This window comes from Callospermophilus lateralis, chromosome 2 (genome assembly GCF_048772815.1).
Source record: "Callospermophilus lateralis isolate mCalLat2 chromosome 2, mCalLat2.hap1, whole genome shotgun sequence".
Lineage (NCBI taxonomy): Eukaryota > Metazoa > Chordata > Mammalia > Rodentia > Sciuridae > Callospermophilus > Callospermophilus lateralis.
In genome coordinates, this window is record NC_135306.1 from 203,167,224 (window position 1) to 203,294,946 (window position 127,723).

Here is a 127,723-nt window from a genome sequence, read left to right on the forward strand (position 1 = left end):
TGCAATAATCTCCATTTACCAGATTTCTTTTTGATGACAAAAATGGGAGTATTATGGGGAGATACAGAAGGTTGTATATGTCCTTCCGCTAATTGTTGTTTGACCAGGTCATGGGCTGCTTGTATCTTTTCTTTAGTCAGGGGCCACTGAGGAACCCATACTGGTCTTTCTGATTTCCAAGTAATTTTTATTGTCACAGTGACCCCTACTGAAAATCCAACCTATGTCTGTCCGTTCCTTGATCTATTTGTATTGGTGCTGCTATACCTTGTTCTTGTTCTTCTAATCTTTTTTCTTTCCTAAAACCTTGTCTAACCCTAATAGTGGGTGCATTTTGATTGATGTTATTTGTTAATGTCAAACCTAATTGATCTAGGACATCTCGTCCCCATAAATTTACGGGAAGATGATCCAATACATATGGCTGTATAGTTCCTTCACATCCTTCAGGATCCTTCCAATCTAATACCATTGCACTTCTCAGGAAAACCCTCAGAGCCCAACTGCCACCACCGGCTTCCCACAAGCCTCTCCACCTCCCCCACTCCTCCTGCTCTTGAGGCCGATTGGCTGGGTCGCGTGGGCAGAGCCAAAAAAAGTTCCCCAATGAGCAGCTCTGTGGCCTGAAAGGGCAGGGAAACAGCCCAATGAGCATCACCACAGAGGAGCCAATCAGTTGGCAGCTAGAAGTTTGCTGGGGCCGCTGTGAGCCAATCATCAGCTGGCAGCTGGAAGTTTGCTGGGGCCCCTTCAGCTGTGGCTCTCAACAGGGCAGGAGGGACTTGCAAAGGGACTGAGCATTCTACCCTCTGAAAAAGTCTCAAGGAGGCTAGCAGGAGCTGCCTAGAGGGAAAAACATGAGGGAGTCCATAAAGGGAGCCATGTATTGGTGTGAACACTTTCCTTGAGGGAAGGGCTGCAAGGAAACGCTAAGGGAAGCCCCACAGTCTGACCCCCGCCTTCACTCTGACGACCTCCTCCTTCAGGGGCCTGCGTCTCATCTTCCCTGAAGCTCTCCAGTCGGGACTGACATCTCTGCTGAGTAGGATGCACCACCTGAAATGTCTCAATGCCACTTGTTAGAGGTGAAGGAAGTGAGCTCTGAGGGTCCTGCACTTTTCTCAAGGTCACAGAGCTTGCACTTGCCCTAACCACCCAAGAGGTGCTCAGTCAACGTGACTTTCCTCCTTTCTGATTCAGACATCCCCCAAGCACGGAGAGTTTCTGAAGGGATAGATGGACATGTTCATGGATTCTGAAAAGTTGCTAGGTTTAGGCCATCCTTTAGCCATGAGGGAGGGGAAATGAGAAAGGAAAGACAAAAGAACTCAAAGAGCTTATGGGATGTTTGAGGTGCCCCATTAAATATCCAGGGAGAGAGGTAGAGAAGAACCGGAGGTCGGGTCAGAGGGTAGAAGTTTCCAGACTGCACCTGTGAGCAGTGCACAGGGGACTCAAGGTGCACTTGGCTGAGTCTGAGGCCTCTTCTGTCTCCCCTCAGCTTCTGCCTTGGTCCTCCCTCTTCAGGTGAGAAGCTCAGGTGAAACCCAACTGGAAGACAGGACCAGGCTGACTCAGATCTCTGACCCCAGGAATGCAGGCACAAATGCTCTGCTGCCCACCCCAATCAGGAACAAATGTCCTGACCCAGGAGCTGACTCCAGAGGATTCCATAGGCCCATTGTCAGGATGAGCCCAGACAAGTCCAGCACTGAGAAGTGGCCGAATTCAGGAAATGGAGACCCCAGGATTGAGAAGTATGTAGTGAACAGAAGGGAGGGGAGAGAAGAAGAGGCCAGGCCCTCATTCCCTGGGATCAGGACAGTGAATTGGGCCTCCAGGTCCTGGGAGGGTGAAGGAGCTTATTTTGCAGGTGGAACTTCTCATGATCACAGAAAAAACTGATGCCATTAACTGCAGGCTTTCTTTGAGGAGCAGACACCAAGCAACAGTGGCTCCTTGAAGCAGCCACAGAAATCTCATGTTAGAAGCAGCTATGGAGTCCAGTAGAGATGGACCTCACTGTCCCCCTCCTCAGGTCCTCTGTTCTCCTGACCCTTGCTCTCCACCATGACAGTTCTCAGTCCCTTTCCTTTCTCTCTACCCCTCCCCCAGGGTTAAAGGAGCATCTAAATCTGGCAACTTTCCGGAGTCTGTAAATGTATCCATGTGTCCCTCCTGAGGGTCTTCTGAGCTCCCACCAGAGTCATTCTGCCACACTCTAAGCTTTTCCAGCTGTATCTATAAACTATCCCAAACTCCTGTGAACCAGTTCTGAAGGCTGCTGACCACATGGTCATGCTGGTTACCGCGACAACCTCACTTCTTGGTAATAACTTCTGTCTTAGTCAGCGTTGTGTCGCTGTGATCAAAATACTTGGTCAGAACAACTCAGAGGAGGGAAAGTTTGCTGTGGCTCATGGTTCACAGGTTTAGCCCGGGGTGGGCTGAGTCCTCTGCTCTGGAACCATGAAGAGGAGAACGCGATGGCAGAGGGCATGGGGAAGAGCTCTGCTCCATTCACGGCAGCCAGGAGGTGAGAGAGAGGGGAAGGAAGGGCCACAGGGAAGCAGAAGCCTTCCAGCACATGACTCCAGTGACCCACCCTCTCCAGCCTCACCCCTCAGCCTACGGCTACAACACAGTCCATCCACTCATACTGGTATGGCGGGAAGAAGTGACAGCTTTCATAATCTAATCATCTGATCTTCCCTGCATTGACACAGGAGATTAGGGGTGGGATGTTTTTCTAGTTTTAAATTGAATGTTGGAGATGGACTTTCCTTGGAAAAATTAAGGACTCGATACACAGCACTGTTGGAGGTTGGAAATCACCTCCCTCTCCCAGGTGAAATTACTGCTAGTTATAAGATGTGAATTGGCTAGAATATTGTAGAGACTCTACCCAGCTCTGAGGTGATGCAACACAAGGTAAGCCTTTGGAGCCTGTGCCTTTGGGACTGGCACCTGAATGCACCTGGTGTGGCCAGCCCCTGATTGGATTTCCAGTTGCTCAATGCTGATTTGGAAGACAGCATCTTGCACTGAGTGAAGCTTTCATGTAAGGTACAGATACAGCACCCAGAAGGAGAGAGGATTGTGTCTTCACTCAGCTTTCAGGACAGGATGCATGAGTGGCCCATTGACTCCTTGGTGATCACCTGTTTAATAAATGCCTGTGTGTGTGTGTGTGTGTGTGTGTGTGTGTGTGTGTGATGTAAATTACTCTAAAAGATGGTTTTACTAATAACTCAGTAGTAGAGTGCTTGCTTAGCATGTGAAAGGCCCTGGATTCAACCCCCAGAATTGCAGAAAAAGAAGAAAAAAAGTGACAGAACTGGTTCTGCAAACACAGTAGTCACAGGAGCTGGTCTCCTTTCCCCCACACCAGAGCACAGACAGAGGAGTCTGGCCATGGGAGAATGGGCTGGAAAGGACATAGCACTTTTGCTACTTGCTGCCCAATCCTGATACCTTTTAAGAAAATGGGCAATTTATCCATGAAAAAATTAGTAAAAGGTTTGATTTACACATTTTTAAATTTTACAAATAACAGTGTTATATTGGGGCATCAGATCTTATGAGTAATGTGAGCTCCAGTTGCTAATTCCAGACGATGGATCTCCTCTGGTGCAAGATCCAGGTTCTCTGCAGTTCTTGAGGGGCCAAAGTTGGAGCCAGGATTGCCCCCACATATCATTCTCCACTGCACCTGAACCAGGACCTTCAGTCACAGACCTTCAGTCACGGACCTGGCCTGACCTGCAATCCTCTGCAAGTGAAACTGCTTCGTGGCCATGTGGGAATTATGTGATGAACCCCGTTGGGCAGAGCCGATTGGCCTAGTGGGCCAAGTGATGAAAGGGCAGCCAATGGGCAGGCCAAGCTGTGTGTTGCTCTTGGCCAAACAGATACTCCCAGGAACTAGTGTGGGAGCAGGTAGCAGAGAACAGTGGTGTTGAGCTGAGGCAGAAAGCAGAGCAGAGGGGAATGTGGGATCAGAGAGGAGAGGCAGTGCCCAGCAGATGTGGTGAGGAAGCAGGAGCTCTGAGGAGGTGGAAGAGACAGGCAGAGACAAGACATGGAGAGCGGAGGGAAGGAATGACTCCAATCACTGTTTGCATCAAGAGTGGCCAGAGGAAGGCAGGTGGGCACTAGTGACAGGGTCACACTCAAGGTCAAGACTCTTCCACACAACTCAAGCCCATGAGATACCAGCCCTGGCTGACCCGGTGGTTTCCCTTCTTGCCCGTCATCCAGGTCAGTCTCCTTGCTGACCTGTGTGTGTCCTCACACCACTTCAATAAAAATTACCTTGAAGAGGAAGGAAGCAGAAAAGCTTGAAGGGCCAGGAGCCAGCACAGACTGTGACAGCAGGCTGCAGCTGGCGTGGCTTAGACCACAGACTTCTACTGTGCACAGTTCAGCTCTGGGGGCTGCTATCTTAGTCTGTTCTCTGTTGCTAAAAATGAAACACCCCAGACTGGGTAAGTGATAAAGAAAAGAAGTTGTGGCTCATGGTGTGGTCCAGGGTCAACAGGCCACACCTGGAGATGGATTTCCTGCTGGCAGAGTCCTGAGGCATTGCAGGAATCACAAAAGAAGGAACAGCGAAGACATGGAGCCAAGGTGCTTTTTATAGGAAACCCATCCTTAGATACCCACTAGACCACCCACCCACTCATCTAGTAATTATCTAACCACATGAATGTATTAATCCTTGTCCTGCCTCTTAAAATTAACCCTGGTCCCACATCTTTAGGGGAATTGTGTTACAACATGGATTTCTAAGGGACAAACTAAATTGAAATCACAGCAGTTGGAATATCCAAGTTCTTGACATGGTGTAGAGAGGTTCTTCCTGGCAGGCAGTGGGCCCTGTTCTAGGGCTGCACATGGCAGAGGGAGGGAAAGAGAGCTCTGCTCACTCTTCTTCTGCTTATAACCCCACATTAGAGGTCCTACCCTCCTTACCTCCTCTAAACCTAGTGACCGCCCTATGCCACCACCTCAGAACACCACACGTTATTGGTTAGGGAATCAACATATGAATCTGGGGTGGGATGGGACACAAACATTGAGACCATAACATTGTGCAACCGGGTCTTTAATAGCATTTGTGCTGTGAAGTGTTTCCCTCAGATGAAGGCTTCCTGTGCTTTGATTCAGCTCCACTAAACCAAGTGCTCATGATTACAAAAGAGAGTGAAATCTGTAAACCAGCTTGCTCAAATTACCCGGTTAACTGGTGCCGCCAACATAAGGCCTTGGACTTATTGATTGTTCTTTGGTGTTCTGGCCCCCATCTCGGAGAAGAATTCTATAATAGCAGGTAAAACCTTAGTAACAAATGTGTTGATTCCATTAAGCACCTGCAACAGAAGAGAAGAGGGCGGGGTGTCAGGATCGACCTCAGGAGTCTGAGAGAGATACTGGCACAGGGAACCTGCAGCTCAGGAAGACCCATGATCCCTGTCCTTGTCCTCTTCACCACATCCCAGAGGGAAACACTATGGGCAGGGAGGTGAGGGGTGTTTCAAAGGGAGATGGGAAGCTGGTGGGGGGAGGGGGGCGAGTGGGTGTCCCTAGAGTCAGGGAGGTAAAAATGATGAAGGGTGACCCTGTAAATGCAATGAGGCCAGCTGAGTATTCTCCCTGGCAACTATTAAAGTTCAGATCATACTATTGGGTGGAGATGGCAGGAGGCCCTGGTTTTCTGATGAGTACATTCCAAAGGCATCCCTCTCAGACTTGGAGAAAGACCTTTCTGAGTTGTAAGGTCACTATTTGTGTCTGTGTGAGCTTCCTATCTTCCACTCCGTGTCTCATAGAGTCAGAGGAAGGATTCCTAGTTAAAGCTTAACAAATGTACTAAGACAGGGAGGTCTTGCAACTATCATCTGCTTGGAAAAAATAACACATGCCAGGCAAGTTTGACCTTAAGTGTGACCCTGTCACTAATTAATGCCCATCTGCTTGGAAAAAAATAGAACTTTCCCAAACAGGGATTTGAAAGGGGATTGGGAACTCTCTCAGACAGAGCTTCATGTTCCAGGGGCCCTGCTAGAGGTTAGTGGTCTATCAGAGCAAAGTGTGGGCAGAGTCACTAGGGGCCCAGAGTTCTGCAGTGCCCACAGCACACTGTGTACAGAGAGGGAAGGAGAAAGAGCTGGAGCCGGGCAGAGGGGGAGATTCCTATGGAGACAGGGCAGAAGACAAGGAAGGAGGGAGAGGGAGAGGAGGTGAGTCATTGAGATACCTACAGAAGAAGCTCCCAAAGGGGAACCCCAGGCCAGGGAGAAAGTAAACAGCACAGCCGTCACTGAGTGCCCCAGTCTTGCTTGAATTGAACCCTTAGAAGCACAGCAGAGAGCCAACCACCCCTAAAACACCTGTGGGTGGGACATGATCCTTGAGGCTTTTGTACAACCTTTGGAAGTGGGTTTAGATGCACAACGAGGCAGTTCCCCCCCCCCCCAGAATACCACCCCTGGGTCCAGACACATGTCTACCCTCCCAGCTGATAGGATGGGGACCGACTCAGCAAGGTCACAGCAAAAAGCAGGTCTCACTCACCCCAGTTCCCACAGCTGACTGGCAGTTCCCAGTTATCAGCCTGGGGCCCTCACGTCCAGGAGGCACGGATTTTTCCTGCCCATCTCCCCTCTTCACCCAGCCCTTCTCCTACCTTACCAAAGCAGAGCCAGTGCCCCCTGTCCTGAATCTGGGGCACAGGCCAAGGTACAAACATCCCTGGACACCCAGGAGGGGGGATTCAAGAACACATACCGTCAACAGAGAGGGCTCAGTGGGGCATGGTGGCACCTGCCTGTACTCCCAGTGGCTAGAGAGGCTGAGGCTGGAAGATCACAAGTTCAAGTTCAGCCTCAGCAACTTAGTGAAGTCCTAGAGTAACTTAGAGAGACCCCGTCTTTAAGTTAAATATTAAAAATGGGCTGGGAAATTGGCTCAGTGTTTAACTACCCTTGGTCCAATCTCTGGTACCAAAAAAAGAAACAACCCAAACACAAAACACAAAAAACAACCCAACCCAACAGAGAGGCCTCCTGAAACAATGTGAGCTGGTGTCATGGTGATGGGCATTAACATCTTCAATGTGAACTGAAAAATTGTCAGTTTTTGACTAGAAAAATTGTCTGATTTGATTGACAATTTTACAATAACACTGGGCTTAGCTATTTGAATTATGCAGAAGACATTTTTCACACATTAAATAAGCCAGTTGTATAACTCCAAGGTTGTCAAGAAAACTTGGAATGAAATCATAGATACAAAATGCACAAAATTATATCATCTGTAAATATTTTATATTTATGATCTTTGAATTGTTTGATTGTCACCTAAAAATGTATAATGTAATATTTCGTAGTTTATTTGTGTGTGTTTGTGTGTGGTGTTCGCAATAGAACTCTGGGTCTCATGCACAGACAAATGCCCTGCCACTGAACTACAGCCCCAGTACTTCAAGTTCTTTTAAACCAAGACTTGTTACCCAATGTCCCATTGGTCAAATCTTGCCTGTCACCTATTTCTACAAAAGTAAATAAATGTAAACAATCAAGCTCTATTGGAATACAGCTTCGCCTGTAGGTTTACAGAGTCTATGGCTGCTCTCAGGCTACAGAGTGACCCTGGCAGATTAAGGAGAGGGACAAGCTGGCCCATAAAAGTTGAAGGGTTTCCTGTTGACCTTGTGCAAGAAAAATGGGTGCCACATGACCAGGGTCCCCTTCTCCTGGCCCCCACTGCTCACTCTGCCAGCTTCCCGGACCCTTGCTCATGGGCAATCTCCAAGTCAGGTTGCACTGCCAGCCCTTAGCAGGTGCCCAGCCCCTGTCAGGTGGGGAATGGTCTGGTCCCAGGGAAGGGGACACAGGCTGAAGACACACCTGGTTGCTGAAAGAAACTCCATACCGCAGCTTGTTCGCAAAGTGCTCACAGTTGCTGTTGGTCAATGAATAGGGCATGCATTTCCCCACCATTTTCTCAGCCTGCTGGACTATTTCGTTGGGTGGCAGTGGCTCATACTTGTCATCGCTCTTGTTATTGACCCGGTATGTGTCTCCTCCGGCCACCACCGACAGCAGCTCCTTCTTCACTATGGCTCTGTTACCCAGGACGGAACCCAAGCCGCTCACGCTAGGTCCTTCCGCTTCACCTGTGGAAACAGTGGACTCAGGCCTGGGCAGGGCCATAGAGGCACAGAGTGTCCCCAATCAAGACAGCCTCACTGCAAATTGAGACAGAAGTGGTTTTCAGAAAGTTTTGTCCTCCCCCCACCCCCGGACAGCATCCTCCCCCAGCGCTCATTCCCAGCTGGAGCAGTGCTGTAAGCAGCCCTCCACCCAGGGGCGGCTCAGGGAGGCTGCAATGCTTTCACTGCCTCCCCTCTGCCTGGGAAATCTTAATGTCCTGGGGCCTGACTCAGGCATTTGGATTTGCTGTATCAGTCCCTGACCCCCGATCACTGGCAACATCCAAGTCAGGTTGCACTGCCAGCCCTCAGCAGGTGCCCAGCCCCTATCAGCTGGGACAATGCCATTGGGCCAATGATTCAAATGGGAGGTCCTGGAGTCCAGTGTTGAATGATTCAGAACTAAAATTAGAAAGTGAAAATATGCTATCAAGAAACTCACTGGAACCATACTGGAAATCAGTGGAATCTCTGTGAGTACATGGAGTGTTTCTGTAGTAGCATTATATGAGGCAGAGGGAAGACCAATATTGGTCTGTGCACACGGTTCAGACCAATACTCAGGGCATGTCTGGAGAAGGAATCAATCATATTTAATTGGGGGTGGAACTTGTGGAAATTTCTATCAAATTTGTAAGAATGTGGTATACTTTTACCCTGGTTTAAAGCCCTGTCATTCAACCAGGCATTGTGCCAATGCCAAGGTGCCAAGAATAATCATGGTATTCATAAATACACTTGGTGGTGGGTAATGGGATCTACCTGCAAACATGCACATTTTCTCTCTGTCTCTTTCACATTGGATTATTCATTATTTGTAGTAATAAGATATACAAAGATTTCTAAGGGAGCTATATGCTGCAGCCTGGGATATCTCTCACCCCCAATAACCACATATGACATTTGAAATGTTAATCAAATTCTCACCTTGAGATCATTATGCATAAAATATTCCTCCATAATTGAATTTTTCAAGAATTTTCAAAGCCGATCATGAAGAGAAACTGGGTATTATTTTTCTTTTTAGCATGCTCTTTATTTAAGTGGAAATCTCTGAACTAGAAAACACCATGACCAATATTTCTTCAAGGCCTGAAAAAGGTTCTAACAACACATTAAATTCTCTTTTGTATTAAAAAAATTATTTTTTAGTTTTAGGTGGACAAAATATCTTTATTTTATATTTATGTGATGCTGAGTAGTAGGAGAGTACTTTACCACTGAGCTACAACCCCGAGAAGACAGCCTGACATAGTAGTTTAGCTTCAAACCTCCACAGGAAAAAGGTTTTCAAAAGCCTAACTGCTCCACAGAAGGAACTGAAGTTCTTACTGTGGAAAATGCTGCTTCTAAGACAATGAACGTGGGGCAGTAACCCAGGCCCTGAGAGATCTAAAGGATGGATCCAGGTACTTCATGGTTCCAAGGAGACCTGATCAGGAGACATGCCTCCCAAATCAACTGATTAAGTCTGGGCTCCTGGAAACCTGGCTTTGGAAGGTTCCCAAGCACCTAGTATTCTTCTCCACCAGTTGTACTAACAACATTCTGTACATGTGGTGTATTCTCAAGGGAGGTGAAGTTTGTTAGAAGACACGCCCTTACAGATGAGCTCTATGAGCACTAAGCCACCAAAACTTCATTCACATAACCCTGTGAAGGATCTGCTGAGTCCTTGTTTACCATCTACAACGTCCCCTGAAGGACAAACATTTGGTGACCAAGAGTAATCTTGGGGATTTTTAAACAGAAACAGAAAGGAGGCCACAGACTGAATATAGCCCAAAACCCCATAACTAGGCATGGTGTGGAGGCACCTTCCGGTATTCTCAGACACCCCGGAGGCTGAGGCAGGAGGAGGCCATACTGTGGCCAGCTTAAGTAACTCAGTGAGACCCTGACTGAAAATAAAATTTTAAAAAGGGCTGGAAGTGTAGTTTAGAGTTAGAGCACCCTGGATTCAACCCCCAGGGCTTCAACCAAACCAAACAAACCAACAAGAACAAAGGGACATGCAGCCCTAACTGGACACTGTCCTGATTTCCCCAGAGCCAGCTCTAACCCAGACAGACCTCCCTCTCCTGCTGTGAGCAGGACCTTGCTGCTGTCCCAGGGGTTGGACACCAACCAGGGAGCACCCGAAGCAGCACAGCCTAAGGAGGGCAGGTTCCTAGTGGCCAGGCTCAGGGACAAATGCACTCCCTCAATGATGCTTTAACAACTGAGTGTGAGCACTGCTGTGAGCTGAGCTCTTTGTCATTTTCTGTTCAAAGTCTCTGAGTTTGTGAGCTGCTGTAGGTGCCACAGAAGGTCTCAATGTCTCTCACTTGACTGACTTCCTTATGTGCACACAGGTGCATGTCCACACCACTCTACTAGTGACTTGAAGGACTGAAGAGTGTTCCTCTGTGTGCAGGTGAGTGGGGTTTCCAGCATGTTCGTGTGTCCCTTAAAGTCATGATGCTGGGACAGAGAGGGAGGAGGCCCCACACCTGGCCAGGCCCTGCACCAGGCTCTCCCTGCCCTCCTTCATTTCTCTCCCTCATGACCTGGGAGACAGGAATCCCTATCCCTACTCTTCTGAGGTAGAGCTGAACTGACTGAGGTGAAGCTACACACTCAGGTCACACAGTCAGGAGGCAGAGGAGCAGGATTCCAGGCTGGTCCTGGGGAGGTTGGAAGCCCACACCTGTCCATTGCTCTCTGCAGCCAGGTATAAACTCTTGGAAGGATCAATTCCTTCTACTGTTGTTTGACCTTGCAGAACTCCACAGACACAGGGGACTGGACCTTTGGAAGGATCAACTGGGACTGAACCTGCTCTAAAATGGAAACAGGTCAACAATTCTTCCTGAACTCACTGATAATGAGGACTAGCAGAGATACAGCCAGAGCAAAGAGCCGATTCATTCAGTAAGTGCTGATTGAGAGCCTGCTGTGCCAGGCGGTGTGAGGACCAGCACATAACTGTGCCTGCGTTCTTACTCTTGATCTCAGCCCTTGTGTTTAATAGAGAAACCATGCTTACTTCGTGAAGTCAGATGCACCACATAGCCTTTCCCCACATAGACTGCCCAGTGCTCAAAGGCGCCTCGAAAAATTTCAATAAGGTCTCCAGGTTCTGGACTTGTTCTGTCCTGCAACAGAAAAATCCGACACAGATAGAGGGGGCCTTTGTATGGGATGTTCTAAAACTTGCCCTGCAAAAAATCACAACCCAGTCCCACAGAATCCCTGTGCTCATCACCTGAGGAATCAGAGAAGAGAGACTGCTCCATACACAGGTGGGAAGCCTCTCCTCTCCATTTACCATGTGCTTGCTAGCCTAGAAAGGTCTCAGGACAAGGAGGAGATGGGAAGGGGTGTCTCTGAGGGACCATGGCGGTAGGTCTGCATCACAGGAGTGTGGGGCAGTGATGTGCGCCAGCTGCAGAGAGCTCATTTTATGCACAGAGAATGTTTGTATCAGCAAATTATGATATGATTCCCAAGGAGGTCCAAAATGCATCGTTAAAGGTCACCAGCCATGAGCCTGGGCTTCAGTGATGCTTATGAAGTACAGAGCGCCCACAGGTAGACCCCAACCTGCCAAACACTGCAGAACAGTTGACCCCACTGTCCATGATCCTTCGAGCAAGAACTACCATCACCCTCCTCGACAGATGAGAAGACTGGGTCTCAGGATGGTTAGGTGACTTGCCTAGAGAGCAGAAGAGCCAGAGGAAACCAAGATCTCAGGGTTTCCCAGAAGGTCCCAGACAAGCTGGGGCAGCTGGAGTCTGGGCTCCAGGCCAAAATCAAGAGAGAGAAAGCCAGATGTGGTTGGAAGCCAGAAGGGAGGGGTTCTCTTCTGAAGTTCAAATGAGTGAGTTGTACCTCTGGAGTACACTGAGACAACCGGCTGCCCTCCCCCAACTCAGCTGAGCCCGGCCTCTGGGCCCAATGCACCCTGCCAGGGAGCTGAGCTGCTGCAGAGAGGTACAGCTGTCTGGAGGTGGTGGGAGATCTCCTGAGAGTTCAAGTCCTTGGCAGCAAGGATCAGGAGTCAGCTTGACCCAAGGTGGGATGATCAGAGCATCAGAAAGGTAATGACTGCTGGCAGTGGTCAGGCATGGCTGTAGTCCCAGTGACTTGGGAGCCTGTGGCAGGAGGATCACATGTTTGAAGCCAGCCTGGGCGAGTAGGAGACCTGGCCTCATAATGAAGATTAAAAAGAGCTGGGAAGTAGCTCATTTATAGAGAGCACTTGCCTAGCTCGCACAAGGTCCTGGTTTCAATCCCTCGTACTAGAAAAAAATTCAGCACACAGGTACTGAAATACAACAGATTGGTTCTAGGAAACAGGTTTAAGTAATGAGAAAGATTCAAGTATATCTAGATGAACTGTACTCAGGGAACCCAGTTAAAAACCACCATAGGGGCTGGGGATGTGGCTCAAGTGGTAGCGCGCTCGCCTGGCACGCGTGCGGCCCGGGTTCGATCCTCAGCACCACATACAAACAAAGATGTTGTGTCCGCCAAAAGCTAAAAAAATAAATATTAAAAATTCTCTCTCAAAAAAAAAAAAAAAAACCACCATAAAATACAAGGCTACAAGTCAGCACTTATAAGGGAGCTATATACACGTGAATAGAACCATCTGGCAGAGCGCACCCCAAACTGCTTCAGCAGAAAGAGAGAATACAGGGGATCTGGGAGAAGGGCTGATTCTTCATGCTCAGGGCTTCCACTTGGATTTTGGTTTCTTTCTTTTTTAAAATGGTCCTTCAACATGCCATTATGAGGACATTATACTTGTACATAATGATGAGTGTTCTGTTGCCTATACACACCTGCACCAATATAGCAATATAATTTGCAGTGTCACTCCCTAACACCCCCCCCCAACACTTCCCTCTTCCCACCCCCTCCCTTTCCTCTATTGATGTCCCTTGGACTTTCTGCTTGTTGTTTCTTAAACAAGGCAAATACATTCACATATTACTGTGAATAAATTAGAAAACGTCATTAAATTTAAAAAACAGAACTAAATGCTTTGGAAACTAAATGCCCCTCTATCATTTGAGAATTCCTCTGATCTCAACTGGAAGATCATTGCCTGTTTTCTTCTACTTCTTTTTTTTTGGGGGGGGGGCGGGGGAGGTGGAGATGGACACAATACCTTCATTTTATTAATTTATTTTTATGTGGTGCTGGGGATGGAACCCAGTGCCTCACGTGTGCTAGGCATGCTCTCTACCACTGAGTCACGACCCGTCCCAATGAGGTGCTTCATGAAACCTGGTTTGGGTAAAGAAAAGCCTTCAGCGAGGTACCAGGAGGCAGCCAGCACTCAGGAGACCAAACCCCACACAGCAGCTGAGGCAGGGAAGCCTCTGGGCTCCTGGACCCAAACCATGGTTCCTTTCCTGCTGTGTGAGAGCCCCAGACCTGCAGCCCACCTGCCCCTTTCCCTTCCCGTCCCCTCTACACCTGAGCTGGAGCCAACAAGGACAGCACACATATTTCCAATAACTGTCACTGTTGCTTTGAAAATCAAAGGTTCAAAACCCTTTCTGGGGACTCACCAAAGACATGCTTCTGTCCAGATGTGCTGTGTGCTGCTGGCTGGAGGTCCAGACTTCTTTTATTTAGCTTTTCGTCTTCCTGTAACTACCTACCCAAGCCTTCAGTTAGGTGAAAACAAAGGTCAAAGTTCACATAAAATTTTTATCTTCCAACAAGTGCTGGGCACACTTCCAGGAGATGATTAGATATGGAAATCAGTTGGAAGGGAGAGAGATCCAAGCCCAGTGTGCATTCAGGAGGATTTGATGGCTCAGGGAACATTCCAATGTCCCCAAGTTTCAGGGAGAGAGGAGAGAAAGTGAAACAAGCAAATATGCTGATACTGGAAAAAAATAATAACCACCATGACTTGGAGGGTGTGGGGAAGGCAGGAGGGAGGGACAGAGCCTTAGGGAAGGGTTTCAAGGAATGAGGGGCTCTGAGGACACCCCCCACAATGAGGAGCGAACATCTGCAGAACAGGAAAATATTTCCACCAACTTCCAAACAACCACACCACCTGGAACAGGCCTCCAGAGACATTTCCACACCCTGGGAACCCAGGGAGCCTGCGTGGCCAGAAGGATGGGAAGAAACCGTCCCTTCCTCTCCCCCCCAGGTCTGAAGTGCATTCATTGTAGCCCAACAGGAAACCCAAACCCCTACTCCCTGGTGTGAGGAGGCTGCTGCTTTAGACACCCTGTGCTACCCCTCCCAAGCCCCTAATAAGCCTCTCTCTTCTGACACCCACTTCTTAACAGCAAGGGGCGGGAGAGAGTGGGAGCAGCTCAGCACCCTCACTGTGGGGTGGTGGAGGAGGCAAGGCCAGCCGGATGTCCTCTTCAGGCTCTCAGGAAGACAGGGCTGCAGGGTGAGCACACAGGGGGACTGGAACCACAGCTAGGAGACTCCATCTTAGGAGTCCACAGCGTCACTGTAGACCTGCTGTTCCACAGCCCATGCTGCTCCTGTGGACACGTGGCCTCTCTCAGCCTCTCCATGCCAATGTCCTCAGGGTTGCGTGGGGCCCTCCTCAAGGCCTTCCCCATCCTCATTCTGAGAGAGAGAGTGGGGTAGGTTCAGCTGATTCCCTCACATCACCAATATCCAGAGCCTCAAGGGCAGTCCCCACATCTTTGAGTGGGTGACAGTGAACCAGGTGATCTCAGTTTGCCCATGGGTGCCAGCCACTTTTAAGAATATCACAGCCCTGAGCAGAAGGACTGGGGGGAGCACTGCTGGCTGAAGGGATGGCAGGTGAGGGACAACATGGGGTGTGCAGGGTGGTGATGAATGCAAGACCACAGTCCTTCTGCTGGACGTTTAGCTCTTCAGCTAATCCAATGTGATCAGTGCCAGAAACTCAGGCCCAGGAGCCACGTGAGAGGAGCCAGCAACCACGGTGGGTCCAGCTGGAATGCTGCCTGTCCCCAGCTGGTGCCTACAGCAGCTGAGCTGGCCAGGGGGCCAGTGTGCTCCTCCTGGGCAGAGAATGGGGCAGAGTCAGAACCCAGGCCCAGCCTGCTGGGAACACTGGGCACTGCATCAACGAGCTGCAGACCCAGAACTTTGTAGTTTTCATTATTTTGAGATATGTTCCTGCTAAAATTGCCAAGGCTGGCCTCAAACTTGAGATCCTCTTCCCTTAGCCTCCTGAGTGGCTGGAATGACTCCTGTATGCTACCGTGTGCAGCTGTGCTAGCCTGGACCAGGAAAGCCTCTACAAAAATTGTACTATTATATGAAAGGAGATTTTCCACAGGAGACAATGGGTTCTTTTCAAGGCACATCTCCTTTCTGTGTCCATGGGGCTTGAGTAGGGGTCTTGGGCTGGGGAGGGGAGGCACTGAGAGTGGCGGGTGAAGGGAGACAGGTCCCTGCTGTGGAAGGCGTGTATCTGGGCCTTGGGGGCTGGGCTCTCACTCTGTCCACACTCAGCCTGCATTCTGGGCTTCTGGCTGCTGAGCTTCTTCCTTGCCTGCCTCCCTGGGAGGAGAGTTTGGGTCTCTCCTAGCCCCAGAGAACACCTCTGTCCCTCTTCTTCCTTCCATAGTCTTTTCCTCCCAGTTCAAGGTGATCCTTGCCTCACCCTGTGATCCACAAAGTGTTTAGTCTCAGAAACTGTGACTTTCTGTTAGAGAAGTTCTCAGCAGGGTTGAGTTCAGCCCTATCATGGGAATTAGAAAAGGAAGAGGCCAGGTTCTTATAATTCTAAGAAATGGAACAGTTCCTGGAGGGCATGTTTTATAATTTGAAAAAGGGAGGTTGTGGGGGCTGTGTTGCCCTGTCCCCAGAAAAATTCCCTGCCCTGTGTCCTCATGGAGGCAGAGGCTCAACCTCAGAGCTCAGCTCCTTTCTGTTCACAGTGCCCTGGCCATGACCTTGGGCGATGGAAGATGAAAGAGAAAATATCTCCTGCTCTCTCAGCCTTGCTGTGGCTTGATGGACAGGCTGACTCAGGCTGGGGGGTAGCAGGTGGTGGACAGAGGCCTGGCTCTGCTGCAGTCCAGGTCAGGCCCCGAGATGGATCTTGGAGATTCAGGGAGGGAGACCAAGCCCTCAGAATGTTTTCTCCTTGATGCTGGAAGAAGCTCAGACAGGCACAGGGAATTATGACCCATCCTGTTCCTTGCACGATGGGTTCCAGGATCTAGGTCCAAGAGAGGGGCAGTTGAGCCAGAGGGCAGTGAGGGCATCCTGGTGGGAAGGAGTGTGCATGGGAATGGGAAGAGCCAATCAGCTAGATGTTGCTGGGGCCGCTGTGAGCCAATCATCAGCTGGCAGTCTGAAAGTTTGCTGGGGCCCCTTCGGCTGTGGCTCTCAACATCTCCCCCTCTCTGTTTAAACAACAAGCATGTGGCTTAGGGACTGTGCCTGCCTCAGGTTGTCCAATAGTACATATGGTTCTTACCCGTTATCGGATGAGCTGACCTCAAGGCGTCAGCCTCCTGTCTTAGGTTGGTACCATTGCAATTGGATCTTACCCATCACTGACTACCGGTCCAGTATACAGCCACACCTGTGTAGAGGTCTTCGTACCAGCGGGGGGGTGAGGTTCTTTGCCTCACCTCTGTAGGCCCCCAAATTTTAGCTGAACGACCATGACAAGCAGAAGGGAGGAAGATACACCAAGCCAATTGACGACTCCTTTTGGAAAAATTGTACCACTGATGACACCATCAGCATAAATACCCCAACACTACCACAAGTCGCTGCACCGACAGATAGTTCACAATGCATACAAGTGAGTTCACAATGCATACAAGTGATACATAGTCCAGGCAAGTTCTGCAAGCAGTTCAAAAAATTATGTAACATTCCAGAAGGCACTAAAAGAAAACAATTTTCTGATCAATTTACATTATCTTGAACAGAATTATTAAATATAATGAAAAGGAAAGGTGAAAGTAAACAAACAGATCTGTTAACCTCCTTTTTTGTTCACATATTAAAACAATCCTCAACAGCTGTTTACCCAATTTAAATTAAACCATTTAAATCACATGAATAAAAAAAAATTTGGATCCATTTTTTCATGAGCACTCATCATATATGATATATGGACATACGTACATTCAAACATATAACACAAAACACAAGTGTGCACACATAATATAATACATACAACACATAACATAATAGTAAAGGTCTTATAACTTTTTACAAGTGAAATCTCCATTGCAATGCTTAAAAACTCTATAGTCAAAAAATAGAACTGATCAGCAAAACATTAACCTAGGTCTGTATGAGCTCAAAAAACAAAATAGAACTTCATGATATGGGAAAGGGCAATAATAAAATAGATATTGAAAAAAGCATTCTGGTTCTGTCGCAGATGTAAGGGTAGCCAAACTGGAGTTCTGGATATCAGCTGTTATGGATTTGAGCCAAATCATTTTCTTTTTGGTCTGTAGAAATCGCTTTAGTTAATCTTTCTGGAATCCAAATCGACTGCTGTTCTCCCTGTGGAAACACACAAACAGACCCCCGACTCCAGACAATCACTGGGTCAGGACTTTAGTTAATCTCTCCGGAATCCAAATCGGCTGCTGTTCTTCCTGTGGAAACACACAAACAGACCCCCGACTCCAGACAATTACTGGGTCAGGACCTTTCCATTGTCCTGTTAGAATATCCTTCCAAAGTACCTTGGGCTTATGTACATTTTTTGGACACATATGCCTTTCCGCAGCACTAAGCCCTGATAAATCCAAATTTAAAAAGCTTAGAGTAAAAAGGGTTATTTTAAGTTTATCTTTGGGGAATATAAACCCCTTCCCATACCCCATTTTCAATAGCATCAAAAACAAATAAATAAAATACTTGGGAATCTTCTTAATGAAAAAGGTGAAAGACCTCTACAATGAAAACTATAGAACGCTAAAGAAAGAAATTAAAGAAGACCATAGAAGATGGAAAGCTCTCCCATGCTCTAGGATAGGCAGAATTAATATTGTCAAAATGACCATGCTACCAAAAGCACTATGCATATTTAATGCAGTTCCAATCAAAATCCCAATGACAGTCTTCATAGAAATAGAAAAAGCAGTCATGAAATTCGTCTGGAAAAAATAAGAGACCTGGAATAGCTAAAGCAATCCTTAGCAAGAAGAGTGAAGCAAGTGACATCACTATACCATACCTAAACTATACTACAGAGCAATAGTAACAAAAACAGCATGGTACAACAGACATGTAGACCAATGGTACAAAATAGAGGACACAGAGACTAATCCACATAATTACAGTTATCTTATATTTGACAAAGGCACCAAAAACGTACTTTGGAGAAAAGATAGCCTCTTCAACAAATGGTTCTGGGAAAATTGGAAATCCATATGCAACAAAATGAAATTAAATCCCTGTCTCTCACCATGCTCAAAACTCAACTCAAAGTGGGTCAAGGACCTAGGTATTAAACCAGAAATACTGTGACTATTAGAAGAAAAAGTAGACCCAAATCTCCATTATGTTGGATTAGGCCCCAACTTCCTCAATAAGACTCCTATAGCACAAAAATTAATATCAATAATCAATTAATAGAATAGATTCAAACTAAAAAGCTTCTTCTCAGCAAAAGAAACAATCAGTGAGGTGAATAGAAAGCATACTAATTGGGAACAAATTCTTGCCACAAGCATCAGATAGAGCACTAACCTTTCTAGAATATATAAAGAACTCAAAAATCTTAACACCAAAAAAACAAATAACCCAATCAACAAATGGGCCAAGGAACTTCTCAGAAGAAGATATACAATCAACCAACATATATATGAAAAAATGCTCATTGTCTCTAGCAATCAAGAAACGCAAATCAAACCTACTCTAAGATTTCACCTCTCTCCAGTCAGAATGGCAGCTATTATGAAGACAAACAACAATAAGTGTTGGTGAGGATGTGGGGGAAAAGGTACACTCATACACTGCTGGTGGGACTGCAAATTGGTGCAGCCAATATGGAAAGCAGTATGGAAAATCCTTGGAAAATTGAGAATGGAACCACCATTTGATCCAGCTATCCCTCTCCTCAGTGTATACCCAAAGGACTTAAAAACAGCATACTACAGGGACACAGCCACATCAATGTTTATAGCAGCACAATTCACAATAGCTAAACTGTGGAGCCAACCTAGATGCCCTTCAGTGGATGATTGGATTAAAAAATGTGGCATACATACACAATGGAGTTTTACTCAGCATTCAAAGAGAATAAAATCATGGCATTTGCAGGTAAATGGATGGCGTTAGAGAAGATAATGCTAAATGAAGTTAGCCAATCCCCAAAAAACAAATGCCGAATGTTTTCTCTGATATAAGGAGGCTGACTCATTGTGGGATAGGGAGGGGGAGCATGGGAGGAATAGATAAATTCTAGATAGGGAAGAGGGGTGGGAGGGAAAGAGAGGGGGCAAGGGATTAGCAAGGATGGTGGAATGTGATAGACTTCATTATCCAAAGTACATGTATGAAGACACAAATTGGGTGTCAACATACTTTATATAGAAACAGAGATATGAAAAAATGTGGTATATATGTGTAATAAGAATTGTAATAAAAAATACATGCATAAAGACATGAATTGGCATGAACATACTTTATATACAAAGATATGAAAAATTGTGCTCTGTATGTGTAATAAGAATTGTAATGCATTCCGCTGTCATATATTTTAAAAAATAAAATCAATTTAAAAAATAAAAATAAAAAATTTGAAGTTTGGCCAGAAAAGTATATGCTAAATCCCAGCCAAGGAAGGTGTGTGTGGTTACTGAAGATATGAGCCCTATTAAAGAGAAATCAAATACTTTGCATCATAAAAATAAGAAAGAATCTCTGATGGCATCTCAGGAATCAGCAAGAGGTCATCCATCCCAGGCTCAAGGGTAGAAAAGTGTCAACTAATTGAAAAGAGAGTCAAGGCAGAGGGCACTGCAGGATAGCTCCCAGAGGGCTTCCTCGGAAGTTATTTCCCCAGGATTCACCAAGCTCAGCCATCCAGGGACCCAGAGGACAATACAGCCATGGTTCAAGGGGGCCCAGTGTTATGGTTTGGATGTGAGGTATCCCCCCATAAGCTCACATGTGAGAAAATGCAAGAAGGTTCAGAGGAGAAGTGATTGGGTTATAAGTCTTAACCCAATCAGTGATTTAACCCCCTGATCGGTATTAACTGAGTGGTAGGGTGTGGCTGGAGGAGGTGGGAACTGGGCATGGCTTTGGGTATACATTTGTTATCTGGTGAGTAGAGTCTCTCTCTGCTTCTTGATCATCACATGGGTTGCTTCCCTCTGCCACAGTCTTCCACCATGATGTTCAGCTCCACCTCAAGCCCTGAACAATGGAACCTGCTGTCCATGGATGGGGACCTCTGAACCTGTGAGCCCATAAATAAACTTTTCCTCCTACAATTGTTCTCTGCTGAAGTTCACATGACAGAGTTGTATTTCTGGGACACTCTGAGGCAACCAGCACCCCTCCCCAAACTCAGCTGAGCCTGGCCACTGGAGCCAGTGCACCCTGCCAGGGAGCTGAGCTGCTGCAGAGAAGTGAGGGTGCAGCTGCCTGGAGGTCCGGAGGGCCATATCGTGGGAGTTGAAGTCCTCAGTGTTAGCACAATGACAGGAGACGGGAAGCAAACCTTGGATCAGTAGGCTTTTCTTTATTCAGAATTCAGTGGCAGAGTTCATTGGTGGAACCCTGGCATGGCTCATTTTCAGGGCAGAAAATGGTGGTGGGTTGAAGCAAGGACCTGGGTGATATAGGCTTTGCTTAGGGTAGAACAGGAGGGCAATTTGGGGGGGGTGTATTGTATTGGAGTCTGCTGTTCCACTAGGAGGGACAGGAATATGAACTGGGAATTTCCTAGACCTTATTGTATTGGGGTCAGGTGACCCACTAGAATGAGTCAGTCAGGTGTGAGTTCCTTTTGTGTTTTGTGGGGGGCACCCTGCACAGGACCTAAGCACAGCCCCTCAGCCTTGGGTAATGAGGATATGGAACTGGCATCGCAGGCCACCCGCTGTGGGAAGCAAGTGGGCCTTACCTTCACTGGCAAGGAAGTGCTTCAGCACTGGGCTTGGGTGTTACCCAGTGGGATTGGGCTACGTTTCTTGTAACACTATTCCTTGCTTTATTTGTGTGGAAAATTCCATCGAATGTCTTTTCCCTAATAAACAGAGGCGTTCTGGGTTCTCTCTCTCTCTCTCTCTCTCTCTCTCTCTCTCTCTCTCTCGCGCGCGCGCGCTCTCTTTCCAGCGCTGTCCAGCTTGGAGCTGACCCCACAACCTGCAAATCAAGTAAAAGTTACTTTCATGTTCGCCTAGTCACCAGCCCAAACCATGCAGAGTGACCCTGATTCCATCGCCTGCACGGGCAGTGATAGTGTTCCTTTGCTCTGATTGAGACCTGGGATTTTAAATAACAAAAGCTTAGGGAAAATGTCCTTGGAATTATTTTCCACATCCTTCACTTGGCAGCAAGGACCAAAAGTCAACTTGACCAAGGTGCGCTAATTTAAGCATCGAAAAGATAATAACTGCCAGCAGTGGTGTCACATGCCTGTAATCCCAGTTTATTGGGAGGCTGTGGCAGGAGGATCACAAGTTTGAGGCCAGGCTGTGCAATCTACGGAGACCAGGCCACATAATGAAGATTTAAAAACAAACTGGGTATGTAGCTCAGTGGTAGAGCACTTCCTAGCATGCCCAAGATTCTGGTTTCAGTCCCTAGTGCTGAAAAACAATAATAACCACACATGTATTGAAACATACCAATCTGGTTCTGGTAAACACAGTTAAGTGAAAGGAAAGATAGGATTATGTCTTAGATGAACTGTCCTCAGGGAACCCAATTAAAAACTACCACAAAACCTAAAGCTTCAAACCAATACCTACAAGGAAGCTATGTACATGTGCAAATGCTCAGGAACAGTCTGGCAGAGCGCACCCCAAGCTGCTTGAGGGGAAGGAGAGAGCGCAGGGAGCCTGGGAGAAGGGCTGCCCTCCTTCATGCTCATGGCTTCGACTTTGCTTTGGCTTCTTTCTGTTTTCATTCTCTTTCCAAATGTCTTTACAGGTGCATGGTGTGTGTACAAATGACGAGCATTTTGTTGCCTACACACACGTGCACCCTATATAGCAATATATTTTGGCCAACATCACTCCCTAACTCCTCCCCCACCCTCCCCTCCTCCCACCCCCGTCCCTTTCCTCTGTTGATCTCCCTTGGATTTTCTGCTTTTGGTTTCTTAAACAAGGCAAATTTATTCACATTTTATTATGGAATTAATTGAAAATGTGATTATACTAAAGAAACAGAAGTAAAGTCCTTGGAACTTCACTTCTGTTTTTTAATATAATCACACTTCCCACCTTTGGACATGCCCCCCTCCCATCTCCACTGGAACATCACTCCAGGTTTCCCCCTTTACAACCTGTTTCCTGAAACCTGGTTTGGGTAAGAAAAGCCTTCAGTGAGGTGCCAGGAGCAGCCAGCACTCAGGAGACCAAACCCCACACAGCAGCGGAGGCAGGGAAGCCTCTGGGCTCCTGGACCCAAACCATGGTTCCCTTCCTGCTGTGTGAGAGCCCCAGACCAGCAGCCCACCTGCCTCCCACCCCAATCCCTATCCCCTCTACACCTGAGCTGGAGCCCACAAGGACAGCACACATAATTCCTGCTAACAGACTGTCACTGTTGCTTTGAAAATGAAAGCTTCAAAACCCTTTCTGGGGAGTCACGGGAGTCACCCTTCAGTCCAGAGGTGTTTTGTGTTGCTGGCTAGACATCCAGACTTCTTTTACCTTTGAGTTTCATTTTTCCTTAACTTCACTTACCCAAGCCTTCAAGCATCGGAAAATGTAGATCAAAATTCACATAAAAATTTTAATCTGGGGGCGGGCTGGGGTTGAGGCTCAGCGGTAGAGCACTCGCCTAGCACAATGAGAGGCCCTGGGTTTGATCCTCAGCACCACATAAAAAATAAATAAATAAAGATATTGTGTCCAACTAAAAAAATATATATATATATATTTTTTAATTTTAATCTAAGTTGGGGATACAGCTCAGTTGGTAGAATGCTTACTTCACATGCACACGGCCCTGGGTTCAATCCCCAGCCCTGCAAAAATAATTAATTAATTAACCTTCCAACAAGTTCAGGACACTTGTCCAGGAGACAGTTAGACAGTTGGAGAGGAAAGAGATCAGAGCTCAATGTGCATTCAGTTGGATTGGGTGGCATCTTTGGTCCAGGGGGATATGCCAAAATCCCAAGTTTCAGGGAGAGAGAAGAGAAAGTGAAGCAAGCAAGTGCTGATACTGGGGGGGCAAGGGGATAAATAACCACCCATGTGAAAGGACACTCGCAAAGTCCAAGGACCATACCACACACCAGAATCTCATGCAAGGGATTTACTGTCAGTAAATAGACTTACAAGTCTATTTTGGTGCCAATACCAGGCCGTTTTTATTACTATTGCTCTGCAGTATAGTTTAAGGTCTAGTATAGTGATGCCACCTGGGAAGCCTGTGAAATTCTTTAAAATAAATTTTTAAAAAAAGAAGAAGAGAGCTTGTATATTTGGAATCTTTTTATTTTTTCTTTTTCTGTGCTGTAACATTAGGGAGGAACTGGCCAGGAAAGCCAGCCGAAAACAGATGAAATAGCCAGCCAAATCATTTGGATTTAAAAGGGACACTTTTTCTTCTTTTGCCTTAACTGGTTTTTAATAAGCCTAGTAAATCTTGTAGGCCCTGTAATTCACATGTTAAGTATAAGGCAGGAAGAGTTAGAGATCCAGCAGAAGTAAGAAGTAAGGAAAACTGCTGTAATCATTTTTATTCTCTTAAAGCATTATGTTATCATTTATGTATTTTTGGGAGAGTTCGTTTTTGTTAGGTGCAGGACAGGCTGGGTAAGCTGTCTGCAGGGCATGCCAAACAAAGTTAGCTGCAGGATGACCTGGCCTCTCAAACCCTCTGTCTGGTCCTTTATCACCTGTTTGCTTCAAGCCCAAACGCCCAAGCCCCAACTCAAGGCTGAACACTCAACCCCCTGCTCAAGGCTGAACAAGTAACCCCCCTTGTGCCAACAAGGCAGCTTGCAGACCTAGAGACCTCATTAGATTTGGGCTATAAAAACTCCCTCCTGCCGGGCCCCTCTCTCTCTTGCTACCTCTCTTGCTTTCTCTGTCTCTCTCCTGTGCATGCTTCCCCTCCCTCCCTCCCTCCCTCCCTCCCTCCCTCCCTCTCTCTCTCTCTCTCTCTCTCTCTTTCTCCTCTGTTGCACTGCTGCAATAAAGATCTCCTGGTTGTTCTAAGTGTTGTGGTCACTTTTCTTTCATTTTTTACTTTTGTTTTTGTTTTAAATCTTGTAATAGCATTAAATAGGGCTGAGCATGAGTGATGATTTGTTGTGGGTTGGAAGGAGTAGGATTGGAAGTAGTAGGTAACCACAGGGAGCTTTAGGACACTTGCTCATTTTTGCCTCCTCTGCCCCATACTGGGGAGGCCTCTTGCATAAGGCCATACTGAAAGAGAGAGTACCGTAACATCAGCACCGGTATCCAATAGCCCTGTAATTGGGTGCCCATTTAAGCAAGGAGTTAATTTAGGTCTACCTTCAGTAATTAGTAAACATGCTCCAATGATAGTAGAGCCAAACCTTGTATTTCCCCTTTCATTTAAAGGTTGTTGAGCTGAAACATAGGGAATCACAATCACCTGAGCAATAGAGGAGCCTTTGGAGAGGCTTAAGGGCATATGGGACCACATTTAGACATATATTGTACCGGTATAATCAAAATTAGTTACTCCCAGAACAACAAATTCTCCTCTTTAGCATTATGAGAACAAGACACAAGTAATCCAAAAGTATTGGGTAAGGGTTTCTGATTTTGAGTAATAATTTTTATATATCTCCCTAGGAAGTTGCACTTGGGCGTTTGCAATAGTAGTTAAAATTAAAGTTAGAACTCCCTCTAGTGGCATGAAAGGATTTCTGCAAGGATGTTTTCTTTCAACTGAAAACATCTGTGTCAGGGGAGCTTGTTGGGGCTGAAAAAAACCGATCCCCTCCTTTTGCCCTGGGGTTGGTACACTGTAATTGGTTGAATACAACAAAAGGTAATTGTTCATGCTCTAGTTGACAAGCGGTATTTAGCCTAATAGGAAAAACAGCTAAACTATGAGATTTTCATTCCTCTTGTATTTGCTGCATACTTTCAGTTAAAGGGGATTTATGTGGGGGCGGGGTGATAGGTGGCTGCTAGGGCAGGAGCAGTGGTGGATGATTTAAAGGGGCCACACATTCGACCACTGAGTCACCTCCCCAACCCTATTTTGTATTATATTTAGAGACAGGGTCTCACTGAGTTGCCTAGCACCTTGCTTTTGCTCAGGCTGACTTTAAACTCAAAATCCTCATGCCTCAGCCTCCTGAGCTACTGGGATTACAGGCATGCATCACCAACCCAACCCAATATCGTTGACTTTTTAAGTGTATAAATTTCTCCAAAATTTTCCAATTTCTTGTCATGAAGTTATTTATTGATATTTCATGTTGGTTCCAGCTCATCAGCATCTGTACTTAACACCTTCTCTTTTATTCCTAAAATGTTAATGTTCTCTATTTTATATTCTTGTTTGGATTCTTTTGATTTTGCTGTAGTCTTTTTACTTTATTTCTGCTAATTATTAATTTGCACTTTTTTCCTTAATGTGAAGATTGATACTATAAATATCTTCCTGAGCATCCCTTTGCTGCATGGGTGAAATACTTATATCCAGTATTTGTATGATCATTTAGTTTTAAATATTACCCAATTTCCATTGTTTCCTTCTTTGATTCCTAGTTTACCTAGCAGTATTTCTAAATTTTCTGAAAGTATGAGCTCTTCCCAGCTATGTCTTTGTTACCGATCCCAAAGTAACTGCACTACTCTTGGAAAAGATTATCTCAATGAACTAATCCCACAAAATGTGTTGAGACTTCTTTAAGGCTCAGGATACAATTTTCCTAAATATTCCTTCATGTGAAGTTTAAAAAGAATCCGTATTCCACAATCATACTACATGTATCCATTAAATCAGCTTGTTGGTAAAATTTTTCAAATTTTCTATATCTTTGCATGTCTTTATTTAGTTCCTAAGAGAAGGGTTGTGGGGAGCCACTCTGAATGATTCATGTCTTTAATCTTGGAGCGGAGACGCTTTGACTGTCACTACATCTTGTAGTGACTTGGACATTGCCCTATCCCAGAAGTTTGAGGACTGTCTTCAGACCTAGGCACCGCCCTACAGCCCTTGGGTCGAATTACACTCACCTCTCCTTGTAACTCCACCTCTTCTTACCTTTTTTGGATGGAACTTTCTAAGAATGAGAGTCCTTGCAATAAAAGCCCACTTCCAAACGTGCTTCTCTCTCCTTCTCTCCCTCTCTCCTTCTCTCTCCCTCTCCCCCTCCCCTCTCTCCAGCCTCTGTGACTTTCCCTCACTCTCCCCTTTGGGGAGCTTGAGGCCAAGATAGGAGGAGCCGTCCTGAAACCTGTTTAAAGGTAAAGTTTGTGTCTGTGTTTTATTTGGTGTCCCTGGAAATTCACATGAGCGACCTTAAGTTCAGCTGCCTCTGCAGGTCAGGAGGAGCAAAGGTATTTAGTTCACCCTATGATGGTAAATTTGCCAGTTTCCCTTGTAATCTGCGAAGATTTTCGTTATGTATTCTAAGACTGTTAGATACAGAGAGTTGACATATAATGATACTGAATTGGAACTCTAATCAGAACACTTTTATCCTAATAACTTTTGCCATAAATGCTATATTTTCTGGTATCATTGTACTAGCTTTTGGTTAGTTTGTATACTAAATTTTTCAATAAAGTAAATTTACTTTTCCTTTCAGTGATAACCTTTAGCCTATACTCTTTTTTATTATTGGTACAAATTATTTACACAGAATGGTGAGTTTTATTTGGTTTATTTGTATATACATAAAAACAGAACTTGATGGATTTACTCCCTAGCACCTCCCCCAACCTCCACCACCCCTCCTCCTCCTCCCCCCACCTGCTTCCCTTAACCCAGTGGTCTCCCTTCTGCTTTTCTGGCAATCCTTTCCCCCTGCTTTTTCCTTCAAGCTTAGGAGAGAAAACATGAGGGTTTTCTGAGCTTAACTTATTTTGCTCAAATTCATGGTCTCTGTTTTGGTTCATTTTCCCAAAAATAACAATTATTTTTCTCTTTATGGCTGAATAAAACTCCTTTGTGTACAGAGTTTCTTTATCCATTCATCTGCTGGTGGGCACCTAGGCTGATTTCATAACCCGGCTACTGTGAATTGTGCTGAGATACGTGGGTATGCATGCACCTCTGACGTATGCTGACTTTAATTCTTTTGGATAAACATCAAGGAGTGGTAAAGCTAGATCATATGATAGATCTATTTTAGATTGTTGAGAAACCTCTGCACCAGTTTCCATAGTGGCTGTACCAATGTACAATGACAACAACAGTGTACAAGAATTTCTCCCAGGGTCTGGGGAGGGGCTGAGGCAAGAGGATCGAAAATTCAAAGTCAGTCTCAGCAACTTAGCAAGACCCTGTCTCAAGATAAAAAATAAAAAAGGTCTTGAAATGTGGCTCAGTGGGTAAGTGCCCCTGAGTTCAATCCCTGGTACCCAAACCCCCCCAAAAAATTTTTTCTTAATCCCCCACTCCTCCCCACGTTCACCAGTGTTTATTGTTATGCGTATTCTTTTTTTTTTTTTTTTTTGAACATACAGATACTTTATTGCTCACCTTTCACACAAAGCACACCTCCAGCCATTTTCTTTCACAGCTTGACAATGTTTACGTATACAAAAACCCAGCAAGAAGCATCATGGCGTGTAGATTTCAGTAAAGGAGAATGTAAAACATCAACTCAGCCAGGCTTTTGTTTTCTGCAGCAATAAAAAAGGGCCTCCTGCACTAAGCAAAATCTACCTTACTTTTTGGTGCATTTCTTCCATTACAAAAAAAAGTCTCCTGCCCAAAGCAAACTAACTTGTATTTGCTGAGCCAGTGGTATTAACTCGTGTGTTATGCGTATTCTTGATGATTGTCATTATAACTGGAGTAAGATGGAATCTCAGTATAGTTTTGATTTGCATTTCCCTGATGACTAAAGATGTTGAACATTTTTTCATGTATTTCTTTTTCATTTGTATTTCTTCTCTGAGAATTATCTGTTCAGTTCATTTACACATTTATTGATTAGGTTTGGGGGGGTGTTGTTGTTTTGTTTTGGTTTTGCTTTTGGTTTGGGGTTTTTTTGGTGTTGAGTTTTTGAGTTCTTTGTGTTTTCTGGACAGTAATCTTCTGTTAAAAGAGCAGCTGCAAAGAGTGTCTCCCATTCTGTAGATCACCTCTTCACTGTTGTTTCCTTTGCTGTGCAGAAGCTTTTTAGTTTGATGCTCTCTTATTTATTGATTCTTGCTCTTATTTCCTGAGTTGTATGGGTCCTATTCAGAAGTCTTTACCTGCTCCTGCATGTTGAATTATTCTCCATTTTTCCTTCTAACAGTTCCAAAGACATCACAATACCCAATTTCAAATAATATTTCAAAGCCGTAGTAACAAAAACAGACACATGGACCAAAGGAGCAGAACACATACAGCTACAGATGCAAACACATACAGTTACAGTCATCTGACTTTTGCAAAAGTGACAAAAACATTCATTGGAGGAAAAAATAAAGCACTTTTAACAAATGGTATTGGGAAAACTGGATATACATACAGACTGAATAAAATTAAAAACCTCTCTCCTACCCATACAAAAGTCAACTCAAAATGGACCAAAGTCCTAAGTATCTTAATTTTTTGTTAGTATTTGCTTAGCATATCTCTTTCATCCTTTTAATTTTTAAATAGTTATAATTTATCTAAATAAATTTGTCTTATTTTATTTAATTTTAAATTTTGGATATTATTGAAGATGTTTGCTAATTTAAAACATTTAAGATACAAAAAAAACTAGAAAATTTACTATAGTTACTATCCACGTACCATACACCTACTGCCTCAATTTAAAACTTTATTTTTTAAAAAATAAAATAAAAACTAAGCAAACCGCCCAGCACAAGGCCACACTCCTGTAATCCCAAAAGCTCAGAGGCTGAGACAGGAGGATCACAAGTTCAAAGCCCAGCTTCAGCAAGAGTGAACTGCTAAGCAACTCAGTGAGACCCTATCTCTAAATAAAATGCAAAATAGAGCTGGGGGTGTGGTTCAGTGATCAAGTGCCCCTGAGTTTAATATCCGCTACAAAAAATAAAAAAAAAAAAGCAAATTAAAAAAAAATTAAAACATTATTTTGCCATATTTACTTTTTCTCTTTTCTTAAATTAGGACATATGTTAACATAAGCTTAATACTATTATCACACAATAAAATTAATAATTCCTTAGTATTCTTTAATAACCAGAATAAATTTGAATTTTCCAATTATCTCAAATTGCTTTTATAGTTGTTTTTGACATTTGCTTTTTGTCAACTATTTCTTTCAGCACAGAACAGCATTCACACACCCCAAATTTTTCTCCTCAATAACATTAACTTTATTAAGACATCAGACCAGTTGCCATGTAAAGTTTAAACCAGGGTTTGAGACAAAACTCGATTCTGTTTCTGGCAGGTGGAGTCAGCATACGCTACAGCCTCTGCAGCTGAGAAAGCACTTTGGTGATGGCAGCTAATCACAGCAGGGCATGCCTGCCAGCTCCCCTCCAGGAGGACCCAGGGTGGCAGGTGGCAAAGCCAGATTCTTCTCCACTACTATCAAGCAATTTCTTTGCAGGTTCTTGACTCACAAATTCAAAAAATGAAATTCATGGACAACAACAGAAGACAGAGTGAAAAAGAGTAAGATTTATTAAAACGTGAAGAAAAGAGACTGAACTCTTGCAGGACATGAGGGGACCCGATAGCGAGTTGCCATTGGAGTATACTAGTCCAGGGGTTTATATAGCTCTTGGCCAACACTGTTGCTCCAAATGTATGCTAAGCAGGCCTTGGAAAAGTACCAATGCTATTGGCTGGCCCTTGAGTCTGAACTTTCCTGTAACCTCCATTCAGGCTCACCCCCACTCTGTGCAACGGGCCTTCAGGGGAACGTAGGTGCCTATGTTATCCAAAATGACCATCCTTTTCATCTCAGTCATTGTGTTCTTATATTTTAAGTGTGTCTATTATGAACTGTATTTGTAGATTCATCTCTAAATCCAGTGTAATGTTTGTCTTTTACTTTGCAAGTTTAGTTCACTTGCAAAATACTTACCGTGATTATCAATATATTTGTAATTAGCTCCTCCATTTTATCCAGTTATTTCCATACACCACTTTTTGTATGTAAATTTTCCTCCTTTATTTTTCACTTTTTAAAAATTGAAGAGCATATGTTCTGTTTTGCTTGAGTTTGTCCTCATTCTTTTTCCATCCCCTCATTATTAGTTTGGAAGTTACACTCTGTGTTTCCCTTTTATCTTAAGCCACATGAAAAAGGGTTTAAGAAGACCCACTTTTTGAGTTTGGCCTGTCTCTTAGGTTTGGGGAGCTTGTGAGCTCTAATGAGACACATCAACAGGGCTGAGTCAGAAAGGAAACTGGACTGGAAACAAAGTATTCTCTCAACACTGGTCCTTGAGAGTACTCCTTATCTTGCACCAGATGTGAGCAAGGCAGGAGGGCCATCTGTAAATCCTGTCCAGACTTGCTATGGACAGGATGGTCCCCAGACAACCAGGGGCAAAGAAGGAAATATTCCGAGCAAGTACAAGGAAGCATGCCCTTAAGAAGGAAGGACAGTCCGCCCCAGCAGTATTTCCAAAGAACCCACAACAGCCCCTTCAGAGAACAGGTCACTCTGCACATCTACAAAATCCATTAAGCCATAACAGATGTCAAACGACCAACAATGGAAGGTGGTACCTTATCCTAGCCCTTCCCTCGAGGACTTGGCAGCAGGGGGGGGTAGGGGGCCAGGACGAGCCACTCCCCAAGCTCTGAGACTGCCTTTGTACCTTGGGACCCTGAGCCATCCTGCATGGCTGATTGGCCTGATGGAAGTTACCTGACCCCAAGGCAGCCAATGGGTAGGCTGAGCTGGGTGGTGCCGAGCCAACCAGATTCTCAGGACCTTGCACTTGGGAGCACAGAGCTGCCCGAAGTGGGCAAAGAGGATGCTAAGCTGAGGCGGGAAGAGAAGGCGGGTGGGAATATGGGGCGCCAGGCTTGGAGGTCATGGCAAGCAGAAGTGGAGAGGAAGCCAAAGCACTGAGGAGGCAGAAGGGACAAGGCAGTGTGTCCTGGCTCCCAGAACTCCCCTTCGGGAGATCACCGGAGTGAGCCTCTAATTTCTGCAAAGAACACAAACTTCAGAGAGAGAGAAAATCACGGAAGGGAGTCTCCTGGAACACAGCCCAGCTCGTCCCTACATGGACTTCACACCAAGCGTCAGTGCTGCATTTCCCCCAATAAAACCCTCTCTTATTGTGCTCCATTTTATTCTGTGAAAATAAGCCTTATTATAAATCAGAATGAAATCCACAAACCAAACCCCAAACTCTCTAGCAAAACAAGACCCTCTGGAGTATAAAGGCATTCCTGACAGTTGCTTCAACTTATTGCTTCTGTTTCTTGTTTCTTGAGAACATGACTCCAATGAGGCCCACGGCTGCCAGGCCCACTCCTGCGATGCCAGCTGCCATGATGACATCTCTGACCTGCAACAGAGAAGGGGTGCGTCAGACTCTAGCGGCAGGAATCCAGAACAAGCTGTGCTTGCAACAGGATGGCGCGGCTCAGGGCACCTCCATGCCCTTGGTCTCCCTTCACCAAACTCAGGAACCAACCACCAAATGTTGGAAGAGCCGAGGAGAGAGCTGGATGGGGAAAGAATCCGTGGGTGTAGCCAGCTGGCCTGGACTTCACAGAAACCCGAAAGTGAGAAACTCAATTCATCCTGTGGCTATTTAAAGAATATAAATCCTCAGCGGGTGACTGTGGGGAAAGGACAAGGAGATGACATCAGAATGGTCAAAATACTGGCCAGCTGCTGGAAAGCTCTTGAAGCGAGTATGAAGTCAGGAACTTGTTACTGACAACGCAATAAAATATGACCTGCATGAGAACAGTGACCTCACCCCTCACTGGACCAGCACCTGGTCCAGTCAGATATGGAGATGCTCTTTGTGTTTCTTTTTTTTTTTTTTTAAGGAAAAAAAAAAACTTTATGTTTAAATTCTGATCTATGCATAAAAATCGTTTTTATTTCATGGTTAAACTTAGTACAAAAACGACAATAATGTTAACACGGAAGATTTCAACAGAAATCTATTCAGATTCATTTACTCCTGTAAGGCTAATATATAAAGAAATAAACATTCACACATTTTACTGAAATTTTCAGTAAATAATTCTAGCCATAATACTTATTGCAAAATTAAAAGTTCAAAAATTGTGTGTGGCTTTATAGCAATTACAATTTGTAATGAAAACACTAAGCCAAATCTCTCTGATCTAACCAGAACAACCCAAGTTAAAGACAAACCCACATAAATCCAGTTAACTCATACTAGACTCAGGTTCCAAAAACACACATTAGAGAAAAGATAGCATATTCAACAGATGGTGCTGGGAAAACTGGAAATCCATATGTAGTAGAATGAAATTTAACCCCTATCTCTCATCCTGCACAAAACTCACAACCTAGGAATTAGACTAATAACCCTGCACATACTAGGGAAAATGTAGGTCCAACAGTCCATGAAGTGAGCTCAGGAACCAACTTCTCAACAAGACTCTTAAAGCACAGGAAGTAAAATCAAAAATCAACAAATGGGATGGCATCAAAATAAAAGGCTTCTTCACAGCAAAGGAAACGATCAAGAGCATGGAAAGAGAACCTACAGAATAGGAGAAATTCTTTACCACCTGCACCTCAGGTAGGTGTTAATTTCCAGGAAATACAACAAATTCAAAAACTCAACATAAAAAATCCATAAATGGGCAAAGGAAGTAAACAGACATATCTCAAAAGAAGAAACATGAACAGTCAACAAATAAATTTAAAAAATGTTCAACATTGCTAGCAATTAGAGAAATGCAAATTAAAACTACGCTGAGATTTCATCTCACTCCAAGCAGAATGGCGGTTATCAAGAATACATAATAGTAAATGTTGGTGAGAAAGCAGGGGAAATGGTGCACTTATTCATTGTTGGTGGGACTGCAAATTGATGCAACCACTCTGAAAAGCAGTGTGGAGATTCCTCAAAAAACTAGGAATGGAACCACCATTTGTCCCAGTTATCCCACTTCTCTGTACATATCCAAAGAACTTAAAATGGGCATAATATAGTGACACAGCCACATCAATGATTATAGAAGCTCAATTCACAATAGCTAACTATGAGTCCTCGAACGAACCTATGGTTGCGTGGCTGCTGTCCCCATTTGAGCGGGCGGGCAGCCATCTCCAATAAATCTCTTGGTTGAACCTCTGTTTCCAGTGTTTTGGATCTGCTTTCATTGTGCCTTGACTCAGATGGGGCTGCCCTGCCTTTAAGTGGGACCCCCATCCCGCAGGAGATCACCACCTGAGCGGAGATCACCTTCTTCACATCCACCATCGGCCTACAAATGGCTACTTGCTGCCTCAGAAGACACCTATTCCTCATGTGAAGGCCTCACCAACTGCTGACGGAACTTCACCACTTTGGATATGGAGCTACAAAATGGAAACACGACTGGAGGAACTTCACTAGCCTGTCACCCAGGGTTTCTAGGCCCATTCGCCTTCGGATGCCTCCTCCTGACCGCTGGCCTTTTCTCAGCCAGTTCCTCTGTTGGACCTCCAGCCAGAAGCTAATGTTGTGACTCCTCTTTCTTCTCCTTCTCATTGCCTTCGGGTGTCTTCGGTGTCTTAAGGCTCATCATGTGGCTCACCCGATTCGTGGAGTTCGTGGAGACCCTCTAACAGGACAGCTGGCTGATTCCCTCATTTGCAGTGACAAGGATTGGATGGAGACTATCCATGATCTGTGGCTTCAGGGAACTTTCATGGATTTCAGCCCAGAGGAAATTTATGGCTTCAGTGCCTGGGTCTTCACGATGATGCTTCTTCTCTCTCAGTTTCCAGACATCCCTCCCCTCCTTTTCCCACATCTTCCCACCTCAGCAGGAAGTAGCCAGACTGTCACACCCCATCCCCAATTTAAAGCAAAATAGGGAGGAATGTTAGGTACAAGGGAGTTTCCATTTCTTGGCAGAAGCCTTGCCCCTTCAGGCTCCACCACCCATTCCCGCCTAGCGACAACCAGGCCATTGACAACACAGTACGTCACCCTCCCCGCCTTCCACCCACCAATAGTAGGATCCCACGAGGGAGTGTTGCCCCTTTGAATTCTCAGGCCCAATCAGCTTGTGCCCGTCCTCTAACGGACCTACCTCACCCAGTGCTGATAGGTATGCAGCTGCTGTCCCCACTCGAGCAGGTGGGCAGCCATCTCCTTGCTTCCAATAAATCTCGTGGTTGAAAAAAAAAAAAAAAAAAAAAAAACAATAGCTAACTATGGCGCAAAACTAGGTTTCCCCTTAAGAGATGAATGGATAAAGAAATTGTAGTAGAGCAAAAGATAGCAATACCAGAAGCTCTCAAAAAGCCCACAAGGATCTCATTCATCACAATGAAACTCAAAGTTAATGAAGTACTTCCCACCCCCATTCACTGAGAGCTTCTGTTAGGTAGCAATCATCCACCCTTAATCATAAGAAGGAAGGTTCAATGGAAGTACCACACATCTAAAATTAAAGAAAGAGAGGAAAACAAACATTTTAAAACGTCATCTGGCTGGGCACGGTAGTGCAGGACTGTAATCCCAGCAGCTCAGAAAGCAGGGGCAGGAATATCGCAAGTTCAAAGCCTGTCTCAGCAATGGTGAGGAGCTAAGCAGCTCAGTGAGACCCTGTCTCTAAATAAAATACAAAATAAGGTTGAAGAATGCGGCTCAGTGGTCAAGTACCCCTGAGTTCAATCCCTGGTACTCACCCCCCCCAAAAAAAAGTCATCTGGAGAAATAAATCATATCTAGAAAAGAAAACACATTTTAAAAACTATTAATAGAGAACAGAGGACATATTGCATTCAATAAATAAGTACACAGTACTATAAAAATAATAGAAATTGAGAAAACAAACAGTTCATAGAAAATAAAAATATGGAAGAAGTGACAAACTCAGTAGGAAAGTTGAAAGATGAGAAATTTCTCAGAATAGAAGCCAAAGATTTAAAAAATAGAGAGAATAATCCAACCAGCCCAACATCTGAATAATACAAATTCCAGAAAAAGAAACAGGGAAGAAAAAAATTAAAAATGAAATAATTTATGCTGGGTACTGTGGCACACTCCTGTAATCCCAGTGACTCAGGCAGCTGAGACAGGACGATCATGAGTTCAAAGCCAGCCTCAGCAATTTAACAAGGTGCTGAGCAACCCAGTGAGACCCTGTCTCTAAATAAAATACAAAATAGGGCTGGGATGTGGCTCAGTGGTTGAGTGCCCCTGAGTTCAATCCCCAATGCACTCCATGCCCCCACCAAAAAAAAAAAAAAAAAAAAATATATATATATATATATATATATATATATATATATATATATATTGAATAAAAAAATAGGGCCAGGCATGGTGGTGCACACCTGTAATCCCAGCAGCTCTGGAGGCTGAGGCAGGAGAATCTCGAGTTCAAAGCCAGCCTCAGCAACATTGAGGCACTATATAACTCAGTGATGTCTCTAAATAAAATACAAAATGGGGCTGGGGATGTGGTTCAGTGGTTGAGTGCCCCTAGGTTCAATCTGTGGTATCAAAAAAAAATTAATTTAAAAACTTTTCCAGAAAAAAAAAAAGAAATAAAGAGGGCCAGGAATTTGATATAATACTTTATCAAGTAAAATTTCAAACATGAACATTATGTCTACAACACTAGAAAGGCAAGAAAACCGATGATGAAATCATCACACAATTAATGCAAAAACAATCCATCTCAGAAGACAAGCACTTAAGTGCTGGGGGCCATTAGCCAAGTAGGTATGACAATTTCCTTGCCAGCGTACCCCATGTTGCTTAATGCAAGTCCTATTTCCGCAAGTCCTATTTCCACGAGTCCTTCCACTAAGCAACATGGGGTACGCTGGCAAGGAAATTGTCATACCTACTTGGCTAATGGCCCCCAGCACTTAAGCATCCTAGGAAAGGGCCACAAGAAAACGTTGCTAAGTTTTTGACATGTCTGTCATGCCGGAAATCAAATTACACTGGATTTAGAGATGAATCTACAAATACAGTTCATAATAGACACACTTAAAAAAAGGTACACTCACACATTGCTGGTGGGACTGCAAATTAGTGCAATCACTATGGAAAGCAATATGGAGATTCCTCAGAAAACTTGGAATGGAACCAACATTTGACCCAGTTACCCACTCCTCAGTTTATACCCAAAGGACTTAAAATCAGCATACTACAGTAATGCAGCCACATCAATGTTTATAGCAGCTCAATTCACCATATCTAAACTATGGAACCAACCTAGGTGTCCTTCAATAGATGAATGGATAAAGAAATTGTGATATATCTACTCAATGGAATATTACTCAGCTTTAAAGAAGAGTGAAATTATGGCATTTGCCAGTAAGTGGATGGAATTGGAGAATATCAGGCTAAGCGAAATAAGCCAATCAAAAAAAAAAAAAAAAAAAAAACCAAAGGCCAAATGGTTTCTCTAACACGCAGATGCTAATTCACAATAAAGTGGTAGGGGAGACTAGAGAAGAATAGTGTTACATTAGATTAGGTAGAGGGAAGTGATGGGAGGGAAGGGGAAGGGATGTGGGGACAGGAAAGACAGTGGAATGAAACAGACATTATTACTTTGGGTATATATATGACTACATGACCAATATGATTCTACAACGTGTCCACTCAGAAAAGTGAGAAATTATATCCCATCTATGAATGATATATCAAAGTGCATAAACGCATTCTACTGTCATGTATAACTAATTAAAACAAATTTTAAAATTAATAAAAAAAGAAAAAAGTTTAAAAAAGAGAAATTGGCCTTTCTTTACAGTAACGTTAAAGTACTACCTCGCAGTTTATCCAGATGGACTGTCCACATCTTCAATCTTAATATTTTATCTAATTCAGACTAGACTTCACTGTGAGTGCAGCTCCGAGTTGGTGGAGGTGTTTTTTCGTTTATTTGTTTTGGGGGTTTTTTTTTGTTTGTTTTTAGTATAACTCAGTGCAAAGGCTTCTCTACAGAGATTTACTAAAATACACTTTGTGAAGCCCAAGTATTTTTTTTTTTTTAAAGAGAGAGGTGAGAGAGAGAGACAGACAGAGAGAATTTTTAATATTTATTTTTTAGTTGTTGGCGGACACAACATCTTTGTTTGTATGTGGTGCTGAGGATTGAACCCGGGCTGCACGCATGCCAGGCGAGCGCGCTACCGCTTGAGCCACATCCCCAGCCCAAGCCCAAGTATTTTTAAGTGGATAGAAAGTATAAAAACCTGTTCCTAGAATGCTCTTAGGCATGTAAGGCATAGATTGCATTTTAATTTAAATCCATTGCCTCACTTTTTTTTTTTTTTCTGGGAAGTTAGATAAGTCCTAAGTACTCTGTTGATAGAAATCTGACCTGCTGCAAAGAGCCAGTGCAGATAATGACTCCATCAGATTCTTAAAAACAAAAATGTCTTCATGAGTCAATGACAGGGACAGTCATGGCTTTTGACAGCGTTTGCAAAGAAAAATGCGGCTGGACTTTTTCCCGTTTTTACTAATTTGGCCATCTTTAGTGAGAGGGACACCTGGGGAGGTCACGTTTTAATTTGGCTCACCAGCAGGTATTATAGTCATGACGCCCCTGGGCTAGGGGTCCTCAAATGGGAACGATTTTGTCCCAGGAAGAAATGTGGCAATGCCTATGGACATTGTTGGTCTTGGGTGGGATGCTCCTGGTGTCATAGTCAGGAAGAATTATCTGGCCCAAAAGTGTCAACAGCAACTGAGGTTCAGAAACCCACATCCTAGATCAAAAAAGTGAAGAGGAAATCTTTGCAACAAAACAGGTGGCACTTCTCTTGGTTTTATATTATATTCTGGTTTCACTTTCTATGATGGTGGATTAAGTGGATTGGTCTGTTGTACCTCTTTCACTTGGATGGATCAGTTGAGGCTAAAGCCACATGAAGAAAAGGGTGATGTGTGCAGTTCATGTTGTTTCATTTCGCAACAAGAGTAGAATTATCGTTTATAAAAAGAAGAAATGGTAGAAAATGTTTCCTGGTTATTTCACTACCTCAAGATTTGAAATTTCATTTAAATGTTCTAAATATCATTTGTGCCTAATGATATACATATTTTACTAAACTGTGTAACAATTTGGCAGTAAGAAAAATGTTCTACTTACAGAAACTTGTGGATCTGTCCATTATTCTATTAATAGAACCCAAGAATAGATAAAAATGAGATGATTAGGATTTATTTTGCAAATCTTCCTAATGTACACCCTTGATTTTATGGAGAATCTTGCTGTTTCCCAAAGTGGTATTGTAATCTATATTTGGAGTTTATTGCTATATAGATATAGGGAAATTTACCTAAAGAGGAAATCAGACATGATTGACTTTTTTGCAATATCAGTAATGATAACACAGAATCTTTTAAATGTAAGTTTCTCTTTTTCATGCTGATAATCACTGCTAAATTTAAAAATGAAACTTTCATTATACCTAAATCTGACAATGAATGTTAGTTTTCTAATCCAAAAAGATCAACAAATGAAAAAACAGGAAAAAGAAGATAAAGCAATCAGGAGAGCAATCCAGGGTCCAACATCCCAAGAGTAGGAGTCCCGGAGAAGTCAAAATGGAAAATTTCCCAGAACTAAAAGAAATGAGTTTCTAGATGGAAAGGAATCACCAAGGGTTCAGCACAATAGATGAAACAGATCCACCCAAGGCATATCACAGTGAAAAAAAAGATAAGATTCCATAGCTCTGGGGGAAAAGAAAATGAGCCACATTTAAAGGCTCAAAAATAGAATGGTTTCAGTGACACACACCTGTAATCCCAGTGGCTTGAGAGGCTGAGACAGAAGGATCATGAGTTCAAAGCCAGCCTCAGCAAAAGTGAGGTGCTAAGCAACTCAGTGAGACCCTGTCTCTAAATAAAATTCAAAATAGGGCTGGGGAGGTGGCTCAGTAGTCCAGTGCCCCTGAGTTCATTCCCCAGTACCAAAAAAAAAAAAAAAATTTTTTTTTTTGCATGGTTTCTGACTCCACCACCACCATAACAAAATCTAGACAGTGAATCAATGTCTTCAAAATTCTAGGAAAAAAAAAATTGATTTGCAACCTAGAGTTCTAAGCTTAGCAAACTGTCAATCAAATGTGAGGGCAAACCAAAGACATTTTTAGGCACCAGAGCTCTATTCACAATGCACTATTTTTCAATAAACTATTAGGGAAACTAGTCCAACGAAAACAAGGAAGTAAACCAAGAGAGAGAAAGACGTGAGCTTCAGGGGATAAAAACGTCAGTGCAGGAGAGAAGTGCCCGGGATCTTTAGGAGGCTAGCAAAGGGTGTGCCCGGATGACAGCCGAGTTACTTAGAAGTCGAATGGTTTTTTCTCACTACCCCCCACACACTCACACTGGGGATGGAGCTAGCCAAGTACTCTACCACCGAGTTACCTCCTCAGCCCAGGACACTGTTTTGAAGACCATTAGCCCCAATAATCAGATGTGCTGAGTGCCATCTCCCCCAGACCCCTTCTTTCTTTGCATCATCTTTTGAATCTGCCACATCCAGGTCCTAATGAAGTTCCTCGCACGATCCTGCACACTGACCTCTTTTATCAACTCTCAGGGAAGTGGAAGCCAGACTGTAACCCAGGGACCTGGGAGTCCACCCCACACACAAGCAGCTATCTACTTAGCATGCACTTGCCACTGGATTTCTGTAGGAATCAGCCTTAACAGTCACATGTATAAACAGCTGCCAGACAGTAATAACCCAACCAGTTGAGAAAAACAATATGGAAATACCCATTGGAAGACATCTAATATCTCATGATAGACAGGAACAGGAAGCTACCAACCACTTTGGGGGTCAATGCAGTAAGTACAGCTGTTGGCAGCGTCTGAAGGAAAGCTGAGACTGATCCTTGTAGGTGGCGCTGGTGAGTGCCTCCCCATCCGAGTCACTGTGGCCCCGATAGGCCAGCGGACAAGGCACAGGGGAACCAGGCAAAAAGAACAAGATGAGGACCAGCAGAACCACTTCTACTAGTACGTACACTTTCTGAGCCAACTCTGCACTAAGCAGAAAGACCTTCTAAGCTAATTCATATGGAAATCCTCCAGGATCAGTTATCACTTGGGGGACTTGGCTAAATTATCAAGTTATCAAGTTGGGGGACTTGGCTAAATCTCTCAAGGTCAAACAACTCTCCCAAGGTCAGACAACTGACAAAAGGCAGGCCCCAGATCCAGCCCAGGTCGGCCTGACTTCAGGAGCCCATGCTGTTGACCACCACCTTGACCAAAAAAAAAAAGGAATGGATCTCAAAAAATAAAAATGAACCACCAGACTGATTTTAACCTCATCATTCATTGAAGGGAAAAAAATCATATTTTTCTGCATCAACAATCATATAAGAACTTTTTCCAAGAATGTGCTCATCAAAAAGGGGGGCGGGCAGTAGCAATCAAAGTGCGGGGTGGGGAGAGCAGGAAGGAGAAAAAGAGACCCAAGAGAGCGGGCATGGCCAAAACCAGACCATGAACATAACTACATCCCCTGGGAGGCCCTGGGGCCTCCTGGACCCCCTCTTGGACTTCAGCCGGGCTGAGGAGAGTGCCACTGGTAAGCCCGAGGAGCCTGGTCACACAGATCTCGGCTTCAAGTGCCACCTCTGCTGTTCATTGGCGTAGGCACATTTGACTCCAAGGAAAAGACAGGTGCAGGTCTGGAGACCCAACAGGGCTCTGTCGGATGAAATGAACGGCCACAGACAGTTACAGAAGCACTGGAAGCCTCCGTTTTCCCATCTGTTAAGTGGGAATAACAGAACCTCCAGGCTCCAGAGGCTCATCCCAGGGCCAGGCACCAGGGAGGGCTCAGGAAAGAGGCTGATCACCATGGCCATGACTTCCTTTCTTGGCCATCACGTCCCTAACAGCACTGACCTGCGTTGCCACCATGTCAGACTGTCCTCCCACCCGGACTGTGACACCCTTGAGGACAGGAAGCACATCTCTGCTGTGTTGTCTTGTTCGGCCCGCTCTCTCCCCCCACACTGATGCCCAGCCACTGTCAGCTGGGAATGGCCTGGTTCCTGGGATGGGGACACAGGCTGAGGACACACCTGGTCACTGCGGGCAACTCCGTAGCGCAGCTCGTTCACAAAGTGCTCGCAGTTCTCGCTGGTCAGCTTGTAGAGGACCTCCTGCCCCACCAGCTCCTCCGCCCGCTGGATGATTTTGCTGGGGGGCAGCGGGGAGTACTTGTTGTCGTGCTTGTTATTGACCTGGTACTTGTCTCTCCCCGCCACGTCGTACAGCAGCTCCTTCTTCACTAGGGCCTTGTCCGTCAGGGCGGACATGATGCTGGCCGCACCGGCTCCTGCCACTTCACCTGAGGATCCACAAAGGGGAAACAGAGGAGAGGTCCAGGAAAGGGCCCTGGGGTCTCAGAACTGTCCCCAGCTGAGCATCTGCCCTTGGCACCAGAAGGGTACAAACATGATTGCTTGGCTTTGGAGAGGGCGTGTGGTCTCTGTGTCCTGGTTTTCTTACCTAAAGTAAGGACTAGCGAAGTTCCAGGATTTATTATAAATTTTTTTAGCCTAGAGAAGCTGGTTTTCTGTGCCCTTGACTACTAACTGGCCCTCTTGATTATGCAAATATGAGCTTTGAGCACACCTTTCTTCTTAGAGAATACTGTGAATCTTTTGTGATTCCATCAGGGCTACAACTCCTGGACCTCAGGACACTGAGGACAGAGAAAAGTTGACTGATTTCAGGAGCAGTCCCCACCTTCTGGGAGCAAAGGGACCAAAACCCCGTGGCTGCTTCCCTAGGTGTGATGCTAAGGAGGGCCCCTAGGGACATCAGCAGTCCTGGCCAAGGCCCAGAAGCTAGAGCCGATGCCAGCACAGACCCAGCACCTCCCAATCCAGCCACCTGCGTCGTGGGCAGGGGCATGCACTGGGCACAATCACTGAAAAAGTATGAGTGCACCCCAGAGGTGGACACAGGAGCCCGGGAGCACCCCAAGAGGAAGCCCACTGGTAAAGAGCCTCTGTAGCCCTGCCAGAATCGGGCCCCCCATTTGCAGCAATAGTACCCCCCTCAACTGGGCAGGACCAGCCTTCAACTGTGACACCATGTGACAGCAACAAGCAGTGGCAGCAAAGGCTAATCAGATTCCAGATCCTGCTCTGCTTGGCTTTCCAGAAAGGACAACAGCCCTCTGCCCTGAGTACAATCCTGAGATCTTTAGAAAGTCAGGGGAATTCAGAGTTAGTGGTCAGAGGAGGTGGTGCTGGAGAGTCGCTGAAGTAAATAAGAGCAAGGTGGCCTCGTTCGAGGCCTGAGTGTGTAGACAGGCTGCGCCCTTGAGGCTCAGCCACCTACCCGCAGCCCACAGGTCGGGTGGGGAACAGGACTGGGACTAGGTGAGGCAAGCAACATGCATGTGGCACAATATTTAGCAGGTACCAGCTCTCAGCGACATGCATGACAGCAGCAACACCTAGGTAAGGGCTTCCTTAAACTCTGTCCCCTCGGTGCCACCCTGGTGAGTGATTCCGGCTCTATCACTGACGGCCTGAGTGGTCTGCACGTGTGACTTCACTTTGCTGGGCCAATGCTGAGCAAACACACATTTTCTATTAAAGAAAACAGTGAGAAAGGGCATGTGGATTGGCAAACAACCCGCGACTGGACACAGAAATGTCCAAGTGGGCAGCAGAGCATGGTGGTTAAAGGCACAGAAGCCACAGCTGGGCTGCCAGGCCCTAAGTCCCAGTGGCTGAGAGGCAAGAGTCGGCTGTTATTTTTATGTATTAAGAACTAGGAAGAGGGCTGGGGATGTGGCTCAAGTGGTAGCGCTCTCGCCTGGCATGCGTGCGGCCCGGGTTCGATCCTCAGCACCACGTACAAAGATGTTGTGTCCGCCACGTACTAAAAATAAATATTAAAAAATTCTCTCTCTCTCTCTCTCCCTCTCTCTCTCACTCTTTAAAAAAAAGAAAAAGAAAAAGAAAAAAGAACTAGGAAGAGCACGCCAAGCAAGAGGGACAGCAAAAGCCAAAAGACCCCAACAAGGGAAGAGTGTGGCAGGCCCGAGGGGCAGTAAGGAAGCCACCATGGCTGCCACCTAGAGGCCCAGGAAGAGAGAGGATGAGGCCCAGAGAGGCAGGCCCCGCATCTACAGGACAGACTATCGTTTCTAGGTTAACCGGAATCTGGTTCTACATATAAGGGAAAGGCCAATGGAGGATTTTTTCTTTTGGGGTGCCAGGGATGGCACCCTGGGCCTTCCTCATGCTACACCTGAGTCACTGGGTGAGAACTTTAAGGAGAGAGTGGCATGACCGATGTACCCTTTAGAACCATCCAGTTGGATGCAGATTCTGCTCATACAAAGCCTGGTGGTTTGGTTAATCAGGGGTGGGGAAGAGGACATCCACTCTGGTTACTCCATTAATTAAGGCCATTAGTTAAGAGTAAAGAGATGAACAAAAGACACATTCAAGAATGTCCACACCAGCTCTGTTCAAAGCGGCCAAAAACTGGGCCCACTCTGATGGCAGATGGTTTTTTCCAGTTCACTGACTTACCCTCTACTGCATCTGTGTGCTTGGCTATATTTGTGTTGTTTTCCCAGTTTAAGTAAAAAGTTTAAGAAAGGGGATGGGGAATTCTCATCACCGTACTCCAAGGTTAGTGTTTCTTAGCCTCAGTTTACAAATAAACCAACCAAGGCTGGAAAACCCAAATGAACTCATAACCAAGTCTGTCTGCCCGACACCTGCGTTCTTTCCAGGAGTCTTTGCTTAAAAGCAGAGCTGCCAGGCTGAGGGTTTAGCTGAGTTGGTAGAGTGCTTGCCTCCCACGCCCAAGACCATGGGTTCAATCCCCAGCACCCCACATACAAAAAAAGCAGAGCTGCCTCCTTAGATGCTTCTTCAGCCCCTTTTCAAGAACCACTGCCCCATTCCAAACTGCCTACCTGCCTTCTGGTAACAGGAACAAAACCCCAGTTGGGGAGCAAGGAGGAAGTTGGAGCCGCCTGTTCTGTGCAGTTCTCCCATCCCCCTCTCCCCAGCCCCTAGGCCCAGCACAGCCCAGCACAGCGGAGGCCTGGGTGCCCTTACTTGGAGGGGCCAGGTGGACCACATATCCATCGCCAATGTAGATGGCCCAGTGTCTGTAGAAAGGACGGAAAATCTCAATCAGGTCTCCAGGCTTGGGCTCTGGCTGGAAAAAGCAAGAAGAGGGACGTTAGTGGTGGCATGAGACCTTGGAACCAGGGGTGGGGCGCAGTCAGGAGGGCTCCGTCAGCAGTTCCCAGCATCAGGTAGGTCAGCAGGAGATGTGTCCCAAGCCCTGCCCTGCTGGCCTGATGCTGGTCCACCTTACAAGCCTGAGCTCCAGTCCTGCTGGGACCACAGACCTGCCTCCCCACAAAACCCACCCCGACCTTACAAATGACAAACTGCAAATCAGAAAGGTTTGTTATCTGGAGTCTCTGCCTCCTTGTGACTTTTTCTAGGAATATTCTAAAGGAACTGTTACTCTGAGCCGAGCATTTTATTTCACACGCATGCCTCAATAAATCCACGCACCCACCCTATAAGGTGAGTACTGTCTATCCTGAACCCCATCTATAAGGGAGGAAATCTCCTATAAGGCTCAGAGATGTGGGTGAATTTGCACAAAGCCACACAGCTCGTGAGTGACGTGGCCAGGACTCAACATCAGGCAGGCTAATCCCCAGGTCCGTGTCTTGACTACACACAGGCTGTCAGGCAACCGTCACTGGTTGTTTTGACTACAACTGCCACCTGAGGCTGTCCAGTCTACAGGGTATCCCCACGGGCACCCCAACATGGCCAAGGGCCCTACAGAGAACTGGGATGGGCCTGAGGCAATGAGGTGCTCCTGGCTGCTCCGCACAAAAAGAAGGGCCATAAGGACTCAGGTGAGCGTGTGGAGCCCAGGCAGTGGGAGAGAGCACGCGTGAGTGATCCTGTGTGTGAACACGTGAACATGAGTGTGTGTGTGTGTGTGTGTGTGTGTGTGTGTGTGTGAAGAAGGTGGGAAGGGTGCTGTAGATGCTCCCAAGTCCCTGCCTGTTAGGCAACATGGGGTACAGTTTGAGAAACTTCAAGATCACATCCACCCACATCACTGACACCCCAGGGTCAGACCTGGGCTGTGTGCTGGGGGTGGGGAGTTTCCCACTCTGACCAGAGTTGGGGTGGGGTAGCCTCTGTGGCCCAGGCCAATCATAAGACTCTAATGATCAAGGAAACCCACCCCCAGGAACTCTGGAGGCAGGCCCATCAGCACCTGGTTCCAAACACTCTGTCCTTGGCCATCTGAACCGGCACCACCTTCCAAACGGTGAAGACATGGTGAGGGGCTCCGACTGCTTGCTCCTAGGAGATATATGGGCAGGGGCTGCCCACATTCCATGCCAGAACCCCCCAAATAAATAAAAAGTAAAAAGTAGAGGACTCATGGGCTGGGGTTGTGGCTCAGTGGTAGAGCACTTGCCTTGCATGTGTGAGGCACTGGGTTCGATCCTCAGCACCACGTATAAATAAATGAATAAAATAAAGGTCCATCAACAATCAAAAAAATATTGAAAAAAAAAAGTAGAGGACTCCCGTATGGAGTCCTATGCCTTAGTTAAAAGTAGGGAGTTGATGTCCACAGGGCAACATGGGGGGTCTCAAGGGGCTAGGGATGGAGCCCAGGGCCTCAAACATGCTAAGCACATGCACTACCCCTGAGGTGCACCCCAGCCCCAGAGGGACTTTAAAACAGTGTCTACTGGGAAAATGAAGGTTGGACTTGGTCACACAACATCACTTAAGTAAACTAAAGGCCCACAGACCCACAGCAACAGCGAGGCACTAAGCAACTCAGTGAGACCCTGTCTCTAAATAAAATATAAAATAGGGCTGGGGATGTGGCTCAGTGGTCAAGTGCCCCTGAGTTCAATCCCCAGTACTCCCCCCCCCAAAAAAAAGAAGGGACCCAAGAAGACAGGGTGCCATGAACTAAGGATATGCACCAAAATCCAATCAGAAAAGCAATTACCTAATGACACACATATGCCTGCCCTGCTGAGTCATGATTAAGAATTCAAAACCTCGTGTGTTCAATTTAAAGGTACGAAAATTACCGTCCATAGCCAAATTTGGCCCTCTGTCTGCTTTTGTATGGCCTGCTGGAAAGCTCAAAATGTTTCTTACAGTTTTAAGTAGCTGGGGAAGAGGCAAAAGAGAATATCTTTTCACACAGGAAATTCAAATTTCACCGTCTGTGAGGTGTTCTGGGAACGTGACCATACTCACACATTCACCTTCCGTCTGCGGCTGCTTGCTCTCTGCGACAGCAGGGTTGAGACGTTGTGGCAGCCACCATCTAAACTGTCAAACCTACAATGTTCACTACCTGGACCTTTACGGAAAATGTTTGCCAAGCTCTGTCATGAAAGGACCCGCAGCTCTCCCAGGAATCCAGGCAAGTGACACAAGGCTTGGCTCAGCAGAGCGCTGCCAGACACGGAACAGGCTGCCTCCTGGAGGGAAGGGCTCAGGGGACCCCCAGCTGCACAGTGAAGTGACCGAGACCCTCCTACGCAGCACATGCGGTAACAATGGCAAGCTGAGACTCTGCTCACCCACGGGATTTCACCACAAAAAGCCTTTCTCTCCCCACAAAAGCAGAGTGACAAAGGCTGTGTGACAGGCATTTTCCTTAGCAAGCAAATTGAGGGACAATCTCTGGCCTCAGAAATTCATAATGGAAAACAACCCAAATGTGGGTTAAGGGAGAAGGTGGGTCACAGCAGCAGACACGGAAATCATCAAAATCAGCAAGTTGGAAGGCATTATTATTCCATCTTTGCTTAAAGTGCATTTATAATTAAAATGTATTATACACTCTTATGATCCGAGGAAACACACCAAAAATACATTGCAGTAAGTGACTGAGATTCAAGGAGTTTTAAACTTTACGTTCTATAATTTGATTTGTTTGAACTTTTCCAGTATGAATTACTTTGATAATGAAAATTTTTTAAGATTTTTAAATCGGAAAATACCCTCATGTTGATGAACTTATAATTTTTAGTTGGAAAATATAGATCTTATGTTACTAAAACCTCATGAAACTTTGTCCCGATTAGAGGCATTAATTTTCTTTTGAATTATTTTCTACTTTTAAAAAATGTTTAAATAAGCATGTATTCATTTTAGAATTGGAAAAAAAAACAGGATTGAACAAACATCAGTGTGTTTGTTCAATCAATATTGATCAAACATCAGTGTGTTTGTTCAATCAACCAAAAATTGATTTTGGGTAATTCATCCAAACACTGTCATGCCAAAAAATAAAAATTAAAAAAAAATACATAGCCAGGTGCAGTGTAATCCCAGCAACTTGGGAGGCTACAGCAGGAGGATCCCAAGTTCAAGGCCAGCCTGGACAATTTAGAGAGGCCTAAGCAACTTAATGAGAACCTGTCTCAAAATTAAAAAAAAAAAAAGGGGCTGGGAATGTAGTTCAGTGGGTTCAATCCCCAGTACCAAAGACACGCACACACGCACACACACACATGCAAAGCAAAAATATTAGAAAGATACAGGTATTTAGATAGATCAAATATATATGAGAACATATATACATAAATATATACGTATGTTTATATATTTTTAATATATTTGTTGAAATTTATTTGCTGAAATAGATAAATATCTCTCTCGACATCCTAAAAGACATTCTCTCTGGAGAGAGCTAAGGGTGATCCTTCGTTTCTCCAAAAATTTCCAGATTTTATGTCACATTTTCAAGTACATAACACACTTCCCAACATTTTATTATAAAAAAAAAATTTCAAACATACAATTTGAGTTTTCAAATGTTTAAAAGTGAAGGGAGATTTTAAATGAACATCTATAGACCTGATACCGTATTTGCTTTATCACACAACATACGTCCATCTTTTTGTTTCTGTTGTACTGTATCTTCAAATTTTATTGTTGTTGTCATTGTTGTTTTAAGTTATTTAAGAGCTCAAGCAATGAGGGAGTCCAAGGTAATGACAAGAGCGAGAAGATGCACCTGTGATGTGCTCTGACCATATGCTTTACAGCTCCCTATAAATTACCATCCATGGCCATACCCTGGGTTCCTGCCTCCTCCTCCCCAGCATGAACGACAGGAGAAGGGATTGCTAACATGCAAAATCACCTTTGGGGTTTTTTTTGTTTTTAATATTTTGTTACCAGGGATTGAACCTGTGGGGCACTTTTCCACTGAGCCATATCCCCAGCCCTTTTTAATTTTTATTTTGAGACAGGGGTCCCACTAAATTGCTGAGACTGCCTCAATCTTGGGATCCTCTTGCCTCAGCCTCCAGAATTGCTGGGATTACAGCAATTACAGCACCACCATGCTCAGCTCATCCTACATTTTTAATGAATCCCAATGAATTAAGTGGCCAATAATATCCCTGAGAATCCCCTCACTTTGAGGGTGCCCACCTCTGCCTTGGAGGATCAAAGGACTCACGCATTTACTCATTCACTCCCCAGGTACTCGCTGAGCCAGTACCAGGCACCAGACACTGGGCTTTCTCTATGAGCAAAAGCAAAGACGCCCGTCATTCAGGGACAGGGAGAAAGACAGTTAAAAAAAAAAAAAAAAAAAAACTTAGTAAATAAGCAAATCATCAGCCGGGCCCTGTGGTGCACGCTTGTGATCCCAGCAGCTCTGGAGGCTGAGGCAGGTGGATCTTGAGTTCAGCAACTTAGCAAGGCCCTGTCACTAAATTAAAAAATAAAATAGAGCTGGGGATGCGGCTCAGTGGTTAAGGCCCCTGAGTTCAATCCCTGGTACCAAAAAAAAAAGGAAAAGAAGGCCAGCAATGGGGGTGGAGGGCAAGAGTGGTAGCGTAGAGGGTCACAGGGCCACAGAGGTGGCAGTGCAGCACCTGCCACCGCTCTAAGGCCTTTGACCCTGACTGATAGGGGCCCCTGCAAGGTGTGGAACATGGAGAGACAGGACCCACCACAGGGTCCCTTTGGAAGAGACCACACAGGGCATGAGGAGGAAGAAGGAGACCAGGGCGACAGCTCAGACAGGCTGGGCGGAAGTACTGGCCGCTGCATCCACTTTGAAGATACAGCCCATGAGGAGGGGGGTGGAGGAAAGAGGAGTCAGATGACCCCAAGGCACTTGGCCAGAGCAGCTGGGGGCAGATAAGCAGGCTCAGGGAGGCTGGGCTGAAAGGCCTGTTAGGAGCCACTGGAGAGGCCAGGGCAGCCTCTGCATGGAAAGTCTGCCACACAGGAAGTGTGCTGGGACCAGCGCCCGCGACCTTCAGGAGAGCTGGAGGTGAAAGCCTGGCTGATGTGGGCTTCAGCGCCAGTGAGGGGGAAGAACTGGAGGTGAAGCAGCCCCTGGGATTTCTGCTGCCGTCTTAAAAGAGGAAGGGGAACTTGTAGGTGGTAAAACAGAATTCGAACCCAGATCTAGGGACACCCAAGTCCTACACACTGCACTGCCCTCAGAGAAGGCAGTGGACAGGAAGTGGCCCGTATAGAGACAAGTCCACGGGGGTGGGGCAGACTGGGAGGCAGGGCAGCGGGATCCAGAGGAGCCCCACGCTGTGGTGGGGGGAAACTCAGAGGCTCTCGGGGTGTGGCCAGAGCAGGATCCCGGGGTCAGAGCCCAGGCTTGATATGTCGCTCAAGTTCCCGGATGATTCCCCTGTGCACCTCAGAGGGAGACTCAGAACAGGTGATGTCTGAAGGGGACAGCGGGTCAGACTAAAAGTGAGGCGGAGACGGTGCACAGGCCTCATTTCACAGGCGGGGTAATAAGGCGGGGTGGGGGGAGTCACCCCAAAGTGGCAAGGCTGGAATATGCACCCCAGCCTATTCCCACCTCCTGCAAGAAGAAAGGAGACAGCCTGGCAGACTTTACCCCCTGCAGTCACAGTCCCTGCAGAATGACCCCCATTCACTCTGACTCTGACTCAGTACAAGACCCCAGCTGTGGGCACCAGCAGGCCAGGGTGGAACGTGAGGGCGCTTCTAGAACAATTTCCAAGCCAAGGGGTGAAGCAAAACAAAAAGAATGTTTTTCTTTCACTCAAGGCCATTTTCAGGAAGCATCCTAACCCATCTAGGCACCAAAGTCTTCTCAGGGTTTGGGGGGTTTTGTTTCTTTTTTTTTCTTTTTTTTTTTTTTGCTACTAGGGGTTGAACTCAGGGGCACTCAACCACTGGGCCACATCCCCAGTCCTATTTTGTATTTTACTTAGAGACAGGGTCTCACTGAGTTGCTTAGAGCCTTGCTGTTGTGGAGGCTGGCTTTGACCTCAAGATCCTCCTGCCTCAGCCACCCGAGCTGCTAGGATTACAGGCGTGTGCCACTGCTCCCGGCTGCTTGTGTTTCGTTATGAAATATTCCAGGACTATGAAAACTAGAGAAAGTAGGAAAATGTTTAAACTTCTCCATTTTTTTCTAGATGGATTAAATTTTCAGAAACAGCAAGTGATTACACTTAGGGCTCCCAGTTCACCAGGCTCCACTACTTACTAGTGGTACAGCCCTGGGCCCGCTCACCGGCTTCTCCCAGCCAGTGTCCTCAGCGGTAAACCAGGGACACTGATGGCACCTGATTCTTGGGATCGTCCTGAGCCTCAAATGAGGCAATAGCTGTAAGACGCTCAGCTCAGGCAGGACGCTGTAAATGGCAGCTTCCGCAGCCACCGGGTCTGAGGGTGTGGTTGTTCTTTTTGCTTAGAAAAGTCAGCTCAGGAAGCAGCTAGAGGTTGTGAGGCTCAGAAGCACTCCCCAACTTTCTGCTCAACCACAATCTGGGGTGAATGTGGAAATCCCTCACCATGCCTCTTTCGCTTTTGACACTCTGGGGGAAATGTCTAGAATTTTATGATAAAGAAGGAAGTCTGAGTGGAACATAGAATGGACTTTCCAGCAGAGAGCTGGGAGTTTTTTGCCAAGGTTTTTGGGAAAAGAAACCCATGGGGAGCTTAGTTAGCATCAATCAGTCTGAGGCTGCATCCAGAGAAGCAGAACTCAGACCACCCTTGGAAGGCCTCCTCTGAGCCCCTCTGTGCTCTATTGCTGTGTGACTTTCAGGAATCACTTAACCTCTCTGAGCTTTCTAGTTAAACAGGACTATTAATACCCATCCAGCAGAGTCTGTGTAAGGAATAACTGAGATAACGGGGTGAACACTATAAAGCCACTTAAACCAACAAGAGGCAGACTCGGTGACTTTGGCTGTGTTGAAGCAGGAGAGGTGGGTGAAGGGGAACAAGAAAGAGGCCTGATTGCCTGGACTTGTCAGCATCAGGCCCAGAGAAAATGTGGATGAGAGTTAACCAAGAGCTGGCCAGACACATGGCCCCTTCCCTCACTGCCCTGTGCCCAGGCCTCCCAGGCGTCAGGGTGGAACAGTGGCATCTGCAACAGGCGCCAGGCCCAAGCTCAGCAGCCCAAAGGTCACAGGCTTCCTAATAAAAGAAGGCAAAACTCATCTTCCCTCCCAGGCTGTCCACACTAACCCCCAGGCTGCTCCCAAGAGGGCAACCCTCACCCCTCCCATGTCAGGGTGCCTGGCTCTCACCACCACCACCAGGCCCTGCTGGGTCTTCACATAAGGAATCCTTACAAGAGCCCCATTGTACAGACCGGGAAACTGGGCCCAGAGACGGGAACTAACTTATCCCAGGCCTCTCAGCTTCCTAGGTAGCAGTGCCGGAAGTCACCGCAGCTCTCATACAATGGACAGCAAGCTTGGTATTTAGGAATATAAAAAAGGAAGCAAAAAGTAAAGTCTTCTTTTGGAAATTAAATCTGCAAACATGGAAACTGTATACCAGGTGGTCCAATTATTTGGAACCTAACACAGGAAGATGGGAAAACTCCTCCAATGTGCCTTCGCTAGGCTACACGGTTCAGTGGAAAGCCCACGGCTTTGAAAGCCTGGAGACCCACAAATTGTGCCAGATATTTTACATAAATTTTATTAGAATTCACAATATTTTAGAGAGTAAGTGGTATTCTTCATTTTATGCTTGAAATCCAATGTATGGGTAACACGTAATAGGTACATCATAAGAAAAGGCCAGGCATAGTGGCGCACACCTGTAATCCCAGCAGCTCTGGAGGCTGAGGCAGGAGGATCGCGAGTTCAAAACCAGTCTCAGTGATGGCGAGGCCCTAAGCGACTCAGTGAGACCCCGTCTCTAAATAAAATATAAAATAGGGCTGGGGATGTGGTTCAGTGGTCAAGTGCCCCTGGGTTCAATTCCCAGTATCAGAAAAAAAAAAAAAAAGGCCGAGTTCTTCACGTGTAACTAATTCACAGGGAGATGCTGACCTCCCAGAACAGCTCGGCTCCCGTGAGGGGTCTCACTCTGCACTGCTGCTCTCTAGACCTGCCCTTTGCCATTCACCTGGCAAAATCCCATTCCCCCCTCAAGATGGCTCCCGTCTCTACTCCTGCATGCCTCCCAGACTCCCCAGAAGAGCAGCGTGTGTATGGGATGACTGTAACTTGCGGGACTGAGCCAGGGGAAGGCATGAGCAGCTCCATGCCCAGCCCGACAATTAGGCCTAAGCAGCACGCTGGCGGCAATTCACCACTCTCAGCAGAGGTTTATGGCCTGGAGGGACATGTGGCTATCCTTGAGCCTCTCTCAGCCCCTCTGGGGTGCACAGAAAGCCCTGCAAGGACCTGAAGCCCCAAATCAACTGGAGAAGTCCCCTCTTCTTTCTTCTCCCCTTTGCACCTTAACTAGGTCTGCAGAGATTCTCCAGAACACCTGGCAAACTTAGGCGGTACAGCAGCGAAACAGGGGGTCTGGATTCGGGGAATGGAATCACTTCTTCACATTAAAAGGCCTCGGTCGGGTTTCGGTTTCAATCTGGGCTTTTGTTTCCTTGCAGCGGCTGGGGTCAACAAGCCAGACTCCAGGATGGGGTGGGTGGAGGAGAAAGGAAAAGACCCACACCTTCTAGCAAATTTGGAACACACAGAGATGGGCCTCAAGTCTCCACTCTTCAGCATCTCCCCGTGCCCTGGAACAGTGATTTGCTGCTGCCTCCACCGCCCTGTTGTGGGATGGCTAGAATGGTTGGGCTGGGCCTATGGGAAGGGGTGATCAGTTTCCATTTTCCACTGGAGAGGAGAGTTGAGTTACTGTTGAGATTTCATCATCATCATCATCATCATCACCTCCAGTTGGCACATTTTAATTTCTTAATCTTTGAAAATTGTGCCACCAACATGGAAGTTAAATCAGAGAACACACAGTTATGTCGTCAGCCCCCAACACACACAGACTCGGCACACATGTCTGTTTCGATGGTTTCCTAACAGCTCAGCAGAGTTCAAGTTCACTTCATACACAGATTATGTCACCAACCCCTACAGTCTACCTCTCCCTATGTTCAAACAGAAAACAAAACAGTCTGGTCTCCAGAAGAAACTAAGAGTGACCAAGAACTAGACTCTCATTCTAGAGTTAGAGATGAAAGAAATGTCAAGGTTCCGGAGCATTTAGTCATTTTCCCTGATTTTTGCACAAGAAGAAAAATTGGGGGAATTTTGCCACATAAAAGAAAAACGTATGGTGAATTTTCTGGTTTAGACGTTTTAGTGAATATGTTTTGAATGTGGGGACATTAAAAGCCCCTAGAAGCAAGCCAGGCGTGGTGGTGACACCTATGGTTCCAGCTATTTAGGAAACTGAGGCAGGAGGATCACTTGAATACAGAAGTTCAAGACCAGCCTGGGCAACAGAGCAAGGTTCTGTCTCAAGAAAATTAAAATTAATAAAAACATAAAATTTTTTAAAAAGCCACTAGAACTGATTTTTTTTTAAGTAAGAACAGTATTACAATTTCTGGAATTTTATTATAAATGGGATTTTTACAATTCTCTGTCAAACGAATCCTAAATTTTAAGGCTTTTCCTAACTAATGTTAACTGTTGTTTCATGTAAAAGCAGCTTTCCAAATTAAAATTAACAAAAAATGTTCTTTAATCAACTGTAAGCAAAGATGGATTGAGAAATCTAGCTATACTGAATATGAATATGCAAAGAAAATAAATTTTGACAATGTCACAAACAACTTTTTCAGAAGTTTTCAAAACAGAAATTATAGCATTATAATTTTTCATTACTGTGATCAACCTTCATATAAGAATAAATTTTCCCTTTTTTCAAAAATACATTAATGTAACTAAAAACTACTAATCCATTATTTTTTTCTGGGGTTTTTTTTTTTTTTTTTTTTTTTTTGCTATTACCTTTATTTTTCATTTTTTATTTTTTTACTTCATGATTCCATACACAAAGTCCAATAAAAGAAAATGTTCACTGTCCACATTTCTTTTCTGGCTGCTATTATCATTCATTTTATGACTATTGCTGAAAGCAATGTTGTCAGAGGAGAGGGATATTAAAAAGTGTCACACATGCCAGGTATGCCCAGCTCTTTACTTGGACTGAAATAATATTGATGATGACTCGGGCATTCAATACGTGTGCCAAGTATTGATCAGAGCACTTCCTAAATTTTAAGTGATATTCATTCTGGGGTACAGAGTGAATTTGAACTGGATCGAAATCCCAGTGAGGTACTTGATGACCTATCACAAAAATCTGTTCTCTAACCACTCTGCTGGGTCCTGCTGGATGACGGGAAGCCTCTGCAAAGCCCCCTACCCCACATCACAGGTTAGAAAGACCAACAGCGGGACTGGGAATGTGCTGGCAGGACTGGTCACCGCGCCGTCAGCTGACTGGTCCAGCCTCAGACATTGAGGCCCAGGAGCCTGTCCGACCAGAAAGGCAGCCCTTGTCCTTAATGGAGAGACCTCTCCCTTTACTGCCTCCCTGTTCCCGAGGGTCCTGCCTTCCACTAGGGCTGATTCAGGCAGGGCAGCCCCCAACCTGACCACGCGTTGCACGAGAAGTCCTGAGAAAATTCCAACAGTCCCCAGGCACGAGGATCCTCCCTCCAAAGTATTAAATCGGACTCAACAAATTATCATTACGACACGACCCCGTCCCCATGCTCCCTGGCCCCCACACTTACAATGGGCGCGCGCATCTTCTTTCGCGACGTGGACCCTCGATGTCAGGCTCGATTTCACTTGATCAGTGGCCGTAATGCCTGAGGAAAGGGGAGCAGGGATGCATTAGGTCACCAACAGGAAACAGCGTCCTCAAGACCCCAGAAGCCAGCGGCTTCTAGCCTGGAGCCCTTGCGAGGTTCGTCGCTGACCCCTCGGAATGACCACCTGACTCGCCCCGAGACTGCGGTCGGCCCCTCCAAGCCCTGCACTGGACTTGTCCCTGGCAGGGGTCTGGATGGTTTACCTGAATGATCCGCTCGGGGTTGGAAAGTCAGCGGCGACTGTCACGCCAACGGGGCCACTGCACCCGCCCCCCGGGCTCCCCCTCCTCCGCGTCCGCGGTCCCCGCCCGCGGTCCCCGGCGGCCGCAGCTGCTCGGCGGCTCACCCAACTTGTTTACTCCGGCTCCACTCAACTCCTGTCTCCCAGGCAGCCCTCGGGGACCGCGAGAGGCACCCAAGCTTCTCACCTTTCCTGACGTCCCAGAAACAATCGCTCCACCCACCTGGCGGACTTGGGGGGCAGGCCAGCGGCCGCGGCAAAGCAACCAGCTTAATGGCCGCAGAGCCCTGGCCAGCGCGAGGTCACCCCGCCCCTCCCCCTGTGACTGGCTAATGACAGCCTGGCCGAGCTCCTGACCCAACCCTACAGACAGCTGGAAGCCTCCCGCTGCGGCCTCCCGGCGGGGCGGTCTCTCTCCACGCCCTCCTCTGACCCGAGGCCGCAAGTATTTAACCACAGGTTGTGTTGCATTTGATCTTTGTATACACAGCACACTGAAGTGTTGGGATCGATTGACTTATCTCCTCTAGAGAAGTATAGTTTAAAAAGTGACAGTGTAAATAAAATAAATGTGTGTGTGTGTGTGTGTGTGCATAGATCCTGTTCTCTATTTTAACTTAAAGGCACTTAAAACAACAGGTGGCAAGAAGATCATTCTAACCTCTTTTTTTTCGGGGGGGGATAATACAGTATTTTATTTAATCTATTATTAATGAATATTTGAAAACATTTACAATATTAATTAAAATTTACCTGGGCTGGGGGGGCGGGGGGTAGAGCGCCTTGCCTAGCACAGGCGAGGCACTGGGTTTGATCCTCAGCACCACATAGAAATAAATTAATGAAATAAAATTGTCCATCTACAACTAAATATATATATATATATATATATATATATATATATATATATATATATATATATATAAATTTGCCTAAGAGAAGTAAAACTTCCTTTTTTTACATTTCAATATTAATAATAAGATATCAATATAACTATGGTCAGAATCATTGTCAAAAACATCATGCTTGACATAATTCAGTTTTTGTATAATATTCCTTGCCTGCAAGAAAGTACATTTGATTTACTTCTCTCTTAGGAATATCTCTTAATGCTAGGATGGCCCCTTCTTGGTACTTCTTCAGCTGTTGATTTTTTAGCATAGTTATCTGTGATTGTATGAATGGAGTTGAGTGGAGAAGTACTTATCCTGTTAATTCCAAATAAGAGCACATAATCAGTTACTATAGTAATAAGAAGATAGAGAGATAATTCGACCCTCCACTATTTTTGAGGCAACTAGATTGAGCCTAAGGAGTTTAGCCAAGATTCAGGAATAGGAGCCCACATAAGATAAAGCACCAAGCCAAACTGGGAGCTTAAAAAAGAACAAAGCCATAAATTGCATGGCAACAGTGAATTTTCCACCATTTTTCCTGGGGCTTTGGACAATCTCAGAGCCCACTTCTCTGCATAAACTTTGGCTAGGGAGCTACAGTTGGGGAGGAAGAGACCAACTCCAAGGTCTCTTAGAAGTTAGAAGAAGAAGTTACAAGGTCTCTTAGAAGTTTCTTAGAAGCAGATGAGCAGGGCAAGTGGCATATACCTCCAGAGACCCAGGAGGCTCAGGCAGGAGGATCCAGGTTGGAAGCCAGCTTCAGCAACTTAGTGAGACCACATCTCAAAATAGAAAGGGCTGGTGTAGTAGCTCAGCAGTAGAGAGCCTGTGGGTTCAATTGCCAGCACAGGAAGGAAGAAAGGAAGAGAGGAAGGGAGAAAGGAAGGGAGCAAGGAGATGAAATTCCTACGTCAAAGCATTCTCCCTGTACTAGAAGGAAGAGCAACACCTTTCCTCAAGAAAGAGAATTCAAATGGAAAAGAATTCTGTATAGACCTTGTTAAATAAGACTTCAGGGCTGAGGATGTGGCTCAGCCATAAAGCAATACCCTGGATTTGATCCCCAGCACTGAAAAAAAAAAGCAACTAATGATGATGATAATAACGCTTTTATATTTTAAGTCTCCCCACATAATTTAGGTGCTTCTTTGTCTGAGTCAGTGTGTAAGGAATTGACTCTGCTTTTTGGGTCTTCATTTCTTTATGAAATCTCTTGTGCCACAGAAAACTGTATTAAAGACATTTTGTATGCTTTTCCCCTGCTATCCTATCTTGTGTCAATTTTATTCAAGTCCAGCCAGGACCCTGAGGGTGGAGGTAGAGTTTTGCTCCTTCCTATAAAACTGTATTAAATGTAAAGCTATTGAAAGACAAGAAAGGAACCAGATGTGGCACACACCTGTAGTCCCTGCTGCTAGGAGGCTGAGGCAGGAAGACCACTTAATCCCGGGAGTCTGGGGCCACCCTGAGCAACATAGCAATACCCCCACTCACTGGGTCTTAAGCCATAGGATACCAATACCCTCCACAGAATCTGACACAACAGCAGGTAAATGAGTGCTTGAAAAGATGAACAGCCACACCCAAGGCCTTTCCTCTGCACTGAATTCTGACTCCCTAAAAGTAGAACCAGCTTCTTTTGTCTCTCTACTCCTGCCATTGCATGCCAGCACTGAGCCTTGGAGTCAGGATGCTTGGGACAAACCCTGCCCCTGACCCTTGGTGATTGTAGGGCCCAAGGCAGAGTTCCCTCTTAGTCTGTTTGCTAATCTGTAAAATTGGGTGATATTAGATAACACATAAGAATACATTCCCCAAAGGGAGAGCCACACATGAAATGATGCTTATAAAGTGCTGAGCCTGATGTCTGGCACGTGGAAAATTCTTGGAAAATCCTTGATCGGGACACACAGGCTATTATTAACATGAGAAGAGTCACATGCTCATCATCACATGATATTCACCAGCTTCCTGGGAAGAAGAGTCAGAGGTAATATAAATAAATGCTAGTTTTATGTATATTATTACTCAACCAACCCATTGCTGAGCACACTGAGCTAGTGACTGTCGAATCACTAGGATGGAGAAGGTGCCTGTCAGATCAGCCGAGGCGGGCAGTGACCAAAGGAGGCAGATTTAAAAGGGCCCCCGAATGAGGCTTTATTGAGATATCACTCCCGGGCGGAACTCCATCAGACCCACAGAGTGGACAGAAGGGTCTGAGGAGAAACCGCGTGGAAGCTTGACAGGACTGGACTTTTATGGGGCTTACAGCAGGAAGGGAAGGGCTTGGGACAGGAAGAGGTGTTTTTAGGATCCCTTGTCCCTTTGGAGTTGGTCAGGGGAGTTGGCTGAACTCCAGGATTGGCCAGGAGGTCCTGCTGATTGACAGGCGTTTCTACAGCGCCCGACTGATGTTCCTTTCCCGTGGCTGCTTTGTTCTAATTCGCCTCTAAGTCGCCACCACCAACCTCACAGTGCCCTTTTGTTGTTGCTTTTGCAAGTGCTGGGGATGGGCCCCAGGGCCTCATGCATGCAAGGCAAGTGCCCTAACCTAAGTTCTGTCTTAAGGAAACCAAACAGACTTCTGCCTGTCCTCACCCTCTGCTTCCAGAAGGGTCTAAATGTTACCTCCCTTACCCTTTGTCCTATTGCTGTGCCAGACAGAAGCAAATAAAGACAAAAGGCTGGGAGTGCAGCTTGGGGCTATAAATTTTTACTTTTTTTACAGCTTAAAAGAGGAGCTCTTGGGCTGGGGTTGTGGCTCATTGGTAGAGCGCTTGCCTGGCATGTGTGAGGCACTGGGTTCAATCCTCAACACCACATAAAAATAAAGGTATTGTATCCATTACAACTAAATATTTCTTTAAAAAAGCTCTGTAAGAAGGCCCCAGATCTTAGTGAGAAACTGCTACTTGATGCTACCACCATCACTAGCAAGACTATCCATTTAATCTGTTTTCTATTGCTTATAATAGATACCTGAGAATGGATAATTTATGCAGGAAAAGTTTATTTGGCCTACAGTTCTGGAGACTCATAACTCCAAGACCATAATACCAGCTACTGCTTGGCATCTGGCAATGGCCTTATATTGCATCATAACATGGTAAGGACATTACATGGCAAGAGACAGCAAGATTCTAAAGAACCCATTCATGGAGGTTCTGCCCAGTCACCTCCCAAAGCTTCCACCTTTCAAATACCATTAACATCTGACTTCGGGGATTCAGTTTCCAAAATATGAAATTTGGGGAACATTTTTAAACCTTAATACCCCTACACCAAGGGAAGTGAACAGAATAGAACCAATATCTGACCCTAAAGCTTCTACATAGCTCAGCTATGGAGCCCCATTCTTCTGAAAAGGGAAATACTAGTTTTTAAGTATTTGCTGTCTTCTCCACGCTTATGTCCTAAAGAGGATGGATTCAAGAATCCACTGTTCTTTATCTGAAGGAGTAACTGAGCAAGGGAAAAACAGCTCAAGGCTAAATTGATGTGCAGGCAAGAAACATCCCTTGGGGCAGGGTAGAGAGAAAGGCCAAGGCAAAGGAGGGAAAAGAAAGAGGGTGAGGAGAGAACAAAAGCAGGTAAGATGCATTTAAGGGAAGGCTTAAATGTTCCAGATGCTTCTTTACATACTAGGAACAGATTCTGTGGTGACATGAGGGACTCTATTGATTAACAACTCAAAACGGAAATACTTAGGGAAAAAGCATTCATCAGCCAAATGAATACAGGGTTTACAAGTGTCCAGGCTGTTGTAAGGCTTGGTGAATGAATCAATTTTGACAGTTTGCTCTGACCAAAAACGTCAGACTTTTATGAAAGATGATGAAGGATAACTGGTAACTTCTTTCCTATCTCTCAAACACCCTCAAGTCCTACTAAAAAGAGAAAAAAAAAAAAACCCTAGTGAAAATGTTCTAAAGAGCTGTGCAGCATAACCAATATCTACCCCTCTTTAAAAGTACATTTCAAAACCTTTAACCTAGGAAACATGCTGGGTTCTCTCACTCCCATGTTTGCGAAATGGGCCAGTTTGAGTAACTAGTAACTTAAGTGGGTATTTGTTTTGGTCTGGCCAGCAGTCTTCACTGGGTATCTCTGTGTGGTCCTAGTGGAGTTGCCAATCACAGTGCCTGTGACCTGGCTGTGACTGGTAAAGGTGGCCCGAGTCCCCAGGCTACAGTACTAATTGCAAGAAGCATGACTCACATCACACCAATCAGGTGTCTTCTCTGGGAATGGAAATACATTTTTAAATAGACAACTTAATTAAAAGCCTCTTTCTTCCGGGGATATTTAAGTGTAATGACATAAGCCTAGAACCATCTATCTGCCCTCCCCTAGGGCATTCGAGAAACCCATCTGCAACAGATAATTTGGCCACTGTTGGTCCTGTTAGTCTCTTGAGTCCCTTAAGTGCCTGTTGTCAGTTTTGGCCCTAGAAATCCAGTTACAAAAACTTTTTCCCAGCTACAATCCTGTTTTTGGATTAAGAGTTGGACTTGTTTTTTGCCACCTGGAATAGGAGAGTCAAAAGCAAGCCATAAATTTACTGGACTCATCCATGCAGGACCACACACTTCACCCTGCTCACTCCTCCTCCCAACCTTAAGCTGGTAGGGGCAACACCACCAATGGAAGCACCCAAGTACTCCCCCCATCCTTGCCAAACTGAAGAACCCTGCTGGGCACCCAGGATACCATCTTATACAAGATCACCACATCAGGAATGGAGAACTAGGCAGATGAAAGCTGCCTACTCCAACCAGTGTGCTTCAAACTCTTTTACCATAGGGCAATATAGGGGATGGCCAGCTATTAGGAGTGGAGTTCTTTGCCACCTCCAGGGTCACCTGCAGAAGGGAAACCTTTCAGCAGAGCTTTGCCTCCCACCCCCCGCCGCATATCCAAAAAGGAACCATTTAAGCTGTTGCCTCCAAACAGGGCAACCAAATCAAAGTGCTACATTTCCAAAGGTCCTCACAAGTCCACGTTACTGTACATAAAGTTTCCCTTCACTTTTAAGCTGCTGTGCCAACAGCACTATGATAATAAACACCAGATCATGATGACTGGGACTGAGAAAGCTGGCTGACAGGAACCACACCACAACCCCTCGACAGATCTCTCCCCCCAGAGATTCTACTCCCTTTGCAAATCTCACACTCACAGGTCCTTACATGCTACAGAACAAGAAAAACAAGCAACAAGGTACTGTGATCTTTATTCCATTAAATGACTGGGAGTAAAACAGAAACATGCTTTTAATATACTAATAGCATAATCTCATTCCATTGCACTTTTTAAAAACTATATTAAAATTTGAAGCCATCCAAAAGCAAGGATCTAGCAGAACGTAATTTTAACAAGTCATTTTTTAAACAAAACTGAGGAACATTTGTATATGTTCAAGATTTAACCCCTTTAAGGTTTACATCCATGATAGCTTTTGTCCATCTGAATTAGAAAGTTTTGGGAATCACTACAACCTTCCTTTCATCTTAAAAACATTACATTTAAATTTATTTGTCACATGAAATTCCTTCACAAAGAAACATTTTTTGTTTTTCAAAACCCTTCTGCCTCTTGATCTTAGAAAATTCCTGATATGGGGTACTTCAGCTGCTAATTATCTTGTTTTAATCCCATCCTCCTTTTTTTGTTCATTATTTTTATTTGTAGTTTATTTTCTGTGTGATTTAGGAATTTGAGTCACAGTGCTGAATTTGGCTTTTTAAAAGAAAAACGGTTATCAAAATTACATTTTTTTAAAAAAATCGTAATTATACTGTTAGTATATAGGATACTTGTTACATTCGTTTATTTTCTCTTAGAAGGCACTATGACGATTTTGAAGAACAATCCTCTGGATTAAGGCACCCTTATTATTCTGAACACAGTAAACCCTTGGTGATTGTAGCTGACAGCAGACCGCTGATCCTGAAACTCAGGTTAAGAGCTGTCCACCTGCCTCCAGACAACACCAAATTTTCCTTTATTGGTGCTTTCCACCCTCTGGGTTAGTCTCCTTGTGGTCTCTGAATCACAATATGTTTATAAAAGTGACGATTCCAGGGACATAGCCCAGAGGCAATCCCTGGGTATAAAGCTGAGGATCACAGAGTTAAGTCTTAAATGCACTCCAAGGTAGATGAGAACCAGTACTCAAATTACAGCTACAATGAGACTTTTCATAACAGGAGGAAAATTGCTCAAGTGGAGTCTTTTACAATGGGCTTCTTAATGTCATTTAAAAAAATCACAGATAGTTTGTACTTTTAATAACTGAAGCTTATCTTTATTATGCCCTTATGCCTTGACTAAAATTTTGTTGGATCCAAATCTAAACTGAAATGACACAGCCCATGTTGGCTACCTTCAGTGGAAACATCAAATCATCCTGAGTACATTCCAATAGTTCTACAAAGGAAAAAAAAAAAAAAAAGATAAGTTCTATGAAGAAGACTTATACATATGTTTCATCTTTTTTTTTTTTTTTTAATCCTGGGGGAGGCCTATTTTATTGTTTTTGTCTGGGTAAAATCAACCTACCTAATTTCTCTAGAACTCTCATACATATCTGTGCTCATCCAAACATACCCTATCCAAGGCACCATTTTCATAAGCCAGGTTAGAAACATTCTGTGTTGACTTGCTAAAGAAAGTACTCCAAGTACAAGGCAGTATTTTTGTTTATTTGCCCAAAGTAAGAGGAAAAAAAATAGAATAAAACAAACAATAAGCAATTTTGTTAAAACATAAACCTCCATGGAATAAGCAGATTTTTTTTTTGGTATACTGCTTTAAAAAAAAAAAAAAAGTGACAACTGTGAAGATTTTTATCACCATACAGTATAACAATTTGCCCTGTCTACAAACTTATCTAGAAATATTTCTCAGTGAAAGACTCAAAACTTCAATTCTACTATTTTAACTATAAGCAAATTGGAACTATTAAAACTGGCATGCCGGGTGCAGTGGCTCAAGCCTATAATCCCAGCGGCTCGGGAGGCTGAGGCAGGAGGACTGCAAGTTCAAAACCAGCCTCAGCAATAGCAAAGTGCTAAGCAACTCAATGAGACTCTGTCTCTAAATAAAATACAAAATAGAGCTGGGGATGGGACTCAGTGGTTGAGTGCCCTTGAGTTCAATCCCTAGCACCCCCCCCCACAAAAAAAATTGGCAATTTCTCCTGAAATGAATTATTTTAATGGAATTTTTTAAAAATTTCCATGTACAGTTTAATAAAAATGTGCTCCATATATTGTTAAGAAAGTGCAAATTAACGATATGTGCATGAATGTCCACCAGCAGTGACAGAGCAGTGAACACTGACTCTTACACAATAGCCCAATCAAAGCAAAGACTGGAGGGGGAAAAAACTGGAAAAGACATTTTCAACCTGGTTATAAGCAATGAGAAGACATCTTTCATGAAAAGGTTGATATAAAATCATCTATTTACTGTTAAGAGAGAAAAGAGACCAAAAAAAGAGGCCAAAGAACTGTCACACAAAACTTTACATAAACACTTTCCAGAGACAGAGTAAGGTAACTAAAAACAATGAAAAAAACTCAGAGTAATTCTTATAAAGGTTGTTCCTGTAGAAGACCAAAACAGAAATGGTGAATTAAACAGGAACAAAATCCTAAGACATTATTAAATCATACACTTTTTTAAAAAGAAACCAAATACTTCTGTATTAGAATAAAGAGATGCATCATCATCCTTTGTCACTTTTAAATGTAGAACCACTTTGGACAATTATTCTGAAATCTGTAAATTTACTTACATGTAAATTTACTTATAGAATTCATTGAAATTTTAGTTATCAGCAAAGCCTGTAAGTATGAACCTTCAGAGAGATGAGAAGTCACATCAAAATGCACCAAAATTTCTAAAGTGAGCTTTCAATTTATTAGTCAAAGCTTGGTTATCACTCAGATGCAAGTGAACAGCTTTTAGAACAAGCTGAAATTTTTCTAAAATGTTAACAGAAAGTGAATAAAATAGCAAGAACTTCAAGACAAGATGGTATGTAAATATGAAAATATGTAAAAGTCTTGGAATTAATTCAAGATTTATAAAAATACTTGAGAGGTAAAGTGTTTTGTCAAAAGAAAATTCCCTGACAGCAACTGAATGCTATACTTTCTTTTTTCTCCTTTCCATTCATACTTCATGTACATAAAATTTCCAGTCAGGTTTTGCCTAAGCCCTCCAACCTCCCTCCCACAACAAAAATCAAATTATCTTAAAAATTAAGGTTCATATACCTGAATGTTTATATAAATACTTGTAGGCAAGTTTTAAAATCTGCAATTCACCATTATAAATCAAAGAAAACAAAGTAACCAACAGATAAAACTTTTTCATCTCATAAAGTAAATTTTTTAAAAAAATTCATAGACAATTCTAGATACTATCTATATTTGGGTAGGATTTTGGTCCTTCCTAAGCCAAAGTTATTCTAAAGCTACCAGACTAATGAACACTAAAAGTAAATACAGGAAGACTCATGAAGTGAAATTAACAATTTTAGCTTCGTTATTAAGAACATTAGTGCATAGAAGAATATAAATAAACAGTTTGGGCAAAGACTTTAAGTCAGGTAATTCAATTATTAATTACTGTTAAGTCACATTAAAGGCATTAATATTTGGTAATCTTTCCTCTAATCCTTAATATAAAGTTCTATACTCATGCAAAACTCAAAAACAAAATATCTCAAATGACAATTTTGTTTGAGAGCTACGTATAACATATATATGTTATAAAAAAATGAAGGCACAAGTTCAAGTGACTGACAGACGTTCACAGGTTCATTCAAACTCAGCTTTTTCCTTAAAGTATCCATTCTCATTTCTCTTATTATGGGCTACTCTGGCTTTTCAGGCATGTTTACCTCTGTACTAAAAGCCATAGGAACAAAAAATAAAGCAGATTCAACAAAACTACCAAGCTATCAAGTAAAAGACCTTATATTCTAAAGTATGTATATTTAAATATGATATGGTTTTCCAATGGCATATGGCAAACAGAATCTTAAAATTATAAATAAGATTTTAAAAGTGTAGTGGCATCATTTTCAGTTATTCTTTAGTTCTGAAGCTTCTCCAAGTTTTGTAAACTTTTTAAAAAAGGAAACTGTCTCAAATGAGTAAGGTATGTAAGAATTGACAAGTTTCACCCACAATAGCACATTTTCATGAGGTTATCCTCCATCTCTTCCCCTTTGTGTCCACAAAAGCATGGATTCAATCTTAAAAGGCACTAGAGTGGCACATAAAAGACTTAAAAGCTGCATTTCCACATTTTTCTTTAGCTTCCCCCACTGCCTATAAAGTGCACACAAGCAGAGAATAACAAGACAGATATGGACTTGGATCTAAGAGCAAGAAAAGGAATGCTTCCAACAGAAATGGAAATGTGTTTTTTAAGAATTTGAAACCACAGAAGAGGTCAGTTCATTTATTGCAGTTCCCTGTTGCAGCTCTTGCCAGATGGTTTCCGATCTGCCCTTCCTCTGGACCTGGACCCAGGGCCATGAAGAGATCCAAGAATCCAGGAACTGGTCGGGCTCCTGCTGGATCTGTTAAGATGCTATTGAGCTTTTTTATCCATAGGTGGTCTCCCAACAACTGCATCCCTCATAGCAGCTTGAGTAGAATTACCAATATGAGAAGAAACCTGCAAAAGTCCATTTATTCAATATGTAAGTTAATGAAATACAACACAGAACCCAAGACAGTCCTTGAAAATAAACTTTCCTCATCAGTATGCTGGCAAAAGAAAGAAAATGAGAATGCAGGGTGAGGGAAGGCTATGGCAACAGCTAACTCCCAAGAGTCAGTGGAGCATCTGCCCCATAGCTGGGGAAGTGTGGGTGGCTTGCCTGGCTTCATATGCTACTTGACCTAACTGATCTGTTCATGTTACTCAGGAAAAGAAACAAGCCAGGCTCAAAGATCTGTAAGATTTGGGGCTAGGATTGTGACTCAGTGGTAGAGCACTTGCCTCACACGGGTGAGGCACTGGGTTTGATCCTCAGCACCAAGTAAAAGTAAAAATAAAGATACTGTATCCATCTATAATAAAAAAAAATATTTAAAAAAAAGATCTATAAAATTGGAGAACATGCCAATGCCAAAAGCCACTGGCTCTTTTTTTTTTTTTTTTTGGTTGTAGTTGGACACAGTATCTTTATGTGGTGCTGAGGATGGAACCCAGTGCCTCACATGTGCGAGGTGGGCGCTCTACCAATGAGGTTCAGCCCCAGCCCAAGCCACTGGCTTTTTGCAAGATTTTTAAATGAAGGAGAGGCCATTTTCTAACCCAATAGGATTCAAAACAGAACATTTTGTTGAGTTCTTATTTTTTTCAAAGCTCTTGATTTTTCATGAAACAAATTAATCAGGGGAGTGGGCATAGAAGAGAATTACACTGAAATTGTGCTTAAAGAGCATGTAATTTTAAAAGTGTCCCACGAGGAACAAATACATCCAACTTCAAAACTTTTTGCATTAAAGACTAATTTTAGGCAAGGAAACAAAATATTAGGAATATTAATATTCTAAAGAAAAATAATATATAAAATCCATCATAAAAAAATGAACAAGGTAAGTTTCTCATGCTTCGTTTCAATATGAAATTCTCCCAAACTGAGATATAATAGAAACACAAATATCTGTCCATTATCAACTCTCAGCCAGCAAAAACACTTACCTGCTCTAACACATATGCTGCACAAAAGTCAATAGCTCCGCCCAGCTCTCGATATTGACCGGAATACCTGATGTACCCCCAAGTAAGGAGCGCTATTAACAGCAGTCCAACCATACAGTTGAACAGTTGGGCCACAATCTCGAGACCAATGAAGCCGGTGAGGCCTGAGGCTATGTACAAAATAACAATGACTGTGAACAGCACTGCAGGGGTTCGGAGAGTACTAAAGACATTCTTGCTACCATTGTGCCTGCAGAAGTTTTCATAGAGTTCCTTGATTTCTGCCTCCAGCTCCTGCTGGTAGCGAAAGCTAAAATCCTTCCCACCCATTTTCTTGGTCTTCTTAAATTGGTCCAGAGCCAGTTGTCTGAATTCACAGTGCTTCTCCTCTAAAATGTCAGGAGACATATAAGGTTTCTCGCCCCCACAAACCTAAAAAGAATAAAAATGGTATACTGAAAATTCCTTCAAAAACAAGTGCTGAATAAAACAAGTGAAAAGACATAGAAGATGTTTTAAAATATTAGAACTTAATGTTAGAGAGACGATCAAGGCTAATAAAGTCACTTAAATCATCAGAGTACTAGTAATCGGAAAGAGCAGTTGCACTGTAATAAAACCTTGGTTAGAAATGTTAATAATCAGAAGGCCCCGATCACCAGGTGGACCTGAAAACAGCTCTGCTGCCTCATCAGAAGATGCACTAAGCAGGATCGAGTTTGGACTTTTCAATTAAGCAACAATGCACAGGGTACACATATTTCAGAAAAAGGAATATGCAGCACATACCTTCTCCATGCTATTATAATAAATGTCCTTGGCAGAGGCTGCAGCTGCTAAATTGTTGGCTTCAGCAGTGGCCTTTTAAGAAATGAAAGCATGAATTACAAATTCTTCCATTTTACCAAGTAAAAACCATCCCTTACCTTCTTTTTACCAAGTAAAAACCATCCCTTACCTTCTTCCCCATTCATTTTTTTTACTGACCTTCTGCTATTTTTCAGGTCTTCATATATCATCAATTAATGAATAAATTACACGTTTTCTACCAAACTTTCTACCAAAACATGTTTCTTTGATCTAAAATCTTTAGCATGAATTAAAACTCCATAAGTCAAGGAAAACATCATTTCCTATGCTTCAACTTTAAATGTAAAAAAATAGATGAAAGCTGTAATCCTAGCAGCTCAGGAGGCTGAGGCAGGACTGCAAGTTCAAAGCCAGCCTCAGCAACTTAGCAAGGCTCTAAGCAACTCAGTGAGAACCATCTCTAAATAAAATGTAAAAAAACAGCTGAAGATGTGGCTCAATGGTTAAGTACCCCTGGTACCAAAAAAAGAAAGGCTTGAGCTATGAATATAGCTTAGTGGCACAGAATTGAGAATTTGTCTAGCTTGGATAATGCCCTGGGTTCAATACCCAGCACCACAAAAAAAAAAAAAAAAAAAAAAAAAAAAAAAGAAAGAAAGAAATAGATGCAAATAAACACACACACACACACACACACACACACGTATCTTTATGATGTCAATCACAGGCTCTACCTACCTTTGTGAAAATGTTTTGCTACTAAAGAAATCAGTATTTGGCAATAAATGCCCTTATGTTCAGCAAATGAAGTCAGAAAGTGTTTCAAACAAATAATTTTTTTCTACTTGAAAATAAAAAACCTGAACAGTGTGCATCGTAAGTAGACAAGTCAAGACATGTCCTACTGAAGTAAACCCCAGATGACTAGAAGTCACTTGTCTAGTACAGTGGGTATGCTTCGCCTGGGCATAATGAAGCAATGTTTCCCAGAGTTTATGTGGGAGGAAGAACAGGAAGAAGAGGCCAACCTGTTTTAACTGTACTACTGTGAATGAAGACAAGAAAACCAAAAGGCACCCACAGTGCAGGAGGTGTGCTAAACATCAGCATATCTAGCATTATGGGAAAGGCGAGTTGTTTCATTCTCTTCTTACAGGATTCTGTTTTACTGTAACTGCAACAACTTGAGCAATTAAAGGATACCATTTAAGATATCAAAGGACTGATTACCTGAAGCATGGATTTGGGATGAGGCAGATCTTCTCCTTGATAAATTTTAATATATGCCTTAGAATATAAACATAAGAATTATTATGAGAAAAGTCATTCTGTCATAGTTTAATCATGCTCTAATTTTTTGAAATGGGGACCATACAACTGCAATTTCCTAAAGACCTACATCAACAACCAGGAATTAGCAAAAACACAACACACCTTTGAGTGCATGTTAGCATTTTTATCTAAAAATGTTCTCAAGCAGCAAAAGCCTAACAACCCTTTCCCATCAGACTCCCCATGCACACTGGTCTCACCACAACCTGGGCAGAGAGACCATCCGCCTGGAGGTAGTCGGGTCACAACTTCCTACCCATCTCCTGTCCACACCATCTTCCTTGAAGAACCATCTTCCTTATGCAACTGTAAACACTCCTCAAAGAGAGTGCAAAGAACATCCATTTTGTTCCTAGACCCATACTGCCACCCAGCGGCCCATTCTGGGAAGGGCACTGAGGTCTCAAAATGCATGTCACCATCTCCTCCAGGAAATTTTGAAGTTTCAGAATATTAAAATTCAGGATGGTTTACAACCTAGATTAGTTTTATCAAAAATCAAACAGTTTAAATATAAAACCCATATTTACCTTAAAATATTCCAACAGTCCACGGCAGGTAACTTTTGAGCCATTGATCTCCTTTTCCATTAACTTAGATGGATTTAATACATATGGTATCAGCGCCTGCAACTGCTCTTTGAATTCACCAGCAATATCTGTTCACAGAACCATGAAGAAGGAGACAAGAATCCAAACAGCCTTATTTAACCAAAGTGAACATAAACACAAACTTCATGGTGTATCCAATTATTTTAACATTTGATTGCTGAAAAGTAGTGAGAGGAATCCCAGATTATACGTATGTTTGATACTTCCTGGATAGTACCAGGATGCTGACAGATCTCTGTTCAAATGCACCTCTATTTGTCTCCTTCCCTTCTGGCATGTGAAGTCCTCTCTAGTTCAGAAAAGAATATATAAAATATTCTTATCCTGGTTTCCATTCTGGGATATTCAGTCTAGTCCCTAACTGTTCAAGAAATTTCAATTTTTAAAACAATGTTACTAATAAGATCTCAGAAACTAATAAACAGCCAGGCAAAGTGGCGCACACCTGTAACCTCAGTGACTCAGGAGGTTGAGGTAGGAGGATAGCAAGTTCAAGGTCAGGCTTAATTTCTTGGTGAGACCCAGTCTCAAAATTTTAAAAAAAGGGGGGGAGGGGGCCTGTGGATGTGGTTCAGTGGTAAAGTGCCCTGGGTTCAATCACCTGCACCTCCCCTCCCCCCCAAAAAAACTAACCCACATAAACAACCTTTTAAGTTGTCTCAGGCTTTTGCTGCACCCTCTCACTAGTCCTTGATATCAACCCGAAATCACTGTTCATTAATATGCTTTATTTTTGTTAACATTTAAGAGGTAGAAGAGGTAGAAGCCCCTATGCCTCATGTTATTTCGTATTATCTCCTCAGATAACTCTCTGGGCTACCTCAAGATGAAAAAAACCATTGTGTCAGGAAAGGTGACTACGCTTTACAGGTTCTACAAAGTTCCCACAGAGGATTCAGGAAGGTGATCAAACAAGAGCTAGTTTCTTAAAGTGAAAATTAGCCTGTCCAACAGTAAAGAAGCAAAATTAAAAGACAAATCTTATTTGTATAATCTTCTAACATCTTCCTGAGTTCCCAACTTCCAGCTGAAAATAAAGTAGGCTGGAATTCATAACAAGGTAAGAATTCTTTAACACCCCACAAACAAGATCTCTGTTGTGGGGATCTTTATAATATTAAAATTTAAAGCACAAAATTTCAAGAAAAGAAGTGAGAGAAATTTCTTATAAACTTGCACTAAAAAAGTATCTGCCATTCATAATAATGGTACACACCTGTAATTCCAGCAACTAGGGAGGTTGAAGCAGGAGGATCCCAAGTTCAAGGTCAACCTGGGCAAATTAGTGAGACCCTGTCTCAAAGTAAAATTTTTAAAAAGGCTGGGGATATAGCTCAGTGGCAGAGCATTTGCCTAGTATGCACAAAGCCATGGGTTCAATTCCCAGTAAAGCAAAAAATAAAATATAAATCCTATGTAAATTCATATTTGCTTGCATATACTAAAGAAACTCTGGAAGCTTATAAAAAATAAGAGACTTTTCACCAAAAGCTTAACTCTTTTTGGAATTTTAAACATAGGAATGTACTATCTATTTAAATTATTTTATGGTTTCAATTTTTATCATACTGAAAGACTGTTCCAAAAAATATTTCATGCAGGGAACTGGCAGGATATAGGTACTACAAATTGCATTTTACCAACATTTACAGATCCTAAGCCATTCATGTTTAACATTATTTCAAATCAGAATAGATTTGAAAACTATATACCAACAGAGATAAGCTCAGTCTCTCATGATGTCTAAGATTGTGCTCTACAAACCTTTCTGTTTAATTTCTAACTAAACAGTAACTATATTCATCTCCCTACTACAGTAGTTAGGAAAAGACATTTTTCTTTATACTAATGACAAAGTCAAATTGTGTCTGATGAAATGGGGTCTTAAAAAGCAGCTAAATCTCCTAGCTAATTAATACAAGCAGGCAGCAGCAGCTCAGTTTCTATTACACCACAAATGAAGATGGTATTTGGTAGCTGTTTGAGTAAGTAGTCAAATCTTTAAAAGTATAGTAAAATAAAACCACTAAAACAATTCCTAAAAGATTTGAGGAAACATCTGTAGAAATGGCTTCTTACGAAATTTAAATTTTCTATAGAAACTACATTAAGGTTCTCCAAAGAATTACTTAAATACATCAGCTCTACTTACAGGTGTCTTGTAAAAAAGGCTGTGGGTCTTAGGCCAGCACCAGCCAAACACTCAAAAAAGTCACCTGTTGTTTGCAATTTAGCATCTACTCTTCACTCAAAATGCTTCAATGTGGTTAAAAGGTTTCCTAAATTACAAAATATCCATCTCCAATTCTAAAAAGTACAGTCATGCATCACTTAACAGCAGGGAGACAATCTGAAAACTGTTTTTGTTTTTTTTTTTAAAGTTGAAGGTGGACACAATACCTTTATTTTATTTATTTATTTTTACTTGGTGCTGAGGATCAAACCCAGTGCTTCACATGTACTAGGCGAATGCTCTACCACTGAGTCACAATCCCAGCCCCTGAGAATTGCTTCATTTAAGCAATTTCCTCTTGTGAGCTCATGGATCGTTCTTATACAAGTCTGCATGAGATAGCCTACTACATATGAAGGCTATGTAAAAATATATATGGGACCACGTATATTTTGGGACCACTGGGTATACAGTCTGTCACTGACTGAAATGTCATTATGTGGCACATGGCTATACGTAAACTTTCGCAGAACTAAAACAATTCCTTTTTTTTTTTTTTTTTTTTTTAGGTACTGGGGATTGAACTCAAGGGCTTGACCACTGAGACACATTCCCAGCCCTATTTTGTATTTTATTTAGAGACAGGGTCTCACAGAGTTGCTTAGTGCCTGGACTTTGCTGAGGCTAGCTTTGAACTCTTGATCCTCCTACCACAGCCCCGCATTACAGACATGGGCCACCACGCCCAGCCCTAAAAGAATTCTTCACAAGCAATCCTCATAGACACAGAGGACTATTTAACTAATGACATTTTTTAAATGAAGCAAAAAAAGGAAATCATTTTTCAAATCTTTCTATTGAAAAAGTACTTAAAAAAACATATGTTTATTAAAACAAACAGGATCATACTACATATGGTATTGAGCAATCTTTTTACATTTAATAATTTATCATGAAAATCTTTCTTTGTAAATACATATAGATCCACCTATATACCTTATCCTTTTTTTTTTTTTTTTTTTTTTTTTAGTTGTAATTGGACTCAAAACTTTTATTTCACTTATTTATTTTTATGTGGCACTAAGGATGGAACCCAGGGTCTCACTCAACTGCTGAGCACTCAACCGCTGAGCCACAACCCCAGCCCAATATCTTATCCTTTTTAAGGACCACATTTTATTCCTCTGTACCGAGGTACTTTAATTTAACCAATTCCTGATAAACATACATTTGAGTTGTTTCCAACTACTCTCCATAATTATAATGCTAGTGAAGTTTTAGCCTTGGACATACATTTTGTCCACTGATTTGGAAAACTCCTTGGATAAATTCCTAAAAGGAGAATACTGGATATCAAAGAACATAGACATTTTAAATTTTGATACTGCCCCAGTACTACAAGGTTTATAGCTCATACCAACACATTCGTGCTTTGATTATTGTGATGCTGCCCGTGTTTTCATTAATATATTCTGACCATTTTTTGTTTTGCTTTTTGCAGTGCTGGGGATCAAACCCAAGGCCTCATGCTAGGCAAACATTCTATCACTGAGCTCTATACCTCCAGCCCTATATTTATTCATTTATTTATTTAAAGTTGTAAATGGACACAATACCTTTATTTACTTACATGTGGTGTTAAGGATCGAACCCAGTGCCTCACATATGCTAGGCAAGCACTCTACCACTGAGCCACAACCCCAGTCCCCCTATATTTACTCCTGAACTTACTCTCTCATGTAATAAAGAAAGACCTAGCTGGGCACGGTGGTGCACACCAGGAATCCCAGCAGCTCGGGAGGCTGAGGCAGAAGAATTGGGAGTTCCAAGCCAGCCTCAGCAAAAAACCAAGCAACGGAAACCTGTCTCTAAGTAAAATACAAAATAGAGTTGGGGATGTGGCTCAGTGGTTCAGTGTCCTTGAGTTCAATCCCAAGTACTCTCAAAAAAATTTTTTAAATTAAAAAAGGGCTAAGATGGAGCTCAATGGTAAAGTGCTCCTGGGTTTAATCCCCCAATACCAAAACAAAAATACACACACACATACGTATATATAACCTACACACAGATACATGCGAATTCACGCTCAACTTTTTCCTCCCTACCTAACTCTGAAAATTCCCTCACAACTTCTTTTATTAGGTAAGAGATTTCTAACTCATGTTTGCCTAAGAAGATTTCTCTCCCAAAGCCAGATCTTTTTTTTTTAATATTTATTTTTTAGTTGTAATTGGACACAACATCTTTTTTTCACTTGTTTATTTATTTTTTTTATGTGGTGTTAAGGATCTAACCCAGGGTTTCGCACTTGTGAGGCGAGAGCTCTACCACTGAGCCACAATCCCAACCCCAAAGCCAGATCTTAATCGTGGATTTTTCAATCACAATATAACAGTCTGCAAGTTTCCTCTTCAAGAATGCTGCCAACAACTTAAAATTATCATATAAGTAACAATAGAAGGTCAAAGATTAATCTCTAAAAGTGGGTTCCTTTTGCGATACTAAGATCAGCTAGACTGTAAGTCTTGAATTGGTTAAGTACATTCATTTTCTTGGATCCACTAAATCAAATAAAGTGAAAAATGATGCATTTTATATTTAATATGAAGCTATGAAAACCTTCTACTTTGAAAGGCAAGTTCCTCTGGTAACTAAATAGTACATATCCTCTTAAAGACTTCCCATAAACAACAAAGAATTTCTATTTCTGAACAGTACAGCTTTGGGACATCAGAATCTGGAATGTGAATCTACCCTACACTTTCACTGAGCACTTTGAATTACTTAACATGCCTAATTTTTACCAATTTCTTCATCTGTAAGTTAAGGGAAATGACATCAACTTCATTAAATTATTGGGAGCCTCAGTATGAAAGCACCTTGCATAGCAATGGCAACTCAGCTAGGTCTCCAAAACTAGTAGCTATTATTATCAACACTTTACCAGGAACTGAGCAGCTTATAAACAAACTACTCAGCTTAGCACATGTAAACTGTGGGCCAGCCACTAAATGACTTAATGAATGAGGAACAAAATGCCTTGATGAATAAGGAACAAAAATAAGATAATGAAACCTAAGAGTCCCAATTCTTAATTCCTCTAACCTGCCATCCACTTCCTGATATTAAAACTTGACCTGGCAGGTTTTGTTATAATCACAACATGAAAACAACACGCATCATGGTACCTTTACTTGGGAAGATAACTTCACTTGATAAATAGCCTTCCTTTATTTAGCACTTCCATATCTATTTTTTTCATTATGTTTTGTAATAGCAGATTAAGAGCATTTCTTTATTTTATTTGTTAATTTTTAAGTGGTGCTAAGGATCAAACCCAGTGCCTCACACACGCTAGGCAAGGACTCTGCCACTGAACTATAGCCCCAGCCCCTCACTTCCATCTCTTGTAAATCAATAATTATAACATCTCTTAGAAAGATCATTGATGAATATAACCATCACAATTTCAGATGAAGAAATTAGGGTAAACTAATTCTTTTTTTTTTAGTTGTAGTTGAACATAATACCTTTATTTATTTATATGTGGTGCTGAGGATTGAACTCAGGGCCTCGAACATGCTAGGTGGGCGCTCTACCGCTAAGCCACAACCCCAGCCCCGGTAAACTAATTCTGATGGTCACATAGACTATTGTATTTCTCTTAAGCATTCACTACTTGATCGCTTTTGGTATCAGGGATTGAACTCGGAGGCATTTAACCACTGAGCCACATCCCTAGTACTTTTTATATTCTGAGAGAGGGTCTCACTAAATTTCTTAGGACCTTGCTAAATTGCTGAGGCTGGCTTTGAACTTGCAATCCTCCTGCCTCACCCTCCCAAGCCATTGGGATTATAGGCCTGAGCCACCACACCTGGCCAACTATTCACTTAATTTTTAATTGACATTTATTAGTCATTACTTAATTCCAAAGATCAAGTCACATGTTTAGAGTAACAACATCTGTAACACACCTTGCAATTTCCCATCAAAATCAGGACTTGTGGCCACCTGGAGTCCTGGATGTGGTAAGAGAAAACAGGTAACATCGGAGAAACATGAGTGGATGTGATTTCGAACATTCTGAATTTCTTCATGTTGATGTTCCTTCACCTGCCAATGAAGAACAACTATTTATCAACCAAAGACTATTTGGTTTTCTTCACCAGGAACCATTAGAATGGAGACAAAGGAAAGATTTCCCAGCTGTGATGGATTACATACAACAATAAAAAAAAAAAACCTGAGAACCCCAAGAAGCAGTAAATGCATGAATGTGATTAACCATGCTTGACTCTCCCATAGCTAACTAAGAAGAGGTACTAAAGGGCTGGGGATGTGGCTCAAGCGGTAGCGCGCTCGCTTGGAACGCGTGCGGCCCAGGTTCGATCCTCAGCACCACATACAGACAAAGATGTTGTGCCCGCCGATAACTAAAAAATAAATATTAAAATTCTCTCTCTCTCTCTGCCTCTCTCTGCCTCTCTCTACCTCTCTCTCTCTAAAAAAAAAAAAAAAAAAAGAAGAAGAGGTACTAAAGAAAAAAATGAGTACACAGGCCTGGGGTTGTGGCTCAGTGGAAGAGCGCTTGCCTAACATTTGTGAGGCACTGGGTTCAAACCTCAGCACCCATTAAATAAATAAATAAATAATTTAAAAGAGTACTGCACAGTGCTTAAGAACAGAGATTCTATAGGATGGAAGGAGGGTCTAACCAGTTAATAGTGATTAAAGACTCCTGTGCTTTGGTTTTGGGGGAACAGGCTAGGTCTGTTTATATCTATGTCAAAACAAATATGAATTTTGAATAAAATAACAGAACTAAAATTCTGAATATAACATTCTAAAGACACATATAGAACCTGGTTTAAAATGTGAAATGGAGATTATAAACACACTTGGGTTTTTGCTCAAAGTTCTTCTCTACAGATCTCTGTGCATTTCATACCCAGGTTCTTTTGATTTTTTTTTTTTTTTTTTTTTGGTGGTGCTGGGGATTGAACCCAGGGCCTCGTGCATACATGGCAAGTAATCTACCAACTGAGCTATATCCCCAGCCCCCACCCAGGTTCTTTTATATCATGAATAAATTATGTTAGTTTGTGCTAAGATTCATACATATATTTAATACATTTAGTATCATTTTCAATTATCTGTTTTAAATACAACAGCCAAAGGCAAATAAGAAAGCTTTCAATACTTTTAGAAAATTCCCCAGGAGATTTTCTTTCCAATTACCTGTAAACGCTTATCCAAAAATGCCATTCCTCCTTGCAGTCCATAGCTGTATTCATAGGGGAAACTCCAGTCTCGAACCAAAAACATCAGTGTCTATTTAGAAAAAAGAGAACATATAACATGGCATAAATGCATTTTCAAGATAATAATGGCAGTAGTTCTTTGCTTAATGCTGATTTCTACAAAGGAGGCAAGGACATGTGCTGAACAATTTTTCTGTTCTATAAATGACACGCTTAAGCCAAATGTGAGGTCAATGTATCCCATCTGTTATTTTCATTCCTACAGATTAACAGAAATAAAAAAGACTGCCAAGAAAACATTAAATTTGGGCTGAAGGTAGGGCCGAGTGATAGAGCATTTGACTAGCATATGTGGGGACCTGGGTTTAAGTCCCAGCACAGAAAAAAAAAAAAAAAAAAAAGGAAACATTAAATTCAAATCTTTGCCCTAAAGGCAAGTAGGAGGCATGTAGTAAAGAAAGAAGAAAAAAAAAAATGACATGGCACCAGCTAATCATAAGATCAGATCTGTTACTTACATTAGAAAAGGAAAAGAAACAGCCAGGCTTGGAACACATCTGTAGTCTTAGCACTCCTGAGACTGAGGCAGGATGATCTCTTGAGCCCATAAGTTTTATCACCAGCCTGGGCAACATTAGCAAGACACTCAACCAAAAAAAAAAAAAAAAAAAAGGCCAGGTACACTGGCACATGTCTGTAATCCCAGTTACTCAGGAAACTGAGACAGGAGAATCACAAGTTTGAGGTCAGCCTCAGCAACTAAGCAAGACCCTGTCTCAAAAGAAAAAATAAAAAGGCCTTGGAATGTAGGCTCAATGGTAAAGCAATAAAACATCCCTGAGTTTAATCCCCAATACCAAAACAAAGAAGGAAGGAAAAGAAATAATGTTCACATATTAAGGCACCTCTAGTCTTACTGAGGTTACTGTGCTTTCTCAAGAAACAATTAGCTAATGCAGAGGTCAGCAAATGATTTCTATAAAAGGCAAGAGAGTAAATATTTTAAATAGCTCCTCAACTCTGCTACTGTAACAGGAAAGCAGCCATAGCTGACACATAAACATGTGCTATGTCCCACTAACACTTCAGCTATTGCTGATGTCTGAACTTCAGATAATTTACTTATGTCTTAAATATTATTCCTATTTTCATTTTTTTTCCCAACCATTAAAATATATAAAAACAAGGGCTGGGAGCCAGGTGCAATGGCACATGCCTGTAATCCCAGCAGCTTGGGAAGCTAAGGCAGGAGGATCACAAATTCAAAGCCAGCCTCAGCAAAACTGAAGCACTAAGCAACTCAGTGAGACCCTATCTGTAAATAAAATACAAAATAGAGCTGGAGATGCTGCTCAGTGGTCAAGTACCCCTGAGTTCAATACCTAGTACCAAAAATAAAAAATAAAACCAGGGCTGGGGATGTAGCTCTGTGGTAGAACATTGGCCTACCATGCATAAGGCTGTGTGTTCAATCCCCAGCACTGCAAAAAATTAAAATGTGTGTGTGTGTTTTTGTGTGTGTATGGCTCACAGGTCATATAAAAACAGGCAACAGGCCACATTTAGTCTGTGAGCTATCATTTGCTGATTTATTTTAACTAAAAACAAAGATTACATTCATAGTTAATAATTTACCTGGAAGGGTTTTTGGGAAATTTCATCCATTGCCAGACGACCGTATTCTGTGAAGAGCTTTAAAAAAAGAAGAGCTTTGGTTTGTAAAGCAAAATAACTTAAAATAATTCTATGTTATTCTTTAGAAAGTATTCATTTAACAGACTGGATACTACTAATATTAAAACCAAAGTTGTGGGCTGGGGATGTGGCTCAAGCGGTAGCGTGTACATCTGGCATGCGTGCAGCCCGGGTTCGATCCTCAGCACCACATACAAACAAAGATGTTGTGTCTGCTGAAAACTAAAAAATAAATATTAAAATTTTCTCTCTCTCTCTCTCTCTTTAAAAAAAAAACAAAAAAACCAAAGTTCTATAGTTTTAAAAGACCACAGAAGCTATGAACCTTAAAATAATCTTGGTGATTCCCCTCTCTCATATCCCAATTCATCAGTCAAACCAGAATCCAACCACTGAGTACTTCCACATGGGCTAGAATACTGCAACAGCCTTCTAACTGGTCTCCCCACCTCAGCCCTTGCCTCCCCATGGACTATTCTCAAGACAGCAGTCACAGCAGCTCTGCTATACATAATGTTAGAACATAGCATGACTCTGCTCACAACTCTGTCAACCTCACTTAGTATTAAAACTAGTCCCTATGTTGTGATCCAGACACATTGGTCCCTCTCACACTATGCCTCAAACACACTGGGCACAAAGCTTCCTCAGGGCCTTTATTCCGGTTCCTCCTTCTGCCTGCAGTGTTCTTGCCTATATATATATATATGTATGAATGTATGTATGTATGTGTATATGTGTGTGTATATATATATCTTGAACCTATGTATCCTTAGGTTTCAAGTACAGTGGCACACATGTGTAATCCCAGCAACTTGTGAGGCTGACACAGGAAGATCATGAGTTAAAAGCCAGACTCATGAGACCCTGTCTCAAAATAAAATATAAGGGCTGGGCATGTGGCTCATGTTTAAGCACCCCTGGGTTCGCTCCAAGGTACAAAAAAAAAAAAAAAAAAAATTCTTGGGATTGGCTCCCTTGATTCTTAAGGTCTTTACTCAAACAGTCCTTCTGAACAAACTTTCCATAACCATATACCTAAAAAGATTACAACTCTCCACATAGTATTTCCTAATCCGTGTCCTTTTTATTTTTCTAACATTAACCATTATGAGATATGAGAGAGGGGAATCACACATAATATACTACATCTCAATACTTGTCTTGAATAGTGTCAATCTTCACAACAAACACTTAAACCACAGGAGGGCAAGAACATCTGCCGGTTTTGTATTTTGTAACAAGAAGCAGCAAGAAAAGTACAGGGCCATAGTATTCATGACATTCAAATGACTGAATCAATGATTCAAGTGGAGAGTTTACAAGTACATTTACCTGTTTTTTTGTGAAGTCTCACTAAAAGTATAACAAAGTGATATTTAAAAGTTAGAAATTGGGGTCTGTCACATGACTGTAATTTCAGTGGCTCAGGAGTCTGAGACAGGAGGATCATGAGTTCAAGCCAGCCTCAGCAAAAGCGAGGCATTACACAACTCAGTGAAACCCTGTGTCTAAATAAAATACAAAATAGGGTTAGGGAGGTGGTTCAGTGGTCCAGTGCCCCCGAGTTCAATCTCCAGTACCAAAACAAAACAAAGCTATAAACTGGGGCGGGGGATAGCTCAGCAATAGAACACTTGCTTAGCATGTGTGAGGACCTTGGTTCTTTCCCCAGCACTCCAAAATAAATAAATAGAAATTATAAACTCAGAGACAGACAGAGTGTCTGTAATGTCAGACAGACCCTGTAATATCAGCAACTTGGGAGGCTAAGACAGGAGGATAGCAACTTTGAGGCCAGTCTCAACAATTTTAGCAAGACCCAATCTCAAAATAAAAAATAAAAAGGGCTGGGCTGGGGAATCTAGCTCAGTGGTAGAGCACCCTTGGGTTCAAATTCCTACTACCAAAAAAAAAAAAAAAAAATTATAAACTCACAGTCTAAAAGGGATGGGAAATAACATGACAGCAAATAGAACTATCAAAACACTCTGAAAGAGACAGATAACTGTCAAATTTTAGCTTTCTATGCCCTGTAAGAATTCTGTGAGAGGAAAGAACCAATAAGAAATAAGCAGATTCTCTTAGGAGAATCCCTTAAAGGCTCAGAAATTATCAATGTGCAGTTACCTTGCAGAAGAGATGTGAAGAATGAGGCTGACAACTATAGAAATGTTTGCAAATCTCTTCAGAGAGCACCTAAACACCCAGATTCCATCCACTCAGCCCCATGTTCTCTGGACTACCACAGAAGATGAAAGGTGTACTGTCTAGAGAGGATAAATAAACAAAAATCCTAGCCTTGGACACCAAGCTCAGATGGGCTTAGGAATGAGTCCACTACCTTACTGGACACCAGTACTTAAGTCAAAGTGAGTGAGTCAGAGACTCCCATGGAAAGCAGCACCCTTTAGTAAAGCAAAAGTTCTGAGGAGGGGGGAACGAGAGAGTTCCTACCCTCTCCAGGGAGTTCAACTCATAGCCTATCAGCAATTAAAGGCGTGGTATGTGCCTTACTCATCCACATACAACCTTACTAGCTTCAGAAACCACATGCATCATTATGGTAGGATGATCCCACCAGCCTGTCCGAGGCAAACATAAAGGATAAAACTACTGAGGAATCCCCAAAGTCGCATATTCCCAGGAAGTATTACTTGTCATGATTTGTGTTCTTTTCCATTTCACACCTATGTGCTCTTTTAACAGCTACAGCAACTCATCCCTATCACAGGGCAAAGATGTTTATGTAGGGCATAGAATTAGTGTGACAGATAACATTTGGCACCTGGATGACTGGCTGACTATTCCTTCCTCAAGGTTAAAGTGCTCATCAAGGAAAAGAAAAACACCTTCTAAAATTCATCTAAAGGCAATTAATATTCCTAAACTCAAACCCACCCATTCCATGAGAATAAGACTGGCTCTCTCCTCTTGTCTGGAAAGCCAGCTTGACACTCTCTTGGTCAGTGCTGTGTCTCTCACTGGAACAAAACATCCCAATGAAGAGTCTGATTTCTGCTGCAGCTGTGCCTTTATCTGAGTCTTCTGATGGGGAGTACAAGAACCTGCCCAGCTGGTTAAAACAAAACAACAACAACAACAACAACAAAAAAAAACACATGCTGAGGTGGGACTCCTTAGCCCTCTCATTCTACTGGAAGATCAAAGAAATCTCTGGGGAAAATGACAGCCCAAGAATAAACTTCTGCAAAGACAAATATTTAGGAGTTGTCAACAAAATAGTTAGTAATCTTACCCAATCACTATGATCCACACCAATACATAAGACCTGCCCTCTTACCAAGTTCCCACTCTTAAATACAGACACCCAAAGATCATCACACATTTGAGAAAATCCTAAAGCAGCAAAGACAAAATAATGTCCTTTTCAAATTTCTTTCTTTTCGGGGATAGGGTTGTGGCTCAGCCGTAGAGCGCTCGCCTAGCACATGTGAGGCCCTGGGTACGATCGATCTTCAGAACCACATATAAAAAAATAAGTCCACCTACAACTGAAAAAAAAATTTAATTTCTTTCTTTTCATTTTCTGTTCTTTAACACCTATTATTAATATGCTAAAATTCTCCTGAATTGATCCTTTTCTGTTGTGTGCCCTCCCTGCTCCTTCACATTCCTCACTCTAGCTCCTCCCATCCTCACTCCCCCACTCTGTTTCTCTCCCCTTCACTCCCTCCCCTTTCTCCTTCACTCCCTCCCTCCTTCCTGGTTTCTACTCTTTGTATGTTTATTCAAACTGCTGGGAAATTTTTCTCCAATTTATATTCTAACTCCTCCCCTACTGAATCTTTCATTTTTATTCTTATAGTTCTAATTTCCAGATCTTTTTTTATTTCTGAATGTTGCTCTTTAATATCATTCTGTTATTTTTCAGTTGCAACATCTTATCTCTTTGAGGATACAAATTTACCAGAAAGAAGAAAAAACCCACACTGGGCTGGGGCAGGAGCTCATTGGTAGAGCGCCCGCCTCCCACTAGTGAGGCACTGGGTTCGATTCTCAGCACCACATAAAAATAAACAAAGATATTTCTTAAAAAAGGAAAAGAAAAAGCCCACACTAAGTCACTTTACCATGAATGCATACCAAGAATACAGACCTTACAAACTCCAGAAAGAAAACACGTCACATACAAAGAAACAGGAATGATGTAACCGATGTGATTCTGCAATCTGTATTTGGGGTAAAAAAGGGAGTTCATAACCCACTTGAATCTAATGTATGAAATATGATATGTCATCAAGAGCTTTGTAATGTTTTGAACAACCAATAAAAAACAAAGAAACAGTAATGAGATAACTCAAGACTTAGCAGCAACAGTGGATACTGGAAGACAATGAAACCATACCTTCGCAATTCTAAGAGAAAATAATTCCATTCCATAAGTTTAGGATAAAATTAAAATATTCTTAGAAGACCTCAAAAAAAGTTTCCTCTTTTAGAGAATGGATAGTTAGAAGTGAATAATCCAAAGATTAAACAGGACCCAACTGAGTAAAGTGAAATGAAATTGCCAGGATGGTGGCAAAGGAAGGCTGCTGAATGAGAGCTATCCACCAGGCAAGCAAGGAGCAGTCCAGACTCCAGCACCACTCAACTCCTAGATGTAAGGAAGGCCTCCCCAGGAATGATAAAACAACCCAGAAGTATTTAGATCATGCTGAAAAGTTTATGAGTTTGAGATTGGTTGAATCCATGGATGCAGTACTTAAACAGAGACACCGATGCATATCTACCAACAAAATGACAAATAATGGCCTTTTAAAATGTTTTTTAATCTATTCTTTTTAGTTACATGACAGTAGAATGCATTTTGACATATCATACATGTATGAAGTATAGCTTCCTGTTTTTGTGGTTGTACATGATGTGGAGTTACACTGGTAATGTATTCATATATGAACATAAGAAAGTTATATCTGATTTATTCTACTGTCCTTCCTAATCCCATCCCTCCTCCCTTCCATTCATTCCCCTTTGTCTAATCCAGTAAACTTTTATTCTTCCCTCCTCCCCGCCCCCTGCCCTTATTATGTGTTAGCATCCACATATCAGAACGTTCAGCCTTTGGTTAACTGATAATAGCTTATCACTTAGCATGACAGTCTCCCATTCCATCCATTTACCAGCAAAGGTCATAAAATCATTCTTCTTTTTGGCTGAGTAATATTCCTTGTGTATACATACCACATTTTCTTTATCTATTCATCTATTGAAGGGCACCTAGGTTGCCTCATAGCTTGGCTATTATAAATTGTGCTGCTATTGATATTGATGTGGTCGTGTCACTAGAGTATGCTGATTTTAAATCCTTTGGTTTATACCAAGGAGTGGAATAACTGGGTCAAATGGTGGTTCCATTCCAAGTTCTCTGAGGAATCTCCATACTCCTTTCCAGAGCGTTTGCCTCAATTTGCAGTCTCACCAGCAATGTAGGAGTGTACCTTTCCCCCACATACTTGCCAACATTTATTGTTATTCGTATTCTTAATAATTGGTATTTTGCCTGGAGTGTGATGAAATATCAGTGTAGTTTTAATTTGCATTTCTCTATCTGCTAGAGATGTTAAATATTTTTTCATATATTTGTTGACCAATCGTATTTCTTCTTCTGCAAAGTGCCTATTCAGTTCCTTTGCCAATTTATTTATTGGGTTATAGGGGGGAGGTTGGTGTTAAATGTTTGAATTCTTTATATGTCCTAGAGATTGATGGTCTATCTGAGGTGCAGGTGGCAAAGATTTTGTCCCATTCTGTAGGCACTCTCTTCACATTTTTGATTGTTTTCTTTGCTGTGAAATTTTTTAGTTTTATTCCATCCCATTTATTAATTCTTGGTTTTACTTCTTGTATTTTAGGAATCTTGTTGAGGAATTCAGTTCCTAAGCTGACATGATGGAGATTTGGGCTTACTTTTTTTTTTTAATATTTTTTTAGTTGTTGATGGACTTTTTTTAATTTTCACTTATTTGTATGTGATATTGAGAATCGAACCCAGTACCTCACACATGCTAAGCAAGTGCGCTACCGCTGAGCCACAACCCACAACCCCATGGGCTTACTTTTTCTTCTGGTAGGTGCAGGGTCTCTGATAATACCTAAGATTCTTGATCTACTTTGAGTTTTGTGCAGGTTGAGAGACAGGAGTCTAATTTCATTTTGCTACATATGAGTTTCCAGTTTTCCAGCACCATTTGTTGAAGAAGCTAACTTTTCTCCAATGTGTGTTTATGATGCCTTTGTCTAATATGAGATAACTGTATTTATGTGGGTTTGATTCTTTGTCTTCTATTCTGTACCATTGGTCTGCATGACTGGTTTTGTGCCAATACCAGGTCGTTTTTGTTACTATAGCTCTGTAGTATAATTTATGGTCTGGAATTGATATTCCAGCTTCACTTTTCTCACTAAGGATTGCTTTGCCTAGGGCTGGGGATACAGCTCAATTGGTAAAGTGCTTGCCTCACATTCACTGGGTTCAATACCCAGCACCACAAAAAAAAAATAAAAAAGGATTGCTCTGGCTATTCTGGGCCTCTTATTTTTCCAAATGAATTTTGTGACGGCTTTTCCTATTTCTATGGAGAATGTCACTGGAATATAATAGGAATTGCATTAAATCTGTTTAAGACTTTTGGTAGTATGAACGTTTTAACAATATTAACTCTGAATAATGGTCATTTTTTTAACCAAAAATTATGATATAATTATTAGGATAATAAAAGGAGGGAAACTGTGGGTAAAGAGTGAAAGGAATAACCAGACATGGTGATACACACCTATAATCCCAGTGGCTCAGGAGGCGGAGACAAAGGGATTAAGAGCTCAAAGCCAGCTTCAGCAACTTAGCGAGGCCCTAAGCAACTCAGCGAGACCCTGTCTCTAAATAAAATATAAAAAAGGAGGCGGGCACAGTGGCACATGCCTGTAATTCCAGTAGTTCAGGAGGCTGAGGCAGGAGGATTGTAAGTTCAAGGCTAGCCTCAGCAATGGCAAGGCACTAAGCAACTCAGTGAGAACCTTGACTCAAAAAAAAATACAAAATATGGCTGAGGATGTAGTGAGTGCCCCTGAGTTCAATCCCAGGTACCAAAAAAAAAAAAAAAGTTAAAGATCAGCCTAAGCAACTTAGTGAGACTCTGTCTCACTATGGAGATGTGGCTCAGTGGTTACCCCTGGGTTCAATCTCAATACCAAAAAAAAAGCTGAGCACAGTGGCAAACACCTGTAAACCCATCGGCTTGGGAGGCTGAGGCAGGAAGATCACAAGTTCAAAGCCAGTGAAGCACTCGAAGAGCAACTCGGTGAGACCCTGTCTCTAAATAAACATATAAAATAGGGCTGGGAATGTGGCTCAGTGGTCAAGTGCACCTGAGTTCAATCCCCGGTACCTCCAAAAAATAAAAAAAATAAAAGAGTGAAGGGAATAAAGAAAACTGTATCTTAATTTTATGTATTATTAATATTTAAATTTTTAAAATACAAAATGAGGGGCTAAGGCTGTAGCTAAGTGGTAGAGTGCTTGCCTGACCTGCCTGTGGCCCTGGGTTCCATCAACAGCACAATCAATCAATCAATCAATAAAAATTTTAAAGCAGCGGTATAATCATGTTCTTATCTAGAAGCATGCCAGGCGCAGTGGTGCACACCTATAATCCCAGTGGCTTGGGAGACTGAGGAAGGAGAATTGCAAGTTCAAAGCCAGCCTCAGCAACTTAGTAAGGCTCTGAGAAACTCAGCAAGATCCTGTCTCAAAATAAAAAATAAGAAGGGCTAGGATGTATCAATGGTTAAGCATCCTTGGGTTTAATGCTCCATACAAAAGAAAAAAAAAAAAAAAAAAACTCAAAGCAGAAAACAACCAAAAGCACTACAAGAGGTTGCCTCTGAAAAGACAGCCTTGGCAGAAAACAGTAGGGAGGTTCCTCAAAAAATTTTAAAAAGAGGCTGGGCATGGTGGCCTATGCCTATAATCCCAGCAACCTGGAAGGTTGAGCCTAGAGGATCTTAAGTTCAAGGCCAGCCTGGGTAACTTAGGAAAACAAATATCCTCAGCAATTTAATGAGACCCTGTCCCTTCTACCCACCAAAATAAAATAGACTAGGGATGGAGCTCAGTGGTAAAGTGCTCCTGAGTTCAATCAGCCATACCAAAAAAAAAAAGAAAACATAACTACCACATGCTCTAGAAATATCCAAAGGAAATGAAATCAGTATGTTGAAAGTAATGTATTCCTGCATCTGGTTAAATCTTTTTTGTGTCTCATACTGTTGTTTTATTTTGTGTGTGTGTGTGTGGTGTTGAGAATGAGAATCAAATCCTCACATGTGCTAGGCAAGTGCTCTACCGCCGAGCCACAACCCCAACCCATCTCGCACTGTTCTGAAATGCTTCCTACAGATCTCATTAAGTTTATTCCATGACTTAAATATTTTGTTGCTACAGTAAGTGTTTTCCATTACTTTTTTAAATGGGCTACAGTTGGACAGGAAAGTCAAGATGCTAGTTTTTTGTAATGGGTATTCTATTTAATTTCTTAAGTTCTAAATTGTTTTCCAGTTGATTTTTGTGTATTTCTAGGCACACAACATTATTATATTCTCCTTCTTAACATTTATATTTATATAATTTGCTAAATCTACCACCAACCTTTTAAGTTGAAAAAGACCTCTAGCCATTGTCTGGTGGCCTAATGTGAGTGCTGTGGTTTATCCCCCAAGGGTTCATGTGTTGAAGGCTTGGTCTTCAGTGTTATTAGTGTTGAGGCAGTGGGACTTTAAGAGGAGCAGCCATGTGGTAGGTCTATAGGTCACTGGAAATATGAAAGGGATTAATGCAGTTCTCCTGGGACCCTAGTTAGTTCCTGTTGGCTTCTTTTCTTGAAACATGATCTCACTCCCAGACACTCCTGCCACTGTGATGCCATCCACCAGTAGGCCTTCACAAGAGCTTAGCTGATGCTGACAACATCCCCTTAAATTTCCAGAACTGTGAGCTAAATTTATATCTTCTTTATAAAGATATTCAGGTTTAGGTATTTTATTATAGTAATAGTAAAATGGACTGATACAGTAAATGAACCTATAATGAGTAAATCCATCATACCTATTTTCACCTATCCATTGATTTGATGACCCAAAGGCAGCCACATCCCCTCACCCCAGCTTCGTAGTTTATGGCAGTGGCATCCCATGGAAATAATACTCCAGATCTCCCTTCTTTCACCATGCAGATACTTCCACTGAATAATCTGTAAGTTCTGAACCCTGAAGACCAAATCCCCCTAAATTTGAGCTGCTTCTCTGCCTCCTTACTTTAACTAAAATCTGAGGGCCCTGTTTTCCCCACAGACATTTGAAACAGTGACTATTACTCTCTTTCACAAAAGGTGAGGTTGGTGACTTCCTTCCTTCTCTGTGTCACTTCTAAATCATATTGCCCATTGTGTTGCAAAAGCCTATTCCTTTTGCATCTGTTCATTCTGTATATTTACTTTCCTCTTTCCTTCATTCTTTACTGCTGTCCATCTACCAATCATCTCATCATTTCCTTCTCATTCACTGAGGACTTTGATATCTGTCTAAGGCTTTTCTTCCATCAAAGTAGGCATTTACATTCAATCCCTGCCTCAAAACCCCTTGCTATTTGACCTCCAATGGTCTTTTTCACTCCAGTATATCCACAGCTTGGACTCTGTCACCCATAACTGTTTCACTACCAAAGTCAAACAAATTCAAACATTCTGCTCTGGCTCCTTGACCTTGTTTCAGCTACTGAATCATTCCTATTGCTATTCTTTGCCCTCACCAAGGTTTCCATTCCAAAGACCCCTCTGCTTTATCTTACAAACACAGGTCCTTTTCCAAAATTCCCTCTCTTATTCCCAAAACTTACAAGTTATCCATAATATATGCTTCTATCTCAGCCCAAAAATCCTTCCACAACAAACCTATTATTGTAGCATAAAAGATAAAAGGTACTTTCATGAGAATATTTACTGTAGAGAAAATAAAAATTGCATATCACTGGGAAAAATCTCCAAACTTTAATGTCTCCAACACTTAAAACTACATCCAGTTACTGGAACTCAAGAATATAAAGTAATAGTGCTCAGCACTAGTTTATAAAAGTCTTAAAGAAAATGTGATTTTTTAAAAATTGAGTTGAAAGAAAGAGAATGTGGCCAAAATGAAACTAGGAAAGATACCAGAACAAAAAACAAATACCTTATTTCAAAAATTACAAGAATTAAGCAATTTGAATTTTGTAGGAACTATGAGCATTTGCATTACTAGGGAAGAATGAATGAAATTAACCAGGAGCAGTGCCACACACTTGTAATCTCAGCAGCTTGGGAGGCTGAGGCAGGAGGATCACGAGTTCAAAGCCAGCCTCAGCCAAAAAAAAAAGTGAGATGCTGAGCAACTCAGTGAGACCCTGTCTCTAAATAAAATACAAAATAGGGCTGGGGATGTGGCTCAGAGATGGAGTACCCCTGAGTTCAATCCCCAGTATCCACAAAAAAAGAAGTGAATGAAACTTAAAACATCATAATTGATAATGAAAACCATGTTAAATAGACTGTATAGACTGTGCTGAAGAACAAAGTAAAGCTTGGATGTAATACAATAATCCGGAAAATAATACAGATGTCTAAGAATTACATTAACACTCTGAAAAGATGATTCAGAAGTGTGTAACAGTTCTCCCATAAAAGAAACAGCAACAGGAAAGTCAGCTGGAGAGCTGTTGTGAGACCTCACACAAGATAAGATCAGTACAGGAGTTGCAGGACTGTGTAAGACAAAAAGCAGCAGAAAGATTTATGCTGAAATGATTAGAGAAAGACATACTTAAACATATCTTGAATTTGAAGAATCAGCACATGATGAAGCTCTTGAAAATAGTTATCATAGGAAAATTATGGAACTGTATCTTATTTTCCTTAACTATCTGTTATGGGTCAAATTGTGTCCCCCAAAATAACATGTTGAAGTCCTAACACCCAGCACCTATGAGTGTGACCTTATATGGAAACAGGTCTTCATAGATGTAACCAAGTGAAGACAAGGTCATTGGGATGGACCCTAATCCAATATGAAAAACAAACCTACACAGAGAATGCCACGTAAAGACACAGACATACAAGGAAGATATAGCCATGTGAAGACAGAGACAAAGACTGATGTGTTACAAGAGACTGAATGTCCAGGGACACCAAGGATCACGAGCAAACCACCAGAAGCTAGAAAGAAACAAAAAGAGATTCTACCCACCAGTCTTCAATTTCTTTGGAACGATCTGCCAACATCTTGATTTCCAACTTCTGGCCTCCAGAAATATGAGACATTTAATTCTATTTGTTTTAAGCAACCTGGTTTGTGGTCTTGGACATCTTAACACACCACCCTACCTATTCATTCACATCTCTCTCACTGACTTGGCTACAAAATCTAAAAAGATAAGAACCAGGGGGTGCTGGGCCCACTCTCAACTGTTAGAGTGCTTGCCTCACATGCACAAGGTCCTGGGTTCAATCCCCAGCACCACACACACACACACACACACACACCAAAAAAAAAAAAAAACAAGTCTATATCAAACACTGTTATATCTATAGTGCTTGGCCCTATACACTGCACAGGCAAGCATTTGAAAAACCTGTGACAGGAAGGAGTAAATTTCAGATAATATGGTGACAAACTTAAGTTTTGATAGAAATGTTACACAGAGCCACAGCTCTCAACCACTCATACATAAGTAGAATACCATCAATTAAACAGTACAAATAATTGTACTTACTATTTAGTTACTTAATAACTAAATAATATTTAGTTATTAAGGGCCAATATTTAACAATGATCTTGTTTTATTAAAAAGACTAGACAATATATATAATTCAAGGGAATCCCTCTCATAACTGATACACTCACTCACTTGAATTGTCACTGGGGGAGGTAAAAGTAGAGAAGCATGCTAAGAATTGCATCCAACCCTAGAATACCCACAAAAAAGTGTTTTACAGGAAAAACAGATAAGAACTGCTATGAAGAAGTCACTGAATAATAATTGTAGTAACAGTAATAATAATAGTGGTTAGCAACTGTTAAACATTAGAAAACACTACTTTCCAGGCACATAATTCTATGCATTTAACAAATACTAATTTATTTAACCTCACCTGTATTACTGCAGTAACTCCATAACCGTTCTCACTGAATGCATTCTTGCACCCCTAAACATTCTGAACCCAGCAGCCAGTGATCCTTTTACAGTGTCAGATAACATCACTCCTCTGCTCAAAACTCCCTATGGCTCCCATCTCCCCGACAAGAAATACCCAAGGCCTGGTGTGAACCTGATCTCACCGCCTCTCTGACTTTATCATTCAGCCCCTCCCATCACACCCTGAAACCCCTTCTTGCTGCTCTCTCTCCTTTAACATCTCACCCAACATATACTTGAAGCTCTTACTCATCCATTTTCTTTCTCTTCCCCAATCTGTAACACCTTTCCTGCTGACCACCATTGCTCCACCTCAGCCATAGACATCAGTGTAGGATTACTAAGAACCAAATGCTTCAGGTTTCAATCATTTGCTAAAAAACTATTCAGTTCTCATAGTTTTCTTACTCTTAAAACTTTAAGTGATAGATTATGATGTTAAAATATTTATAATACATACCTGCAGCTGTTGAAGATCATCTTCCTGAATGTTCTGGGACAAATTATAAATCTAGAAAACAAAACCCAACTTGATCTATTCTGACTTACTTCAAACAAATCCCAAATAAGCCTAAAGCATTCAAAAAGAAGTTTGGACACGGACTGGGTTGTGGCTCAGCGATAGAGTGCTCACATAGCATGTGCAAAGCCCTGGGTTTGATCCTCAGTACCACATAAAAATAAATAAATAAAATAAAGGTATTATGTCCAACTACAATTAAAAATTGAAAAAATAAAAAGAAGAAGTGTGGACAATTAAAGGCTTGCGTATAAGAAAGTAATTCAAACAGTAATATTATCTGTCTTTGAGAAAAAAAAATACAAGGTTGGAATAAAAAATTCTTCCTTTACATTATAAAATATAATTTTCCTAAGTTCTTACCAAATCTACATTTCCTACATAAAAGATATAATTTCAATTTCCAAATTTTGGACCTTTCCTAGAACATATTACATATGATTATCACCAAAGAGGAAAAATAATTTAGCCCCCCTTCTTGAGCTAAGAGTTTGTCTTACATCTATAGTCTAAAAAGAACATTTACATATCATCACAGGAATTTTTTTTAATAGAACAGTTAACTAAAACTAGATTGACTGGGCACACTGGTGCACACTTATAATCCCAGCAGCTCGAGAGGCTGAGACAGAAAGATCATGAGTTCAAAGCCAGCCTCAGCAAAAGCAAGGTGCTAAGCAACTCAGTGAGATCCCGTCACTAAATAAAATACAAAATAGGGCTGAGGATGAGGATCAATGATTGCGTGCCCCCGAGTTCAATCCCCCGTATCCAAAAGAAAAAAAAAACTGATGGCCTCCCTTTATCCTATTTCCTCTTATTTTAAGTTAAGTGGTTTTTACCTGAACAGAACTAGTCATGGTGCTTAGAGCGAAAATGGTGGCACAGTCTTTCACAGTTGACTGGCTGTCAAAAGCCCCTTGTGTGTCCATCAGAATAACTGCAACCTAAAAAAATAAATACAAATAAAATGTGTTGAAGAGAGAAAATGTAAAGGACAGATTTGTTTACATGAGCCTCAAGCACCCACTTAGTGTCTATTAGAAAAGAACAATTATTCAGGTACCTTGCTTTGACCAGAGCACTTTGCTGGAGAACATCTGTTCTGACCCGGTGAGATGCCACAAAACAGAGGCATACAAGGCAACACAGGAGGAAAATTGCCCCACCAATCAAAACAGCCAACACTGTCATCAATCACCTCACTACCCCATCAGTCGTTCAATGGTTCTTCATTGTTAAAAAATAAATTCTAAAAACTAGGTAAGTGTGGTGATGCACGCCTGTAATCCCAGATACTTGGGAGGCTGAAGCAGGAAATTCATAAGCTAAAAGTCCAGCCGGGCAACTTAGCAGGACCCTATCTTTTAAAGTTTTTTTTGTTTGTTTGTTTGTTTTTTTAGTTGTAGATGGACACAATATCTTTATCTAGTATTTTTTTATGGGGTGCTGGGGATTGAACCCAGTGCTTCACGCATGATAGGCAAGCACTCTACCACTGAGCCACAACCCCAGCCCCAAACTCCTTTTTTAAAGGCCTATGGATATAGTGCAGTAATATTGCCTCCGGGTTCAATAACCAGAACTGGGAAGGAGGGGGTTCCAGGGGCAACTTTTGTAGTTATTAGGGCACTATTAAGAAAGTGAGGGGTTGGGGTTGTGGCTCAGTGGTAAAGCACCAGCCTAGATGTATGAGGCACTGGGTTCAATCCTCAGCACCACATAATAAATAAATAAAGATATTGTGTTCATTTATAACTAAAAAATAAAAAAGAATCAAAAAAAAAAAAAGAAAGTGAAAAGGCAGGCTGGGGCTGTAGCTCAGTGATAGAGTGCTTGCCTCAAGGGGTGAGGCACTGGGTTCCATCCTCAGCACCATATAACAATAAATACATAAAAGATATTGTGTCCATTTACAACTAAAAAAAATAAATAAAAGTGAAAAGGCAACACACACACACACAAACACACAACGAGAAGGACTAGTATCTAGAATAAATAAGAAACTATACAACTTAAAAATAAAGATTACACAATTAAAACAGATTTTTTTTTTTTCAGGACTGATGATAAAACGCACAGCCTCAGTCGGGAATTGTGGCTCATGCTTGTATTCCCAGCAGCTTGGGAGGCTGAGACAGGAGGATCGTGAGTTCAAAGCCAGCCTCTGCAAAAGCTAGGCACTAAGCAACTCAGTGAGACCGACTCTAAATTAAATTCCAAATATGGCTAGGGATGTGACTCAGTAGTTGAGTGTCCCTGAATTCAATTCTCAGTACCCCCCAAAAAAGATATAAGCATCAAATGTTGTCAAGGATATGAAAACTAAAGCCTCCTGTATTGCTAGTGAGAAAAATAGGTTGGTACAGCTACCTTGTACACAACTGTTCAAGGCAGCATTATTCACAATAGCCAGAAAGTATAAACAACCCAAATTTCCATCAACTGATGACAGAGAATGTGGCATATTCATAAAAATGGAGTATTATTTAGCCATGGAAGGAAGTAAAATATTGATGCATACTACATCATAGATGAGCCATGAGGGCACTGAGCCTAGTACAAGAGGGAAAACATGAAAAAACACATAACACTTCATTCATGTGAAATGTCACAGACAGAGTCATGAAGAAAGTAGAGTAGTAGTGGCCAGTGGTTGACAGAAGAGGGAAATGGGGACTGACTGCTAATGGATACTGAGGTTTCTTTTTTTCTTTTTCTTTTTTATATATATTTTTAATTGTTGATGGACCTTTATTTTATTTGCTTATTTATATTTGGTGCCGTCTCACACGTACAAGGCAGTGTCTTACACGTACAAGGCAAGCGCTCTACCACTGAGCTATAACTCCAGCTCCCTGGGTTTCTTTTTGATGTAATGAAAAGGTTCCAGAATTATATGGTAGTGATACCTGCACAGCTTAGAAGTATATTAAAAAACACAAAATAGGGGCTGGGGATATTCTCAGTTGGTAGAATGCTTGCATGCACAAGGTCCTGGGTTCAATCTCCAGCATCACAAATAAATAAATAAATAAATAAATAAATAAATGATGCTTCTAGATGATTAATTTTCTAGTGTTAATTGTATCTCAATAAAAAAAGAGTTAATCCTGGGATGCATTTGCTAACTAGAAAAACTAGACTAAAAAAAAAAAAGCAAACAAGGGGAAATACTACAGAAAATTTCTTTGAGGGGAAGGAGTTGGAAGAAATGGTATTCTCATACCATATAATGGAATAGTAAACAGCCATAACCACTATCAAGAACATCTGTCAGTAGCTATAAAGGGTATTCTCAAGAAAGGGGAAATGAGCCTTCCTACTCCGAGCAATTCCACTTCACAGTGGCTTTCTAATGTTTTTGGCTGGAAACCATGTGAGAAATATACTTTATACCATAATCAAATAAATACACTTGTACAAAAAGCTGAAACCAGATTTTTATGCACACTCCACTATGAAAATTTCTATTCTGTTCTAGTTCTTTAAAATGTTTTAAATACTGGTTATGAGCCAATAGATTGATTTTTCTACCTCTAACAGAATACTAACAATTTAAAAAGCTGTGGCTTCAGCTAGGCATGGTAATGCACACCTATAATCCCAGCGGCTTGGGAAGCTGAGGCAGGAGGATTGAGAGTTTGAAGCCAGCCTCAGCAACTTAGCAAGGCATTTAGTAACTCAGCAAGACCCTGTCTCTAAATAAAATACAAAAAGGGCTAAGGATGTGGCCCAGTAGTTAAGTGCCTGTGGCTTCAATCCCCAGTATCAAAAAAATTTTTTAAAAAGCTGTGGCCTCGAGACACAATTGCAATTTTACTCAACAAGATATTTTCAGGATGTTCACTTTAACAAAGATTATAAAAAAGGAAAAGGAAGCAATGACAATTATGAAATGTTGTATATTCTTAGGATGTTTAATATGTAAGTTCCAGATCTTAATAATTACTGATGTTGACTCTTAGTTAAAATGCAAAAGCAAATAAAAAGAATTCTCCACTTTTTAAATCACTTAAGTTTCCAGGCTATAATCTCCCTGAGTATTTGAAAAAGAAAATCATACTAAACTTTATTTTGGCTAACATATAAAGAATTGTTATCGGGCTGGGATTGTAGCTTAGTTGCTCAGTTGCAGTATGCTTGCCTCGAATGTGTGAGGCACTGGGTTCAATACTCAGGGCCACATAAAAATAAATAAATAAATAAATAAATAAATGTATCCATCTACAACTAAAAAAAATTAAAAAAAAAAAAAAAGAACTGTCATCAATATGGCATATATCCAATATAAAGCATTCCTGATCCTGCTGAAAGTTTTAACAGAATGTATTTTAAGAGAAGGAAACATAATGGTGAGATAATACTACATATCTGTTAGAATAATGAAAACCCAAAACACTGACATCAGATGCTGGTGAAGATGTAGAGTAAAAGGAACCCTTCATTCATTGTTGGTGGAAATGCAAAATGGTACAGCCACTCTTGAAAGTAGTTTGGCAGGTTCTTACAACACTAAACACATTCTCTATTAATAATTCAGCAATCATGGCGGGGGGAGAGAGAGAGAAAAATAGATATTGGTTGATTGATTTAACTGCAAAAATTTGGAAATAACCAAGATGTTCTTCAGCAGGTGAACACATAAACAAATGATGATACCTCCATACAATGAAATATTCAACAATAAAAATAAGCTATCAAGAAATACAAAGATATGGAGGAACCTTAAAAGCACATTGCCAAATGGCTACATGCTGTTTGAGTCCAACTATATGACATTCTGGAAAAGACAAAACTATGAATAAGTAAAAATATAGCTGGGAGTGGTGGCACACACCTATAATCCCAGTGACTTGGGAGGGTGAAACAGGAGGATCACAAGTTCACAGCCAGCCTCAGCAATTTTAGCAGGTCCCAAACAACTTAGTGAGACCCTATCTCAAAAATACAAAAGGATTGGAGAGTAGTTTAGTGGTTAAGCACCCCAGGTTCAATTTCCAGCACTAAAAAAATAAATAAAAAATAAAAATATCAGTGGATGTCTGAAATCTGGGGAGACAAAAGAGGAGAAAGAAAAAAACAGGTAAGTCAGAGAATTTTTAGGGCAATTTTTATTCTATATGATCCAAATGGTAGAAAAACACCTTTATCCATTTGTCAAAATCCACACAATGTCCAACACAATGAGTAAACCCTGATGTAAACTCTGAGCTTTAATTAATGACAAGAGATAAAGACTGGTTCATTAAAGTGTAATCAATATATCATACACATCAGTGGGTAACTGACAGAGAATCGTAAGTGTGGGAACTCTACTTTTCAAACTATTTTCCTGTAAACCTAAAACTGCTTTAAAAAAATTAAGTTTAGTCATGTATAATAATAAAAAGTTTCTAGAAATTTAAATAAATTTTAAAAAATTTAAAATTTAAAAAAAAATAAGTTTATTGCTGGCACAGTGGTTTATGCCTAGAATCTCAACTATTCAGGAGGCTAAGGCAGGGAAATCACAAGATTGAGGCAACCCAGGGAAACTTCAAGAAATTTTGTCTCAAAATTTAAAATTAACGGTTGGGGATGTGGTTCAGTGGTTAAATGCCCCTGAGTTTAATCCCCAGTAAAAAAAAAAAAAAAAAAAAAAATTAAGTTAAAAAAAAAAAGGGTGGCTGGTGATATAGCTCAGTGGTAGAATGCCCCTGGAGTTCAATCCTTAGTTTAAAAAAAAAAAAAAGGGCACGGGTTATAAAACTATTAATATTTTTATTTTTTATTTTTTATTTTTTTTGAGAGAATTTTAATATTTATTTTTTAGTTTTCAGCGGACACAACATCTTTGTCTGTATGTGGTGCTGAGGATTGAACCCAGGCCGCACGCACGCCAGGCGAGCGCGCTACCGCTTGAGCCACATCCCCAGCCCCTATTAATATTTTTAAAAGGCAAAAACCAAAATGATAACAAAAAACATGGAGCGTCATAAAAGAGTCAATTCAACAGGATAAAAAAAAAAGAAGGACCTACAAATATCAAAAATTAAAAACAAAGCTTCCTTACTACTAACTTCCTAGAAATGTCCCAAAATGTTAAGAATCAATAGTCACGGGGCTGAGACTGTAGCTCAGTGGTAAAGTGCTTGCCTCACATGTGTGAGGCACTGGGTTCAATGCTCAGCACCACACAAAAATAAAACAAAGGTATTCTGTGTCCATTTACTATTAAAAATTTTTTTTTTTTTTAAAGAATTGTGGCCGGGCACAGTGGCACATGCCTGTAATCCCAGCAGCTTGGAAGGCTGAGGCAGGAGGATCGCAAGTTCAAAGCCAGCCTCAACAATGGCAAGGCACTAAGCAACTAAGTGAGACTGTGTCTCAAAATAAAATACCAAATAGGGCTGGGGATGTAGCTCAGAGGCCAAGTGCTCCTGAGTTCAATCTTCGGTACCAAAAAAAAAAAAAAAAAAAAAAAGTCAACAAATAAAATTTACATAAATTTCTTTAAAAAAAAAAAGAATTGTGTATCACCTGGGCAAAGTGTTACATACCTGTAATCCCAGCAACTCAAGAAAGAAACTAAGGCAGAAGGATCACAAATTCAAGGATAGCCTCAGCAACTTAGCAAAGCCCTAAGCAACTTAGTGAGACACTATATGAAAATTAAAAAAAAAAAAAAACTTTAAAGTCTAGGAATGGGGGGTTGGGAATATAGCTAAACTGGTAACATGCTTGACTTTCATGCACAAGGCCCTGGGTTCAATCCCTAGTACCACCAAAAAAAATAAGGCTAGGAATATAGCTCAGTAGTAAAGCATAACTGGGTCCAACCCCCAGTAGCCAAAAACAAAAACAAAAACAAAAAAATTGTGTATCAACTCTTCAGCTCCCAATCCTAAATTAGAACTTAGATTAGGGAAAGGTTGAAACTGAACAACCAGAAAGGGGATGTGAAATCTTCTGAGTCTGGAAAGACTCAGGCACAAACAGCTACGAAGGCATAGGGCTAAAAACAAGGAATGATTGATGGTATAAAGTCAGTGTAAGAAATACAAGACCTGCTCTCCCAATCATATAAGTTGTAAAGAGGCTCTGCAACTGCAGCTTATTAGGTATGGATGCCACCAGATGGGAAACTTACTAGGGCTGGGGAGTGAATGCCCACCTTCTCCATAGTGAGATAGCCTACTGCCCTCTCTCTAATCAGTTCTCACAACAATGATAGCAGGTATGTGCCACTCATGACGTGAACAGGGACAAGAAGTAAAAAATAGAGGTAACATTCTTAACAGTGAAAGCAAAGCCTCTAGAAAGTGAAAACTGGGAGAGGGAAGAACACATTGACAGCTACTTCCTGTTAGAAGCCTTACAGAAGAATCATGTAGTTGAACTTTTACACGTTATGTCCACGTTATTTTTAAACCATACACTTACAACACTTTAAAAATAGTGATTAAAAATAGTATTTTTTAAATGAATTAACACAGTATACTTAAAGTTCACTTTTTTGTTGTTTTTCTTTTCTTTTTGTTTTTTTGTTTTCATCCTTACCTTCTTCCCACCTGGCTTCTCCACAGTGAAAACATCACTCCAGATCTGAATCCCAGTGGTTTCTGGGTCAGAGCCTCCTCGCCATGAAAATCCTGTTAATGGTTCTTCTGGGTCACCCAACCAATTTGAATGGCCACCTTCCTTCTAAAGGAGAAATAAGACATTTCCATTAATTTGCCATTTTTTTCCCCCATTCATTACTGGAGATCAAACCCAAGACCTTACCTCATAGATACAAGGCAAACACTCTATTACTGAGCTATACCCCAGACCCCTCCACTAAATCTTTTTTTTTGCGGGGGGAAGGGGAAGGGAATAACCAGAGATTGAACTCAGGAATCCTTTACCACTGAGTCACAGTCCCGGACGGTTTTTTTTGTTTTTTTTTTTTTTTTGTATGTGTCTGAAACAAGATCTAAGCAACTTAAGACCAAATTGCTGAGGCTGACCTAGAACTTGTGATCCTTAGCCTCAGCCTCCAAAGTTGCTGGGATTACAAGCAAGGCCTGTAGCACAGCCTGGGCCTCAATTAAATCGAAAACAAGTAATTTTACACATCAAGGATAATTCAAGAGCTTATTTTGCTTTTCTGGACATAAAAGTCTCATTTCTCATCATGAGATAAACTAATTATCCCTTACCTGAGAATATAAGTATCGCAGCATAAAATCCAGAATGAAGGATTTGCCCTTTCGGAAGGCACCAGCCACTGACACAACCACCACATCGAGATCTCGGATATGGTCCTGCAGAAGAATGCTAGCCAACGCTTTTTCTTCTAGCTCAAAGGAATGCTGCTCTTTCTGAACCAAAACAACTTGCACTGGACCAGGCTTTCCGCTTTCCATGGCATCACCTATGTTAACGTTGTGAAAAAATATTAGTTTTAAACTCTTTTAAACACACATACATACACAAATATAAACATATATATAGACAACATGTATACATATAAAAGTTATTATTTACCGTACTACGGATTGAACCCAGTGGTATTCTACTACCTAGCTACATCCCCATCCCCAGTCCTTTTTTTTTTTTTTTTTAAAGAAAGAGTGAGAGTGAGAGAGAGAGAGAGAATTTTTTAATATTTATTTTTTAGTTTTCAGCGGACACAACATCTTTGTTTGTATGTGGGGCTGAGGATTGAACCCAGGCCACACGCATACCAGGGGAGCGCGCTACCACTTGAGCCACATCCCCAGCTTTTTTTTTTTTTTTTTGAGATAAAGTTTCACTAAGTTGCTCAGGCTCGACTCGAACTTGGGATCTCCTCCTATCCTAGCCTCCGTGCTCACTGATTCCAGGTTTGCACCACCACACGGAGCTTAATACATTTTAACATGGAAAGAGCAAAAACTTCTTAAACAGGGCACAAATACACTAATCATAAAAAGTGAAAAACAACCCAGGTGCAGTGGTGCACACCTACAATCCCAGAGGTTTGGGACGCTGAGGCAGCAGGATCTTGAGTTCAAAGTTAGCCTCAGCAACAGTGAGGTATTAAGCAACTCAGTGAGACCCTGTCTCAAAATAAAATACCAAATAGGGTTGGGGATATGGCTCAGCGGTCAAGTACCCGAATTCAATCCCCAGTACCCAAAAAACTAAAAATAAAAAACAACAAATTTAGACTTCATTAAAATGAAGAATGTCCATTAAAAAATTCCAATAAACAAGTAAAAGCCATAGACAAGGAGAAAATATTCACAATATCTATTTTCAAAGGACTCACATCCAGAATCAGTAACTCTATAAGAAAAAGACAGTCCATTTTTTTAAAATAATAATAATGGGGAAAGACTATGAACAGGAATTTCACCAAAAAAAAAGGGATACCCAATGGTCAAAATCATTACTTATCAAGGAGATGAAAATTAAAACTCTTGCCCACGTCCTGCGCAGGGGAAGGAAAGGGTTTCCTTCCAGAGGGATGGGCTAGCTGAGAAATAGAAGCTAAGAAAAGTAGTACCATAGAGCACTTGCCTAGCATGTGTGAAGCACTGAGTTCGACCCTCGGTACCACGTAAAAATAAACAAACAAAATAAAAGTATTGTGTCCATCTATAACTAAAAATTAAAAAAAAAAAAAAAGTAGTACCATAAAATAACCACAGAACACAGAAATGTACAGTTTCAAAGCCAGGACAGCGATAGGCAAAGCTGACCAGATGGATCTAGCTTGTAACAAAGAAGGGAGCCTATGCTTACTTTAGTTATATCAGGACACATCAAAGAAATTCTATAGAAAGTTCTTCACCAAAACAGGTGGGGGCAAGTATGCTGCTGGGTCCCTAGCAGGTCATGCCCATCTCCCATATTGCATGAGACCTCTTAGCAGAGCTTGGGGGAGAGGACGGTTTGCTTGCTTACATTTGGGCAATCTTACCCAATGGGACTGCCACAGGATGTTCCCAATACCCAGATCTACCCCCTCAGTGGCCATCATGCTGAAACAGGTCTTCACACATTTCACGATGGCTTCCCGCATAAAACCACATCCTGCCTAGCAGAACAGCTAAAAATTTTCAAGTATGACAATATCAACTAAGGGAAAGGATATGGAACAACTGGAATTCTCGTGCATTCTAATGGGAGTATAAAATAGTACAAGCATTTTGGGAAACTGCCAGTGCATACTAAAATTAAACATATCCTAGGATCCAGAATTCAAGCCTAGAAAGCTTGAATAAGAATGTTCACATCAGCCTAACTCAAAGTTGCCCAAAAGTGGAAATAACACAAATGTCCATCAAAGGGTGTCATCTGCCACTGCAAAACCTTCTATATATGTCATTTAATCTTCAGAACAACCCTATGAGGTAAATAATATGTCCCGTTATAAAAACGAGGAAACTAAGGCTTAAAAAAGCTTTAGTATCTTGCACAACAGGTCCCGGAGATAAGTTGGAAAAGATCTTTTCACGTGGCTATGTTTTGCAGATGATTTTTTGGGAGGGGGTACAGCAGTGGGGATTAAATCCAGTGGCACTCTACTACTGAGCTACATTCCAGACTTTTTATTTTATTTTGAGACGGGATCTCACTAAGTTGCCTAGGCTGTCCTGGAACTTGCCATCTTCCTGCCTCAGCCTCCAGAGTCACCAGGATTACAGGCATGTGATACCTCATCCAACTTGCAGATCATTCTCAATAACTGTCAACATTTCAGGGGCTATTAATTCTATAGTTTAAAAGTAAGAATTAACAAGTACTTTCTCTACCAGAGTTGAAAGCACAAAGAAATTTGCTTTGAAATTCAAAGCCATTTAGTAATTGTGGATTTATGGAAAGTTTACAAAAATTGCCAGTGAGGGGTGGGATGGTGGCTCAGTGGTAGAGCCTGGCATTGTGTGAGGCATTGGGTTCAATCCTCAGCACCACATAAAAATAAATTACAATAAAACAAAGGTATTGTGTCATCTACAACTAAAAAAAAATAAAAAAATAAAAAAAAACCTTCCAGTGAGGCTAGAGAATAGGCAAAGCCCTACCTAGTTCTCTATACTTGCCTCTTATATTAAAGATTTTTTTAGGTAGTTCAAAAGGACATTCGCTAATAATTATATACCTTAATGCATGTTAGAAAACACCACACCAGCAATTCAATAGATTGTTGCTTAGAGGGAGGTTAAGTCTAAAGAATAGATCAATTCAGATTTAAGGACACATTTTAAGTAAAGCATATTATATAGGCAGGTATGACCCAAATCACAAATATGTTCCAAATGGCTTTCATCTGAAAGGCACTGAAGGTCACATGGTTAGAGCATGCAAAGCATACAAATCGGCTTGAATCTCAGGCTCTACCCTTTAAGCTACTGGAACCGCTCACTCTTTATACTAGCAATATCAGCAACAAAAGGGTTCTTCTCACTTTTTATTTCTTTGTAGACTATGAGAAAACAATTTATAAATATAGATAAAAATTTAAAAATATGCTATAGTGGTAAGAAATATATATTAATACTTGTCCTCCCTGGATAAAATTTCTGTGGATAACCTTTTAGGGTTCATAATGCCAAGTAACAGATAAATCCAAAACCTAAAAGAAATCAAGAATTTATCAGTCAGGCACAGTGGCACTTGCCTGTAATCCCAGTGACTCAGGCTGAGACAAGAGGATCACAAGTTTAAGGCCAACCTGGACAATTTAGAGGGTCCCTGTCTCAAAATAAAGAAGGATGGGGGATGCAACTCAAAGGTAGAGTAGTTCAATCCCCAGTACCACCAAAAAAATAATTTTAAAAATAAATTAAGAATAAATTATTTATACCTTATGGATAAGGCACAGTGCTAAGTACCATGCAGTATTCAAAGAAGTACAAAACTAAGTTCTGATTGTGGCAGAGATGGCTGGTCATTCCCCTAATATTCATATCCTTCTTCTACTTTGTAACAGATTTTTAGCCAGGCATATAACTACCCAAAAGAAACAAATTTCTAAGCAACCTCGTAGCTGGAATATGAGGATGTGACTTAAGTTCTGGCCAAAGGGAAATGACATAGGCAACTTCCAGGGCAGGCATTTTCCCCCTTTAGCTGTCTGAATGTACAAGTAGGAGTGAGTCATCCTGGGCCAGTAGATGCAAGCAACACCCTAAAATACTGAAGTAATAGGACAGGCAGGGCCTAGGACTTTGTACAGTGGAGCTGCCATACTGGTTCACTCTTAAAAGAATAAAAAACAAATGTCTGTCTTACTTAAATCACTTATTTGGTGGCTCCTTCAGGTACAAACCTAGAAACCAGCCACTAAGTAGCTGGGACTAAAGGGGTATACCACCATGCCCAGCTGAAGACAGTCTTTCCTCTCTTGCTTCCTACAATACCCAAGAATAAAGGAGCACAGGCTGTGTTTAGTTCGGGGAGCTGGAGTGATCCTCACTTTTCAACACACCATCTCTCCCTCTTGCTTTCTGTAGACAACAAAACTATATTACTAATCTTCCAAGTAAAAATTTCATTTCCACTCATCTCTTTTCAAATATCAGATAAAGGTCCTTTGCTAATCCTCATATTTCAGATGCCCCAATCTCTTAAGAGCCTTTATCAAACCCTCTCCCCTACATCATGTCACCTTCCAACTTTGCTGTTCAGTTGGTTATCCAAGTCACAGTCCCCAGGTGTTCCTTTGATGATGTCATCACATTCCTTAGGCCTGAATCTTCCACTTCATTACAATACATATATAACATATACAACAGCAACTGTGGATGGATGGCTCAAAACTAAAATCTCCATCCTTCAAGTTGAAGCTTTTCACCATTCTTTTTTGTTTCTTTTAATTTTCATGGAATTTTTGTTAATTTATTATATGTGGTGCTGAGAATTGAACCCAGTGCCTCACACATGCTAGGCAAGCACCCCACCACTGAGCTATAATCCCTGCCCAGCCTTTCACCATTCTCCCACTGTCTTCTTATTTCCTCTAATTCTTCAATCTCCTTGTCCTCCCAGGAAAATTTATTCTCTTTGGTCTTCCTATTAGGAGAAAGTCAAGGATTACAGCTGGGCATGATGGTGCACACCTGTAATCTCAGTAATTCAGGAGGCTAAGGCAAGAGGATCACAAGCTCAAGTCCAAACTGGGCAATTTAGCAGAGACTGTCTCAAAAAGAAAGGGTTGGGAGTGTAGCTGAATGGGAGATTGGTTGCCTAGCACATGTAAGAACCTGGGTTAATCCACAGTTACCACAAAAGACAGTCGGTCCATCCATCCTCAGGTACCAACCAGCCCTGCTTCCAAGTTTCAAATGAACAACCTATTTAATCATTTGTTTTAATGGCCTGAAATGCTCCTTCCCCCTTGACAGCAAGTAAATACTTGCTCATCCTTCAATACTCACCTTCAGAAGAAGCCTTCCCTTTTGTTCTGATCACCCTACCCTATCCTCTCAGACCCTAACAATTTACATAATATATTAAAAAGAAAAAACAAGATTCTGGAATTAAGACAGGAAAAGGCTGAATCTTGAATTTCTCCTCTTTCTAGAATGTAGCCCTATTGGGCCAGAATTTTTATCTCTTTTGTTAAATGCTATATCCCCCAAGTTCTCAGAACAGTTCCCACATGCAGTGGGCCATCTATAAATATTTGTGGAATAAACAAACTCCACCACTTAGAATGTAAGTATATGAATATGGAGAAATTTCTAACCAATTTTTATCCATTTATAAATCTAATACCCATCTCAAAGCACAGTGCCTGACACATAATAGGAACTCAATAAACAGTTTCTTCTTTCCACATTCCTGTTTCCACTGAAATATTGCACATACTACTATTCTACTCATTACAGTATTACAATATTGTAATGAAGATTTATCAAACAAACTGGGAGCTCTTAGGGAATCAGAGAAATTGTCATTCAGCCCCATTATCTAACATAGGAAAAATGTTTTCCTGGAGTGTAAACATAAACCCAATAATACATGTAAAGCACTTCAATAAAAATCAGTGTCTTTCCTTGTCCCTCCCATTCTCCTTGCCTTTGTGGTCAAAGTCCTTGAAGGTATGCCTTCATCTACTTGTTATCTACCCATTCCCTTAACACTTTGCAATATAACTTTCCTCTCAATCTTTTGATACTATTCGCTAGTTTTCAATGACCTCTCTTGCCAAAGCCAATGGCCCTCCTGATTCTCAGTCAATTCTACCCCTCTATGACAAAACACAAATGCCACCAGTTCTATAACTTAAAACCTTTGGATTCAGTGATGAGCATATCCCTAGTTTTCTCCCAGACTCTTCATCTTCTTTCACTAGTTCTTTTCCTTGTTCAGCCTCCAGTGGATATACACCAACCCTCTGGTCATCTCTTGAAATTCTCATTCACTCCCTCAATGAGTTTTTTGTTTCGTTTTGTTTTTTGGGGTAGATTGACACAATGCCTTTATTTTATTTATCTATTTTTATGTGGTGCTGAGGATGGATCCCAGTGCCTCACACATGATAGGCAAGCACTTTACCATTGAGTCACAAGCCCAGCCCTCAATGAGCTTTTTATTCTTATAATTTCAACTATACCCTCTATTTTGATGACACAACTTCATTAGCTCTCTAACTTCCATGTAGTACAAATGCACAATTGCCTAAAGTACGATTACCTGGATGTTCCACTCACCTCATTCTCAGGAGGAATATGAGGAAATACATGGACCTAAGAATCAGGAAACAAGTTCCTATTCCAGTTCTTCTACTAACAGCTTATGTGATCCCGGGCATGACTGGTCTTCAATCTCATCAATAAAATGAGTCAAATGCTTCAACTTTCAAAACTTTTTCAGTGCTAACATTTCACCAGACTACATTAGTACTGTCAGAATGAATCCTCAGTTACTCCACTTCTCTCAAATTTCTCAAAGCCTGTGTATTTTCCCAGTTCTATCTCCCTATAGGTAATCCATCACCAAATCCCAATATTTTTTCCATGATTTTAGTTCAGTTTTAGCAAAAGCTATTATTCTAATGAGGCAGTAGGTATGGAGAGAAAAGCCTTCCCTAACAGTAAGAACAGAATTCTGGACCTTGTTCTACACTGACTGTAGCAATATGAGGAAATCACTTAACTTCTCTGTCTGCATTTCCACTACGAAAATCAGGCAGAAGATATTTTTTGGCTCTAAAATTCAGTGACCTGATCAACTGAAAATTTCCCGAATAACTAAATTGGCCAAGCTTGCTAGGAAACCTATTGATTCTTCCACTTAATTTAAATTTTACAGGACTGGCTAAATAGCAACCCAAAATTTATGTTCCCGAAAACATTAAAGTAACCTGCTCAGTGATTTACAGAAGGTTTTGGAGTTGTGGGTTTTGTTCTGGCATTTGGGGGAGGACCCCACTTAGTGCAGTTAAATTACTCTCACTTCTCAAGAATTTTAATATCTGGAGATTTCATCTAATCTCCAGAGACAGTATCTTTCAGTAGCAACCTATGTGCCTTCTCCCTTTAGAGAAGCAATTATTTCCAAAGTCTACATCTGCACATTGAGACAATAGTTAATACTACACTACGTGCACTTACAAGATTATGGATAACAAGTGTGACCTTTTTTTGTGTGTGGTGGTGGTGCTGGGGATTGAACCCAGGGCCTTATGCATGCAAGGCAAGTACTCTACCAACTGAGCTATATCCCCAACCCCCAAATGTGACATTTTTACAACTATAAAGATCTGTCTTTCCTATAGTCATACCTTTCAGCCATATACATATAACACAACTTAAAACCTACATTTTAGGGGCTGGGGATGTGGCTCAAGCTCACCTGCCATGCGTGCGGCCCGGGTTCAATCCTCAGCACCACATACAAACAGAGATGTTGTGTCCGCCAAATACTAAAAAATAAATATTAAAAATTCTCTCTCTCTCTCTCTCTCTCTCTCCCTCTCCCTCACTCTCTCTTTAAAAAAAAAAAAAAAAAAAAAAAAAAACCCTACATTTTATGGGATAGGATGTGGTTCTGTGGTAAAGTACTTGCCTGGCATGCACAAAGCCCTAGGCTCAATCCCCAGCACCATCAAAAAACAAAACAAAACAAAACAAAACAAAAAAATGTTTTAGAAAATGTTGAACAGCAGAAATACTATATTATATTGCCAATTCTGATTGCTTTAAATAACTCATGTCAATACTGTATCAGAGCCTGGAGTTGTGGCTCAATGGTAGAGCACTTGCCTAATATGTGTGAGGCAGTGGATTCAATTCTCAGCACCACAAAAAAATAAATAAATAAAATAAAGGAATTATGTCCATTTACAACTAAATTTTAGAAATTTTTTAAAAATATTGTACCAAACATCATTTCAAATACATTGAAAATATTTGAATAATTAGAAAGCATTCTAACAACTTAAGTAAAAATTACAACCTTTTTCCTATTTATATAATACTAATTTGTCCTTTAATTTTGGCACAACACCTTAACCCAGACTAATAAATAAGTTTCATACACCTGTTCAAATAATCTCTATAATAACTACACACCATTGTACATATGAAAGGATAACTTTTCCTAAAATTATAGTCCTTAAAAAAAAAAAAAAAAAAAGGAGGGCTGGAGGTATAGCTAAGTGGTAGTATAACACTCTGTGTTTAATCCCCTACACACATACGCACATACAAAGGAGCTGCACAGGTTGAAAAAAAGTGACTACTAAATCATGGGTGAACTTTTCAGTCTCACAAAATACATAAATGCTAGGAGATAAGTTCTATGATAAAAACTTTATGGGGAAACGTTTAAATGCCCCTCAAATATTTAAGAAGCCCCTCTGACAAACTGAATTAAATTAGTTAATTGAAAGCAGTTACTATTGCTATCAGAAAAGTCAGGGCTGGGGGAATGCCTCTGTGGTAGAACACTTGCTTAACTTGTGCAAGGCCCCAGGTTTGATCCCCAACATACATACATACATACACACACACACACACAAACACACACAGAATTTAGTCAATTAATTCAATAGTGAAGAGACAGCGTATATCAAGATTTCTCAACCTCAGCACTACTGACATTTGGGGCTGGGTAATTCTTTGCTGGAGCGGGGGCACACATCCAATACCCTATAGGATACTTAGCATTCCTTACTTGTACCCACTAGAAACCAGCAGTGTTCCTATTTGTGAGACCCAAAAGTATCTCCAGCCATTTTTTAAAGTTCCATGGGAACAAAGATCACCCTGGTTTAAGAATCACTAGTATAAAACCAGCCTCAGTACTCATTTTTACTGTCCAGAGAATTCTTTTTTTTAATTTTTTTTAGTTGTAGGTGGACATAATACCTTTTTATTTTATTTATGTGGTGCTGAGGATTGAACTCAGGGCCTCACACATGCGAAACAAGTGCTCTACCACTGAACCACAGCCACAGCCCTGTCCAGAGAATTCTTAAAAGCAAAGGAACCAAAGCTACAGAACACTTTACTGAGCATATTGTATGACTCACGGTTGAGTTATGACCTGAGTTTTCCAGTCTCCTTTTAAAATACCACATTCTCTAAAGGGCAAGAGCAACACACCCAAAAACAGAGGCATACCATTTTTTTTGCCTTGTCTTTACTGGCAGTTGTTAAAAGTTCCTGATTCACAAAGCCAAAGAAAACACATCATATGCAAGGATAAGTATACTAAGCCCTTTCCCAACTTTAGAACTGGTGCTAGGGCAACGGGTGGGGCAATATATTCCACTGGCTTAAGGCAATGAATGTGATAGTAGATACATATATATAAGGTTGTTTCTGTGAAATACTAGTAAAAACCCAATAAGCCAAAATAATGGGGAAATTTTATATTCTAATTAACTAAAGGGCTAAGAAGGTTTTTTTTTTTCCAATTCTTCTGTTGTAGAAAACCTTTGTGCCCCAGGGGAAGGAAGAATGGAAGGAAAAGGGGAGGTATTAGGTATTAAACAAACCAAATTACACTATTATAGTGTATGCATATCTGAATATGTTAACAACAAATCTGTTACGTATAGTTATAAAGCACCAATAAAAAAACTTTGTGCCTTAGTATAGAATGCTGAAGATAACCAGATTTTCTTTTCTTTTTTTTTTTTTTTTAGGGGGGGGGGCGGGCACACGACTACTGAGCCACATACCAAGCCCTATATTTAGAGACAGGGTCTCACTGAGTTGCTTAGTGCCTTGCTTTTGCTCAGATCAGCTTTGAACTCATGATCCTCCTGCCTCAGCCTCCCAAGTCTTTGGGATTATAGGCATGTAGTACCACACCTGGCCCAGATTTTTTTTTGGTGGTGCTGGAGATCAAACCCAAGGCCGAGTGAATACAAGGCAAGCACTCTACCAACTGAGCTATATCCCCACCCCAGATTTTCTTTTGATTAAGAATCTGTATGAAAAATTGTAGTATGTCTGTGTATTAAGAATTGTAATGCAAAAAAAAGTACATGTATAATGGCATAAATTGACGTGAACATACTTTATATACAGACATACGAAAAATTGTGCTCTATATGCGTAATAAGGATTGTAATGCATTCTGTCATCATGTATTTAAAAAATAATAAAATCAATTAAAAAAAAGAATCTCTAAACGGGCTGTGGTTTTGGCTCAGTGGTACAGTGCTCATGTAGCATGTGTGAAGCACTGGGTTCGGTCCTCAATACCACATAAAAATAAATAAAATAAATGTGTCCAGCTACAACTAAAGGATATTTAAAAAAAAAAAAAAAAAAGAATTTTAAGTTGTTTTTTTCTTTTTCTTTTTCTTTTTTTTTTAAGACAAGATCTGGCTAAATTGCCCAGGCTGGCCTTAAACTTGTAATCTTCCTGCCTCAATGTCCCTCATAGTTGGAATTACAAGCATTTACCATCGTCCTGCCCAAGGAATTCTGTAGTGCTTCAAGGATTTATGAAGATCAACTATGATTAAACATTATTGACATGGAGAATGCAGGAATAGGGCTAAATCTAAAAATGATGGCAGAAGCTGGGTGAGATGATGCTGAGGACACTGAGGCAAGAGGATCATATCGATTCAGAATTTCACGGCTAGCCTGGGCAACATGGAAAACTCCTGTTTCAGAGGATTGCAGGTTCAAAGCCGGTCTCAGCAATTGCAAGGCACTAAGCAACCTTGTGACACCCTATCTCTAAATAAAATACAAAAGAGGGCTGGGGATGTGGCTCAGTGGTTGAGAGCCCATGAGTTCAATCCCTAGTACCCCCCCACCAAAAAAAAAAAAAAAAGAAAGACTCCTGTCTCAAAATATTAAAAATAAATAAATAAATAAATAAAAAGGCTAACAGGCTATACCACAGGTGAAGAAAAAACATTTCAACAGAATAAATTCAAAAATAATTTTGTCTCTTTCCTAAACATAGGAACAGCACCAAAATCAATCTAGTTACCCAAAGGTTTTAATTAGCAATGTTCCAGTTAACAAGGCTTTCTTAATTAATTGACAATACTTAGTTGGCTCATATTTATCATTTTAGGGCATAAATATGCTTACTCCACTGCTCTGTTTAACAGCCTACTATACCAGTAATGACAATCTTCTTTTTTTTTTTTTTTAAAGAGAGACAGAGTTTTTTTAATATTTATTTTTTAGTTTTCGGCGGACACATCTTTATTTGTATGTGGTGCTGAGGATCGAACCCAGACCGAATGCATGCCAGGCAAGCATGCTACTGCTTGAGCCACATCCCCAGCCCAACAATTTTTTAATTCAAAATATACTTCAGCTGTCAAATACATCTAACATGTTCTAACAATCAAAATGCATGCAAGTAGGGGCTGGGGTTGTGGCTCAGTGGCAGAGCTCTTGTGAGGCACTGGGTTCGATCCTCAGCACCACATACAAATAAGTAAATATAATGAAGATATTTTTTAAATGCATGCAAGTAAAAAGCATTTTTTAGAAATTTGCACAGAAAACAACTTTTCAAAATACATATTGACAATTAATAAACTCTGTTTTCTAAAAAAATAACGAAATAATTCAAATGTAAGTAACCACCTATAGGAAAACTTGATTAAACACGACTATGCAACTGGCACGGTAGCATACATCTGCAATCCAAGCAACTTGGGAGGCTGAGGTGGGACGATATCAAGTTCAAAGCCAACCTCAGCAACTTAAGAGACCCTCAAAATAAAAAAGAGCTGGGAATGTAGCTCAATGGTTAAGTGCCCCTGAGTTCAATCCCAGTACCAAAAAAAAAAAATAAAAATAAAATACTATACAAAATAGAATTACTGGAGAAATTTTAACTGTTGCCTGGTCCCTGAATGAATTAAATCAGAATTTATGAGTGGTACTCAAGAATTGGAAGATTTTATTTTTGATTGTTTGTTTGTTTTAAGCCACTGGATAATTCTAGTATACAGAAGGCTGTAAGGCAACTCAAAGATTTTTTTAAATAAAAGATTTCTAAGGGGAGGGGTGGGGTTGTGGGGATGGAAAGAACAGTAGAAAGTGACAGACATTATTATCCTATATACATGTATGATTACACCCTGGAGTGACTCTGAACCATATATAGTCAAAGGAATGAGAAGTTTTGCTCCATTTGTGTATAATATGTCAAAATGTATTGTACTGTAAAATAAATAAATTGATTTTTAAAAATGAAAAATAAAGAGATTTCTCTCACTTTTCCTCTTGGTGTTTAGATAATATGCTCCAAGAATATCAAAGACAACTCAGAAAAATGTTTTAAAATTCACGCAAACTTTAAATTCAGTTGTGTTACTTGAACACTTTCTCAATACAGAATACAAGGTCATAAAGAACTTTAACAGGCATGCCAATCATTATAGGTCAGTTCTAAACCAGCTCTCAAACAAGTTCACACATAACTAGGGTTGCCTAGGGTAGTCTATAAAAAATCTGAAAAAAGAATGTGTGACTAGACTGTTCATATGTTGGGGAACTGGGGAAGTGCACAGAACTTCATATTTCTTGTTCACCCAATTCTCTATTATTTCATTTTAAATAATTAGTGAGTATAACTTTTTCCCTATGATTGACATCTAAAATAGAAGGGGAGGGGAAAAAAAAGAACTTAAATGTTTAAACTATTTAAAATTTATTTTTGCTTTAAGCCTAGTTTAAGCCCTAGGGGCTAGAGGGCTTGCCTCACATAGGCAAAACCCTGGGTTCCTAGTACAGCAAAAGAAAATAAATAAGCCTTATTTTCTGAAAACTAAGAAAAATGCTAGTATACAACATCACATCTACCCTCTATTATTTTTCTTAATTTTATGAAAATTACATGAGATAAACCATAGCTAATAAGATAAAGTGCTGGCCCCAGCATAATACTTTGTTATGCAGAGAGCCCCTCCAACCAAATATTTCCTTTGCTGGTGTTAAAACCACACGAATTCCCAGTATGTATCTTACAATGCTAAATACTTGACACATATTAGAACACCATAGATTCTACTTCTTAAATCTGCTTCTTAATTCTAAAATTAACCAAAATGGGGAATCGCACCGTTCTAGTTGCCTTTCACAAAACATTCCACTTCCTATTCAAATTTGAGGAATGGAACTTATTAAAAGATGCTTCATTGTTCTTGACGCTTTTGCCTTTAGATTTCGCAACTGAAACTTCTGGCGATTTCAGGTGCACACACATTAAACAGGAGCAAAGCCAGGTATGATGACAGGCGAAACTGCAGTCGTGAGTTTGGGCTGACACCCTATTTGGTTTTAATTCCGTCGCCGCGTTCTGCGTCTTCGGGAAGCACAAGAACAGCGCACGGTACCCAACGTACTCAAAGAACTTACTGAGTCAATTTAGGCCCTTTCTTTATCTCCTTTACGGAGATAAGAGGGTCGAAAATCAACTTTTCCCAATACTTGTCAGTGCCTCAAGGTCGTTAGGATAAAAACAAAACGTCCAATTCTAAGGACACTTGGCAGCCCTCCGCTTTAAGAAGCCCGGAACCCTCCCGGCCCGTTAACCGGGCCAGAGCCTCTCGGCCCCGGAGTCCCGGCCCGGGAGCCTGCGGGCGCCCAGGCACCGAGCGCGCGGCCCAGCGCAGCGCAGGGCTCGGCAGGCCGGAGCCTACGGACTCCGCCCTGGGACCCTCGGAACCGGCAGGCCGCCGCGCCCGCGCCAAGGCTGAGGAAGGCGCCGCCCCACGGGCCACGCAAGGAGCCCCGGGCGCCAAACGCGCGAAGCGTAGGGACGACGGCAGGCGCGAGGTCGCAGCCCCGGGACTAGATGGTAGTCTCCTCCGAGCCTTAGGAGGGAGGGCGGCGGGGTGACCACACGGCGGGTCGGGGGCAAGTGGCGGCCTCACCTGCTCCTCTCGAGGCAGCCGCTACCGCTCGCTGAGGGGACAACATGGAGCCTCAGCCTTCAGCAGAAAATCAGCAGGGGGGCAGAAGCGAGGAGCGGGGAGGGGCGGGTTGGGGCAGGGCGAACCAGGCCGGGTAGGCGGGATACGGGCGGGGCCTGGGCTCTAGAAGGAAACTGAGGTGAAGGAGGGGCGCGTGGAGGCGCGAGGAAGCCAACACAGAGCGTGTGGGCGATGCCCGACGCGCGGCCGGAGGCGTGGCGAGCCCGGGCGGGAAAGCGCACGCGGCCGAATCCCGCCACCTCCCTGCCCGTGTGCGCGTGCGCGGGGACGCGGAGCGCGCCGCCGACTACCTGCGACTGCGTGCTCGAAGCTTCGGTCGGTTGGAAATTGTGGTCCCGCGCTCTCTGGGTCCGGCCCGCGGTCCCCATTCTGCTCACTCATCCGGGGCCAAGAGGAAGCCGAGAAGAGAGGCGGGGCGACTGAACTACAATTCCCAGCATGCTGTGCGGGGAGGCCGGGGCCGCCTGCGAGTCCCCCCGGGAGACCAGACCCTGGGCAGCGGCCTTGAGGGTCACGCCTCGGGCCCTGGCATAGTTTTGGGGTTTAACACTGGCGGGGCCCCCAGATGCACTGCAGAAGAGAAGCCTCAACGCCATATTACTTGAACGTCGTTGAGTTTTTAATGATTCTGACTTCACAAGAAGAGGAAGCCATGACTTAATTACCACCATTATCATCGCCACCCGCTCTTCTAGTCGCCAGAGTTTGATGTGCACCGTCACCGCTCTAACGTCTGTCTGCCACCGCCTTGTCCAGCTTACAGGATCATGGGTAGAAGCTGCCTTTCCAAGCACACTTAAACTGTATAGTAGATCAGTACAATACCAGGTTCTCCGAAATTGCTTTTTTTTTTAATTTTTTTAGTTGTAGATGAACACACAGTATCTTTCTTTATTCTTATGTGGTGCTGAGGACCGAACCCAGTGCCTCGCACAGGCGAGGCGAGCGCTTTACCACTGAGCTTCAGCCCCAGCCCCCAAAATGCTTTTCTCAATATCTGACATCAGGATTGAAAAAAAAACCGTTAGCCACAATTGAAGAATAGTTTGGTTTTTGGGGGGGGGTTGTTTGTTTGTTGTTTTTTCTTTGGGGGGAGAAGGGGCGAGATAACTGATGGAGTTTATGAGAAGCTAAAGTATTCACCACACACACACACACACACACACACACACACACACGGCCACCATTGTCCCATTCATTTAATACATAATTGCACTGTCTTCCTTCTGCTTCAGCTGTTATAATCTACCCAGGATCTCCTTCCACCTGCCTCTAGGCTCTGCCAAGCCCTTGAGCTGTTTTCTACTTCCTGAGTAATTAGGCCAGAGGTGAAGAGGTAAGGGTAATTCTATCTTATCCTATCTAAAGAAGTCCTGTTTTGACTTTTCCCCTACCCCTTCTAATTCTTCCCAAATTCTCAAGATTGTTGGAATGCCTTCTTCTAGGCTTTAGATTTAAATCTAGATTTTATCTAGTCCAACTTGGATCACCAAGAAAGTAGAAATGAACTTCAGAACAAGAATTACTGAAATTTCACATGATGTTTGGAAATTTGAACCAACAGGATGTTAACACAAAGCAGGACAGTGTGTGTCATACTCAGAAAGGAAGGGCCAAAAGCCAGTGATTTGTCATAATTGCAACACACTGTGTAAAAAGTTTAAATTGCACACACATCCCAGTATTCTCTATTCCCCTTACTGCATTCATTACATTTGTCCATAAGACTTTTTATCATCTGACCTACATTTTACATTTCATTTTGTGCTTTCCACTATAATAGAAATTCCAATCCAGAGGAATTTGTATCTCTTTTGTTCTCTGATATATCCCCAACCCCTCACACAGATCTGGCAGAGAGTAGAGATTTAAGTCTTCATTGAAGAAGGTATATGTTACACCTAATGCTGCTCACTAACTTTATGGCTCCTTTAATATTCAATGCCTAACTTTCGCTATTTGAACCAAAAAAAAAAAAAAAAAAAACTGTTCTATTTTAAGGATCCTCAATAAAGATGCATTGAAGTGTATCCTGTCAGGAAGCAAGTAGCAAATGCAGGCATTATCTGTCTCAAGACAACATCATCAAGGTCAAATATGAACACATCAACCTTCCTCATACCTTGTAGACACTATTAGAATTTGAAACAACACAGTATAAATTATAGGTGGAGTTTAGGATTAGTCACAGCATAGAAAGCAGCCCCTATACATGAGAAATGTATTTTGTTGTTTTAGTCTCAAATATCCAGGGTCATTAAAACAATGAACTGAAATGCTGAATTTGATGATACTGATATACAGCCAGCCTTCAGCAATCTTACTCTGAATTGAGACACAGGGTATGAATAGAGGTTGAGCTTTCCTTCTGCATTTCTAGAAGTAGGCAACAGGTAGATATGTTTGAATAGTTAAGGCCACTGGCTTTGAATTTTGGCTTTGATGCTCACTAACTGTACAAACTTGGGTGAGTTCCTTAACTTCTCTGAAACTTTCATCACCCACAAAATAATTCCAGTACCCACACAGTTGTAGGTTAAATGAGATATGTTTGACAATGATGACTAATGAATGTGTAGTTAGTACTTAAAAAGTGGTAGTCATCATTTTCATTCTGGAAAAGCAAAAGCAAAGTCGTAAATACTCAAAATACTCAAGTATATGAAGCACAAAAATAGTAAAATTGTTTTCTACAAAGATATCCTCTGTGATTCAGGTTTCAAAACTTTACAAAAATAGGGCTTCTTTATGTTTCAGGCACTCTTCTAGGAAGTAATGATGCATAAGACACATTCTTGTCCTCCAGAAAATCACAGTCTTATGGGATAAACAGCCAAGTAAATATCACTCCTGTGACTGTACTGACTATACTGTGACATAGTTCAAACTCCTAACATTTATTGCAGGAGCTATCAATTGATTGATTGATTGATTTTTGGTACCAGGCATTGAACCCAGGGGTGCTTAACTGCTGAGCCACATCCCCAGCCATTTTTATTTTTTATTTGAGACAGGTTATCACTAATTTGCAGAGGCTGGCCTCAAATTTGCAATTCTACTGATTCAGCCTCCCAAATTTCTCCTATTGCAAGTGTGAGCCGCCAAGTTCAACAAGGGTCAATAGTTAAGAAATTTGGAAGGGACAGGTTGGAATGCTACATCCCGGGACATCGTTTAAATATCTGTCCCTGGGCTGAGAATGTAGCTCCTTGGTAAAGTGCATGATTAACATGTGCAAAGTCTTGAGTTCGATCCCCAGAATCACAAAAAGTAATCATAAACCAGGCACAGTGTTATACACCTATAGTCCCAGCTACTAAAGAGGTTAAGGCAGGAGACTCCCTTGAGTCCAGGAGTTTGGGGGCAGCCTGAACATCCTATTGAGACCCCATTCTCTTCTTTTTAAAATATATATATATATATATATATATATATATATATATATATATATATATATATATATTATTGTAGTTGGACATAATACCTTTATTTTATTTATTTTTATGTGGTGCTGAGGATGGAACCCAGGGCCTCACACATGCTAGGTCACTGCTCTACCACTGAGCCACAACCCCAGCCCAAGACCCCATTCCTTATAAAAGTGAAATTTTAAAGTTGAATATTATGGGCTGAGGCTGCAGCTCAATGGTAGAACGCTCGCCTAGCATGTGTGAGGCACTGGGTTCAATCTTCAGTACCACATTTAAAAAAAATCAGTAAAATAAGGGTGTTATGTCCATGTAGAACTAAAAACAATTTTTAAAAACATTGAATATGGGGCTGAGGTTGTGGCTTAGTGGTAGAGCACTCATCTAGCACATGTGAGACGCTGGGTTCGATCCTCAGCACCACATAAAAATAAATAAAATAAAGGCATTGTCTCCAACTACTGTCCACCTACTATTTAAAAAAATTTTTAAAAACTGAATATAAGGATGTAAATATAGTAACATTGTAAAAGCTCAAGACCTTTTCAGCTGCTTCATTATTAGTATTTCAGTCAACACAGCTGTCTGACTCTTCATAAAGATGGCTGAAAGAACAGGGTATGGTGTCACTCATCTGTAATCCCAGCAGCTCAGGAGGCTGAGGCAGTAGGATCACAAGTTCAAAGCCAGCCTAAGGAACTTATTGAAGCCCTAAGCAATTTAGTGAGACCTTGTCTCTAAATAAAATATAAAAAGAGGGCTGGTGATGTGACTCAGTGGTTAAGCACCCCTGAGTTCCCTAGTACAACAACAACAACAACAACAACAAAAACTAAAAGATCACTAGAAGGAAATAAAGGAATGTACACAACAATGTGTGTATCATGCTATCCTTTATGATAGAGTAGATGAGGATACATATTTGCTATATTCACCTTTGCTTGAGTTTGCCACTGGAATATTTTAACAGTGATTATATGTGTGTAGAATGGAGAAGATTAGAGATAAAAGAAAACTTTACAGTTATGTACCACATGATGAAATTTTGGCCAATGACAGACTGCATATACCACAATGATCCCATAATGAAGCTGAAAGATCCCTATTAGCCAGTGATATTGGTAGCCTTCCTAACATTTTGGGGCAATGCACTACTCATGGAGATACTGATGTAAAGAAACCTACTGGCTGCCAATCATATAAAAGCAGAGTACATACAAGTACATGCAGTACATAATGCTAGATAATGACAATAAACAATTATGTGGCTGGTTTACGTATTTACTATACTGTATTTTATCAGTATTATACCATGCATTCCTACTACTTATGAAGCAAAAAGTTTACTATAAAACAATATGCCTTGTTACACCTGCAGCACCTTCACACATCTTGTGTTTACCACATTTTGATTGCATCAAGGGGCCACAGGGAATATACCATGTAGGTTTATGACAGTGTACTCTGTGATGTTTCCACAGGATGGCTGAGAATGAAATTGACTAATGATGCAGTTCTCAGAAGGTATCCCTGTCTAAGAAATCATGACTTAGCATACATCTGAGCAGGCTGGTAATCCCAGGGAGGCTGAGGTAGGAGCATCACAAATTCAAGACCAACCTCAACAACTTAGAAAGACCCCTTCTCAGAATTAAAAAAAATTTTTTTTTTTAAGGAAGCCAAGTGCACTGCTGCATACCTATAATCCCAGAGACTCAGTAGGCTGAGGCAAGGGGATCACAAGTTCCAGGCCAGCCTCAGCAACTTAGTAAGGCCTTAAGCTACTTAGTAGACCATGTCTCAAAATAAGAAGAGCTGGTGGAGATGTAGCTCAGTGGTAATGTACACCTGGGTTCCATCCCCAGTACCCAGAACAAAACAATGCATGATTATGTGTATCTTTTTTTTTTTTCCTTGCAGTGATGGGAATCAAGTCCAGGACCTTGTGCATGCTGGGTAAGCTTGCCGCGTGTGTGTGTGTGTGTGTGTGTGTGTGTGTGTGTGTGTGTACATGTGCACACATGAGAATAACATGAATGTATTTAAATTTTTCAAATTTTATTTATTTTCAGGTGTTGGGGGTGCTCAGGACTGAACCCAGGGCCTCACGTGCATACTAAGCATTCACTGAGATACATCCACAGACAATTCAATATTTTAAAATTGAAGTATATCTTGTCCTGATATTCAAGAAAAAACAATAAGGACAGGTGGGAGTGTAGCTCAGTGGTAAAGTACATGCTCAGCATGCTCAAGGATATGCGTTCAATCTCCAGCATGAAGAAGAAGGAGAAGGAGAAGAAGCTGAGATGGGAATTTGGGGCAGGGGAAGACTGAGACTGCTTTACCACAGAGCTACATCCCCAGTACTTTTTATTTTTTTACTTTGATAAAGTATGTTTATCAGTATTTTACTGTATATTTTATTTTTGCACTAAATTGCTGAGATTCTTGTTAAATTGCTAAAGCTGGCTTTGAACTTGTGATCCTATTGCCTCAGCCTCCCAAATCACCAGGATTACAGGTGTGCACCACCACACCTCTTTTGAGATGGGAAATTACTGGTGGTAATACTCCCATAAGACAGGGACGGGAAAGAAGAGGTCTAACCTCAGCAGTAAAAGTTGCTTGGTGGAACTCTTAAGAAATGCCTATGTTCCAGTGAGTTCTTTAAAATTTCATCTGAACTTACACTATAGTCAGAATAATCTTTTTAACATTGTGCTGGAACAATTGGATAATACGCACAGCAGAAGAATAAAACTAGGTCCCTTCCTCTCACTAAATACAAAAATCAACTCAAAATGGATCGAAAACCTAAAGGTAAAACCTGAATCTAAGAATCTGCAACAAGAAAACCTAGAGGAAACACTTTAGTACATTGGTGTAGGCAAAGATTTTTTGGATAGGACCCCAAAGATACAGGAAACAAAAGTGAAAATAGACAAATGGAATCATATCAAAGAAACAACTTTCTGTACAGCAAAGGAAACAATCAACAGTTAAGAGATAACCTACAGAATGGAAAATATTTTTGCATACTATTCATCTGACAAAGGATTAATATCCAGAATATATCAGAAAGTCAAAAAATTAAACACACAAAAACGCAAATGATCCAAGTAAAAAATGGGCTAAAGATCTGAATAGGGGCTTCTCAAGAGAAGACATACAAATGGCTTACAAATGACAAAAATGTGGGCTGGGGATGTGGCTCAAGCGGTAGCATGCTCACCTGGCATGCGTGCGGCCCAGGTTTGATCCTCAGCACCACATACAAAGATGATGTGTCCGCCGAGAACTGAAAAATAAATATTGAAATTCTCTCTCTCTAAAAAGAAAAAGAAAAGAAAAAAATGTTCAATGTCACTAATCATTAGGAAAGCACAAATCAAAAACCACAATGAGATGTCATCTTACCCTAGTTAGAATGGCTATTATCAAAAAAGACAAAAAAAAAAAAAAAATGACAGACTGATAAGGATTCAGATAAAAGGAGTTTTTTTGTTTTGTTTTTTTTTTTTTTGGTGCTGGGGATTGAACCCAGAGCTCTCTGCATGTAAGGCGGGCAGTCTTCCAATGGAGCTACATCCCCAGCCCAAAGAGAATTCTTATACACAATTGGTAGGAATATATACTGGTATATCCATATGGAAAACAGTACAGAGATTCCTATTAAAACTAAAAGTAGAACTACCATAAGATCCAGCAATCTCACTACTGGGTATACATCCAAAGGAGATGAAATCAGTGTATTGAAGAGACATCTCCAGTTACATGTTTCCTGAAGCATTATTTTCAGTAGCTAAGATGTAGAATCAAGCAAGATGTCCATCAACAGATGGAAAGTTGGGAAGGAAATGAGGAAAATAATGTATATATACACAATGGAGTATTATTCAGCCATAAAATAGAATGAAATCCTGTTATTGGCAATAATATGGATGGAATTGGAAGTCATGATGTGAAATAGCTCAGACTCAGAAAGAAAAACATCACATGTTCTCACTCATTTGTAGAATCTAAAAAGCCCATTTCATAGAAGAACCAAGTGGATGAGACAGGAGGATCACGAGTTCAAAGCCGGTCTCAGCAAAGGCAAGGTGCTAAGCAGCTCAGTGAGACCCTGTCTCTAAATTAATAGGGCTGGGGATGAGGCTCAGTGGTCAAGTGCCCCTGAGTTCAATCCCTGGTACTCCCCTCCCCACTAAAAAAGAACCAAGTAGAGTAATGGTCACTAGAGACTGGAAAGGGTGGGAGGGAGAAGGGATAGAAAGAAGTTACACAGAGGGCATCAACATGCAGCGAGGAGGCATAAGTTTTGGTTTTCTGTAGCATAGTAGGGTAACTATTGGTTAAAATAATCTGCACCATGTTTCAAAATAATTAGAAGGGAGCAAAATTCCCAAGAGATGTAGATAAATAATGTTTGAGGAGATGGAAGTACGTAATACTGAGATTTGTCCATTACATAATGTATGAATGTATTGAATTAGGATATAAAGATGTACAAATGTCGAATAAAAAAAAGAAGAAGAAAAAAATAATTGTCAAAAATTCATCTGAGGGGCTGGGGTTGTGGTAGAGTACTCGCCTAGTATGCGTGAGGCACTGGGCTGGATCCTCAGCACCACATACAAACGAAGATGTTGTGTCCACCGAAAACTAAAAAATAAATATTAAAATTCTCTCTCTCTCTCTCTCAAAAAATTTCATCTGAGGGGGCTGGGGTTGTGGCTCAAGTGTAGAGCACTTGACTAGCATGTATGAGGCACTGGGTTTGATTCTCAGTACTGCATATAAATAAGTACATACATACATACATACCTAAAGACCCATCGACAACTAAAAAATATATATTAACAAAAAAAATAGAGAGTTGGGATGTAACTCTGGAAGAGCACTTGCATGGCATGTGTGAGGTACTGGGTTCAATTCTCAGCACCACTTACAAATACATAAAATAAAGGTCCATCAGCAACTAAAAAAAAGAAAAACTCATCTGAGCCATTCCCTGTCCCAAAACTTTCACTGAATCCCCATTGGCCTTAAGCCTTAAGACAAAGCCTTGTGGATTTTTTGTTTGTTTGTTTGTTTGTTTTTGTTTGAGAGATGGTCTTGCTAAGTTGCTTAGGGCCTCACTTAGTTGCTGAGGCTGGCCTGGAACTTGTGATGGATCCTCCTGAGGAGCTGGGATTGCAGCCATAGAATGCCTCACCATACCCCACTGTGTCTGGAAAAGCCTCAATTCTTTAGTGAAATACTATTGCTTCTCCAAACTCTGGTTCACAAATATCTTCCCCCTTTATATCTTTTTTTTATAGTTCTTTTTTTTTTTTTTTAAGAGAGACAGAATTTTAATATTTATTTTTAGTTTTCGGCGGACACAACATCTTTGTTTGTATGTGGTGCTGAGGATCGAACCCGTGCCACACGCATGCCAGGCGAGCGCGCTACTGCTTGAGCCACATCTCCAGCCCCCGCCCCCCTTTATATCTTGACCCAGCACTCAAAAGATCTCACACACATCACACTTCTGAGACTCCAGCTACCATGTGTGGTTGTGCAGTCTGTATATCCCACCATGGCAGTCATACACGGGAGGGGCAAGAGGGGATCAGATCTAGGCCATGTTCTGTTGAGCAAGTCAGCATGGAACAGCACTGTGGGCTGGACTGGGAGGAAATGGTTCTTTTATGTGATTTGTCTGCCCAGAAGGGTGCCTTTTTGTATCATGCACAAAAGCAACCCCTATGTTTGCTTCAAACCTTCCTTCTCTGCCTTTAATGACATTCTTATAACTCTAAACTCCTATCCAACTTTGGACTTTTTCATAAACCCTTTCTAAACTGCCACTCCACAGGGTGTGTCTGTCTGTCTGCATGCCTGACTTCCTGTCTCCCACCCCGCCTTGAAATGATAGGGATCCAATCCAGGGCCTTGCACATAAAAAGGCAAGCACCACTCTACTGAGCTACATCCCCAGCCCTTCTCTATGTTAAATTCATACAGTCCACTTGCCACCTGATCAAAGCACTATGGCTTTGTGTTGTTTAGGGTTGGTGTTGGTTGCTATTTAACTGGTATTATTTAACTTTATGTATGTTCTATGCCCTAGCTTGTTATCTCATTGAAGACTGGATAAACATAGTTTGGGGGCCCTACAAAGATCCCAGGATAGTGTCACACTAACTACAGGTGATCAGTAAACATCTATGAAACAAATCACATATACAAATATCCCAAGGAAATATCAGTCTCAGGGAAGTTGGCATAGCAGGAAAGAGAAAACACAGCCTCAGGAGTTGGACTTAGCACAAACACTTCTTTTGTTTTGCTTTGTTTTGTTACCAATACAAAGAAAATATATTTTCAAAGACTCTAAGAAATGATGATATAATGTCAAGACACAAAAAGTTTGAAAAGCTATAGATGATTAACCACTGTTTTATTCAACCTCCCTTTGATTATTTTAGAGAGCATGTCTGATACTCCCAAATGAATCTTAAGCATGATATGTCTAAGAACAGAATTAGGATTCTTTCCCAGTAGTCCTCATTATTGTCTGTCTTTCTTGTCCTCCTTCTTCTTCTCTGGATTAGGAATTATGCTGGTGTATGGCCCTTCTCCAGAAAGCAGTTCTGCCTTAATATGTTTCTTTCTTCTCCTTTTATTTATTTATTTATTTATTTAGATGTGTGTGTGTGTGTGGTGCTGGGGATTGAACCCAAGGCTTAGTGCATGTGAGGCAAGCACTCTACCAACTGAGCTATATCCCCAGCCCCATAATGTGTTTCTTTTTATACTTTTTCCTCTTCTTCCCAGTGCCCCCTCTTCTACTATTACTACTTTTTCTTCTTCCTCTTCAACTTTAACCACTAAGGCTTCTTGTTTAAAAAAAAAAAAATCTCTGAGGTGCTTAAAGAGTCTACTTCTGGGACTGGGTTTGTGGCTCATTGGCAGAGCGCTTACCTAGCATGTGAGGCACCACAAATAAAGGTCCATTGACAACTAAAAAAAAAAAAAAAAAGAGAGACTACTTCTAATAAAACAACCCAAGTTAAGACCAACAAGCCATCATCTCCAGGACAGATAGGATATAATGCTGACTTCTAGCACTGAAACTCACCCTAACTCAACAGAAAGAGTAACTGTAAAATTATAAACTTCAAAGTTAAAACCTATTACTCCTACTTTAAGACTGGTGGAACTGGTCTGCTGGATATTTGAAACCAAACCTTGGAAACCTAAGTCAAGGAAGTAAAAGGACTGAGGAAAAAGCAGCCAATATTTGGCCCTTACCCTCTAAGGTCAGCCAGAACCCAGAGAATGACAGGACTTCTCTAAGGATCCTGCAACTCTATATGATCCCTGCCCTGTATCTCACTTCACTGCCACCATAGACCTCTGGACTGCCTGATGCACAAGATACCCAAACTACGGATGGCCCTACAGATAAAAATCCAAAATAAAATCTCTCATCTACCAGGGCCCTTAGATAGACCTCTATAAAGGACCCTGACAGGCATCTCCAAATGCCCCTTTCCAACTTGAAGTAGCCAGAGTGGTAGAGGCCCCTGTCCCTAATGGTAGTCAGGGCACTCCTTCAGAGGGGAGAAATGAATCCATAAGGTAAACAGAGAGTAAAATAGAGTCAGATAAGGCAAAGGCCTGCACAAAGTCATCTCTAAAGGTAAAGGCCACTCCTTGAAATCAACTGTAGAAACATCCCAAACTCTCCAGCTGACTCCTTTGTCCCAGAGAGATGAGAAAGGAAAGTGGGTGGGCCTGAATGAAGTATACTTTCTCAAGGGCTAAAAGGGCACAACCAGTCAGAAGGTCATGGCTGAACCAACAGCCTTTTTCCCATACCTGATTACATAGATAGTAATCACAGACCCCGCCCACTCACAGTATAAACCCCTAGATTAGTATACTCAAGTGGTAACCTCTTATCAGGTCCCCTCTCTCCTGGTGAGGGCCCTGTTTTGTTGTTGTTGCTGTTTTTATTGTTGTTGTTTTTAAATATATCCTACTTTTTCACTACCCCCATCCTGCAAAAAAAAAAAAAAAAAAAAACTCTATAATATAGTGTTCAACTAGACCACCAAGACCATATGAATGCCCAAACTACAGATGGCCCTACAGATAAAAATCCAAAATAAAATCTCTCATCTACCAGGGCCCCTTAGATAGACCTCTATAAAGGACCCTGACAGGCATCTCCTAATGCCCCTTTCGAACTTGAAGTAGCCAGAGTGGTAGAGGCCCCTGTCCCTAATGGTAGTTAGGACCCTCCTTCAGAGGGGAGAAATGAATAGATAAGGTAGGTTATTTTCTATTATGACTATCAGGAATGAGATTTCTATCCACCTAGGAGCCCCAGTTTCTAGCAAGTACTGTCAGGGTTAGGTATTAGCATAATTTCCTAACACTTAATAAAAGATTTTTAAAACTTATGCATTTGTCAGCATAGGTAGATAATTGGCTTGGATATCACATTGGCTTCTATTTCCCTTTACCATCTAAGTACAGTTTGCTGCATCATCAGCTGATGCTGTGAGCACCAGGGTAAGATATTTGTCAGGAAGTTATTTTGGGACATATTCTTCTGTGCCTTCCTCAAAGCATTGCAACCACTTGGATGTTGTTGTTGTTTTCTTTCTTCCTTTTTTTCTTTCCACCCCACTTTCTAGGCTTTATGTGACTTTAAAAACTGTCAAGGGCAGATGTAGTTCACAGCCTGTGTTCTAAAAGATTTCCACTGGTTAGACTGCTTTTTCCCCTCCGCAGCAGCCTGGCTGACAACCTCCCCACTCATGAGGTTGCATCTTTATAGGATTTGCTGAACCTACAATTGCACTTTGGGTCATCGATCGCTGCTTTAGCAATAGCAAAGGCTACAACCTTGGCTTTCATTGTTTCCAGGATACATTCCCCTTTTTAAAAGGCTATGCACCTTTAAAATATTTTGTCCAGATGTAGGGAGATAGCCTTGAATTTGACAAGCCAACCCAGGAGAACCCAAAAAAAAAAAAAAAAAAAAGAAACCCAAATCCAAGATAATTGGATATTTGGTTTCAAATACATTTCTGCTAAGGACCCTTTTTCGGTTATGAATAAAATTATGAGTATTTGTGCCCTATTCTTAAATTTTAATAACACATTTTGTAACACCTTCCCACTCCCGGTCCCTTAGAATCACATCCAGGATGTTACCTCCTTGCTTTTCTATCTTTATGAGTTCAGCTTTTTCTTCTCCAAAATACGTTTTCTCTATCTTAGAGCCTATTTAGAGGAAGAGACAACCTTAAGACTCAAGGTGGACAAGAACAGCAACAAGGCAAGAATATGAAGCAGGGTCTGTGACTGCACAGCAATGTGATTAGAATGAATAGTAGTTTTTTTCTTCTGTATAACATCTTTTTCCACCTACTAAAAGCGGGACCATGAGGCTGTCTCATGTCTCACAGCGAGGCGATATTATGACATTCAGAGAAATTCATAAAGCACCTTGCAGAGTGGGCCTTCTCTACC

General features: G+C 41.8%; 2 protein-coding genes, 1 non-coding gene and 1 pseudogene across 9 annotated transcripts; all 4 read right to left on the reverse strand.

Annotated features, from left to right (window-relative positions):
* Positions 1-3,869: 3,869 nt before the first annotated feature.
* Positions 3,870-56,402, reverse strand: LOC143392973 (phospholipase A and acyltransferase 3). 7 transcript variants are annotated; one of them, XM_077108916.1, is made up of 6 exons: positions 56,271-56,397; positions 55,762-55,839; positions 44,760-44,862; positions 41,745-42,013; positions 5,238-5,372; positions 3,870-4,314 (listed from the first exon to the last, which is right to left on the reverse strand). In XM_077108916.1, the coding sequence occupies exons 2-5, from the start codon at positions 55,774-55,776 to the stop codon at positions 5,274-5,276; spliced, it is 486 nt and encodes a 161-aa protein (XP_076965031.1). In that variant the 5' UTR covers positions 55,777-55,839; positions 56,271-56,397; the 3' UTR covers positions 3,870-4,314; positions 5,238-5,273. The 7 variants fall into 7 exon arrangements, with proteins under 7 accessions (XP_076965031.1, XP_076965029.1, XP_076703528.1 ...); XM_077108914.1 differs by lacking the exon at positions 3,870-4,314 and having other exon boundaries at positions 5,090-5,372; XM_076847413.1 differs by lacking the exons at positions 3,870-4,314; positions 5,238-5,372 and adding an exon at positions 31,787-32,022 and having other exon boundaries at positions 56,307-56,402.
* A 701-nt stretch (positions 56,403-57,103) lies between these two features.
* On the reverse strand, positions 57,104-61,783 carry LOC143390570 (phosphatidylinositol N-acetylglucosaminyltransferase subunit P pseudogene; annotated as a pseudogene).
* A 3,854-nt stretch (positions 61,784-65,637) lies between these two features.
* Positions 65,638-114,774, reverse strand: Atl3 (atlastin GTPase 3). The gene is made up of 13 exons (XM_076847416.2): positions 114,699-114,774; positions 100,552-100,766; positions 99,911-100,054; positions 93,211-93,315; positions 92,309-92,359; positions 79,542-79,598; positions 77,884-77,976; positions 76,620-76,758; positions 70,389-70,516; positions 69,757-69,813; positions 68,506-68,577; positions 67,717-68,148; positions 65,638-66,681 (listed from the first exon to the last, which is right to left on the reverse strand). Exons 1-13 carry the CDS (start codon positions 114,742-114,744, stop codon positions 66,595-66,597), a joined length of 1,626 nt encoding a protein of 541 aa, XP_076703531.1. The 5' UTR covers positions 114,745-114,774; the 3' UTR covers positions 65,638-66,594.
* On the reverse strand, positions 107,981-108,053 carry Trnaa-ugc (transfer RNA alanine (anticodon UGC)). The gene has a single exon. It is a non-coding gene; the product is annotated as a tRNA-Ala (tRNA).
* Positions 114,775-127,723: the final 12,949 nt, after the last annotated feature.

What these genes read in the sequence shown, in the direction of transcription:
- LOC143392973 (XM_076847413.1), bottom strand. An exon ending in GGTCCACCTGGCCCCTCCAA is followed by an intron (nt 42,014 to 44,759) that starts GTAAGGGCACCC and finishes GTGGATCCTCAG; the next exon opens with GTGAAGTGGCAGGAGCCGGT. An exon ending in GAGTTGCCCGCAGTGACCAG is followed by an intron (nt 32,023 to 41,744) that starts GTGTGTCCTCAG and finishes TCTCTGTTGCAG; the next exon opens with GTCAGAGATGTCATCATGGC.
- Atl3 (XM_076847416.2), bottom strand. Translation starts at nt 114,744, where the DNA reads ATGTTGTCCCCTCAGCGAGCGGTAGCGGCTGCCTCGAGAGGAGCAG. An exon ending in CCATGACTAGTTCTGTTCAG is followed by an intron (nt 92,360 to 93,210) that starts GTAAAAACCACT and finishes TTTGTTTTCTAG; the next exon opens with ATTTATAATTTGTCCCAGAA. An exon ending in ATCCCAAATCCATGCTTCAG is followed by an intron (nt 68,578 to 69,756) that starts GTAATCAGTCCT and finishes ATTTCTTAAAAG; the next exon opens with GCCACTGCTGAAGCCAACAA.